Source organism: Prionailurus viverrinus, chromosome C1, assembly GCF_022837055.1.
Source record: "Prionailurus viverrinus isolate Anna chromosome C1, UM_Priviv_1.0, whole genome shotgun sequence".
NCBI lineage: Eukaryota > Metazoa > Chordata > Mammalia > Carnivora > Felidae > Prionailurus > Prionailurus viverrinus.
This window is the reverse complement of record NC_062568.1, coordinates 194,397,127-194,539,493: the sequence shown is the minus strand read 5'-3', so window position 1 is coordinate 194,539,493 and position 142,367 is coordinate 194,397,127. Positions and strand designations below refer to the sequence as shown.

General features: G+C 44.5%; 2 protein-coding genes and 2 long non-coding RNA genes across 13 annotated transcripts in view; 3 read left to right on the top strand and 1 right to left on the bottom strand.

Moving 5' to 3' along the window:
* LOC125173777 (uncharacterized) overlaps nucleotides 1–5,915 on the top strand; it is a 7,611-nt gene extending 1,696 nt beyond the window's left edge. Inside the window, exons 2-3 of the long non-coding RNA XR_007155149.1 lie at nucleotides 3,615–3,695; nucleotides 5,861–5,915. This is a non-coding gene — a long non-coding RNA (uncharacterized LOC125173777). The remainder of the gene's footprint in view (nucleotides 1–3,614; nucleotides 3,696–5,860) is intronic.
* A 41,241-nt stretch (nucleotides 5,916–47,156) lies between these two features.
* On the top strand, nucleotides 47,157–117,418 carry ARID1A (AT-rich interaction domain 1A). 5 transcript variants are annotated; one of them, XM_047869273.1, is made up of 20 exons: nucleotides 47,157–49,019; nucleotides 73,424–73,636; nucleotides 74,991–75,443; nucleotides 76,644–76,760; nucleotides 100,274–100,514; nucleotides 100,797–100,886; nucleotides 101,448–101,615; nucleotides 102,310–102,622; nucleotides 104,186–104,331; nucleotides 104,429–104,538; nucleotides 105,755–105,964; nucleotides 108,495–108,702; nucleotides 109,870–110,002; nucleotides 110,176–110,351; nucleotides 110,716–110,866; nucleotides 110,948–111,082; nucleotides 111,167–111,263; nucleotides 111,738–112,629; nucleotides 112,976–113,106; nucleotides 114,929–117,418. In XM_047869273.1, exons 1-20 carry the CDS (start codon nucleotides 47,880–47,882, stop codon nucleotides 116,657–116,659), a joined length of 6,855 nt encoding a protein of 2,284 aa, XP_047725229.1. In that variant the 5' UTR covers nucleotides 47,157–47,879; the 3' UTR covers nucleotides 116,660–117,418. The 5 variants fall into 5 exon arrangements, with proteins under 5 accessions (XP_047725229.1, XP_047725231.1, XP_047725230.1 ...); XM_047869274.1 differs by having other exon boundaries at nucleotides 47,158–49,019; nucleotides 110,179–110,351; XM_047869276.1 differs by lacking the exon at nucleotides 47,157–49,019 and adding an exon at nucleotides 52,557–52,598.
* LOC125171959 (uncharacterized) lies at nucleotides 67,334–68,031 on the bottom strand. The gene is made up of 3 exons (XR_007154523.1): nucleotides 67,846–68,031; nucleotides 67,636–67,718; nucleotides 67,334–67,415 (listed from the first exon to the last, which is right to left on the bottom strand). It is a non-coding gene; the product is annotated as an uncharacterized LOC125171959 (long non-coding RNA).
* Nucleotides 117,419–124,143: 6,725 nt separating the features above from the next.
* PIGV (phosphatidylinositol glycan anchor biosynthesis class V) lies at nucleotides 124,144–134,283 on the top strand. Of its 6 annotated transcripts, none has more exons than XM_047869754.1 (5): nucleotides 124,144–124,754; nucleotides 125,761–125,856; nucleotides 127,670–127,804; nucleotides 130,976–132,097; nucleotides 133,464–134,283. In XM_047869754.1, exons 3-5 carry the CDS (start codon nucleotides 127,727–127,729, stop codon nucleotides 133,743–133,745), a joined length of 1,482 nt encoding a protein of 493 aa, XP_047725710.1. In that variant the 5' UTR covers nucleotides 124,144–124,754; nucleotides 125,761–125,856; nucleotides 127,670–127,726; the 3' UTR covers nucleotides 133,746–134,283. The 6 variants fall into 6 exon arrangements, with proteins under 6 accessions (XP_047725710.1, XP_047725711.1, XP_047725709.1 ...); XM_047869755.1 differs by having other exon boundaries at nucleotides 124,144–124,924; XM_047869753.1 differs by having other exon boundaries at nucleotides 124,144–125,038.
* Nucleotides 134,284–142,367: the final 8,084 nt, after the last annotated feature.

The window sequence follows — 142,367 nt, the reverse complement described above, 5'->3', positions numbered from 1 at the left end:
AGAATCCAAAGCAGGCTCCAGGCTCTGAGCTGTCAGCACAGAGCCCGAGGCGGGGCTTGAACCCACGAACTGTGAGATCACGACCCGCAGCCGAAGTCAGACACCCAACCGACTGAGCCATCCAGGCGCCCCGACCCTGGAAAGATTAAACCCTCGGTTTCCACCAATTTTAAGCAACCTTGGAAAGCCAGTCCCCCAGTCTTTCTCTTGGGACCCTCAAACCTCTAGGGCAAGCCACAACAGACCGGTTAGCAAAAGCCATAGAAACAATTTACCCCAAATCAACTAGGTAGCGTTTACTAAGTCAGAAGAAGGGCCAAGGGCCAAGTCGGCATCTTAAGACACAGGCTTATAGAGGTGATGGAGGTTATTTGCTCAATGTAAGGTCGTTTTTTACCATGATGTGTAATATTTTCTCTTAGATCTTGTTAATTCTCTTATTCCTTCCCCCCTTTGAGATTTTTTTATTTTTCAGGATTTGAAAACATTTTGATGGAATTGGCCTCCTCGATTAAGAAAAAAGACCTTTTTAGGGGCGTCTGGGGGGGCTCAGTCGGTTAAGCGTCCAACTCTTCATTTTGGCTTAGGTCATGGTCTCATGGTTTGGGGATCTAGCCCCTTGTAGGGCTCTGTGCTGACAGCATTGAGCCTATTTGGGATTCTTGGAGAGAGACCCTCTCTCTCTGCCTCTCTTAAAAAAATTAACTTAGAAAAAAATTTTAATACCACTTTATTTTATAAAGATAACCTTTCCTTTTTGTTAATGTGGTTGGATATTATTATCCTGAATTCCCCCTCTTCCCAAAGTTACTTCTTCCCTGGGCTTCAGCTCTAAAGTTATCTCAAGTCCATGGGAGACAAGAGATGTCCTAGAGAATTCTTGAAGCACCACTACTGTAAACCTTTTGGTACCACACACTTTAAAGCTATACCTGGGAACTGAAGGAAACAGGAGACTTGTATAATTTTATGTATATCTAGAGATTGATTGATTCAGATTTAGGGGCACCCGGGTGGCTCAGTCGTGAAGCGTCCAGATTTGACTCAGGTCATGATCTCGCAGGTCATGAGTTCAGTCCCAGTCAGGCTCTGTGCTGACAGCTCAGAGCCTGGAGCCTGCTTCGGATTCTGTGTCTCCCTCTCTCTCTCCCCTTCCCTTGGCTCACACCTTGTCTCTCTCTCTCAAAAATAAACATTAAAAAAAATTTTTTTTTAATTCAGATTCAAATGTTTTGAGAGTCTCATTCCAAGCAGTGTAAATTTGGATCTGTTTTGTTACATTTTGTGTGAAATGACACTCTTATCATGATTTTCCTCTATTGTAAATATTTCTAAATTGTTTATTGGGCTGATGTCTTCTAATCATGATGGTGGTCTTAAGAACCAGTCCAGATCCATTACAAGAGAGTTTTTTGTTAAGTAGACTAAGAGTGTGGCGTGCTAACACTTTTCTGAACATTGTTCACCAAATGGATGCTTCCTATGTGCTAGGTCTTTCGTGGGATATAAAGTTGAACATGATAAGGCTATTCTTTTATTTTTTATTTTTTAATGTTTGTTTATTTTTGAGAGAGAGAAAGAGTGCAAGCGGGAGAGAGACATGGAGAGAGGGGGGCAGAGGATCCGAAGTGGGCCCCGTGCTGACAGCAGCGAGCTGGATGCGGGGCTTGAACTCATCAAACCATGAGATCGTGACCTGAGCCACGTGAGATGCTCAACCAACCTGTGCCCTAAGACGGGGCTATTCTTAAAATGCAATCTAGTAGTGGAGATAAAACTACTACAGGCTCAAATCCGTAAAAACTCATTGTTATTTCTTATTATTTAAAAAAAAAAACAAAACATAAGTTACATATTAATTTGTGGTTTCCACAATTCTCTCCCCTTGTTCACGTGCAGTCCTCAGGTTCTGAACGTGCAGATCAAGAAACAGAGCAATGAATAGTTAAGAACAAGCTAAACAGAAAATGAGCAGGAGTGGGCAGTGATTTAATGGGAATGTGAATAATGGCACCGTCCAATATTGAAAAAAAAGACAACAAGAATGTCAGGAAAGAGAAATTTAAGTGTAAGAATGTCCGGGTCTTTGGATTTTAAATGCTGAAGAAAGATGGGAAAGCATTAGGAATTATGTACTATTTAACTTTGCATGAATGCTCACAAACATAGTTTTTATTTCAGGAAGGATAAATAGCCTTGCATTTAAGCCGTTGCCTACATACATAGATTTGGTGAGGAATTTTAAGGAAGACCAGTGGTACAGAGGTAACATCTAGGTTGCAGTGGAATTCAAACTTCCTAAAGCAGGAGGAGGGAAGAATCCTTTGATTAGTTTAAACAGACTCCAAACTTACCCACCCACCCCCAAAGAAAATCATTTACAGTCAAAGAGATTAAATGTAACTTAAATCTTAACGTACTTTTTGACCAATTTAGAAAGCATTGCATTTGAACTTTAGCATTCGAAGTTGCCCTTCTAAAATGATTTTTCCACTTTTTGCTCCATTCACATACTCTATGTTTCTGCTGGGCTCTTGCTTCTGTAACCAGAGTTCACTGCAACTTCAACCTTGAAGTTACATCCTGGTCTGCAAACTGATGCTTCTCAGGGGGTTGGTGCTGTAAGATAAGTAACTAGGTTTTCAGCTCAATTTCATTTTCTTTTTCTTTCTTTCTTTCTCTTTCTTTCATTCATTCTTTCTTTCTTCTTTCTTTCTTCTTTCTTTCTTTCTTTCTTTCTTTCTTTCTTTCTTTCTTTCCTTCATGTTTATTTATTTGAGAGAGAGAGAGAGAGAGAGAGAGAGAGAGAGAGAGAGAGAGAATCCCAAGCAGGCTCCATGCTGTCAGCACAGAGCCCGATATGGGGCTCAAAATCACAAACTGTGAGATCCTGACCTGAGCCAAAATCAGATGCTTAACCACCTGAACCACCCAGACACCCCTATTTTTTTTAAAGAATTTTATTTTATTTTTTCAATGTTTATTTATTTTGAAAGAGAGAGGGAGAGCATGTAGGGGTGGGGGGAGGAGCAGAGAGAGATAATCCCAAGCAGGCTCCATGCTCAGAGCAGGGCCTAATGCAGGGCTTGATCCCAGTAACCATGAGATCATGACCTGAGCTGAAACCGAGTCGGACGCTTAGCTGACTGAGCCACCCAGGCACCCCAATCTCATTTTGTTTCTAACTTTTAAAGTCAAAAGTTAAATTGTGAGAACCTCAGGAACATAGTCTTTCTTAGGTGAAATGAAAACATTACATGTGAGAATGCACTACTTTTTATTAAATCTGGGGATCATTTTCAGAATTCTTATATGTGACTGAATTGTTACTTATAACCTGCAACAGTGGCCCATAGACAGTAGAGTCAAGCTGCTGTGGTTTATTATCACTAATCTGGGACAACAGTGGTGCTATCTGATTTCTTAAGGGAAAGTCACATTGTAGACTAAAACCTATAGAAAAATTGACACAAGTCATCAGCTCTTTCCTAATGGAATTTAGGCCTTGTTTTCCCCTTTATTGTCCACCTCTGTGTCATTTAGCATAAACATATCTTTATTGTTGGTCCTGCATGAAAGCCGGAATTCATAAGGGTTCTGTTTCTTCATTTTAGAAGCCACAGTACATTCACCAAGCCTTCTAAAGATGACTTTTCTGGCTGCTGCTACTGACTCCATTCTTTGCGGGATCCTGGGTATGTCATTCCTCTTATTTGGGCTTCCGTTTCTCTACCTTGGGTCTTGCTGGACCCACAACCAGCTCAAGGCCGTTCTTCAGGGGGCCACTTTTTTTGCCTTAGTGCTGCAGGGCCCTGGACTCTTAAAGCAATTTATTCTTTTATTCAAATCAGTGTCTTCAAGTCGTATCTAGTTTTTCTATATTTGTGTGATAACTTTTATGTTGGAGGACTGAAACTTTGGGCTTGAATAATAATGTGATGTTAAGGTAGGGCCTTCGGGAGGCTGGGATTACCAAGAGACTATATCAGGGGTTCTAAACCTGGCATCCAGGATAAAATTCACGAGCATGGATGGGGAGAAAATTACATCTTTGTTTTCACTAATATTGAAATTTAGCACTTCCTTTTAGTATGAGTGTTAGTAACAAAATCATAGCAGTATTAGCAGTACCGTACTTGGGAATGTCACTGATAGAAATCACAGATAATTTCCTATCCCATTGCAGTTGCTGCAGACCTGTTGATAGTGTTTGCACTCTTTTTTAAATTTAATGTTCTTATTTTTATTTTTGAGAGAGCGAGAGAGACAGAGTACGAGCGGGGGAGGAGCAGAGAGAGAGGGAGACACAGAATCCGAAACAGGCTCCAGGCTCCAAACTGTCAGCACAGAGCTGGACGCGTGGCTCAAACTAACGAACTGAGAGATCATGACCTGAGCCAGTCGGATGCTTAACCGACTGAGCCACCCAGGCACCCCTGAAGTCTTTACTACTAGATCTTGTTATTTATTGTGTTAATAATGAAGCACATTGTATGATAAATTTTTAATATTTTGATCACTATTTCAGTATGTTGCATTTGGAAACCTATGTAATATCGTCTGTAATTATTTAATGAATTTAAAAACATCATTCTGACGAGAGGTCTGTAGGCTTCTCCACATTGACAAAGGAGTCCATGGTACAAAGAATGATTAAGAACCCTTGCTTTGGGACACCTGGGTGGCACAGTTAGTTAAATGTCTGACTCTTGAGCTTGGCTCAGGTCATGATCTCACAGTTTGTGAGTTTGAGCCCCACATCGGGCTCTGTGCTGACAGCATGGAGCCTGCTTGGGATTCTGTCTCTCCCTCCCTCTGCCCCTCCTCAACTTGTGTCCTCTCTCTCTCAAAATAAATAAACTTAAAAAAAAAAGAACCCTGCTTTAATCAAAATAATTACTATTAGTAATGGGTTATAAACCATTGAATGAGATAAGAGCCTATGAGTCCACACTGATATAAAGAAGTAAATAAGTCATTATATAAATGTAGGAAAAGTGAAAGCATTTCCTATCAGAGGATGACAACTAGTAAATATAGATGAAATGGTGGAGTGTGAAACTCACTCATGGATGCTGAAACTGGCAAGATGGATGAAAGTTTGATGAGGAGCAGGATATTTGCATGGTGAAGTATCTCTCCATAAACTAATAATTATAAAGGGGAAATAGTGGAGGATCCTCTTTAATACCACCTTCACCAAGTCATCAAGCCTACGTCATCTCTTAATAAGAAGTACTGAGGACACAACATTGCTTCATTGGTAATCCTGCCAAAAATGTACAAACTGAATCTAATCATGAGGAAATGTCAAACAAACCCAAATTGAGAGCCATCTTACAAAATAACTGGCCTGCACCCTTCAAAAACGTCAGTCAAGGTCAGGAAACAACAGAAAGGCTGAGAAAGGCTGAGGGACTGGTCCAGATTAAAAGAGGCAAAAGAGACATGAAAACTGAATGTAGTGTGTGACCTTAGATTTGATCCTGGACTAGGAAAAAAAAAAAAGCCCTAAAAAATGCTTTTAGTGCAAATGGCAACATTTAACATGGATCGTGAATTAGATAATAGTATTGTATCAATGTTAAATGTCCCAATTTTTATATCTATACTGTGGCTGCATAGAGAATGACCTTGTTCTTAGTAAATAACACACGGAAGTATTTAGGAGTAAAAGAGTATGATATCTAAGTCTCAAATGGTTCCGAAAAAATGCATATATTTATAAGTCTATATATATAAAGGTAGAATAATAAGGCATATGGAGCAGAGGTAATAAAATTTGATTTGGATAAAAAACTTAAGAGGAGTTCCTTCTACTATTCTTTTTTTTTTTTTTTAATGTTTTATTTATTCTTAGAGAGAGAGACAGAGCATGAGCATAGGAGGAGCAGAGCGGAGGAGGAGAAGAGCAAGAGAGGGACACAGAATTGGAAGCAGCCTCCAGGCTCCGATCGAGCTTCCAGCCCAAGAGCCCGCCATGGGGCTCAAACTCACAAGCCGTGACATCATGACCTGAGCCGGAAGTCGGCCGCTCAACTGACTGAGCCACCCAGGTGCCCCATACTATTCTTTTGTTGTTGTTGTTAAGTTTTTATTTAAATTCCAGTTAGTTAACATACAGTGTAATATTAGTTTCAGGTGCACAATATAGTGATTCAACACTTTCATACAACACCCAGTGTTCATCATAACAAGTGCATCCTTAATCCCCAGCACCTACTTCACCCATCCCCCCACACCCACCTCCCTACTGTGTGTTCTCTGTAGTTAAGATTCCTTCTACTATTCTTGAAATGTTCTGTCAGTTTGAAATTATATTGTTTTAGATCATTTGTTACACCCCCTCACTTTGAGGAGGTGAAAATTCATATTTTGGAAGGTGAAGACTCGCTCAAGATCGCAACAAGTTAGTGACGAGAGTTAGGGCCCAAACTCAGATCTCCAGATGTCAGTCCTCTTTTTACAACACTAACTGATCCTTTGGTGTTTGTGTTTGGATGGCAAAAATTGAGCCACCGCTTTTTACTTCTCTTTTTAGTTTCTTGGTTCCTTAGAGCTAGTTCCTTCTACTAGAGAGCCACAGTAACATAACTAAATGCTTCTTTCAGTTCCTTCATGATTAGGCAAGGATCAATTTGAAGTTTTTGAGCTTGTGGTTGGGATACCCCTTTCTCTTGTAGGTTCAGCATCTTTCTTTACTGCCAACCTTTTCTGTACATAATTGGTCTCTTTTCTATGGTATTACTTGTAACCCTTCTCCCATAGAGTAATGGTTTATTGTATTGTTTAAACTTTTTTCCATAGGTCACGGCATCTCAAGGTCTTTTTATGTACTCTCAAGAAAATTGTATATTACCTGGGACGCCTGGCTGGCTTAGTCAGTGGAGCATGTAACTCTTGATCTTGGAGTTGTGGGTTTGAGTCCCACACTGGGTGTAGAGGTTACTTAAAAATAAAAAATAATAAACAAAAAAAATAAACAAACAAACAAATAAATAAAATGTTAAAAAAATAAAATTGTATGGGGGCGTCTGGGTGGCTCAGTCGGTTAAGCATCCAACTTAGGCTCAGGTCATGATCTCACAGGTTGTGGGTTCAAGCTCCACGTTGGGCTCTGTGCTGACAGCTCAGAACCTGGAGCCTGCTTCAGATTCTGTGTCTCCTCTCTCTGCCCCTCCCGATGACACTCTGTCTCTCAAAAATGAATACAAACATTACATTTTTTAAATAAAAAAATAAAAAATAAAATAAAATTGTATGTTTTCATTTCTGTGATTCTATGATTCCGTTTTCTTGGTGGAAAATTAAGGCATAATATGCTGGGAGAAAGAGAGGATATAGCATCTCAGAATTACAGTCTTAAGGAGAGTAATCTAACCACAGTAGTTGGTGTGGGTCATTTAATAGTTCTACTAGTTACTGACTAATATCAGCTTTATAAAAAAATTAAGGGCTCAAATATGTTGTTTTCTATGTAAATCAGCTAATTATCATCGGTATGAGGACTCCTTGTCTCCAAATGGGATAATGGAAAATAATTAACTTGAACCATATGAAATTGCTAGTTTTGTCACAACTGAATATCAACAGTTTTATATACGGCTCAACCTAATAGCAGTAAGTACATTATTAGATTTATTTTAGGTTATTAAATTGGGTTATTTTCTCTTCTCTTAGAGTGTTGGTAGAAAAATGGAGACCGTTCATGTGGGATCTGTTCTTGACTCTTCAACTTCTCTCAGTTTCTTTTCCTACTTTGGCCGTTCCTGTCTTCACTCCCTCTGTGAGAGTCTTGCTAGGCTTCAGATTCCTCCAAATTTCCATCTTGGCTTATATTACCTTCCACCACTTGGGAGCCTTCCATTGATTCTTAGAAAGTTAAAGATGGAATATCAGAGGCAGTTTGTTCAATTTCCTTATACCCCAGATGAGGAAACAGAAGCCAGCATCATAACGCTGGTATCTGAGAGGTGGGGCAAGAATGCAATAGCCTGACTCCCAGGACCCTGTTCTTCCTATCTCAGCACCCATGTTCTTATCTGGATCTTATATTTCCTACAGTGTAATTATATGGACTTGGGTCTGTCTGTCAGTCTCTCTCTCTTTCCTATCCTTATCTTTTACTTAGCTCTCAATTCTCAATCACCTGGATCTTCCTTATTTCCTCAGTTTTGCCTTTTTACCATTCCAGAGCAGACTTAGCTTATGCATTCTGTCTGTCATTTTTGCCATGGTGAGAGGTGAAGAAATAGTTGTATTCCATGATTTTTACTTCCTGGGGTGATACAATGGGGGAGTGGCTGAGATCATTTTATTTTAAGATAATGAAAGATACCCTTGTATATTTGTGTATCTTCAGTGCATTATTTTATACTTACACAGTATTTTGAAAATAATTTAAGAAAAAATAGTGGTTGATAATATCTGTCTCTACCATAAAAAATTCCATAGTCCAATGGAAACAATTGACAGGAATTAGAGTATTATTAGTTAATGAATGAGCGATCTTTTGTTAAGCCCCAAAAAGTAGAGTCTTGGATTGTATTCGACTTGCTGAAAAAATACCATTATCTATATTCCTAAAATATGAATTGTTTATTCGAAAAGACCTTTGGTAATCAGGTTCACAGGAACAGAGTAAAGTATCAAGAAAAAGAATTAGCAAGAAGGAAGTGAAAGACGAGGGTAGTGAACAAGTCTTTGGGTCCTAATAATAATGTAGATTTTTTTTTTTAATTTCCTTAAGTAGTCTCTAAGACCGACGTGGGGTTCAAACTCATTACCCCGAGATCAAGAGTCACATGCTCTACCAACTGAGCAGCCAGGCTCCCTAATGTAGCAATTCTTAAAGGGAAGAGGAATGGCAATAATAATTTCTCATAATTTATGTATTTTTAAGATAGTTCTGTTAGCAATTCAGCCCCTAGTTAACAAAACCTGGAAGAAAATGTTTGGTGTATGGATCTGGTACCTTGAGGAGTATCTCAGATTTTTTTTTCTCCTTTAAAGACTTAGCTGTTGATAAGAAGTTCCCTGTCAACACCTTATTTTGTCATCATTTGCATCTTTGCAGCCCAGGAATTTGGTTTTATGTGCTTTACCTGCTTCAGGATAAATTGACCTATTGGTAGGTGTGTGGTACGCAAAATGCTACTTCAGCGGGAAGTTTGGGTAAGCACTGACTGATGGATGTAAGAAGTCAATGGAGACTTTGTCCTAAGGCCAATGTTTGTATTTTCTTCCTTCTGCCATGTAGCTTTTCAGAGAAATAGTCTTTGGATTTCTTTTATTAGTTAATCTCCCACTGCCATCCCCCAACCCACCCCCCTCTTCACGTCCCACCATCTTTTTATGTGTAAACTAAGCCTTTGTTGAAAGCAATTTATGGCAAAGTTATACAATTTTCTTCGGAAAATAAAAAATGGATATGTATGTGAGTATCTCTCGTCTCTTTTCCTTTTCAAGCTTTAATCACCCCGTTATTCATAGACCTGATTTGGAAAAATGAAGAAAAGAAAGGACTATTCATTTGAGGTAAATGGTGTTAACCATGAATAATTGTAAATGGGCTTTTAGAGACTTAATGATTCTGTCTTAATAAGGTAACAACCCTTAATTCCCTAAGTTTATAACCTACGAACTTGCAGAGTTTTCTCCAACTATCAGTTGTTCCTGTTAGACAGCCAGAGCTGAAAAGATGTAGTATGTATCTCAGGGTTCATTCACAATTATAAAGTGAAACTGAAATGTGACAAACAGATTACTAGATGCCTTATCAAATACAGAGAAATCAGTCGCTCATTACTCATGCCTCTCTTCTACAGGTATTTCCTACAAATACAGTGGGCAATACATTTAAAATGTTTTCACTTTAGCTTATTTTACTAATAGCTATTATCTTTTTATTTGTTGAATTTGCTCCAGGACTCCAGAAAAAAAAAAAAAAAGCCTTCCTGATAAACTTTAAAGAATGACACTGCTGATGACTACCCTTTCAGATTTCTTCTTGACTGAAGGGTTTAATTGATGAACTTGTCTTAGTCAAGAAACTACCTAGATCCATTCTACTTGTTCAGGATTCACCAATCTCTTAAAATTTGTTTCAAATGCCTTCATCTTCATGAAAATTTTCTAATAAGATGGCCAAGATGATCTTTTCTTCTCTTTTAGCCATCCACTGACACATTATACATACCAGTGTTTACCAAGCCAGCTGGATTCTTTGAGATATTACTAGGTGTTCAGAGTGAAATAAATTTAGTAAACATGGTATATTATTTCCCTCTCTTGAATATATGTATAATTTATATTATGCATATATTATGAATGAATATTAAAGTCTCTGAGAAGATCTGCAATAAAAGAAATCTGCCTAATTTTGTTTAGTCCATTGTACTTAGTAAATACTTTCTAAATTGCAAGTTGTAACTCAAATGTCACTTTCTGCAGGAAGACTTTAATGACTCCCTCAGGCAGTATCCAATGTGTCTACCACTGAATTCACATAGCTTAGACTTACACTATAAAGTACTATAAAAATTTAGTTTCCGTTAATATTATGATATAATCTTTTGATTGTAAGCAACAGACAACTCAACTCAAACTGGCTTAAACAATTAACGGAGGGGCACCTAGGTAGCTCAGTTGGTTAAGCTAGGCTTAGTTTCGGCACATGTCACAATCTCACAGATTTGTGAGATTGCACCCCACGTCAGGCTCTATGCTAACAGCACAGCATGGAGACTGCTTGGGATTCTCTCTCTCTCTCTCTCTCTCTCTCTCTCTCTGTCTCTCTCTGACCCTCCCCCACTCATCATGCTTTCTCTCTCTCTCTCAAAATAAATAAATAAACATTAAAATAAATTAAGAGAATTTGTTAATCGTCACCTGAAACTTGGTCCTCAGTATTGAGGCTCAGTGATATTACCAAAGACCTGATTTCTTTTACAAAATCTTTGATTTTCTAAATTTTGCTCGGTATGGGTCAATACGCTCAATCTCTTTTTAATTTTTTTTTTTTTTTCAACGTTTATTTACTTTTGGGACAGAGAGAGACAGAGCATGAACAGGGGAGGGGCAGAGAGAGAGGGAGACACAGAATCGGAAACAGGCTCCAGGCTCCGAGCCATCAGCCCAGAGCCCGACGCGGGGCTCGAACTCACGGACCGCGAGATCGTGACCTGGCTGAAGTCGGACGCTTAACCGACTGCGCCACCCAGGCGCCCCAATACGCTCAATCTCAATATGACTGTAGCAGTTTCTAAGAGAGCTGTATGTGCTTCCCTCATCTCTAGTAGTAAAAGAACATCTCTCAAGGCAGCTACTTCAGAATAGCAAGGAAGGATCTCTCTCAGAAGCCCCAGCAAAGACCTTTTCATATCTCATCGGTTTGGATTACTGTCACTTGCCTGTCACTGAACTAATCAATGTCCATGGAGATAGGATGTGCTGGACTTAAGCCGATAAGGGCTACCCTGGATTTGAGTGTGAAGTCAGCTTCTTTAGAAGCTTCCTTATGTTATTACACATAAGAGAATACGGATACTGTACTAATAGGAAGGAGGAATCGAAGTTGGGAAGCCAAAACCAATAAAAATCCACTGCATGATGCTTACCACTATCCATTACTTCTGTATCAATACATTGATGCATTAATCCAAACATAATTAGTACATTGATTAATCATTCTGTATTAGTTAACTTTGTTCAAACAAAAACTTGTACACAAATGTCCACAGCAGCAATATTTATAATAGCCTGAAAATGGAAACAATCCAGGTGTCTGTCAGCTGATGAATGGATACACAAAATGTGGTATAATCATACAATTGAATGTTGCTTAGAAATAAAAAAGAATGAAGTACCGAAACTTGTTAGAACACGGATGAAACTCGAAAATGTTATGTTAAATGTAAGAAGCCAGTCTAAAAAGGCTACATATTGTATGATTCCACTTATATGAAATGTACAGAATAGGAAAATTCATATAGACAGAGTAGATTAGTGGCCACCACAGGCTCTAGGAGGAGGTGGAAATGGGATGTGGTTGCTAGTAGATACAAGGTTTTCTTTGGGGATGATGAAAATGTTCTGGAATTACATAGTGGTGATGCTTGCACAACTTTGTGAATGTACTTAAAACCATTGATGAATTGTACATTTTATTTTTTCAAGATTTTATATTTTTAAGTGATCTCTACACCCAACATGGGGCTCGAGCTTACAAGCCCAAGATCAAGAGTTACAACTCCACTGACTGAGCCAGCCAGGCAACCCTGTACCCTTTAAATTTAAATGATAAATGTTATGGTATGTGAATTACATTAATTAAGAAAAAAACCCCATATATATATATACCCTGAAGTTAGGAGCTCATTTTCACCTTTTATTTTCAACCCCCCACCCCCACCCCATAGTAACCCCAGTGTCTTCCACATCATAGCAGGTGCTCCAAAAATATTTGAATGAATGAGTGGAAAATTAAATTGAAATAATTATTATATTTTTATCATTAGGATCCAGAAAGACATTTACTTTCTTTCTTTAAATTAGCAACACATATGAATGCAGATCAACATCTTTGCAACTAAAATGTCTAAATTACATTTGAAGATTATTCTTCACTTCCATTGATTTGTTCTGTTATTTGTTACTTGTACAGATGGCATTTCATCATGTATCATTACAGAATTGAGCCAGTCCATATTTTCCACATTTCCACAGTATTTATTTTTCTGAATTATAAAAATTGCTTTCACTTAATTTTCAACTTTGAGAGCAAAGAGTTTAACTGGGGTTCTGAATTTGTTTTATCTAATTACTGCTTATAGTATTTGTATTATCTAAAACATATTTTAGGGGGCTCCCAGGTGGCTCAGTCGGTTGGGCGACCCACTTTGGCTCAGGTCATGATCTCATGGCTCGTGAGTTCGAGCCCCGCATCGGGCTCTGTGCTGACAGCTCAGAGCCTGGAGCCTGCTTCGGATTCTGTGTCTCACTCTCTCTCTGCCCCTCCCCTGCTCATGCTCTGTCTCTCTCTGTCTCAAAAATAAATAAAAACATTAAAAAAAAATTTTTTTTAAGTATTGGTGGGGCGCCTGGGTGGCTCAGTCAGTTAAGCAACAGACTTCTGCTCAGGTGATGATATCCAATTTGTGAGTTCGAACCCTACGTCAGGCTCTGTGCTGACAGCTTGGAGCCTGGAGCCTTCTTCAGATTCTGTGTCTCCCTCTCTCTCCCTGTACATCCCCTGTCTCTCTCTCTCAAAAATCAAAAATAAAAAATGCTGGAACCCAGAGGCAGTGGGGTTGGTGCCAATAGTTGGGGTTTCACATCCTGATGCCATCAATAGTTACCTCTTTAAAAAAAGTATTAGTTTACTCAATTCTTTTCTTTAGCCCTCCCCTCAACTTAAATAATTTTTTTCTTCTGCATACAAAAATGCAAATATTGGGTGGGAGCACCTGAGATTCTTGAACATCACAGGCTGAAAATTCCCAAGCAAGCCTTGGGAAATGATATTAAATCCACTTAGGTTGTCACCAATGATTCTGGGAACTTGAGGCTACAACTGAAAAGGCAGCCTTTCAACAGATCAAAGAAATGGCTCAAATTATCAGTACCTATGGAATAGCAGAAGTTTCTTATTGTTCAACATTTTTTATTTATTTTTGGGACAGAGAGAGACAGAGCATGAACAGGGGAGGGGCAGAGAGAGAGGGAGACACAGAATCGGAAACAGGCTCCAGGCTCCGAGCCATCAGCCCAGAGCCTGACGCGGAGCTCCAACTCATGGACCGCGAGATCGTGACCTGGCTGAAGTCGGACGCTTAACCGACTACGCCACCCAGGCGCCCCAGAAGTTTCTTATTGTTAATGAGCATATTTTACGAGAAAAACCTAGGAAATCCACTTTGTAAGTCATTCTTTGGGTAAAACTCTATTATATTTATTTTGCTTCTGTAGTTTTGGGCTACTGATTCTTTTCTAAAGAGTCCAACTTCAGCTCAGGTCATGATCTCACAGTTCGTGGGCTTGAGCCCTACATCAGGCTCTGAACTGATAGTGCAGAGCCTGCTTGAGAGTCTCTCTCTCTCCCTCACTCTCTGCCCTTCCCCCACTTTCTCTCTTCTCTCAAAAATAAGTAATAAACATAAACATGAAAAAAAGACAGTGGATATCTTCACATTCAAGTTGAAACAACTACTTAATGGTATTTTTTTCTTGTATGCTTCCAGTTTTGTATAACTGGTCACACCTCAACTCTCTCTTTGTTGCTTCTATTGCTTGTAGCTTCTAAAGCTACTATGGTGTTTCTGTCTGATTTCTTCTAGTCTCTCCTTTTTTGGGAATATGGTTAAACAGATACTTTCTGTTTCCCTTGTGCTGGTGAAAGTGATTACTAATGTGTGGCCTGTCTGCCCTCCTAATCTTTCTCAAAAAGATCTTCAGAAGGTAAGGTATCTCCTTGGTATTCACAAAGATTTTGCTCCTTCTCCCTTGCAGTGCAACTGTTAGAACTGGTTGATAGGGGTCCCTTATGAATGTTCCGAATTTGTTAGAAATTGCTATGACTCCTTATTAAACTTGATGTATGCTTTAGGCCTCTGATTTTCAGAAAAGTTACAGAACTGTGTATATAAAGTTGTGTGTTTCTTTTGCTGCGTTTGACCAGTTGTGTGATCAGTGAATGTCCTTTCTATGAAGAAAGAATGAAAATTTAGAAGGAAGAAAAGATAAAAATGGAAGGGGGGGGGTTGTTTGTGGGAATGGAGAGGGAGGTAGGCAAAGTGTGAAATGGCCATAAAGCCAACTAATGAGTTTGAAGCCTTGTCTTCCAAGCATGAAAACAAAATGAGTCAGAATCTGAGAGTACCAAATCTAGTAAAGCAAAAGAAATTAGGCAACTGCTTCTAAAATGATATCATTATTTACTCTTTCTCAAAACATATCTGTATTATTTCTTTTTAGCGGGAGAGGGAAAAAAGTTTTTCTAAGAATTAAGGTCTAGTGAATAACAAACCGTGGAAATAAGTTATTTTTTGGAGTTGGGATTTTATAGAATCATTTGTTCTTTACTCCCATTCATTCATTTACTCAACAAATATTTGTTGAATGTGCCTGGCACAATGTCAGTTCTCATCAGTGAAAAAAAAATAATTCCTATCCTTTAGGATAGAATAATAGGAATGATATCCTTTAGGATAGAATCATTTCTATGAAAAGATTTATGCACATTACAAAGAGCATATAGAAGAAGAAGTGTCTTTTTGTTTGTTTTTCTTTGCTTGTTTTTGAGATAAGGTAGTCTTCTTTGAGTTAAGTCTTGAAAATAAAAAAAGAGTTTTCCTAGTGAACAGAGGGGAGCAAATCCTGGCTGCGGAGACAACACATGAAAAAGCACAGGAATATGATATAGGAGGGTACATTTAAAGAACAGCAAGTAATTTGGTATATTAAAGATGCCAATCATTTATTCCATGCCCATATCCCCTTGTTAGGAACCTGCCCTTCTCAAAGCAATTGAATGTTCTGTATACTAAATGACCTTAGAACCCTGGCCACAAGAGTAGGAATAGGCCCTTGACTGGAGCTAATGAGATTTTCTGTTGTAGAAATAAAGTAAACTGAATGGACTTCCATTGTTACTGATGATAGACTATGTAATTCAGGTCAACCCCCTTACTGAAGACAGCTAACCCAGCTGGACGCAACATAAAAAGCATCCTCCAGAAGCATCTAATAACTAACTAACAAGATAGGAATTATGGGGCCAACATTTTGGATAGATAAGAAATTTGGAGTGATGAGCCTGACACTCATGCTGCTTTTGTCTGGTAGCATTTACTACATTTACTAGTTCAGGAGACATACTGTCAATCTAAGCTGCACTTTTGGCAGCCTTGGGAGCTGATGGGGACAAAAGTTGGAGTCCAGGGTCCATAAAGGGTTGTAACCCTGACATTTTACCCTCTGCTTTGGCTAGGAGTTTAAAATGCTGCACTGTAGGGGCACTTGGGTGACTCAGTCAGTTAAGCATCCTACTTTGACTCAGGTCATGATCTTACAGTTTTGGGTTCAAGCCCCACATTGGGCTCTGTGCTGACAGCTCAGAGCCTGGAGCCTGCTTTGGATTCTGTGTCTCCTCTCTCTGCCTCTCTGCCTCTTGCACTCTGTTTCTCTCTCTCTCTCTCTCAAAAATAAATGAACATTTTAAAAAAAAAATAAATAAAATAAAATGAAATGCCACATTGTAGGTGTAAGGGAACACCAGAAGGAAACTAATCCTCATATTGCAGGCTGACTTCATATCATTTAAGTGGTCCCGAAAAATCTCAGGGCCTGAACTTCTATTAAGTTGGCCCTAATTGCTAGTAGCAAGAGTAAATAAAAATCCTCTTTAAAGAAAAATATAGTCATCCTCAGCATCAAATTATTAAAAAAAATTTTTTTTTCAAATAGAGTGTCCAGCACAGAGATAACCAGGCAAACAAGGAGACAAGACACCATGAATAAGGAGGAGAAATAACAAATAATAGAAACAGACCCACAGGGATTGATTCTGTATGTTGCAATCTTTAGACACAGACTATAAAACAACTCTCTGAACTATGTTCAAGGAGATAAAAAAACCAAACTTGAAAAACTTGGCAGACAAGTAGAAACTATAAAAAGTGGCATAAAAAAATAGCAGATTTGTAAATGAGCAAAATGGTAACTCAAGACTAAGATGATGGTGAACACTGAGATTTGTAAGATCAGAGAGACTCCTACCCAATGATCTAGTTGGTCCATTTGCAAGTCCAGGAAGAAATACAGAGGAAAACAGAAGTGAGAAAACATGTGACTGCAAGGAGAGAAAGATGCAGAGAGAATAGCTACCTGACTTTTTCAGTTCAGCCTCTTCCCACTACGAATGATACCACAATAAATATCTTTGTACACATATACTTATGCACTAGTTTTTTATTTCTATAAAAAAGATCCTATGTGTTGCATTAAAAGAATATCTTAAAATTTGACACCTCTACATTACTTTCCAAAAAGGTCATAGTGATTCTCATTTCCCCCAGCATTGTGTAAATATCCTCATCTCTTCACATCCTTTTCAATACTGAATGTTATCAATGTTTTGATATACTGCCAATCTGAAGAGTTAAAAATGGTATCTTTAAAAGTCTACTTTGCATAAAAACAGGCATGACCAATGGAATAGAAAATAGAATCCAGAAATAAACCCTTGCTTATATGGTCAAATGATTTTTAACAAGGTTGTCAAGACCACTCAATGGGGAAAGGACAGTCTTTTCAACAAAAGGTAGTGGGAAAACTGGACATCCACAAGCAAAAGACTCTTACCTTACACCATATACAGAAATTATCTAAAAATGGATCAAAGACATAAATGTAACTACTAAAACTATAAAACTCTTAGAAGAAAAAACAGAGGAAAGTCTCCACGTCATTGGATTTGGCAATGATTTCTTGGATATGACACCAAAAATACAGGCAACAAAAGAAAAAAAAATGATAAGTTGAACATCAAAATTAAAAGCTTTTGTGTATCAAAAGATACTATCAGCAGAGTAAAAGGCAACCCATAGAATGGGACAAGATATTTGCAAATCATATACCTGATAAGGGATTAATATCTAGAGTACATAAAGAATTCCTACAACTCAACCAAGAACCAAACAACCCAATTAAAAAAATGTGCAAAGGACTAGAATAGTCTTTTTCCAAAAAAGATATACAAATGGCCAACGAGAACATGAATGATGCTTAACATAATTATTCATTAGGAAGATGCAAATAAAAACTCCGTGAGATATCACTTCACATCTCCTAGGATGGCTATAATATAAAAGATAATAACAGTTCTTGGTAAGAATATGGAGAAATTGGAACCCTTATATATTGCTGGTGGGAATGTAAAACGATGCCATGTTTTAGAAAATACTTTAATGGTTCCTTGAAAAACTAAATATAGAATTATGACTTCAGGAGCTTAGAGAAGAGAAATGGAACCAAATTATAAATCAGGTGGTCAATGGCAGTACTTAAAGCTATGTGACTAAATGGGATCACCTAGGGCAAAGTATGGATAGAGCAGAAAAGAGCCAAAGGCAGAGTCAATCTTCAAAAGTCAGAGGAAGAGGAGGATCCAACAAGATGATTGAAGTCTGACTAAGGAGGCAAGAAGAAAACTAGGAGAATGAAGTATCCTACAAGCCAAGAAAAGAAATGTCTTCAAGGAGGGAGTAGTTGACAGTGTTGAATACTGTTGAGAGATTAAGATGAGGGTAGAGATATGCCCATTGGATTTGTCTGGCAAGATAGAGGTTATAATGACCTGGACAAGGTAGTTTCAGTAGAATGGCAGGGACAAAAACTATGTTCGAATGGATTAAAAAGAGAATGGAGATGAGAAAGTAGAAACAGCAAATAGAGACAAATGCTTTGAGTAGTTTTGTAAAGAAATAGGGTGACAGGACAGGGAAAACTTAGAAAAAAAATTTTTTTACATAAAAACAAAATTTTCGGGGTACCTTGCTGGCTCAGTTGGCAGAGCATGTGACTCTTGATCTCAGGGTTGTGAGTTCAAGCCCCAACTGGGTGTGGAGCCTATTAAAAAAAAATTTTTTTTAAGAGATTACATTACATGGTACAAAATGATTTGTTTACAGTGAAAATCTCATTCCCATACCTTTCCCCCAGTCACTCTGTTTTCCTCCCTCATTTCAATGTTTCCAGTCTCTTACAAATCCTTCTGGAAATATTTTCTCTGTATATACAAGCAAATATTTACATATATTTTTTTCTACCTTTCCTCCTTTTAAACAAATATACAGATGGTAGCTCACTATACATACTGTTTCTGTTCCTTGCTTTTCTACTTACCTACTTATCTTGAAGATTGTTCTGTATAGATATACAAAAAGGTCTCCCACTTTCTTTATTTATGGTTGCATTATGTTATTAAACAATAATTTATTTATTCAATTCCCCAGTGATCCTACTAATGAATATTTAGGTGGTTTCCAATCTTTTGTTATTACAAACAAAACTGCAATGAATGATTTTATACATGGGCCTTTTCAATGTGTGGAAATATGTGTGGAAATATATGTGTGGAAATATGTGTGGAAATATATATCTGTAGTATAAAATTACTTAGAATTGCTGAGTCAAAGAGTGAGTGCATTTGTGAGTTTGACAGATATGGTGCAAAACGTTTCTATATAATTTGTACCAGTATATTTCCTACCAGCAATGATGAGAAGGCGTTTCCCCATTCGGTGTGTTATCAAATGTTTTTATCTGTGACAATCTAGTAAGTGAAAATGGTTTCTTGTTGTACCTTTAATTTGCACTCTTTTATTTTGAGTGAGGTTGAATATATTTTCAAAAGTTTAAAAGCTAGTTGTATTTCTTTGAATTGTCTCTGCCATCCTCTTGCTCATTGTTCTGGTGAGTTGTTGGTTTTTTTCTTATTCATCTGTAGAAGCTCTTAATACATCAGGCACTTTAACCCTCTGTGATAGGAGTTGCTGATATGTCTTTTCACCTTATTTACGTTGTTTTTCTCCCCGGAAATCTTTAATTTTTACATAGTTGAATTTATCTGAGTTTTGTACCATACTTTCAAAGCCTTCCTTGCTCCAACAAAAGTTTTTTTTTTTCTTATAATTCCTAGAAAAAAAATTTAAGTATGGGTAAGGGGATACTAGAGCATGTTTACATGTTTTCAATAGAAAGGGAGGAATCAGCGATGTGAGAGAGATTAGGGAGAACTTCAGGAGCAAAGTCCAAGACTAGGCTAAAGGGGATGGGATAAGGGGCCCAAATGGGTTGACTAGCCTTTAATAGGAACAGGGACACTTTCCCTTTGTCACAGGAAAGAAGACAGAGAATAGGAGAGCTGGTGGAGATAGGATGGTCGATTTGGGGGTGAGAGAACGAGAAAGTTCCTATCTCATCGCCTTTATTTTCCCAGTGACATAGAAGGCAAATTCACGAGCTGAGTGCAGGGTAGGAAAGGGGTGTTAAGGTTGAGGGAGAGATGAAGATTTAGAAGGTTTAGAGGCCTTGTTGGATTAGATGTTCTAACTTCTGTTCATTTCTGCTCCCCTTGAGCAAAATACAATTGGTTTGAAACTTTTATTGGTACAATGATTTGACCTGATGAAATGACGTGGTTTCTCTTTGAAACCTCCTTAGAGAATGCTTCATGTGATTAGGTTAGTATCATATGGATGATACTAGTAGTAGTATCATTTGTATCACTATTAATTTATTAGTGTCAGTAGTAGTAAATGACTTCAGTGTGCTGTGCGTGGGTTCCTTGTTGGGTGAGCTTGTTTTCAAGAGGTGTTTGGGTTCACTCTTCAGATGACAGTTGAAAGCTTCTCTACAAATAATTCATGTTCTATACTTACCACACAGCTGCTAAGAGCTCAACAGTTCAGGCTTCGGTTACTTGCCTTCCCTTTGTTCACCTGGCATTTATATGTCCCTAAAAAGAGAATTTGATTGGGTTGACTTGCCATTATTCACTATTGAGTGCTGCCTTTGAACACTGAGCTGTCACTACTGCCTGAGTGGCAGTTGGCTAGGGTGTGTGTAGCTGCATTTGGTTTGTGTCTTAATCAGCTGTGATGGCAAGGTCTGTTTCATTCAAAACAGGTTGTATGAGTTGTAGCCCTTGAAGAGGAAAGAGCAGTTTGGATCACTTTGTCTAGAAGGGGGCCATGTACCTGGCAAGCCCAGATGGTTACAGGGACTCCTTCAACCCTTGCAGCAAATTGTTCAAATCCTTTGTCTCAGTAATTAATTCTACTTATGGAAATCTAACTTAAGGAAATGATCATTAGGAGGTAGTTCAGAAGAATGGTTAAGAACACACAGGCTTTGGAGTCAGATACACTTAGAATTGAATCCCAAGTGGTCATGTTGAGTGTCTCTGGAGATTTATACCTTTGTTCCTCAAGCCATTGTTATGCAATTAAACGCGCGCGCGTGTGTGTGCGCGCGCACACACACACAAATATCTTCATTTTGATACAATTCACATACCATGAAATTCACTCATTTAAAGTATACAATTCAATGATTTAAACATATTCAGAGTTGTGTAACCATCACCACAATTGATTTTAGAATATTTTCATCATCCCCAAAAGAAACCCCCTGTTCCTTAATCACTCCCCACCCTATAGAACCCTACACAATCACTAATCTTTTTGTCTCTATGGATTTGCTCTATGGACTTTTTGTATAATGGAATCATACAATATGTGGTCTTCTGTGACTGGATTCTTTCATTTAGCATAGTGTTTTCAAGTTCATTCATGTTGTAGCATGTGTCAATACTTGATTCCTTTTTATTGCTTAATAATAATTCTGCTGTCTGAATATACCACTTTCATTTATCCATTCATCAGTTGATGAACATTTGGATTGTTTCCATTTTTTGGCTATTATGAATAATACTTCTGTGAACATCCATGTACACTTTTTTTGCATACAGATTTTTGTTTGGATATATAAATATTATATACATAAATATATATAAATATTATATATATTGTATATATTTATATAAGTTTATTTATTTATTTTGAGAGGGAGAGTGGGGGAAAGGGCAGAGAGAGAGGGAGAGAAAGAATCCCAAGCAAGCTACATGCTGTCAGCGCAGAGCACAAAGTGGGGCCTGAACTCACGAACCATGAGATCATGACCTGAGCCGACACTGAAGAGTTGGATCCTTAAACAGCTGAGCCACCCAGCTGCCCCAGACATACAGTTTTATTTCTCTTGCATATATACCTAAAAGTGGAATTGCTAGGTTATAAGATAACTCTGTTTAACTTTTGAGCAATTGCCAAACTGTTTTCTAAAATGCTGTATCATTTTACATACCTACCAGCAATATATAAGGGTTCCAATTTCTCTGCATCTTCACCAACACTTGTTGTCTGCTTTTTTGATTATAGCCATTCCTAATGGGTGTGATTTGATATCTCATTATGGTTTTGATTTGTATTTTTCTAATGGTTAATGATGTTGAGCATCTATTCATATGTTTAGTGGTCATTTACATATCTTATTTGGAGAAAAATCTACTTAAATCCTGTATCCAGGGGCGCCTTGGTGGCCCAGTCCGTTAGGCCTCCAACTTCAGCCCAGGTCGTGATCTCATGGTTTGTGAGTTTGAGCCCCGCATCCAGCTCTGTGCTGACAGCTCAGAGCCTGAAGCCTGCTTTGGAATCTGTGTCTTCCTTTCTGTCTGCCCCTCTCCCACTCATGCTCTGTCTCTCTGTCTCTCAAAAATAAATAAACACTAAAAAAAAAAAAAAATCCTGCGTCCCTTTGAAAAAAATTGGGTTATTTGTTTTTTTTTGTTGTTGAGTTGTAACTTTTTAATATATATTCTGTATCTCTCCCTTATCAGATTTGTAAATATTTTTCCCATGTTGTAGGTTATTTTTTCACCTTAAAATATTTTTTATTTTTTCACTTTTTTTTAAATAGTTTATTTTTTAAACATTTTTTACTTATTTTTGAGAGAGAGAGACAGAGCATGAGCGGGAGAGGGGAAGAGAGCAAGGGAGACACAGAATTCAAAGGAGGCTCCAGGCTCTGAGCTGTCAGCACGGAGCCTGACGCGGGGCTCGAACTCACTAACCATGAGATCATGATCTGAGCCAAAGTCAGATGCTTAACCGACTGAGCCACCCAGGCGCCCCTATTTTTTCACTTTTTTTAAAAGAAGTTTTTTTTTTTTTTAATTTTTTTTTTTCAACGTTTATTTATTTTTGGGACAGAGAGAGACAGAGCATGAACGGGGGAGGGGCAGAGAGAGAGGGAGACACAGAATCGGAAACAGGCTCCAGGCTCTGAGCCATCAGCCCAGAGCCCGACGCGGGGCTCGAACTCACGGACCGCGAGATCGTGACCTGGCTGAAGTCGGATGCTTAACCGACTGCGCCACCCAGGCGCCCCAAAGAAGTTTTTATTTTTGGGAGCGTGCCTGGGTGGCTCGGTTGGTTGAGCATCCAACTTTGGTTCAGGTTGTAATCTCACAGTTCATGAGTTTGAGCCCCACATTGGACTTACTGCTGTCAGTACAGAGGCCGCTTCTAATCCTCTGTCCCCCTCTGTCTGCCCTTCCCCTGCTTTCTCTGTCTCTTTCTCTCTCAAAAATAATAATGAAACATTAAAAATAAAAGATTTTATTTATTTATTTTTTTGTGGCACCGAGGTGGCACAGTTTATTAAGTGTCTGACTTTTTTTTTTTTAATTTTTTTTTTTTCAACGTTTATTTATTTTTGGGACAGAGAGAGACAGAGCATGAACGGGGGAGGGGCAGAGAGAGAGGGAGACACAGAATCGGAAACAGGGTCCAGGCTCTGAGGCGTCAGCCCAGAGCCCCACGCGGGGCTCGAACTCACGGACCGCGAGATCGTGACCTGGCTGAAGTCGGACGCTTAACCGACTGCGCCACCCAGGCGCCCCTTTAAGTGTCTGACTTTTGATTTAGGCTCAGGTCATAATCCCCTGGTTTGTGAAATCGAGCCCTGCATCTGGCTCTGTACTGACAGCTTGGGGCCTGCCTGGGATTCTCTCTACTTCTCTCTCTCTCTCTGCCCTTCCCTGCTTGTGCATGTGTGTGCTTTCTCTCTCTCAAAATAAATAATAATAAACTTAAAAAAAAAAAAGATTTTAGGGGCACCTGGATGACTCGGTTGGTTAAGCGTGTAACTTCAGCTCAAGCCCCACATCAGGCTTGTTACTGTCAACCTGTCAGTGCAGAGCCTGTGTCAGATTCTCTGTCCCCTTCCCTCTGGCCCTCCCCCGCTTGTGCTCTCTCAAAATTAAATAAATATTTTTTAAAATAAGAAAAAGAAAAGCTATCAAAAATATTTTATTTTATTTTTTTAATGTTTTTATTTATTTTTGAGACAGACAGAGGCAGAGCATGAGCAGGGGAGGGTCAGAGAAAGAGGGAGACACAGAATCTGAAACAGGCTCCAGGCTCTGAGCTGTCAGCCCAGAGCCCGACGCGGGGCTTGAACTCACGGACTGTGAGATCATGACCTGAGCCAAAGCCGGATGCTTAACCGACTGAGCCACCCAGGTGCCCCCAAAATATTTTATTTTTAAGTAATCTCTACACACAACGTGGGGCTCGAACCCACAACCCTGAGATCAAGAGTCTCAAGCTGTATTGAGCCAGCCAGGTGCCTGGTCTTTTCACTTTCTTGATGGCATCTATCATTTGCCATGAAAAGCTTTAAATTTTGATGTAGTCCAAGTTGTCCATTTTTTCTTTCGTTGCTTTTACTCAATATACTGAATTCCTCTTCTCGGTCTCTCTTGAAAGTACCAGCCTTTTGCCCTTGCTACTCCAACAAAATTGCACTTGATAAAGTCACCAGTACCCTCCATATTGTTGATCCAATGGTCAGGACTCAGCCTTCATTCTTATTTGACCTCTCATCCCCTCCTTCTTGAAATACTATGCTTTATTCATTAGGCTTCCATGATACTACACTCTCCCGGTTTTCTCCTCCTCACTCACTAGCTACTCCTTCTCAGTCTCCTTTTCTGCTTTTCTCAACAGTCACTCTACTGGTGATTTCATCTAGCCTGATGTCTTTATGTCTATATTGTCTATATGCTGAAACTCCCTAACTTACATTTCTGGCCCAAACTCTCTGCCTAAAACATTCTTCCCCCAGTTATCTGCACTGCTTACTCCCTGCTACAGACTGAATTTTGTCCTCCACCCAGATTCATATGTTAAAGCCCTAACATCCCAGTGTAAGAATTTGTTGGAGATAGGGCCTTTATGTAATTAAGGTTGAATAGGTCATAAGGGTGGGGTTCTGATCCAATAGGACTAGTGTCCAAGTAAGAAGAAACACCAGAGAGTCCTCTCACTGTCTCTTTCCATGTGCACACACACCCAGGAAAGGCCATGTAAGTATCTAACAAGAAGTTTACCTTCTGCCAGCCAGGAAGAGAGCTCTTATCAGAACCCAGCTAGGGGTGCCTGGGTGGCTCAGTCGGTTGAGTGACTGACTTCGGCTCAGGTCATGATCTCACAGCTCGTGAGTTCAAGCCCTGCATTGGGCTCTGTGCTGACAGCTCGGAGCCTGGAGCCTGCTTGGGATTCTGTGTCTCCCTCTCTCTCTACCCCTAACCCACTCGCATTCTGTCTCTGTCTCTCTCAAAAATAAATAAACATGAGAACCCAGCTATGAGGACACCCTGATCTCAGATTTCCAGACTCCAGAATGTGAGAAAATAAATGTCTGTTGTCTAAGCCCCCCAATTTATGGCATTGTGTTATGGCAGCCTGAGTTGATTCATAAACTCACTTTAGATTTTTGTTCCATGTTTCCTTCTCACCGAGGTATTTCTTCATTGTCTTGTTGAAAGTCAACAAGCTTGCCTAACGTTGCATTCTCTTTCCCCCTTTCCTGTTTTATGTCATCGGGCAGATATTCTACTTATATTTTAATTATTTTTTTATAATCTGTCTCCCACCACTAAAATGTAAGTTTTTATGGGTAGAGTTTTTTGTCCACTTTGTTTACCTCTGTATCCCTAATATCCAAAACAGTACCAGGGAAATTGTAGTCCTTTAAAAAAATATGTTTTTTTTCAACGTTTATTTATTTTTGGGACAGAGAGAGACAGAGCATGAACAGGGGAGGGGCAGAGAGAGAGGGAGACACAGAATCGGAAACAGGCTCCAGGCTCTGAGCCATCAGGCCAGAGCCCGACGCGGGGCTCGAACTCACGGACCGTGAGATCGTGACCTGGCTGAAGTCGGACGCTTAACCGACTGCGCCACCCAGGCGCCCCAAAAAAATATGTTTTTTATTAAAAACATTTTTCATGTTTTATTATTTATCTTGGAAAGTGAGAGAGACAGGGCACAAGCAGGGGAGGGGCAGAGAGAGAGAGAGGGAGACACAGAATCCAAAGCAGGCTCCAGGCTCTGAGCTGTCCGCCCAGAGCCTGACGTGGGGCCTGAACTCGTGAACCGCGAGATTATGACCTGAGCCCAAGTTGGCCACTTAACCGACTGAGCCACCCAGGTGCCCCTAAAAAATATCTGTTGAATGAATTATTGCCATTGTAGCTTGAGAATTTATGATGAAATTGGATATATTAAATTGAAACATAATGAAGTTGGCTACTTCTGTGAAAGTTGTAATTCAGGCCTTCGTGGTTCCTTCTCAGGAACTGTTAATTAAAGCTTTGTCAGCTTTATCAGTTAACAAAGCTCCTTCCCTATGACCACTGCAATGAAAGACTCTTGGTGACAAGCCACAGTCGGGGCTGAGATATTCTTTCTATCAACATCATATAACCAGAGCCCAGTCGTAGAGCATCGTGCTTGAATATTCCATTCGAACACAGGTATATGTTGGTGGCTCCTCTTTGTTAGGAGGCCTTCTTCAAAGCTGTGTCATCCGTCGTGGGTGTTACTATGCCCTCCCTTTTTGGTGATCTAAATGAAAATGTTTTGGCATGGGAGTACCCTCAAAGATCAGGTTGACTGTTGTCTTTGACTCTTTACCAGGGTCTATGTTTTATAGACCAGGGTCATGGTACTTTGGCCATTTGAGACACATTTTTGTTATTGTTTTATGGCATTTCTTTGTATATGGCATGAGAAGGTGTCAACAGAAGGATCACTAGTGAAGGATAATTCCATCATTGTTTTGAGGCTGGAACTCTATACAGATACATTAATGTGAATAAGTTATATTAGAAGCCACTGCAATAGAACTGTAAGTAACAGAAGAAAACTAACTGGTGCAACTTTCAGTCATCCCTAAATCAACTGATACTCTTGCTAGTTTTAATTAGTATACTGGTTTAATTAGTATACTGGTTTAATATGTATACTGGTTATGTAATTGGTATAAGCAGCTTATAAGTTTATAAGCTTGTAAGTTGAATATGTATATGTAAGTTTAATATAAGCTTATAAGTTTATAAGCTTGTAAGTTGAAGTCAGGACAGATCATTGATCTGTTCTGGTATAACATGTACTTTAGATGTACTTTTTCCACTGAGAATTTACTTTTTTTGTTTTAATTTTATTTATTTATTTTTACGAGAGAGTCTGTGTATGCAAGTCAGGGAGGGGCAGAGAGAGAGGAGAGAGAATACCAAGCAGACTCTGCACTGTCAGTATGTGGAGCCTGATGCGGGGCTCAAACCCATGAACCATGAGATCATGACCTGAGCTGAAGCCAGACGCTTAACCAACTGAGTCACCCAGGTGCCCCGAGAATGGCTTTTAAAAAAATGTATTTATTATTTTGAGGGAGAGAGAGTGTGAGTGGAGGAGGGAAAGAAAGAGAGAAGAGAGAGAATCCCAAGCAGGCTCCATGCTGTCAACGCAGAGCCTGATGCAGGGCTCGATCCCTTGAACCATGAGTTCATGACCTAAGCCAAAATCAAGAGTTGGACACTTAACAAAATGAGCCACCCAGGTGCCCCCCACTGAGAATGACTTTATTTTTTTTTATTTTTTTTGAGAAAGACTTTAATAGTTCTCTTGTAAGTTTTCACAGTAACATAAAATAAAAATTAATTTAGTTTAATTTTTTTAAAGTAAGCTCTGGGACACATTAGTATTTACACTCATGGCCATTTATAAGTATTACTGTAAATACTACATACAGTCTCAAGGCACTTTGCTCTGAACTTTACTATTGCATGTATCATGAGTTATCCAAATCCTATTATCACTTCAACTTTCTAGTATTTTGTTTTTTTTATTTTTAAAAAAATTTTTTTTCAACGTTTATTTATTTTTGGGACAGAGAGAGACAGAGCGTGAACAGGGGAGGGGCAGAGAGAGAGGGAGACACAGAATCGGAAACAGGCTCCAGGCTCTGAGCCATCAGCCCAGAGCCCGATGCGGGGCTCGAACTCACAGACTGCGAGATCGTGACCTGGCTGAAGTCGGATGCTTAACCGACTGCGCCACCCAGGCGCCCCGAACTTTCTAGAATTTTGAATGGCATTGTCTTTCAAGAGAGCCCTTCTAATTGTAGAATCTTGGATTTGCTGGTTTAGCATAAACAGCGATTGACTAGTGCGTGGATCTAAATGTCTTATGAGATGTCAACTTCCTGTGCTCTCTACCTGCTGAATTGGGATGGCATTTGGACTAAAAGGTGCTACTAATCCTTGCTCTGATTTACTGTTTCTCTGAGTAGGACCTCCTATTTAAATTTGGTTTGGTCCAGGGACGCCTGGGTGGTTCGGTTGAGCATCCAACTTCAGCTCAGGTCATGATCTCATGGCTCATGAGTTAAGCCCTGCGTCAGGCTCTATGCTGACAGCTCAGAGTCTGGAGCCTGCTTCAGATTCTCTGTCTCCCTCTCTCTCTGGCCCTCCCCTACTCATGCTCTGTCTCTGTCTCTCAAAATTGAATAAACGTTTAAAAAAATTAAATTTGGTTTGGTCAGGGCACCTGGGTGGCTCAGTCAGTTAAGCATCCGACTTTGGCTCAGGTCATGCTCTCATGGATTACGAGTTAGAGCCCTGCAATGGGCTCTGTGCTGACAGCTTGGAGCCTGGAGCCTGCTTCAGATTCTGTGTCTCCCTCCCTCTCTTTCCGCCCCTCCCCTGCTCACGTTCTCTTTCTCTCTCTCAAAAATAAATAAAAACATAAAATTTTTTTTTAAAAATTTGGTTGGGTCAAGAGGCATTATTTATAGGGCTTCATTTTTTAATTCAGTGTAACTGATAATACTACAACAAAGCAAAGAATTCCGCAAACTGCAATACTAAGTGATATGGCACAATTTCAAGTCTTGACTCATATTGTGGAAAGTCTACCTTTAGTCATTGCACATGATCACTTAATTTATCACTCAGCAAGCATTTATTGAATGTCTTTGTGATGGGCACTTGCAAATGTTGAAAATACAAAGGTGATAAACTAAAGTCCCTGCCCTCATGGAGCTCACAGATAGACAACTCCTATTTGATATGATAGTGCTACAATAGAGGCAAATAAATGTTTTCGTCCTACGTGAAGGATGATTTTTGAAAAGACACCATTATAAACATGTTTTAGGGATACAAAATGTTGGCAGCCAATTACTCTTGGGTTTAAGATTCTTTATTTTATTGGTTATTATTTATTTACATATATATATATATATATATATATATATATGTAGAAGCAGAAGCAGAAAATGGAAGAAAATATGAATTAACTGAGGCAAACCAGAATTGGTGCTTGTCACAGTTAATGGGATAAGGAAGAAAAAATAAAGAATTAAAGGTGCCCAGGTGGCTCACTCAGTTAAGCATCTGACTTCAACTCAGGTCAGGATCTCATGGTTCACGAGTTCAATCCCCACATTGGGCACTCTGCTATCAGCGTGGAGCCTGCTGACAGATCCCTGGGCCCCTCTCTTTCTGCCCCTCCCCTGCTCTCTCTCTTTCTCTCAAAAATAAATAAACATAAAAAAAAAAGAATTAAAAGCTTCACAAAGCTGCTAGAAATATTAAATAAAAACTCAGAAAAAGCACAATTCTCACTGTCATTTATTCATTAGGGGACCATGCCATTGGTTAATGGAACTTGTGAATAGCTCCCCTGATTTAAGTCATCTCATATATCTTCACAGAAGATCCTGTCCCTTTAAACCACATTGACCCCTCTACATGTCTTCCAGTCACAGGTGTTTTAGAAAATTGCCTAAGATTTCTTCTTCTTCTTCTTCTTCTTCTTCTTCTTCTTCTTCTTCTTCTTTTTTAAAGATTTACTTATTTATTTAAGTCACCTCTATACCCAACATGGGGCTCAAACTCACAACCCTGAGTATATGATTAAGAGTCATATACTCTTCCAACTGAGCCAGCCAGGTGCCCCATCTAAGATTTCTTATTATTGAACTACTTCTGTACTTGTTCTCACCCAAATCTCAACACTATGTTCCGCCAATCCACTATTTGCCTTTGCACTCTGGAGGGGATGTTCATATCCCTGGCCAATATTTGGCCATTTGGCTTTCCTTGGGCGGCTTTAGGTCTGCTCTTATGGAACCTAACCCTGGACTTTAAAAGATTTGGCCTTTGGCTCAAGCTGGGTTAGTCCAAGTTATCCCTAACCCCTCCTTCAGAGGAAGATTGTAGCAACTGGAAAGAAGCACTTCCACTTTATCTTCAAATAATAATTGCTGATTATAGACACAGATGGTTGGTTACATTTATTGCCAATACATCCATGGTCAACTTGATCACAATGACGAGAATACATGCTGAATACCCTCTTATTATCTCTCAGCAATGGTTTTAAAGGAAGGCAATTTGGCTTAATAGAAAGGATGCGGACTTTGAGAGTAGCTTTCTAGGTATGGGAACCAGAGAGAGAGAGGTAGGTGGAGGTAGGGAGATGGGCACCCCTAGTCCTTAACCCTTATTCATCCAGGAGCACCCAGATTCCCTATACCTCCTTCCCCTCAACACACAGGCGCCTGAAGTTTCCTCTGCACACTCCTGTCAGGCCACTACTGATCCAGAACAAGCTGGACCAGATGTGCCTGAGACAGAGTTTTGACCATGCAACTGAGGTGAAATCCCTATAAGAGAGAGTAAAACTGGGGTGCCTGGATGGCTCAGTCGGTTAAATGTGCGACTCTTAATTTCAACTCAGATCATGATCCCAGAGTCGTGGGATCCAGGGGCGCTGAACACGGAGTCTGCTTGGCATTCCCTCTCCCTCTTTCTCTCTCTCGGCCCCTCCCCTGCTCTTGCTCTCTCTCGAAATGAATAAATAAACATTAAAAAAGGGCGGGGGGAGCAAAGCAACAATATGAAAGGAACCCAAGTCCTTGATTGACCAAGTGGAGTAGAGCTGCCTGCGGTCCAGGATCTGCCAGACTGTTACTGGACAAATAAACGTTTTCTGTTTTCTGAAAGAAAAAATTAGAAAATCCAGACTTTTGATTCAGGATTGGATTTGAATATCAGCTTTTATACTTACTATTTCTTTTTTATTTTTATTTATTTTTTGTTTTTTTTTTTTAATTTTTTTAATGCTTATTTATTTTTGAGACAGAGAGAGACAGAGGATGAATGGGGGAGGGTCAGAGAGAGGGAGACACAAAATCTGAAACAGGCTGCAGGCTCTGAGCTGTCAGCACAGAGCCCGACGCGGGGCTCGAACTCACGGACCGCAAGATTATGACCTGAGCCGAAGTCGGCCGCTTAACCAACTGAGCCACCCAGGCGCCCCTTTATTTTTATTTTTAATGTTTATTTTGGAGACAGCGAGAGCAGGGGAGGAGTAGAAAGAGGGGGACAGAGGATCTGAAGCAGGCTTTGTGCTGCCAGCAGAGAGCCCATGTGGGGCTCGAACTCATGAACCACGAGATCATGACCTGAGCTGAAGTCAGAGGCTTAACCGACTGAGCCACCTAGGCGCCCCCAGAATACTGGAGTAAATAAAAAGGAACATTGAACTGCCTTTGAAAGTCAGTACTACCCGCTTTTAGGAAAGACTCTCAAATTCAAAACCTGTTTGCTCTTACTTTACACACAATGCTAATAAATTTGGTTATCTGGTTTCCTAGGATGCAGATTAGGGAGAGGATTACCAAAGCTAGGCACCCAGGAAGTCTCAAGAGGTACTATCTAATATCTTAACAAAATAGGGGGCAAAAAGCCAGAAAGAAAATTATTATTATGGAAGCAGCCCAAGTGTGCATTGATAGATGAATGGATAAAGAAGATGTGGTATATATATATTTATATTTATATTTATATTTATATATATATAATGGAATATTACTCAGCCATAAAAGAGAATGAAATCTTGCCATTTGCAACAATGAGTAGATCTATAGAGTATAATGCTAAGTGAAATAGAGAAAGACAAAAACCATATGATTTCACTCATATGTGGAATTTAAGAAACAAATGAACAAAGAAAAAACAAAGAGATAAACCAAAAGCTGACTCTTGGGGCGCCTGGGTGGCTCAGACAGTTAAGCGGCCGACTTTGGCCCAGGTCATGATCTTGCGGTCCGTGAGTTTGAGCCCCACGTCGGGCTCTGTGCTGACAGCTCAGAGTCTGGAGCCTGTTTCAGATTCTGTGTCTCCCTCTCTCTGACCCTCCCCGGTTCATGCTTTGTCTCTGTCTCAAAAATAAATAAACGCTAAAAAAAAAAAAAAAAAAAAAAAAAAAGCTGACTCTTCACTATAAAGAACAAATTGATGGCTGCCAGAGAGGAGGGGAGGTAGGTGGGGGCGATGGGTGAAATAGGCGAAGGGGATTAAGAGTACACTTATCGGGGCACCTGAGTGGTTCAGTTGGTTAAGTGTCCGACTCTTAGTTTTGGCTCAGGTCAGGATCTCACAGTTTGTGAGTTTGAGCCCCATGTCGGGTTCTGTACTAACAGTGCAGAGACTGCTTGCGATTCTCTCTCTCTCCTCTCTCTGCCTCTCCCAGTGCTCACTCTCTCTCTCTCTCTCTCTCTCAAAATAAATAAACTTAAAGAAAAAAAAAAGAGTACACTTATCATGAGCACTGAGGAATATATAGAATGGTTGGATCACTATGCTGTATACCTGAAACTAATATAACACTGTATGTTAACTATACTGGAGTTAAAATTTAAAAAAATAAACAAATAGAAGCACCTGGGTGGCTCGGTCAATTAAGCATTCGACTTCAGCTCAGGTCATAATCTCACGGTTCCTGAGTTCGACCCCCATGTCGGGCTCTGTGCTGACAGCTCAGAGCCTGGAGCCTGCTTCAGATTCTGTGTCCCCCTCTCTCTCCGCCTCTCCTCCACTCACAATCTTTCTGTCTGTCTGTCTCTCTCAAAAATAAATAAATTAAAAAAAAATAAAGTGAAGATTAAGAATGTAAAAAAAAAGAAAAGGAAAAAAGAAAATTATTAAAAGGACATGAATGAACACAAAAACACACCAACCTTGGATCATTTTGGGTAGACTAAAAAGCCTAGCATATTTCTGTGTTTCTCAAAGATGCATTACTTTGCCCTCGAGTTCTGAATGCTAATAATGACCAAGAAAATAAGATACATTTTGAGAATGCAGAAATCTATTTTATTTAATATAATATTTCATTAAAGGCAGATTTTTAAGCATCTGCTACTTAAAGGGATTACTTCCAATTATTTAGAAAACTGATTCAGACGGTTATATTTTTCAAAGGTGTGGATAAGTGCAGCTTTTCTGAATTGTAATAGCAAAGTCAGAGTAAATACGCACCAGTTTATGTTGACAGGCTTTCTAAATGTGTCTTTAGATCTGGTTGGTTGCTCTGACCCCCAAGCAAGAGAAGATAAATAATGCATTCCACTACAAGCTGACTAACAGTAAAAGTTTAACAAGCTCCCATTGGTATGCCCAGCTCTGTGAGAGACAAAAAGAGTAGAAAATAGAAAAGGTATGTAACACCCTGTTCTAAGTTCCCAAGGATTAAAGGATGGTCACGCAAACAAACCCCCAATATAAATCATTTATGCAGCTAAATAATGTGAAACTATATAAATTAACAAAGATTATGTATAAGAACAATTTCTAAGCAATGCCTGATACATATAAGCTATCAGCTAAGAATTCAGAAATATGAAATCCATTAACACCATGGTTCTTAGCCTTTGTGATACCTTGGTGGCTTTCGGGGTGATTCAAGTGTCAAAGGAAGTTGAAGGTAGAAGGTTCTGCAAGGCTACCAGCCAGGACCACATCAGTCCATCTGCTTTTCTTCCTTGATGTCCAAGACAGCAAGGTCTTTCTTGCCTGCTTCAGTCCGAGAGAGCAGGGTTCATTAAGACACACAGAGGGAATCAGCCAAACACATGACGAGTCTATTACGGCTGCAGTGTACCATTATACATCCTTCTCCACGTTCTCTCGTGCAAAACGCCTTGAGAACTGGATCCTTGTCTGCCTTGTGTACGGCACAGTTCTGGAGGGCAGTAGGAGCCAAGCATTTCCTGAATGAATATGACAGAGTGGCAGTGAGAGCTTGAGGTACCTGAAGCGTGAGTTTGGAAAGCCTGTCTCAGGAATAAGGCCATGACCGGGGGGACGTGTGGGCTACTCAGGACGTATGGGGTAGTGTGCAACAACCTCTAGCCAAACTGTCCACCCCAAAATGAACTCCGGCAAGGTTCTAAATCCAGCCACGAGCATCTCGAGAAAGTGTTTTCGTTATTATGCTGATTTTTCTCTGGGACGTTAATTTAGGTCTCATATCAAGAATTCTCCATTAAAGAAGACTATCTTGATTTGGGAGAACAACAACAAAAAAAAAACCTCTTCCTTGTCCTGCTTCTCAGTAAGGCAGAATGTTTAAACCGACTCTCTCTCTTTTTTTATGTACATATTTTTTTTATTTATTTTTGAGAGAGAGAGAGAGAGAGAACGAGTGGGGGAGGGGCAGAGAGAGGATGACACAGAAACCCAAGCAGGCTCTAGGCTCCGAGCCATCAGCACAGAGCCCGACGCAGGGCTTGAACCTATGAACCTCAAGATCACGACCTGAGCCGAAGTCCGACGCTCAACCGACTGAGCCACCCAGGCGCCCCTAGACTGACTCTCTTCTTTAAGAAGTAACTTAGTGAATCCAAATGTCTAAGTGTACCACTGTGGTGCTGCTGGAAGCACAAGAGAAAACAATCCAGGTAGAAAGGAAAGGGGAGAGATGTTTAGGTTCCCTATTCTGCGAAGAATAACATAGGGAAATGAAAGTGAAGCGAGGAGAGGAAGAGCAAATGGTGGCTGAAGAAACAGCCAAGAGAATCAGGAAGAGAGATTGCAAAATCATGTCCCCTTTCGCCCCAAGTGCATTTGCACTTGCTTCTTTCTCGGCCTCTTGGTTGTTTGAAGGTACCAGGCATGTGTTCCCACACGGCACACCCTCGACCTCTCCTGGTCACACTCAGTCATGAGTCACAACCTTCCTTGCTGTGGAAACAGCAGAGAGCAGGACTCTGGGGAGGAAGACAGTGCCTGACCCAGTGTCCACTACTTCAAGAAATGGGCATAAGGTGGCAGCACTCGTAGTGTGCCCGCAGGTGTTGTGGAGAGAAACTTGGCCAAGGGCCAGCTGTCCTTGAGCCGCCAAATCCCAGGGAGAAGATGGGCAAAGGGAACTCTTAAAGACCTCCTTATTAGGGTAGTTAGTAATGGGAAGAGAAAGGCTTTTCCTAGGGGAGCAGTGGTACTCAGGAGTTCCATAGGGAGGACTGGGTGATGGGTCCCCTGGCCTGGCACCCACACATCTGTTGAAAGAATAACTTCCACTTATGAGGAAGGATTAAGATGAATTGATGAACAACATGAATGAACTCTGAGAACATGGTCAGTGAAAGAAGCCAATCACAAGAGACCATATATTGTATTGTGTTATATGAAATGTCCAGAACAAGCAAATCTGTAGAGACAGAAAGATTAGTGGTTGCCTAGGGTTGGGGCTGGTGAGAATGGTAGGGGCGGGGCGGGGGGGCGACTGCTAAAGAGTATGGGGTTTCATTCTGGGGTGATGAAATGTTCTAAAATTGATTGTGGTGATGGTTGCACAACTCTGAGTAAGCTAAAAACAATTGAATTGTGCGTTTCAATGGGTGAATTTTAATATATCTCAATAAAGCTGTTACTAAAAAAAAAAAAAAAAGAATGACTGATGAACATTTGGTTTAAAAACAGAAAGGAAAGGTAATAATGTGAATAATGTGAATAATGTGAATAATTCTCTCCCTCCCTGGTCTTAGGAACAAAGATGACTTCAGTGTGGGTGAGAGGCATCCCTTTTTCTGGAATCATCCATCTCTAAGACAGTGCCACTTACACTTTAATTTGTATACAAAGCACCTAAGGATCTTGTCAGAATGCAGATTGTTTCAGAAGGTCTGAAATAGGGCCTGAGATTGTACGTTTCTAAGAAGCTCCTAGGTGATCCTGAAGCTTCTAGTCTTAGAAACACATTTTGAACTGAGAGACTCTAAGACATCCAAAGAAATTATGTTTATTGTCTGATTGGGATCAGTAGTATGCGAGCTCTATACTAAAGTTAAAAGACCAATTAAATAGTTGTATTTTGACCTCATACTTGATAGTGGCATTAATATGTCTAGTGGCATATATATATGTATGGTGATGCATCTAATAAAACAGTTAATACTAGTATCTTGAAAAAGTACATTACCAAATACACTATGGCATTTACTATCTATTTTTATTGAAAAGTCAGGACTTGGAATTTGTAAGAGAGCTAGGTTTGAATCCTGACTCTGTCATTTACAAGCATCATGGCCTGGATTGCTTAATCTATCTGAGCTCCAGTATCTTGGTTTATATTTGGAGATAATTATATCTATCTTAGTGGATTTTTGTGAGCACTAGAGACTAGATGGCATGCACACAGTGGTCACTCAAGAGATTACTATTATTGTCATCAAAAGTGTATGAGATGGGAGGATCTATCCACCTTTCTTCTTCATGTCTGTATTTCTCCATATTTTCTTCTAAATCCATCCTAAATCTTGAAATTTTGGTTTTGTAAGAGATGCTTCTGTATGAATATTTTTCTTCATCCATTTGAAGAAGGCATTGTTGTTTAGAGCTCTAGTAAAATCCATATGGAATATAAAATTTTTCAGACATAGATTTGTGCTTTTAAAAAATTCATTCTGGGGGCGCCTGGGTGGCGCAGTCGGTTAAGCGTCCGACTTCAGCCAGGTCACGATCTCGCGGTCCGTGAGTTCGAGCCCCGCGTCAGGCTCTGGGCTGATGGCTCAGAGCCTGGAGCCTGTTTCCAATTCTGTGTCTCCCTCTCTCTCTGCCCCTCCCCCGTTCATGCTCTGTCTCTCTCTGTCCCAAAAATAAATAAACGTTGAAAAAAAAAATTAAAAAAAAAAATAAATAAAAAATTCATTCTGATATTAAGGAATTCAAAGTAGGGGCGCCTGGGTGGCTCAGTCAGTTAAGCATCTGACTTCAGCTCAGGTCATGATCTCGAGGTCCACGGGTTCGAGCCCCGCGTCAAGCTCTATGCTGACAGCTCAGAGTCCGGAGCCTGCTTCAGATTCTGTGTCTCCCTCTCTTTCTCTCTGCCCCTCTCCCACTCACCCTCTGTCCCTCTCTCTCTCTCAAGAATGAAATAAACATTAAAAAATTTTAAGAAAAAAGGAATTCAAAGTAAATTTGAGGTATTCAATAAGGAATTTCGGCCTCCTTGATTCTTTTTTTTTTTTTTTTAAGTTTTGTTTATTTAAGTAATCTCTACACCCTACATGGGGCTCGAACTCACGACCCCGAGATCAAGAGTTACATCCTCTTCCAACTGCACCAGCCAGGCGCCCCAGTCTCCCTGATTCTTATGTGTGAGGCTGAAATAATTCAACAACAATGATTCCTACTTTCATCAAAAAAAATTTCAGACTGAGTTGCTTAATTTCATTTTAGGGCCTCTGTTATTTTCCTTTTCCTTTACAGGTACAGCATGCAAGTTCTTCTAATACCTGGCCCTCGGGGAAGCCTACAGAGAGAGGCGATTTGGAAAACCCTGTTTTGGAACAGAGCTCCTCCTTAATAGCTCCCCGTGGAAGGAGGGATTCCTGCTACAAATGACATGACATCATTGGCACACGGCTTGGGCTGGAGCAAAGCCTGCTGCTTCTTCCTTCTTGAGACTCTGACCTTGGAGTTTCATGGCCTACAGCCCTAGGTGAGTCTAGGTGCCTTGTTCCCCCACGTTACACTCGGGCTATTCTCTGGAAGTTACGGACATATAAGAGGCTGCCCAATGTCTTTCTTTACTTTTCTTTTCATATTCTTCTGACTTTTAGGCCAACTTCATCTCCTTGGTTTTCCTGGTTTCTGGAAGAAAATGTGGCAAACATTGTCACTGGCAAGTTCCTGCCATGCAGCCTTAGCGAAATTTGTTTCTCCTTTTTTTTTTTTTTTATACTTTTATAAATGTAACCTCTTGCCAACACATTTCTATCACCGTGTACTCAGCCTTACCTATATGAAGGCCTAAGCAGTATGGAGACAAGGATTTGTTTTCTTCTCTATTTGATTTTTAAATTATAGAAGACTCTAATGCTGTCAACCGGTAAGTGTGTAGAGTTTAAGATAAACATCACTCCAACAGCAAACTGGTTTTGAAGATGCCATCTAAAAAAATCCACCTTATAAACAATTCTCTTGAACACATGTTTTCACATTTGAAAAAGAAAACAGGAGTTTCTACCTGCTCAATGTAGCTTTGAATATTTAGGATTTCTTCTAGTAACTGTTCTGCTTTGCATCATTGCTACATGAGGTGCTCAAAAAGACTGATCTGGAGACACCAGTCCCCTGAAAGGAATAACCACACGCTCATGGAGTGAGGAAGTGCTAGCTGCTGGCTGGGGACTTCCCAGGTCACTAATTTTGAAACCCTCCAAACACTGATCTAAAGATCAAATTCTTGTCTTCAATAGCAAGGATCAAAAGGGTGGAAGGCTGTATTCTGTTTCCTCATCTAGCACCAGGATTCTGTTGGAGAGGTGCAATTAAACGGACTCTAAGTCCGGCTTGTTCTTTTCGCCCTCATCTGTCCAATTAAGGACATTATTTGATTTGGTGCATCTCAGCCATTCGTTTTGGTGGATAGTTGTTTCTCTTCTTAAAAAGATCAAAGACCATTCTAAACTCAGACTCAGTCAAGTAGGTAGAACAAACACCGCATCATTCTACGTAACTGCCGTAGCAGCACTGGGTTCCGATCTATGCAGGAGTCCCTGTTATGATCACTGTTATGGACAGGCGCCTGAGCTTTGAAAGCAGCTGTGTGGCATAAATTGTACCTCATGGACACTTTTGTACTATTTAGCCAGAGTCCAATTACCCGATGTGAAAGCCTGTGTGACACTGAGACAAAAAGGAGAGAGAGAAGAGAGAAAAGAAGGAGGAACAGGAGAAGTTATCCAAATTCACTTGTCTGAGTTCTCACGAGGGGAAAAGAATGACTAAAATATAACCTGCATGTAAGAGCATTAGTAATATTATTAATAATAATACCTTTGATAACTAGGCCAGTGATCTCAAAGTACTTTTTTTTTTTTTTTAACGTTTATTTATTTTTGGGACAGAGAGAGACAGAGCATGAACGGGGGAGGGGCAGAGAGAGAGGGAGACACAGAATCGGAAACAGGCTCCAGGCTCTGAGCCATCAGCCCAGAGCCTGACGCGGGGCTTGAACTCACGGACCGCGAGATCGTGACCTGGCTGAAGTCGGACGCTTAACCGACTGCGCCACCCAGGCGCCCCTCAAAGTACTTTTAACATTCATTATTTTCTTGGTACTCACCAAAATCTCAAGGACCTATAGAATGGGTATTGCCATGTCTTAAGTTTTTCTTTATTTCTCTTTTCTCTTTCTTCATCAACTTTCTCTGAAAATGAGGGATCTTGACCTGAGTGCTAAGAACTTATAAGTTTTGAGTGAAAAAGGCCTGTGCTATTTTGGAGGCATGTCTTTCCTCTTATGTAGACATTAGCCTACAACGTACTTTATAGGAGGTACAAAGGTAGGATATATACAATGCTGTACGGCACAGCAAAATAATTGTCAAAGGGCCTCCCATTTATAGTAAAATGAATGAGAGAATTGATATCCACAATCAAAAAGTGGAAAATTCTAGACTGGTTTCAAAGCATCACAGAGCAGTGATAGTCATTTGCGTCATGGAGAGCCTCTGCTCTGATGCATCTGAGCATACATAGTTCATCTGATTAGATTTCGTGAGTCTAAGATTGATCATTACAATTTATAAACGAGGATAGCCATTTGGAAATCTGCCTTAAAATGAAAGTCCAGACATTTGTCTCAAATATTGAGATAGCTCTCAAACTATAGGCTCTTTGCCTTGAATATTAGGTAGGTCATCCTCCTTTAAATCTTGTCTTTCCCTAGTTCATCCTCCATCCCCACTCATCTCCCAAAAGACCTTGACCAGAGTTTTCATCTGTCTTTGTAGTACTCCATTCCTGTAAATTCCTTCTCCATGTTTTTGTTCTGTTTCACTTAGTTTGGAAAATGGCAGTGTAGAAAATGTTTGGTATAACTCTAATGCTGGCTGGCATCTGTGATCTCTTAAAAGAATTATATATACTGTATATGTGTGTGTGTCTATGTGTGTGTGTTCTGTGTTTGAAGTACAGAATTAAAAACCTCAAATAAGGCAGAAAACAAACATGCCTTATTATCCAGATCCCCTCCATGTTTTTAGCTGTTTAGAAAATGTTTCTCCTGTTGTTCCTGCTAAATATTTCTCATTTTGGCATTGCACACCAAAACCTAACGTCAGTGTGTGTGTGTGTGTGTGCGCGCGCGCGTGCGGTAGAGATGAGGGAGGTAGGTCAGATAGCATAATGTGCAACGGTGAAGAACTTACTAAATTAATTAATCTTCAATTAGCAGATCACTGAGAATATGAATCACTCACAGGCAGTCAAAAGGTGATGTCAGTGAACGGTTAGGGCTCGGCATGACTGTTCCTGTTTGTTATTGCATTTGGTCCTAGAGCTCTTGCTATGGCAAGGCTGTCCTATGAGTCTTACTGTGGCACTTTAGAAATGTCTACACCAAACATAGTATTAATAAGTATTCCAGGAGATAGTTAAAGCAAGGAGCAAGGTACTTAATGAAGTTTATAACCATGGCTTTGGAATAATCTTATTATTAGCAATAGTCATACTATTAATTTCTAGTTGGAAGAATAACATGCTCACAAGATTTCTGAGCCTCAGAAGAGGACCCGTTTTGGTGGGGATTGGGTCAGAACAGCACATGCAACTCAAGGATTGCTGAAGAAGGGCAGGTGCATAGGGTAAGGTTGCTTCATTATGAAAGGCGAGTATTCGAGGGGGAAAATGAATGCCCTTGATCTGTGGTATTTGGTTATGTTTATAAAAATGGTTTCTGTCTAACCTCTCCAGTATTGTGCTAGTGATGGATTACTCAAAATCTTCAGTAGCCAATCAGGATTACTTCCTTACCTCTAAGTTTTTTTCCTAGAGAAGATCTTTTTGAAAGCCATGTAGTATTCCAACTCTCCTAGGATTCCATTTTAGAAACACCGGCTGCTAGTTCATAAAAAACCAGAGAGTAGGTGTGGAGTCAACAATCACACTTCTTTCCTAGAATACTTTGGACTTCCAACTTTAGCTGGTTGAAGGGGAAACACAACATCAGCCATAAACTCCAGTTTTTGTTGGACAGAGTGTCCATATTTTTAGGTAGCTGTGACTGATTAGGAAAAAAATAAATAAATGAGCTCTCAGACTTTGTTCTGAGGTCGAAAGGGACCTCACATTTTTTTAAAAAAATGTATAATCTATATCCTGGTCTTAGTGTTTGGGGCAAAAATAGTGCCTAATGTTTTATGGCATTGTGTATTCTTTCGTTTGAGTGTATTTTGTGGATGGACTCTATTGATGAAAATACACTGTAGTAGAGAGGATTGTGTGTATGTGTGGGTGGGGTGGTGGGTTCAGCACTGTTTTCTCAATGGCCTGTCAGATAGGTTCAATGAAGTATGTTGGGTTATTTCTCCTTTGTCTCCTGCTCTCTCCCTCCACAGCAAGACTGGAAGAACAACACACTTGTACACAGGTTTCCAATAGTATCTTTGGAGGGGTAGGCCAACGAGAACCAACCTGGTGGTCCCCACCCTCCAGCCCCTCTGGGGGCTTCTGAATCCAATGTTGTTCAATTTCGGGGCAGAAAGTGATCATTTGATAAAGTGCCAAAGCCCACTGTGATTTTTTTTCCCCCGGGCAGGTTTCCTTTGGTGTCATTGGTAAGTTGTGCATTTCACTGGAGTGCCACAACACTACCACTAAAGTATTCCACAGCTCACTTTTTTGTTTGGTCAACTTTTCTTTTATCTTTGGAAGAAGCCATTTTCTTTCTGTAGGGAGGATGGTTGAGTTTAAATTCTATTAAAGCTAGTCAGAATGCTTTCCCTTAGGGGCCATTCACTTCCTGTCTTATGCCTAATAGGTTCCTTTGGATTTTCTTTGATTCTTACATAAAAAGCCTGGGATGATCACGCCGGGAGTATTCTCTTGAGGTGGCTGTGTGGCAGAGAGCAGGCAGAACATTTGCTGTTTTAGCCTTCCATCCTGTTTTACAGGACTGCATGCCTGCTTCCCTCCATTTTGTCAGTGCTCACAGTTTTTCCTTCTCTTTCTCACTCTTCCATTTAACTTGTGTTGGAGCAAAAGACTCCATTCCAGATCCATTCCAGAGTTGCAACAAGAAACTTTCCCACTCTCTCTTTTTCCTATCTCAGTAAAATGGCAGTGAAGAAAGCTTTATGCAATCAGGCTGAAAGAAATACCCACCTCGAATATTTTATTTTCCTTCTGATTTTCTGCTCCATCCTCAGCTTTCAAAATTTTCCCTTGTAATCATTTTACATGTGTGAAATTTTCCTCAATTGGTTTTAAAGTAAAGCAAAACAAAAGCAGCCTACATTGGTTTCATATGGAAAGTCAAAGATAACAAACTTTTCCTGTTCCTGAGAAATAGGCTTCAATATTAAGATTGCTGACCTGATCTTCCCTTGGTAATATTGTTGGTACTTAGCTTTCCAAATCTAAAAACAACTTGGTGTAGTAAGTACCAAATACAGCATCTTGAAGTTTCTCTTCTGATGGACTATAAAGTGGCTTTCAAGCTTCTTTGCAAGTAGGCTTTTCATCTACTATTTTTGTATCAGTTGGGGAATACAGACCTTCAGTGAGGCTCAGCAGAAATGTCCAAATTCCTGATCTGCCCAGTGGTTTTATAGAACTCCAGTTCAGGTATGTTTGTTTGCCTTTAAAATATTGTTAGTAGTTTTACTCTGTCGTCTCCAAAGGAATAGTCAGCAAACTCATCAATGAAATTTGTGGATAAGTAAAATGTGCACTCTAAAATATTAGAGTGTACGAGTTGGTACCTATTTCCTCATGTTAGATCGAACCTGAGTGTTACATTTTGTTTGCAATCTGCCACAAACCAGACCAACGTGGATCTTTATTTTATTTCTGGTTTTAGTTTTTGGTGAGGTGATGGTGAGGAGCATTCTCATTCTATATTGATACAAAAAGGAAAAAAAAAAAAGCAAGTTGACTTATGCCTAGAGGTATTTTTACAGAGCTACTCTTCTCGTGGGGGGAAAAAAAAAGAAAGCCTCATGCAGAAATGAACATTTTTCAAAATGTGTCCCTTATTATTCTAAATGTAAATTCCTCCAAATTATTTTAAAATCTTGAGATTTTATTTTAAAATCTTGAGTGGAAGAAAGCATCTACCCAAGCAGTCGTTGAGCGCCCGCCAGGCTCGATGCCTCTACGGTTGCTGCTGCTGCTGCTGCTTTAGGATCCTAGGTGCTGGGCAGCCACAATTTTACCGCTAAGAGCTGTTGAGCGCCATTTAGACTCCATTCCATTTTTCTCCGTGGCGATCCAGTTCGTAACTTACAGCTCCCGTCTGGGAGCCGATAATATAATGAATTGCCTTGACTCTTGCTTCAATCCACTTTCCTCGCTTAATATGCAGCCCAAAGTTTTGCTGCTCGCTGTCAGATGGTAGTGCTAGACTTTCACACTGCTCCCAAAGCCTCCGCTGGGGCTGTTCCTGAACACCGAGTTACAAACTTTAAGAAGCAGACAGCTCCAGACGGAAATCCACGCCAGGATTTGAACTCTGCTTCTGGCTTCCGTCAACTGACATAGTTGCCCTTTTGCTCAAACTCGCAGCTCCAGTTCGCACTCGGGAGAGCTCCGCTGGGTGTCTGATGCTTTGCCGCGGCGGGGACGCGTGTGAGGGCCACAACCCCGCGCTCCTCCGATTCCCAGCGCCTTATTCAGAACAGAGGCAATTCCCCCACTAGGGTCCTAAGGCTTAAAACGCCTTCCCCCAAAAGGAGTGAGGAAGGGAAGGAGCCGAGACTGATCTTTTGTTTGTTTGTTGAGTTTTGTATTTCGCACACTTAGGGGAAGCAAATTTCGAGAAAGGAAGGGCTGTTTCTCTCCCTGCAAACGTTTCTCTCTCTTAACAAACCCTCCAGGCCTCGGTTCCACATTTTGCAGTTGACTGCGTGGATTTTAATAGGTTGTTCTCTTATTCTCGGCCCAATCCATGCACACTGTACAAGCCAGATAAAATGAGAACATCCTCTGCCATTTTCAGTCGGTTTGTCCTGGCAGCCCTGCCCCCCTCCTTGGCTGCCGCAGCCGCAGGAGTTAAAGCAGCGCACAGAAACTCCGCCTGATCCTCTGGGCGGGAGATCCAGTCCACGTTTGCCAAGTGCTTTGCGGTCGGGGATGGTGATAAGAACTCTCTTGTGAGGGAGCGAGCAAGACTTTAGTCCGGTTTCCATGTCAACGATTCAGTCCATATTTGCCATCAGGCTGTTGGTGGCAGAGGCGCTTTCGTGAGGGTAGCGCTGTCCTAGTCCTAGTTCTCCAATCTGCGCCGGGATTCCTGAGCTGCCTGGGTGTGGGGTTAAAACACTGGGGCCGTGGGGGAAAAAAACTCCAAGGGGAGAACCCGCAGCCCCAAACCTGGGTCTTGGAGCTCCAGCCAGCCACGTGCCCAGCTCCTCCCCTCCCCCCGCTGCCATTGCCCCTAGGGAAAGCTGATGGGCCAGTTTCTAAGAAAGTTCCCTTCGACTCGTCAGTCCCTGGGATAGTGGTGTGGGGCTCTAAAGGTAGAGGTGGAAGAGGACCCTGAAGGATTTGAGATTTTTTTTTTTTTTAAGTGGGAATGGAGAAATCCCACATTACCTGCTCCAGTCCAGGTGGATAGATTTTTGTGCACTTTACCTTATTGCTAGAAAAAAATGGTGGCTGTTTTCAAAACAGCGTGCTCACGTGTAGGAAAGGGATTTGGGCACTTTCCAAATTTCACAGCCACTGAAAAAAGGAGATGAGGGCTTTCTCTGGAGACAAATCCATTCTGGCTTCCAGATTTTCACTGGGTTCCAGGTTTCCCATTACAGTCCAGCTCTGAGGAAAATGGCAGGGTAATTGCATGTAAAAACTCCTCATTTGTGTGCAGGACTCAGGACTGTTTGCCAGCTCAGAAGCAGTTGATTAAATAGCCAAGCTCCATTTATGAGGCAGCCTATAATTTGGTTTCTAGGACCTAATGCACTGGGAGAGTAGTTGCCCCTGAGGACTGTGAGTGAAACCAGGGCACTGGCCCGTTCCAGTCAGTCAGATCCTGGTAGTCCTTTTGGTTCTTGGCTAGAGGCGGAAAACCCACCACCACTCTTAGACTAACAGGAAGGTTTTTGCCTTTTTAGCGTAAGATCCTCTTAAGTTTTCTTCAGAGTAGGAGTGGCTTCAGGTTTTTGGAATTATTCACAGTGACCAGTGGCATGGCCAGAACTTGTCCAAGGGGCCTGCGGGATCTGCCAGTTCTAAGATAATGGCTCTGTGGCTATGAAGTCTCCATTTATAACATCTGAGGGGGGAAAGAGGCCCTGGGGTTTAGTGACTACACTGGCCTGGGCCTCTCCCAAGGCAGCCTGGGCCTGGTGAGGAGCTGGAATCCCCTCTGGCTTTTGTAGCCTGTCACGTCAGAGCATTCCAAGTCAGCTTGAGGAGGAAAAGACTGCTTGGTGCTGGGATGTGGTAGGGCCTGTAGATCTAGAAGTTTCTATGTATGCCTCTAGCTCGATTGGCATCTCTTGGAATATAATGGTAAACTGTGATGAATCTTTATACTGGAGGATAGAAAATAAATTTGGTTACATTTCTTTTCTTTCTTTTTTATTTTTTTAATGTTTCTTTTTGAGAGAGAGAGAGAGAGAGAGAGAATGGGAATGTGCGGGGAAGGAGCAGAGAGAGAGAGGGAGACACAGAATGGGAAGCAGGTTCCAGGCTCAGAAGCAGGCTCCAGGCTCTGCCCTGTCAGCACAGAGCGGGACACCGGACTGGAGCCCACGAACTTCAAGATCATGACCTGAACCAAAGTCCGATGCTTAACTGACTGAGCCACCTGGGTGCTCCTGGGGACATCTATTTTCTAAGTGACCTGTTAGACTGTCCCTTTTCTCTCTTTAAGGAGAAAATGGTTTCCCACTGCGTGGCCGTCCCTCTTCTGCAGAGCCTCTTCTGTGGTCTGTTCCCCAGTTTTACAGGTATTGTCTCTGGAGACTGGCACTATTGGTCATTGTGGGCTAAGTTCTCTTGGGAAAAGATTAGGGTTGGGTTCTCCTGCTGGAAGGCTGTCTTAGGCCCCCAAAGTAGCTCCAGTGGTTACCATTTTACGTTAGTGTTGGGATGAGCTAAGACTGAGATGATCAGCTTGGTCTCAAACCCATTCTTACAGTCTGATTCCATTGCTGTATATGATGCAACTTGATCACTTTTTTTTTTTTTTTCCCCAAGGCTAAGTACGCGGGTAGCTTTGGGGACTTTGCTACTTTTTAAAATCACCCTCCTCCGCCCCCTGACTGACAGGGCAGTCCCCTCCCCTCGGTTTTACAATTCTAGAAAATGGGGAGAGTCGGACCTCACGCCCCCAGGGCCTTATGAGGCCCGGCTAAAGAGGGCTGGGGAGTGGGAAAACGGAAAGTCTGAACAAATGATCTGTCATTCCGTAGGGCTTGCAAAGGGTGTAAAATGTTAGGCCCTGCTCGCTCACTCAGCTGGGTCTTTAAGAGCGGGTTTGTAAAAGGCTTTGAAGAATAAAAGTGCTGTAGAGGTGCTAAGTAGCAGCCAAGAGACCAGGACCGCTGCCAGAGGGTCAGGCCTGGGCCGAGGCGGCCGCGGTCTCGGGCTCAGGCCAATTTTGCAGCCGCGAGTAAAGTTCACGCTGCCCGCTCCCCTCCGTACGGCCCGGAGGGGACCGACCCGGATAGGAAGGAACGCCAGGAGGGAGGCGGCGCAGGCTCCGGGGAGGCGCGGGCTCCGGGCCGGGTTTTCCCCGAAGCCTTCGGCGGCGGCGCTGCCGAGCGAAAGCGGCAGAGGGCCTGCCGCCGCCGCGGCTTGTTCTCTCCCCTCCTCCTTTGTGAGGGGAAGGGAGCGAGTCCGTTCCATGGCCTGCGCCCGCTCCGCGCTCCGGTCCGGGTTTGCCAGGCGGCCGCGACGGCGCTGGGTAAAATGGCAGTGCTGAGCCTCGTGTCGGAGTGAGGGGGACTCGGAGGAGAGTGGGGCGCTCTAGCCGCTCAGTCCGGCCGCCCGCCCGCTCGCTCGCCCGCTGCCGCGCAGCAGCCTCAGCTCGCGCCGCGGCCGGGGAGGGGAGGCAGGGCGCCCGGCCCAGTCCGCGCTCCGACTCTGCCTCCCGGCGCCCGGGCTGCTGCCGCGCGCCCTCCAGCCCGCCCGTCCCGGGTCCCCCTCCCCCCGCTCCCTCCCTCCCTCCCTCCCCGCCCCCTCCCCCTCGCCTCCCTCCCTCCCTCCCTCCTCCTTTCTCCGGCAGCAGAAAGCGGAGAGTCACAGCGGGGCCAGGCCCTGGGGAGCGGAGCCTCCACCGCCCCCCTCATTCCCAGGCAAGGGCTTGGGGGGAATGAGCCGGGAGAGCCGGGTCCCGAGCCTACAGAGCCGGGAGCAGCTGAGCCGCCGGCGCCTCGGCCGCCGCCGCCTCCTCCTCCTCCGCCGCCGCCAGCCCGGAGCCTGAGCCGGCGGGGCGGGGGGGAGAGGAGCGAGCGAGCGAGCGCCGCGCAGCAGCGGAGCCCCGCGAGGCCCGCCCGGGCGGGTGGGGAGGGCAGCCCGGGGGACTCGGCCCCGGGGCGGGGTGGGAGGGGGGGAGAAGACGAAGACAGGGCCGGGTCTCTCCGCGGACGAGACAGCGGGGATCATGGCCGCGCAGGTCGCCCCCGCCGCCGCCAGCAGCCTGGGCAACCCGCCGCCGCCGCCCTCGGAGCTGAAGAAAGCGGAGCAGCAGCAGCGGGAGGAGGCGGGGGGCGAGGCGGCGGCGGCGGCAGCGGCCGAGCGCGGGGAAATGAAGGCAGCCGCCGGGCAGGAAAGCGAGGGCCCCGCCGTGGGGCCGCCGCAGCCGCTGGGAAAGGAGCTGCAGGACGGGGCCGAGAGCAATGGGGGTGGCGGCGGCGGCGGAGCCGGCGCCGGCGGCGGGCCCGGCGCGGAGCCGGACCTGAAGAACTCGAACGGGAACGCGGGCCCTAGGCCCGCCCTGAACAATAACCTCACGGAGCCGCCCGGCGGCGGCGGCGGCGGCAGCAGCGATGGGGTGGGGGCGCCTCCTCACTCAGCCGCGGCCGCCCTGCCGCCCCCAGCCTACGGCTTCGGGCAACCCTACGGCCGGAGCCCGTCTGCCGTCGCCGCCGCGGCGGCCGCCGTCTTCCACCAACAACATGGCGGACAACAAAGCCCTGGCCTGGCAGCGCTGCAGAGCGGCGGCGGCGGCGGGGGCCTGGAGCCCTACGCGGGGCCCCAGCAGAACTCGCACGACCACGGCTTCCCCAACCACCAGTACAACTCCTACTACCCCAACCGCAGCGCCTACCCCCCGCCCCCCCAGGCCTACGCGCTGAGCTCCCCGAGAGGTGGCACTCCGGGCTCCGGCGCGGCGGCGGCCGCAGGCTCCAAGCCGCCTCCCTCCTCCAGCGCCTCCGCCTCCTCGTCGTCTTCGTCCTTCGCTCAGCAGCGCTTCGGGGCCATGGGGGGAGGCGGCCCCTCAGCGGCCGGCGGGGGAACCCCCCAGCCCACCGCCACCCCCACCCTCAACCAACTGCTCACGTCGCCCAGCTCGGCCCGGGGCTACCAGGGCTACCCCGGGGGCGACTACGGCGGCGGGCCCCAGGACGGGGGCGCCGGCAAGGGCCCGGCGGACATGGCCTCGCAGTGCTGGGGGGCTGCGGCGGCAGCAGCGGCGGCGGCAGCAGCCGCCTCGGGAGGGGCCCAACAAAGGAGCCACCACGCGCCCATGAGCCCCGGGAGCAGCGGCGGCGGGGGGCAGCCGCTCGCCCGGACCCCGCAGGTACACAGCTGAGTGGGGAGGGGGCTGGGGCGAGCGGGGTCCTGGGAGTGGGTGGCGGCTGCGGGGAGCAGGCCACAGCCTTGGGATACCCCCAGTCCGGGGCCCCCACTGCTGGGGAGCTGCCATTGTCTGGCTCTTCTCTTAAAATGGCTGCCTGTCTGCCTTCCTCTCCTTCCCTCCTTCAGCCTTTGTGTGGGGCTTTCCCTGAGGTGTTTGCTCCCCTTCTCCCTCCCTCCTGGTCCCCTCGAACTCCGGGGGTCTTCAAGGGGGTGTGGGGCAGAATGTGCGGGGAAGGGCCTGGCCGGGGTTGAGGGGGGTGCTGGGGGCTCAGGTTAGGGGTGTGCGGTGTTAGGAGCTCGGGAGTGGAGTGAACAATTCTTTGCTCACCTGCCGCTCCTCTCTGCCCGCCCTCCTGTCTTTCTCTAGGCCGTTCCCCATCTGTGCGTTCAAGGAGGGGCCCCTCGGGTTCGGGGGTACCTCGAGGGAGGGCAGGGGCCTGCTTGGGGGCAGCTAGAGGCCGGCTGCGGTTCACCCAGGGCAGCCTGGGCCATCTCCTGTCTTAGTCTCCGTCGGCCCAGTGGCCTGGGCTTCTCCCTGGAAGTGCTGGTAAACAGCTGAGTGATTGGAGTAGTAAGTGCAGATTGCTTTGGTTTGGGATTTGAATTATGGAGGTAAAATCCTTCTGTCAAAGCCAGGAGACAGTTGGTCTTAGGTTGACATCCTATCTGTGATCTGATTGGCTCCCCATCTCCTGCTCTTGGCCATTTATAATTGCCTCTGATGTAATGGTACAACAATCCTGATGAGCTCATAAACTTTTACACTCTGCTTTTCTGCCAGTGATAACCCAAACCATCGCTGCCACTATCTGCCTTTTATTCCAGAGCTGAAATTGGCTGTGACCTTGAGGAGGGAGGTTTAAGCAGCAATACTGTATCAGCAGGAGCAGAGCCCCAGACAGGCTGCCCTTGTTACATTGTGCCGAAACAAAAGAGGAGGCAGTGGCGTTTTGCTTGTACCTTGGATTTATTTTGCTTGTTATGTTTTATGCAGCCTGAAATAGATTCTGTGTTGTCAGAACAGTAGCTGAGTTTTTCTCTACAATGGGTTTGCTGTTTGTTTTGGTTTTGTGACTTTCCTGATGGTATAAATGACTTCTTTGATGGCTCTGAAGATGCATTTGTCTTGAGTAATTTTGACCCTGTTCGCTTTGCAGAATTGAAATTATTTTACTGGGGTTTTTATCGAGTGACAAATGTGGGATCTTTATGGGAGGGGGTAGGAGGAAAACTTTTATTTATTTATTTTGAGAACTGGAAGCTTTCTGAGAGAGAATTTCATATTAGGTTCAAGTGTTCTGTTTTAAGGACGACTGGCCTCATTCTTTGTTTACATGTTGAGTCTGGTTAACACTTTCTTTTGTTAATTGAACTTTGGGAGAGCAGCTCAATTTAAAGAGAAGCCGATGTCTTTCATGATCTTGTGAGGGACTTTCTCCTAAAGGCCTGGTTTGGTGAAATTTATCATTTGTTCCTGAGATATCAAAAAGGCTAGTTTTGTATTTTGTCATCTGTTATTTTAGAGCTTTGAAATAGAGGTCGACTGTTTTTTTCTTTGCATTTTAAGGTATGTTCCATTTTCCCCCCATCTTCCAAGATAATAAAGATACCACCTATAATGATACTTGATATTTGCTTAGAAATGACAACTTTAAGGTACATTTTTATGCATTCTGTTTTATTTTAATTTTGCTCTTCGTACCTCTTCATGTTCTGCCTCCAGTGCTTTTGTCAGGAGTCCTGTATCTTTTCAAAGAGGGGGAAAGCTCCTTTCATGCCCCCCGCCCCCCGCCCCAGCAGTATTCAGTTGTACCTTCCTGCTATGAGATTTTGTTCACTGATTAGTTGTGTTCCTTCCTCATTCTAGAACTGCTTTTCTCTTCTATTAAGGTAGGAATTTTGAAAACAGTTGTGTTAAATGGCAGGTTTAGAGTGCTGTGCCTTGACTCCACATTGTCCATAATGTTCTGTGTTTGGGCAAGAAACTGGGAGAATTTTAAATTGAATCTCTAGTGTCTAGAGGATGAGCTTAGTCTTAGCAAAGAGAACATTCTCTTGTCTCTGGACAAGAGACATGCTACATCTCTTTCCCTTGAGGGGAGGGGGGCTGAGTCATTTACCTTTTGTAAACTATTAGAGGAGTAAATTTGGGCTAAGTCAAGGTTCATTTAAAAGCAAAAATTAAAGTTGAAAAATAATATTCAGGCAAACACTTTGTTTTTGGGGGGTATAAAACCAACTCTTGCCATATAGTGATTTTCAGTCATTAAACGAATATTTGAGCACTTCCTTTGTGCTGAGTACTATGCTGTGTGCTGAGTAAGTGGTAGGAAAATAGATACAGTCCCTGTTTGGAAGTTTGTGCTGCCCTTGGGTGAATTTTCGGTTTCACTTTTAACATCACCATTCCTAGCGCTTCATACAACATAGATTCCTGTTCAATTTCATTCCAGTTGCCCTGATGCCCAGAGAATGGGCTAGTGAGCATTCACTTGTGGAAGAGACAGTGCAACTTCCAGTTTTGTGGTAGTCTCTATGAGGGATGTAGGTGGGTAGATTTTGATAGGAATTTCTCTTTGCTACTTAAAGGATAAACCTCTTATCAGACCATGATGCCTTATTCTTAAGCATTCTTAAATAATGGGGTCTTGCTCTGTCCCTTTCTTTCCTTAACTGAATGTTGGATTAAGACTGTTTTGCAGAGAATTGGTTGACATAGCTAAGGTTGTAACGTTCTCATTTGACTCTGCCTTTATGAAATAAAGATTAGCTGAGTGTTTGTATTGTGGCTCTGTCTTTTTCACAGGAGCCGGAAGATCCCAGCAGGCAAACTTTCCCTTTAGGGCTTTCCATAAGTAATACTGTATCTCAAGGTGTTGAATCCTGCTACTGATGAGATACTTTTTAGTCACCTATGCACTTGAACCTCATGTAAAGCGTTTTATTGGGGATGCTTTTAGCTCTAGTACCTTGAGAGTAGTACCAGCTCATCAAAGTAAAAAATGAAATAGACTATGTAGTCTGGGATCAAGATGGATTTGATTGTAGAAGTTTGGCTGTTAGTTCTTGCTATGGAAATATCAGACGATATTTCCAACTCCTGGGAAACAAATACAGGCATCTTGGGCTTATTATGGGAATGCCTACTGGCAGAAATTCTGGGCTGGCTAAAATACAGGACTCTTGGAACTCTCTCAAGTAGGAGGGACCAGAAAAACCACACTGAGACGGCACTTCATTGTGAGGGCTTCATGTTTCTCTACTGTCCGTGAGGGAACTAGGGGTGATGGGGGTTGGGATGGTTGCAAGAGAAGAGAAAGCATCAGGACCAAGGTTGGCTTCTTTGTATTGGGCCCTGCAAGGACTTTTTAAGGTTCCTTCCTTTGTGTGTGACACAGAGCAACCAGTAACCATGACAAGTGGCACCTACTGTAATAAGATGTCTTGGATTGCATTAAACATTCATCCGTTGGATTGGCTCCTGTAGGGTGTGATGTCTGCAGCAGGCTTTAGCAATGAGGTTAGTGGACTTTTTTTTTTTAATGTGGAAATAGGCTAACAAAGTAATGGTCAGGACCCTTTCCAATCCTCCCCCCCGCCCCTCTGCCGTTGTATTGATTGGCTTCAAATCCCAAAATTCTAGAAGCAACTGAAATGAACCAAGCAAATATATGGTTAAAATACGGTATTCAAAATAAATTGGCACTGAATAGTTCTTTCGTGCAAGTGAGCTGGGATACCTTGGTCTCTAACATGGAGTCCTAATTCCCATGGCTTTTATCTCTGGGTTTCTCCTTGTTTAGATTGGTCATTATCATTATTGATGCACACTGAGTTGTGTGTGACACAGTGGTGAGGAGTAAAGAGTGCAGGATTCAGGAGGAAGAGGCTTTGGTTCCACATGCAGATCTAGATTAAGCTGTGTGATTTGGGGCAAGCCACTGACCTTGGGTTTATTTTCTCTTCATCAGTAAAGTGAAGTTGGTGGACTGTATGGCCTTCTTCCTCTGTGATGCTACGCATTGGGCTGTGCTTCCACACCTAACTTGTTATGAAGGCAATTTCTGCCTGTACATTGACCAGTAGGGGTCTTGAGACCATCTTTCTTCCCTTGGGCTCGAGGAACTCAAGGCTGTTTTCTCTTGAGGATTTACAGGAACAAGCTCTGAACAGTTGGGTACCACAATGGTCTGTGGCCCTTTAAAGAAAAAGCCTTACCAGACTATTTTGTTTTGAAACTGTTTATGTTTGTCATTAGTCATTCCACCTGGCTGGTGGTTTTAAAACACTAAACATTAATTGAAAAATTGGGCAGACTTCATTAAAGCAAGTCTTGAAAAATAGTTGCCTCAAAATCTCTAAGAGGGGATTTTGGGAGTAGATTCGGGGTGGGGTAGGGAGTGGATAGTCATAACATTAACACTCTGCTTCTCTTGGGGGGATAGGAAGGTGGGGAGAGGTAGCATTAAGTTCTCCAGACTCTTCAGGTGTTTGGGCAGGTCTAGGTCTGGTTTGGGCAGTTGGTTGTAATCTGAGTGCCTGAACTTGCCCTGTAAGTTTTGCTGAGAGAGGAGCAAAAGTTCCTGAGACTGGAACGTAAAAGCTAAGCATTGCAGGGTCAATTTCATAGGCCTATTGCCTCTTCTCATACCCTTAGTTTTTTAAACTATGTGGTGTGTTTTGCAAGTGGTCCTGGAAATGCTATTCTTTCCCTTCTCCAGCACACCTGAATTTCCATTCTTTCTCCTCCTGGCTGGATAGTTTAGAAGTATAATTTAGGCATCTTAGAGGTATGCTAGAAGGAAGAAGCCTCCCTTTATAAAAGAGGAAAAAAGGGAGAGGAAAAGGTGTTTGATAATTCTCTGCTTGACACAGCAGCTCCTTCCTCTTCTGAAGGAACCAAATGTTTCAGAGCTTTGTGTAAATACTTGCTGAGCTGTCAATATGTACCCAGGAGGTTTCTGTAGTAAGATGTAAACGGCTCTATAGAATGTTTGACAGGCAAATTAATAAACAGTTTTCAAGCAAAGATAATGCTAGTCTGTTCTCATGTGGTGGAATAAAATAACTTTGGAGGAAAAGAAATGTGGATAGGGAAGAGGGTAGTACAAAATAACTTTGGAGGAAAAGAAATGTGGATAGGGAAGAGGGTAGTACTGGGGGTGTGGAGGCGTGGATGGAGGCTAGGAGAGATGATCTAAAAGAGACTGGAAGTGAAAAGACACTACGCTGGAAGAGAAGCCTCCATGGTCCTGGGTCTAGGCGTAGTTCAGGGCACATGGAGCCCGATTCAAAATGGATTGCAGTTTCAGAGAGAAAATAAACAAGTCTGGAAAGAAGAACCTAAGTTTCAATAGTGAGGTAAGTGTGCTCCAAAAGCTTGGTTTATGAGACTTTGAGTTTTAAAGCCTTGTTCTTTTGGAAAGGTTTTGTAGTTTGGTGAGATGTTTCTAGGGTTGGGTTTGCATTTTTGGAATACCAGAAAGGAGAAAAAAAGATACTGCAACTTCAGCGTCGTCCTCAGCCTCTGGCTGTGGTTCTCGGAATTATAAGCCCGCTTTAAGGGTTGGGTTTATTTGTATAGTTTTTACTGGACTTCTGTGCATCATATATATATATATATATATATATTTACATATATATTTACATATATATTTACATATATATATTTACATATATATATTTACATATATATATTTACATATATATTTACATATATATATATATATATATATATATATATATATATATATGAAGTCAATGCTCCCAAGTTCCTGGGTTAGTACAAAGTCCAAATGTTTGGGGACTCACTAAATCCTGCCTGAAGGGTTATATGGATAAGGGTTATATGGTTATATGGATAGATTCAATCTTTGTTTTTGAAATTGCCATTTTAGGATTAAAAACATTTCTGAGTTCCTTCAGTGAAACATTCTTTTTGTGGAGGAAGAAATATTTTAGAAGTATTTTAGCTGTGTGCCTGTGGTACTCTGGTTTGGTAGCCTTGTGAGATAACCAGCTTTATCTTCTAAAAATCTCTTTTTAAACAAAATCCACTGACTCTGACACTGCTTTTCTTTACAAGAAGTGTTTTTAATGTTTATTTATTTTTGAGAGAAAGAGACAGAGTGTGAGTTGGGGAGGGGCAAAGAAGGAGGGAGACACAGAATCTGAAGCAGGCTCCAGGCTCTGAGCTGTTAGCACGGAGCCCGATGCGGGGCTTGAACCCACAAACCGTGAGATCATGACCTGAGCTGAAGCCGGACGCTTAATTGACTGAGTCACCCAGGTGCCCCAAGAAGTGTTTTTATAGACCAGAGTCCTGCAAGTGTCTTTTTGATTTAGCATAGCAATAAGGAATATGAATGTCATTATGGCCCTGACCATAATTTTTAGGTTCTGCTGACTTACCAAAGGCTATCAGCTTGTTTTAAAACAAAATTCAAAAACTTGCGTTGGCACAGACAGTGTTTGCCCAGGCCTTTGTCAGTGTGGTGGTAAGGATATTAGAACATGAGGCTCATTGCTGAGAGTATAATTTTTAGCTCAGGGGGATTTGGAGATTCAAATGGAAATAGGAAATAGCCCTGTGTGAACACACCAGTTAGATATTAGGAAGGGACTTAAAAGAGACAGTATCTGCTTCAGAGGAATTTCGTTTTCTTGGTGAAGCATGCTTATGTGCATACATCTGGAAAACTTGCAAAGCAGGGTTTTATAAATGGGTATAGACCAACCTAAGTGTATGGGCTGAAGGAATTCCAGAATAAGGAGCAATCAGAGTTGGGCAAGGTTAACCTGGGACAGCTTTTCAGAGGCAATGATTTGTGAAGCTTAATGTTCAAGAGGGGGAAAGTTAAAATATTAATTTGCCTTTTCATACCGCTACTCTGAGTTCCATGGGCTTTATAGAATCCAAACTACACAACCCTCCCCAGACCTGTACTTGTCTCATTCTAGTGACTTTGAGAATTTGGACTGTAACTGTAAAATTCTGTGAGAGTGGTTCCAGGGTCTTGGTGGTTCTTGTGGTTATGTGGGGCCTTTAGTACAACCTGCCAAGTTCTTGGCCAGTTCAGGGGCTCTTTTGTAGTAATTTCGGGTTTGGAAGGTTGTGTCACCTTCAGAGTTGTGTGCCCTGGACAACTCTGCAGTGACGGTGGTTTAACTTTGGTTGGAGAGCCTGTTTTTCTTCTTCTTCTTCTTTTTGGTAGAGTTAATTGAGTTTTTTTAAGCAAAACAAGAGTCGTGAAGTACCTGTCCAGACACTTAGGCTGCTGCTATTTCTGAAGAGTTGGGAGCTGTGCTGAAGCTGAGTTGCTTGGATGAGACCTTCTATTGAGGGTTGATGGGTGGATAAGCCTGCATGTACACAGTTTGCCCATCTGTTCACAGAAATGGCCTTTAATATTGTTTTTGATTAGGTTGGCTGTGGCCAAGAAGCTCATAAATGGTGCAAACACATGCTTATTCCTTATGGGAGCCTCTGCAATGTAGTGATTTTGGTTTCTCTTTACCTGCTGATCCATGTGTGATTGGAACACACATGATTTCTGGCACTTTTCAAGGACTGTAAGTGGATGCTTTAACAGCTGAAAATGCATAGAGAGTCCAGTGCCAGGCTGCTACAGGGCTTTCACCTGGAAGAGAAGGATAGGTTACACTGTTCCAGAATACAAGTACGGAGTGGAGTCTTAAATACAGATTCTAGTTTAGAAAATACTCTGGCATTTGGCAAAGCAAATTTCCAGTAACTCAGAATTAGGGCGCAGTGGTTCATCTGCCATGGATAGCTGGTGAGTAGGGGCTTGAGATGAACTCCTTAGTCTAAGTTTTAGAGGAATCCAAGTTAGGGTGAATGTGGAATTAACTATCTTGAGTATTCTTCCCTGAAATTGTGCCCCCCCCCGCCCCCCGCCATTCAAATGGATGGAATTAGTTTTTGTTGAATGTAAAAGGACATCTGAGTGAACTTTCATTTGTTTTTGTTAGTCATTTATGCATACTAGAAGATAGTCTTGGGACAAGTTGAGTCTTTATTTACCAGTGGCTTCTGCATTTTCTAAGGGTGTACTGCAATGAGCAGTCTAATGCCAAGAATGCATTCCAACATGCTGCAGAGTAGGAAATTTGATCCCTAAAATGTTGACTTAGTGTTGGTTATGGTACATATTAGAAATCACCCAGTAATCCAGGACAGATTTTTGTCGCCCTCCAGGAAGTTAATGTTGATATGAAATACTAAGGAGCGTGGGGGCACTGGGGCTATGGGCTCTGCAGGCCCAGAGTGCTGCTTAAATTGCCACCCATATGAAGAGGAAATGTGCCATGTGCTTTTTTTCCTCTCCTACATTTGGGCTTCCTTATGGCTTCGTTGCTTCTGGGTTCCCAAGTCTGCAATGTTAGATATTAGACTTCCTCCTCCCTTGGCACGGGCACATTTATGATTTTCTGTGGCTCATCACCAGCAGCCAAGATTTTTGTATGCTTTTTCCCTCTTAAACTTGTTAGCTTTCAGCTTGCTTGTTTATAGACATCTCTGTTAAAAGGAACTCCCTGCTCAAGATCTAGCACCAGCATGACTGCAGTAGGGGAGTTTAGGGGTTGGTGTGATACCAGTCATTTAAAAACCCACTTGCCGTGTACTTTGTGTTTTTTATTTTGCCTCCTGTTTCCCTTGAGGTCACAACTTGCTTGCTGGGCATGAGTGCATCTGGGTCCAGCTGTTTACTCTCAACTGACTTATGCCAGTGTACTTTAAGAAAAGTGTGAGTTCAGCCACGTGGTAGATGATTGAAGTGCATGGCCGCTTCCTTTTAGAGGAAACAAGTATGTCTTCGGCCTCTTCTTGCACAGTGATTTCCCCCTCTCTCTGGGTGGACGGCTTTCTCTTGTCCTTAGCGAACAAGTCACCTAATGCTGGGAATTAATTGCTGTTTCTTGCTGTGTCTTGCCTGGTGCATACAGATGGCTTTCTCTCTTTTTTCCTCTGTTAACGAAGGTGGTGGAGTTCTTGGGTTGGTCCAACAGTGGTAGACTTCTAACTATTTATCTGTTTAGGTATCTGATTGCCAAAGATAATTCTATTATAAAGGACTGAGGGAACGATTCTATAGGTAGTTTATCCGTAACTGTGTCCTGGGCCACGGATAGGCTGAAAGCCTCACTGAGATCCAAATTTTCAAATGATGGCATGTTGAGGGTGAGTATTAATGAGAGTAACCATGCATTTGAGCACTTACAGTGTGCAAGCTGTATGCTGGGTCTCTCCATGAATTTACTGATTTAATTTTCAAAACCATGAGAGGTGGGTTTCTGTTGTTACTCCTCCCACTTTACACATGAGGAAACAGTAAAAATGAGAAATTTGCCCTAGGGCAATATGCTAGTAAAAGGTAGAGTTCTGATATGAATCAAGGTTTGTCTGATTCTCTAGAGTTGTAACGTAAAATACTAAATTTGCTTCTCTAAAATAAATGTTTTAAGCACTAAGGCTTATTGGGACATTATTTTTGCAATGGCCCAGACCTCTTAAATGGGGTGAAAGACTGAAAAGTTACAATTTTACATTATGTCTAGATTTCTGTCCATTTAGAATTTTATTTAAGTTTCTGATGAGTGGCCATGTGATCCCAGTGTAAGAGTTGGCAGCATTTGGTCCTCAGGCCACTTTCTCTTCGGGAGGGGTCTTTGAAAGTGTTGGTGGGCTGGGGGTGGGTGGGTGGTGGATTGAGGCTCAAAAATAGACTCCTTCACTTTGATCTAAGTGAGAGTAACTTGCATTACAAAAATATTTGCAGAGTGATTTTACTTTCTATGACTTGGAGCACTTGCAGGAGAGGCAAAGATTATTGTCTTAATTTCCACTTGGGGAAAGTGAACACAAAGATTAAGTGCCTCACACAGAGTTTTCTAGTAGAGTCAGCTCTAAAACCAAGGTTTAAAGTTCCCTTAGGCTGTGTGACTTTAGGCAAGTCACTTCTCTGAATCTGTATCCTCAACTGTGTAATGAGGAGAAGTATCTACCTTGCAGGCTTCAATAAATATTAATGAGATATGTGAAAATACTATTATCAAATAAAATTTGAACATGACTCCTGGTTGGTAGAGACCCCTGCTTGAGAGGGGGATAGTATTGGTGGTTAAAGACTGTTGTTGATCTTCACTGAATTAAAAGCTAGTTGGTTAAGTGTCTGACTCTTGATTTCGGCTCAGGTCCATGATCTCACAGTTCGGGAGATTAAGCCCCATGTAGGGCTCTTGTTATGACAGCATGGAGCTTGCTTGCGATTCTCTCTCCCCCTCTTTCTCTGCCCTTTTCTCCCTCTCCCTCTCAAAATAAATAAGCTGAAAAAAAAAAGCTATCCCATAGTTTTTAGCTGCATCTAAGTTATATTAATACTTAAAAGAAAAAACCAACAAATTTTATTAAGTACCTGTTGTCAGTTTGAGAGACAGATTTGTGCAGTGGTTCTCCAGGGGATGGGGAGTGGGGGGGGGGGTCCCTAACCATTAGCCTCAGCATTATCTGAGCCCTGTTTAGAAATGCAAATACTCATCTAGACCTACTGAATCCAAAACTTTAGCATTGTTTTAACAAACCCTCCAGGCCATTGTGATGCAGGCCCAAGTTAGAACTACCGGATTTATGCATCTATGTTCAACTGGGCTAGAGTCCATCAGAATGACCTGAGGGGCTTCTTCCAGATTACACCATAGGCTAATATTTCAGATGTATGTGTTTCTCCCAAGTTGTGAAAGAGTTACTGGATACAGAAAAGGTTAAAAGTGCTTGGGGTTGGGGGAGAAGAAAGGAAATACTTTTGAGATGGATCTTCTATTATGCAATAATGATAAACTCTAGTGACAGAAAATGTCTGTTTTCTTTGTAGGGCTTGGGGACTCCCTGCCTTCCATTTCTCTTTCTCTTAGCTCTTTGGTGACATGTAGCATGAGGATAATCTGAATCTGTGGTACTGGTTGTTTGATGAAGGTGGAAAAGATAATTTTAGGATGGTGACCTGTGGTCTCCAGGTATGACCAGCCAAGTAAATTGCTTAAGAAAGTGATTCTTGTAGATGCCAGTTTGGAAAGCTTTAATTGAACACCATGATGTCCCTTCTGCTTATGATGGCTTGTGATCTGAGAACAGGACCTTCAGTGATCTGCTGGTCTCTCAGGTCATCCTCAAAGACCTCCCTCCCTCTCTCACCTGAGCCCCAGTGGCTAGCCAGTTGTACTGTGATTTTTCCTTTCCTTGTGTCTCTTGTCTTAAAGTCCTAGCAAATAAACCCATTAAGTCAACTCCTGACAAATCGCCCATCTTTGAAGTAGATGATGTCTCTCTAAGGGGTGGACATTTGAGCCAAGACCTGTCCCTAGTTGTATGTAATAAATAATGATTGTACTTGACCCAGAAATGGAAGTTAGAGAAATGGTCAGATAATAAACAGTAACCATGCAAAAGACCTAGTGGAGAACCCGTGTTCTGGTACACCTGTGCTTTCTGAAAACCTGATGTGGTTTCTGTATCGTCCCCAATACAAGCAAGTTTCCTTGTACCAGGCCTCTTTTCCTTCCTGCCTGAGGACTGAAGCTGAGATCACTGTGACCCGGCTGCAATGAAGGCTGAGGCTTCCAGGAAGGAGGCAGTATGCTGACAGTTTGATCTGGGATTTAACATTTGTATGCACAGACAAAAATTCCAGTAGGGAGTTTTATGTTCTTTGTGTGTGTGTTTGTGTGTTTTAAACTCATTTTGTCGTCCCTCTGCCTTATAGCTTTCTTTATTTTCTCTGTTCTTTTTTTTCCTCTTTTTCATTCTGTCCTCTGGTGTCTAACTCCGTTAGCAGAACACAGAGCACATGGAGGCCTCCGTAACTTTACCACACCAGAACTGCTTAAATGTTTTTAAAAGTACTGGAGATGCAACTTATACCACTTTCAGATCAACATCATTTTAGTAAAAATTCCTGATATCTGTGTACCTCTGTTGGAGTTGCCTGGCTAACTAGCAGCAGCCAGTGCCTTTATCTAATAAACTAACAAACAGAAGTTTTCCTAAATGATCTCTACCTCTTCTGCTCTCTTTTCCCACTTTATTGCCTTGGTCTGGAGACTGTTTCTTGGCCCTCCTTGATCTGTTTTTGGGGTTGTGTTGGGACATGACAGATTTGTAACATTTTTGTTTTTCTTTCTGGTCTGTGATTTGAATTCTCTGCTTTCCCAGCGCAGCTTTGAATCGGCTTCTTTAAAACCCCTGCATAAAACCTCAAGTGACCAATATGTGGTCTCATTATGGTATTTTGGTTTAAAATAAAATGAGATTGAGATAGCTGGGTTCATCCACCCAGACACATTCACCAAAAGGAAATTCTGTGTGCCTTGAATAAAAGTGTATGAGCCAAACACACTTGAGGGTAAGGGGGTGAGGAAGAGATAAATTTTAGCTAGATTTGCATAACTTAGCATGCCAAGTACACATCTCAATTTGATTATACTGGCCAGAGATAACAAATAAAGAGGAGAGACAAACAAGCTTCAGAAAAGACAGCTGGTAACATTGGTCTGGTCCAATGTATTTCTAGTATAAATGATGAAGCCAGGGTCTCCTATACACATTTGTGTGAACAGTGGTGTAGAGAGGGTTGGTACCAATGTACTTTTGGAGCTTTGAAAAGAACTGGACAATTTACGGGACTCTTGGCTTTTCATTCAGGGAATTGTTGACCTTAAAAAAGCCATTCTTTAACTTACTTGATCGTGCCTGTTACAGTTCAGAGTGAACTTAGGGGGACCAGGTGAGAGACTGGCATTTTTGGAAAGTGGTCCAAGGCAGCACTAGGAATTAAACAAACACAGTGGCATTGCTGCTGCTTCTCAGTGTCTTTACTGAAATACAGGACTTGATTGGATTGATGACAAACGGAATCTCCGACTGCATGTAAATCAAGTTCCTACAGCTCAATGATGTGTCACAGACACCTTTTATAGTACAGAAGGAGAAATTTTGGCAGGATGTAGAACTGTGCACTTAGAGAAATTTAGGATCTTTTTATATAACCCATGCAAGACCAGTCCAAGTTTGGAGTTATAGATAAAATAAAAGGAGTGGGGAAAAGGAGAGCTTTTTAAAGAGAAAGCAAATGAGGCCTTAAAGTTTTATGACTAGGAGCAGTTTTTGCCTTTGCCTTTTTTTGTTTGTTTTTGAGCAGTTATCTGCAAAGCAGTTTAATATGGAAGAAGGAGGAGTATTTTAGAAACTAGGTCAGAAGTAGGTGTGATTTAGAAGTGTTATCTTTATTGAACTTTATTGAAAAGTTGCTGGGGTGGCTCAGTCGGCTGGGCTGACTCTTGATTTCGGCTCAAGACGTGATGTCACGGTTAGTGGAATCAAGCCCTGCATCAGGCTCTGTGCTGACAGCGTGGAGACTGCTTGGGGTTCTCTCTCTCCCTCTCTGCCCCTCTCCCGCTTGTGCGCACTCCCCCCCCCCCCAAATAAATAAATAAACTTAAAGATAAGTTGCTGTGTACCCTCCTGGGTGAATCTCTGTAAGGTTACATGACCCTTGCCTCTCCGTGTATTCCTTAAGTGTACCATATGACTTAATGATAAATGACAAATGAGCAGGGCAGAAAATGTCTAAAAAACTGCACCACTCAGTTGGGCTTGTGGTCCATCCACAAGGTCCTTTCCCTCCTAGAAACACCAAAGGGTGGTTTGTGGGAGGAAGTACCTTTTCCTGGTGTCAATCCATCCCACCTTATGTGGGTAGCAAGATCTGCCCATTGTTTTTAATTATTGGGCATTTATTGGGATGCAGTATCCCAGCCGATCTTTCTTGCACACCATCGAGATTTCCTAGACTTTGATCATATTCCCCGTTTCTCAGTTTTGGGGATAATAACATTTTTTTTGGCTCACTTAATTACCCAGTCCTGTTACTGACTTTGAAGCATACGATAGTTGGGACTTGCCAGTGTAATAAATCTTAATGGCAGAACTTTTCTTTGGAAAACCTGTGAGTGCCTACCTTCCTTTTGCCAATTGCTTACAGTAACTCAACAAATACTTCCCGAGCTTCTACAATGTATCAGTCACTGTGTTGTGAACATGGGATTCATAATTTCTGCCTCCATGGAGTACTTTCTAGTGGGGAAAGATGTAAGTAAATAATCACAAATAACCATAATTAAATTGTAATAAGTGCACTGGAGGAGAAGTACCACATTCATTCAGTAAATTATCTTCCAACCATTTTTAAAAGTAAATTTCTATTTATGATTACCGTGGCTACTGGGTGACTTTGTAATGTTGGGCTCTTGGGATGGGTACTGGCCAGTTCTGATTCCCTTTCCCTTCACTGCTCCAGGGTCAAGTGTTACAGGAAATTCTCCATCTAAGATTGGACTTGTAATGGGCTAGAGTCCATTGTTTCTCATCGAGGCTCTTCTTTGTGTGGAGATGCATTGCAGGACATTTGGCATCCTGCTCCCCAGGTAATAAATGCCAGTAGCACCACAGAGTTGATATGATAACCAAAAAAAGGCACTTTGATACATTTATTTCCAAACACTTCTCAGGGATTTAGTACTGTCCTGGTTGAAAACTATTAGGCTTTATTTACTGTCAGGATTCTTGGGAGGAGCTACTGAACAAATTCCTTTGGGAGAACAGACTGAAAGTAGATGGAGCTTGAAAACTGGACTCCTCAATCCTTTTGATGTCTGACTTCTGTGTTCTTGATTCTTAAGCATTTACTTTGAAACTGTGCTTTCAACCCATTCTGCTCTTCCTCTTATTGAGGGTAGAGAGAGGGAAGTAATGTCTGTTGTATGTATAGTTTATGAACTGGTACTTTAACGAGCATTTCACATACCTAATCACTTCAGCTGTCTCATATCTTTGTTAGGTTTTAATTCCCGTTTTACAGATGGCTCTGGTGCCAAGGGAGGTGACTTGTCAAAGCCTATACTTTTTTCTCTGTTTTAAAAAGCATAACCTTAATTTATTTGATTGTTAGTTAACCTCTAATTGACCACTTTGGGTTTCTGGTCTGGAATGCATGGGGACCAGACCTTATGTGTTCTGGTTGCTAAGCTTTGTTTCTAGAGATTTGGGACTTGTGTAGGATGATAATAGCTAACATTTTGGGTGCTAGAGGATATAGCAGTCAATTAAACACACGTCCACCTCTAGTTCTTCTAGACACATACCCACCCACTAGCTTATATATTCTAGTCTAGGATATAAACATTAAGCAAGATAAATAGTAAACCATAGAGTGTTCTAGTGATACATGCTCAGGAGAAAGATTTGTCATGGACCAGGTATAAGAGGTGTGCAGGATTGAAATTTTAGATGGGTTCACCAGGGAAGACCAGATTAAAGTGTTATTTGATGTGAAAGAGAGCTAGACTAATACCTGAAGAAAGAGTACCTGGTGGAGAGATAGTGAGGCCAGAGCATATCCTGCTGGTTTGAGGAACAGTGTTTTGTTTTAATGTATCAACTCATTCATTCATTGCTGAGGGTGCTACTACTATTGTCTCTATTCTGTTGTTGCAGAAACTGAGAGACAGAGAAGTTGAAGGCATTGCAGGGGCAGAGCTCTTAACCATTATGTGGGACTGGCCACCCAGGGCCAAAGCATTTCCTCTGCACGAACAAGGTTAGGAATTGCAAGGCCTCTAGAATTTCACTTTCTCTTCGACAGTTTTCCTACTTTTAAAGTAGCAAAGTTTGTTTCACACACAAATCTTTACCTTCCTGGAGCTTATATTCTAGTCTAGAATACAGATGGTGAACAAGATAAGTATATAGTACGTTAGTGATACGTGTTCAGGTGAACAAGATAATCCAGGAACCGGGTATAGGAATTTAGGAAAGCTTGGCTTTGACTGAGAATGCTGCTTATTTGGGAATCTGGGAATCTGAGGTGCATTCCTGATTGTTTCTCTGTTGGCCAGGCACTGCCCTCTTCAGACCCTTTCTTGGCTAAGGAAATTGGACATGTGCATCTGCGTTCTAGAGTCGCTTGGTGCTAGAGATGGGAGGAGTTTGGGAAAGAGGGCATGTAGCCCAAATGCTCCTAGACTGGACGTGAGAATCTCCTGAGGAGATTCTTGGCCCTGTCCCAGAGCTGCTGATTCAGAATCTGGAGGGCAGGATTCCATTGTGTTGCTGAGGAAGTTAAGGTACAACCCGGTTAGTGCCTTGCCCCTCCCCACCCCCAGCTCACCCCAGGGAGTCAGTCAGAGAACTGGGATGGGGACCCAGGTGTCCTCTCAGCTTAGTACTCCTCACCATGTTGTGCTGCTGCCTTACTCTTGAGATTAAAATATTGTATAGAAGGGGATGTTTAATTTTGTCAGATGGCATTTCAGTTCCTGTTTAATCATCTTCTTGAGGCCTTACTGTTTTTAGAGCCCTGGGATTGAAGCAGCACCTAAAGAGGAATTCTTTCTCAAGAAGTTGTATGGTTTCTAGTGTTTTGGGGCACCTGGGTGGCACAGTCAGTTAAGTGTCCAACTCTTGATTTTGGCTCAGGTCATGATCCCAGCGGTCGTGGGATGGAGCCCCATGCATTGGGCTCCACAATGGGTGTGAAGCCTGTTTGGGATTCTCTCTCTCTTTCTCTCTCTCTCAAATTAAAAAAAAAAAGGAAGTTGTATGGTTTTCTCAGAGGCTTTTGTAAGTCGTTGGAAATGGGAGAGATTCGTTAGCTAAGTTTGGTCTTTCAAAAAAGTGATCTTTGTCATTTACAGAAGAGCATTTTCTGTGTGAAAGGTGGCTAATTGAAAGTGTTCTGGATGAGAAAGCCTTGATCATTTGTTAATAAGTTCATTAGTTTGGTGCTGTAGCTGCATTATTTGAAGGACTCTTTCTGGAACCCAGGAAGAAATAAAGAAAATACCAGCCACCTGGTTGTGGTTTTTCTGGCATGTCTCTTTTGGGTGGACAGCTGTGAGGTGGTTATTACAGTTGGCTCTCATAATCTGTTTGAGTTTTGCTAGATGATTCAATGACTCTTACCCCTTTGGTCTCTCTTTTTTTTTTTCCTACCCTTAGTTAGCGTTCTCTGTTCATCTGATCTGGAAGGATGGAGCACAGTAGCCTGAATTTCTCTGAGCCAGGGAGAGAGGCACCTTGTTCTGTATCACTTTAGAGACAGGTATGGGTTGGAAGGTCAAGTCTGATGTCTGGTTGCAGCCCCTCTTAGGGGTTTGGTTAGGCTGGTGCTTCAAGTGATGTCTTTGAAATGAGTTCTTACTTCGTCTGCAAAGAGGAACATGCCCTAATCTTCTAGAATTGTTTCTGTAAACAGGGGCGCTTTGGTGGTTCAGTTGGTTGAGTGGCCAACTTCGGCTCAGGTCATGATCTCGCCGTTTGTGGGTTCCAGCCCTGCATCAGGCTCTGTGCTGACAGCTCAGGGCCTGGAGCCTGCTTCAGATTTTGTGTCCCCATCTCTCTGTGCCCCTCCCTTGCTCATGCTCTATTTCTCTCTCTCAAAAATAAATAAACATTTTAAAAAATAGAATTGTTTCTGTAAACAGAATAGGGCTGATTTTCATTGAGTTTGGATTTAAAAAAAAATTGTTTTTAATGTTTATTTTTGAGACAGAGACAGAGCATGAACGAGGGAGAGGCAGAGAGAGAGGGAGACACAGAACCCGAAGGAGGGTCCAGGCTCTGAGCTGTCAGCACAGACCCCGATGCGGGGCTCGAACTCATGAACTGTGAGATCATGACCTGAGCCGAAGTCAAATGCTCAACCAACTGAGCCACCCAGGCGCCCCTGGGTTTTTAATTTATATTCAACTTGGACACTTGTGGAATTTGAAAAGATTTGGTTTTTAAACCTGTCTCTTCGGAGTGGTAGATGTTGGTAATTTCTCACCATAGGCAGATGACCAGTTTGTTTAGAATGTGAATGAACTAGAACTAGAATGAATTGTTTCCCATCTCTTGTAAAGTAGAAAATTTGGGGTATGATTCTGAGATTAAGAAGGATAATAAGAATCTTGGGCTGAGTGGGTTTGATTTCCTGGGTCAGGTGTTGGTATGTCTGATGAGATATTTTTCTCATCCCATCATCAACTTCAATTTAGCTTCAGAAAATCTTAATGACTCTGGTGAGGCCAATAGGAAGTTAAGGAATGTTTTATTGTCCTAGGTCACATAAACAGTAAGGAAACCTGTTTAAACGCAAACCCAAATGAAGGAAGTCTCTTTATTTTAGGAGGCAGAGTCTGGGGATAGAACTAAACAGATTTCTGGGCAGTTTCTCTTCAGCCGGAGTAAGGGTTTTTGAACAATTTTCAAAGCCACGAAATACTGGAAGAGTAAGTAAGAAAAGGATGAGGCGGCTTTGGATACAGATGTGTGTGGCTGGGGAGGGGGACACCATGAGAATGACTTATTCTGGGTAACTAATGTGTACCAGGGTAAAAAGGGCGGTTCGTTTTAGGGGAGTCTATTCTGTCCACCCTAGGATCCCAGTGGAGCCACGTGGAGCTCGCGGGAAGCTGAAAGCGTTGGTTGGGAGAGTCCTTACCTTTTATATTTGTCCCCGCCTGGAATGCTCCTCAACAGGGGAGGGTCCCGAACGGGAACTGGATCAACAGCTGCCGCCTGTCCCTGTAATCACAGGAAGCTGAGGCCGGGTGCCTTTGTATGGGAGCTCCGCGGCCAGACAATAGTTTGTGCTGGCGGGGCCATGTGGCGAGTCACGTGACCCGGGGCTGTTTTCTGCCGGGGTCCTTACCCATCTGTTCTCTCTCGGCTCTTTCTGGGTTATCAGGCGCCAGTCCAAGTCCTCCCAGGCAGCCAGCTTCATGGCCAGAGATTACGAGCACTAACCTTCCTGGCAGGGGCGGTGTGGCTTCGCGTTTATGCAGATTAGCCATGTGTTTCTCACTTCAAGGCGTTCCACAGGAAAAGCCTTTTCCTGTGTTTGGCTCTCAGTGGGCGGTTCCCAGCTTACTGTACTGGGACTCGCGAGCAGCAGGCGTGCACGAGAGGGATCACAGTACACTGGCCCCCTCCCATTCCACCTCCAGTGCTACGTCACCACAACACAACCGCTCGCGCTCTCATACTGTTGGTGTCATTCATTCGGTGCCAAGATTGCTTTAAAAAATTCCCTTGGCCCCAGTTCAAACAGGAGTACAGCTGGGATGTGTTAGATTTTAGGCAGTCTGCCCTCAATTTGAGATGAGTTATAAATAGCAGTGCCGACTTCCTTAACTACCGCTCTCTGAGGTAAAATGCAGGTTAATTACTGTGGGAATCAATTAGGGGGTTCTTTCGGTTAAAGAGCCAGGGATGCTTTTTTTTTTATTGTTATTATTAAAAGTCATACAACAAATCTGGCCAGGAATGAATTGAAAACACAAGGAGTAAGGAATAATATTTAAATGTCCAAATTCCAGGGTATGGCACTAAGTTTATACTGGCCCGGTCTAGTTGGCATTTAGGATGACAGAACAAATGGGAGGCAAGACTTCTGCTTTCTGATGGACACCGTCTCTGCAGCCCCGGCCCATCCATCTCCCCTCTTGTTCTTGCCAGTCTTGGGATACCAAATCTGGCTCCTTACGGTTGCTGCCTGGTCACGTCCTTTCTGCGCCTTTGGATTGAGACCAAAGCCTGGAGCTTTTCTCAGTTGGACTTTCATTTCAAGAACATTGAGTTTGTCTTTCTTGGTGCCACTGCAACATGGTGTGATACATTTTGGTGAATAGTATCTTTCTGCCTGGAAGTTTGACAGGAGGCAGGGGAGGGGGGGGGGCGCTTCTCAGCTCTCTTCTCTTATCGGTCATGGTCAGAAGTTGGAGAATTTGAAGTCCAGTTTGTTGTATCCCAGCAACCCTGAGGATTGTTATGGCTTTCCTTGGGGTCAATAAGAAGTTGTAAGGGATCCCCTTAGCTCACTGGTCTGGAGGGGCATGTAATTCTTTCTGCTTAGGATAGGGGGACTCTATGCAAATGGACAGTCTACAACCTGCTAGAGGAAGGTCTAGCCTGCTAGGCCTCCTTGGCTTTGATGCCCCTAAACTGTGTCTTTTGATGCATTTTATTTGACAGGCAGTTTGTCAGTAATCTGGAAAGCGATAAGTGGTGGATGGAGGTGGATTTTTTTTCTTATGCCTCTTTCCCCCCTTTTTTAATTTTTATGTTTTTATGAATGCAGGAGAGTATATACAGCAAGAGGCCCGACTTCCCTGATCAAGGGGGCAGCATTTTCCTCTCAATTATGTGTCTTTGTGGCAGAGCCTTTGCTTTTGAAGTGTAATCACAGTAAAATCTACTCCTGTGGTTTCCCATTGAAAGGATTTCCTCTCCATCATTCCCAGAGTGGAATCTCTGGCTCTTTGCAGCCAGAATTTGGTGTTTCCCATCCCCTGCCTCTTTCTTGGTGTCTGCAGACTGCTGATACTGGCTTTTCTGTCTTGCATGTAGTAGGGATTTTTCTGGCCTGAGATTGCTCTTTTCCAATAAAACTGATTAGTGATGATTTAAAGCCCCTTTTCTGTTATGAGAGATTGGAAGATGGCATTTCATCTATAACTGCAAATCACAAATCTTTCACAATGGTTTTAAATGTCACAAGTATGAGTTAGGTCCCGACTTGCCTCCCCTTTTGATACGAGCAAATGTTTAACTTGGACATGAGATCGGAGTAATCAGATTGTTTGAACTGAATATATTTTAGTTTGCTAAACTGAATATTCTGTTGATTAGAACTCTTTGGTGAAGAGAGGAGGTCAGAAGTCTGATGTCCAGGAAAGGGAAATGTCTTAGTTTTATTTTTAGAATAAGAATTTCTTTGATTTGCATTTATTTTTGAACTCCAAAGATTTCCTAAAGTTGATGGAGAGATCCTTGAAATGTTTATTAACTAGCCTCTGCTAAGTAGGTGTCCTCCGTTGGGGGTGCAAGACCCTAGATATGAGGGAGGAAAAGGTAACTAACTGGCCTTTAGCCTTTTGTTTTTAAGGAGTGGGTTTGGGGATGCCTTTGCAATTTTGAAGACCTCTCTGGTGTAGGATGGCGCGTAAGATTCTTCTCAGAAGTATGCTTGTTTCCCCTTAGCTGTTTGTTCTACCCTGCCCTCTTTTTTCTTCCAGTTCAATCCACATTTTTTTTCTTCCCTCAAAGTCATAACCTGGTTTAGGGTATGCCCCTGACCCTATGGTTCGAGGGTTTGATCTGGACTTTCTCCCCATAGTATCCCCTGCCTACTTCTTAAAGTAGGGCAGCCTGGCACAGTGAAATTATACTGCCCTAGCTCTGCACTTGGGGTCTGTGGTGGTGGGGCAGGGTGGGGGATGACTTTGAAGGTAAAACACCCGATCTCTGGCTTCCTACAACGTAGTCTTGAGAGATGCAGTCAGTTAATTAGACAACTAAGTGCCATATCTTAGGATTCTGACTGAATTTGCCATAGGATGTTTAGAAACGTGACAGATCAGACGGTGCTGAAGAATGGGAAGTGGCTTCATGTTGAAGGGTTGGGTTTCTGCTAGTGGAATCCATTGTGGACAGGAGGGCAGGGCAGGGTACCATTGCATGGAGCTGGGCTTGTATCTCTGTGGGGAATTTTGGGGTGAGAATGAAAAAATGTGTAGAACTGGAGCACATTGTGCAGGGCTTTGGAGCCAGGCAGAAGCACTATTTATCATTATTGATAATGGCTACTATTTATTGGGCATTTAAATACCAGGCACTGTGTGTAGTGTGTTGTGTGCGTTTTAGATGAAAAAGTCACTGTTTAGATGGGCTTGTGTTCAAGGTCAGACAGTGGTAGAGTTAGGATTTGAACCCAAGTCTGTAGATGTACTACATTCTTTGCTCTTTCTATGTGATAGTGTCCAGGATGTAGACAGGGAGTTTGTAGCTATTGTTGGACAGGGAAAGATGAAAATGATTTGTGAGCATTGCTCTAGAACTGTGGAGTCCAATATGATAGTCACTAGCCACATGTGGTTATATGAATTTAATTAAGTAAATAAAAATAATCAAGTTCTTCAGTCACACTAGCTATATTTCAAGTACTTAATAGTCACCTGTCACAGAAAATTTGATCGGACAGTGTGTCTAGATCTCAGTAGTACACATTTGAATCATCCAAGGATCTTAAGGGGTGGAGAGGGTGGGTGGGCCCAAGCCCTTGCAGACTCTATAGTGCCTGCGTCTCTCCCTAGAGATTCCATTTGTGAAACTCACAGAAAATTCTGATCTGTAGCTCTGGTTGATAGCTGCTGCTCTAGAAGCTCCATAGTAACCATGGTAATGACTGCCCCTCTTGTGTTGTGGGGAGACCTGGACTGACAGAGATACCCAGAGTGGGCTGGTCTCCCTGTTCAGTAAATGTAGTCTCTTCACCTGGGAAGAGGGTGTCACCTGGGAGACACATGGAGAGCAGCTGCAGTTTGGGATGAGATGAGGATCTGGTCGTTATATGTGGCATAACTTAGCTGCGTAAGGCCCTGAGCTCTGTATGGGGAGGACTGGTGGTGTTTTGGCTTCACTGCCAGGTGTATCTGGGGAAGACCACATGCCATTTATTACTCACTAGTTCAATTGTTGTTAAATCTGAATTTCCTAAAAAGCCCCAAAAGAATCTGTGTAGCTCCAAAATTAATGACTGAGAGCTTTCTTAGAGCTTCTGACACAGAGGCAGGACTTAAACAAAAATGGTTTATGTAGGATGATTGAAACAACACTTTAATAATGTTGACATGTAGTAGTAATTTGGGATACAGTTTTACTGTGATTCACTGTAGTTTAGAAACTTGAAGGGTGCTCCCATCATCATTGCTAACCTTTTTAGCTGAGATTTTGCTGTAGCCTAAGAGAATTTTGCCTCAGCTTTTTTCCTCTTGGTATTTAGAAGAATAGTTTCTGTAGCTTTTTGTCTTATCCATTTTCCTCATGATAGCTTGACTTTCCCTCTATTATAAAATAATTATGTAGTACTCTGCCCCCCAAGAAAGATATGTACAGAGAACCAGTTATCTGAATGTGCCTCCCTCCCCTTAGAGGGGTTTTGTTGTTGTTTTAAGGTCTTACACACCTTAAATTATAGAATAATTTACTAACTACAGAATAATGGAACAGGAAAGGGGACCCTAGATATAATCTAAAGTTCTTAAGTGTGGCTCCTGGACCAGCAGCATCAACATCACTGGGGAACTGTTACAGATATGTATGCAAGGCCCAACCCTGAACCTACAGAGTCAGATACCCCAGGTGTGTGGGTCTCATCAGTCTGTGTTCTAACAAGCCCTCTAGCTGATTTTGATGCAGGCTAAAGTTTGAGAACTACTGAACTCCTTCTTAATTTGAGAGCTAATGATCTTCAGGTTCAGGGTATTAATATCTACTGCCCATTCCCAAATTAAAATTTAGTTTCCAAGTTTTGTGTCTGGTCCAAGCCTACTTCTCAACTTGGGTGTATCTATTTAAGGTGTTTAGAGACACTCCCTCTACCCCACCCCCATGCCCACATCGATATGGGTAGGCATCTCTGGCTGGGAAATATGCTGGGCTCTATCCTATGTAGCTCCAGTAGGGTAGAGTTATGTCAGAAAGTGAATGAGCTGATTGAACTTGTCACTCAAAGAGCTGAAGGAAAGCTATACGTATAGCCAAATACTTGTGAATTGTACTTTGAGTTTCCATTATTGGTATACCTCTATGCCTTGTCCTTTAAAGAGACAAAAGTTATAATCCTTCTTACACATTCAAACTCTTGAATATTAAAGGAGATGAACTTTTCAGTTGAGATGCCCAAGGCTCTCAACAACTGTAACTTAGCCACGTTACCCATTTGGAAGAAAGCATAAATTTAAGTGCTTGTGGCATAGTATGAACGGTCTACAGATATGCAGAAAAGGGATTCTACTATTTAAAGAATGGAAACATCTAGATGCTTATGTATTTGAATTCCCAACCACAGTATTGAAGCATTAGTTTTGGTGGTGTTGAACAAGGTATAGCAGCAATGTCCTCTCCCAGCTTGCAGGGCCTTTGTTCTGATTTTCTGCATCATAGAGTACATATATTCATTGCTCTATACATGGTTTTTCCCTTGGATCTCAAGTAGTACCACACTTATACAAGATGCTTTCATGGTGGTATTTTCATTTTGCAAATGATAAAATCAAGGTTCTGAGGAAGGTTAAGTGACTTGCCCACGGGTTACTGGGTCTGTACCATTGCTTTTTCACAGTAACTGTTTTTCTATGTGGCATACAGACCTATACTCTTGGGTTTATGTTCATATTGGCCAGGGGCTATCAAAGCTTCAGGTTAATGAAATGCTTTTTATTTTGTAGCCATCCAGTCCAATGGATCAGATGGGCAAGATGAGACCTCAGCCATATGGCGGGACTAACCCATACTCGCAACAACAGGGACCTTCATCAGGACCGCAGCAAGGACATGGGTACCCAGGGCAGCCATATGGGTCCCAGACCCCGCAGCGGTACCCGATGGCCATGCAGGGCCGGGCGCAGAGTACCATGGGCGGCCTCTCTTATGCACAGCAGGTAGATGGTGACTCCAGTTACCTTAACCCTTGTTGCTGTCCATGATCTGGTCTTGAGTTATAGAATCAGAATGTGTCTCTGGCATCTAAATCTCTTGAAAGGAGGATAGACCAACTAACTCAGTTGGCTCCAGTAGGCTGCTTACAAGGCCAAGGTTGTGGGTACCATCCCCTGTGTGCTTGAAGGAAAACTCCCTGGCCACAGGCTGTACAGATCTGTGTTCTTTGACCTGGCTGGCCTGCTTGCATTCACTGAGTAGTGATCTCTGGGAAGGTGGGAAGAAAGGCAGCAGCTAGGCACCTATCCACAGCTACCAAGAAAAGCCCCTCATGCCCTGAGCCCTGGGGATGGAAAAGACCCTTCACGTTTCCCAAGGCCTTCAGCATATAGCTGATTCAAAATGAATGGTTAGGAGGGACTGGGAATAGAAGAGAAGGGGAAGACCGAACCATAACGATGCTAACAGTGCTGTTATAAATGTTAAGATTTCCCTCATCTCCTCTTGTCTGGCCATCTGCACCATTATCTTTTTATTGTCATTTTTTTGTTTTGACAGCATTTTCTATCATTTATATTTGAGTAATATTCATACTGAAAATGGTGATGGACAGAATATAAAACCTAACTTTACTTCTAAGACTTTAAAGTATGCTCTTAAATATAGAAAATAGGATACTGTCACTTTGGGGTTTTTTGTTGTTTGTTGTCTTTTGTTTTCTTTTGTTTGGATTTTTTTTCCAATGAGAAAACAGAGGAAAAGATGGGTAGATATTATTAGGTTGGTTGTTTTTTGTTGCTTTTTGGTTTTGCCTGCTTACCAAATATATCCCCAGTGCCTAGAATCATGCCTAGTACAAGTAAACAGGTAGGCTTTCAGATATTTTTTGAATGAAGACTAAATGAAAAAGAGAGCCCGAGTAGCTTAGAGATTTGCACACTGTCTGGGTTACTAAACCCAGTTTTCAGTTGGCTGAGCCAGGCTGCTGTTGACTATTCGTTGTGGCTAGGGTGCAGATTCCTAGCACTTACAAAAACAGTCTAGGCCATGATAAAAAGAGTAGGTTCATTGGTAAAAACAGCTGCTCTTGAACTCTTGTAAGTTGCTCAAATATTAAATAGTGTAAATTTTCTGTGGATGAATGCATTCTACTTGTAAACAAACCAACTAGTAACCCAGCTTGGCTGTCCTTCCTGGCTCAGTTGAGAGAGGGATGGTAGGAGAAACCATGGGCCTTCTAAGTGGGAGGCTTGGCTTGCCTGCTTTCTATACCCATCCTTAGGGCGTAGCTTCTGACAGAATACCTTTCTTCATCCAGAAGAGTCTGTGCTAAAAGTATCCTTTCCTTTCCTACAGATTCCTCCTTATGGACAACAAGGCCCCAGTGGGTATGGTCAACAGGGCCAGACTCCATATTACAACCAGCAAAGTCCTCACCCCCAGCAGCAGCAGCCACCCTACTCCCAGCAGCCACCATCCCAGAACCCTCACGCCCAGCCTTCCTATCAGCAGCAGCCGCAGTCTCAGCCGCCACAGCTCCCGTCTTCTCAGCCTCCCTATTCCCAGCAGCCATCCCAGCCTCCACATCAGCAGTCCCCGACTCCATACCCCTCCCAGCAATCCACGACGCAGCAGCACCCCCAGAGCCAGCCCCCCTACTCACAGCCACAGGCACAGTCTCCCTACCAGCAGCAGCAACCTCAGCAGCCAGCCTCCTCGACGCTCTCCCAGCAGGCTGCGTACCCTCAGCCCCAGTCTCAGCAGTCCCAGCAAACTGCCTATTCCCAGCAGCGCTTCCCTCCACCGCAGGTAAGGCACCTCTGCCTTTCACCCTTCCCTACATGTGACCACAGGCAACTCGGGGATTGGTTGTCCCGAGAACTTTGCCATACAAATTGGTTCTCAAATGTGCACTTAAAAACCAATTAAACTCTGGGTAAACATGCTAACTGGATTGATTGAACTAATAAAGGCATAACCTTAACTGCATAAAAACCTGTACCTTTCCTTACTGATGAAGACATAGGGCAATGGAAAGTTGCATAGACGGATAAGAAATTAAAGATAACGGGACTGGGTTTTTTTGTTTTTTTTTTTTTAATTTTTATACTAGTGTTCAGAACTTGAACATCTAAGTGAGTTTGGTCTTTTTAAAAACAGTTGCTTTGGGAGGCTGTACTGTACATTCATTCCAACTGCCATTACATTCTGCTATTGCTCAAGGTATTTCGGACCCCTTCATTTGAAACTGCCATCAGAGCTGACATCACATAGCTTAGAATATTCTCCATGGTGGCGAGTCCTTTCATTTGTTGAAGGTGGATTTGATTTTAGGAAATAGCTAACATTCATTTGTAGTCATGTCTGTGAACAAAGTAGGTGATAAAGCTTAAAAATAACAATTTGGGTTTTATTCTTTAAAAAGCAAAAAAGAGAAGAAATGACCGAGTGGTGACAGATCCACTAAAGATTCTGTGCATTGGTAGCATTATTGGAATGAATATCTCATCCTAAGGCAATGTCTTTGAAGGAAGCAGGACTCATTTTAATGCAGAGGGATTTTTTTTTTTTAATTAGTCTCATTCCTTGATACATAAAATTATAGTTAGCCATACTTCAACATTTAACTCGAAGAAACAACACTCTGTGGTGATAAATGGTCAGCAGTGCCATTCAGAAAGAGTCTTACATCCATTTTGACAAGTCCTTTTTTTTTTAATCCAACCAACAACTTTATTTTTTTAATTCCAATTAGTTCACAGTGTTCTGTTAGTTTCAAGTGTATATTATAGCGATTCATCAATTCCGTACATCACCTGGTGCTCCTTGACATGTGTCTTAAGAGCCACACCTTGTATTTTTCTGCCTTCAGATAATATTGCGGGCAATTGGGCAGTTTCTTGCTCTCACTGGCCCTCTGTGACACAGCCCCATAGCCCATTAACCATGAAGCAAGCTTGCCTGGTTTATCAGTACCAGGCCTTCACAGCTTTTGTTTTCTTATTTTAGGAGTTATCTCAAGATTCATTTGGGTCTCAGGCATCCTCAGCCCCCTCAATGACCTCCAGTAAGGGAGGGCAAGAAGATATGAACTTGAGTCTTCAGTCAAGACCCTCAAGCTTGCCTGTGAGTATTCTTGCCAACCTCTAAAAGATGTTGGGACAGAGAGGAAAGCAAAGAAAACTGGTTTCTGGTTGGGTGTTTTGGTGGTATGACCTAAATAAACAATGAGCTATTCCTTGAATTCAGGTTGAAAATTCTAAATAGGAATTTATGGACTGACCTTGTGGAATGTCTGTTTTGGCTCCCTGCCTGGAGAATAAGTTTGTGATCTCTATTTAGAGTTTTTTTGGTTTGGGGTTTTGTTTTTTAAATCTTGGACTCTGCAGCATGGGCCAGGTGAGGGACAGAGATGATGAAGATGTTGGAAGCACTATGTGCTCTCCACCAAAGGGGAGAGAAGTCTCAGGGATGTTTTCACCTTACTTTTCAGGGCTTAATTTTTAGGTTTTTGTTTCAGTGTTTAGCTAGGAAGTATGATCTGGGGGTGCATTCAGCATGGATTATTGCATTGAGCATAGACTGAGTAAAAGTAGTTTTTCTGGTTGTTTTGTGTGAATAGGTGCTTTTGTCTAGTCAAGTGCTTGGTGCCCAGATGCTTGATTGGTGTTTATGGATGGACCGACTGTATCCTGAGAACAGCAGTACAGTCTGCTGATGAAGAGCTTGGGCTGTGGAGCCATTGTTACTCAGTCTACCTTTTGACTCTGCCACTAACTGTAGCCTTGGGCAAGTCACTTAACCTTGCCATGCCTTAGTTTTTGCATCTGTAAAATGAACCTAAAAGTACCCACTTTGTGGGGTGGTTACTAACGTGAGATAAGTTAAAATAGAGTGCTTATGAATATCTGACCCTACACAAATGTCAGATATGATCATCGTCACTTCTGAGGGCATAGAGACTCTACATGATACCTGAGAGACGGCACCAACTAGTTAACAGTAGACTGGTTCTGGGAACATTTGCCCCAGATCTTAGCTCTGGTGCTATATGTAGGCAAGTCAGTCAGACTCTGAAAATTAATCTGGGCACAGGAATAAAATGGGCTGCTCTGAAATCTAGTTAAGACAGCAGGTATCAAACCCTCCATGGCAAATCGTGCTTCAGTTATTAGTAAATAGGAATTCAGCCACATGTATCTAGATAAAAGTCTTTTGAAATTTTGATTCTACTCAGATTTGAAGCCTGTCTCTTCAGTTATTCTGACTTGGGAGAAAATGGTTTCTGGATCTTTAAGGAAGAGGTAGGAAGCAGGAATTCTGTTCATCATGAAGCCTCTCGGGGCTTCCCCTGAAGATCTCTGAGCCATGACCTGAGTAGGGCAAGATCTGCGGAGTCCCTGGGTACCTGCTGTGCAGGCATCCCAGGCCAGGACAAGTAGCCACTGTCAGATGGGAGTCTGAGACCCTTGACTTTCTCAGTTGAGGAACTGGGTGAGGATGTGTCTGAATAAGGCAGTCCCTTTTTGTTCCCTTTTCACAAACGTCTGTCGCAATCCTTTTCTACATCCTGAACCTCACTGGAAGGTGTTTTTTAACCTGATTCAGTCAGAAATGTGTAACCACTCCCTCATCATCTGTGGTCTGTAGGTAAATCTTGGTGAGGTGCTACTGTGGCAAGAAACCAAATCAGTGGGTTTTTGCTGGTGCTTTAAGTTGCTCCCCGTCAAAAAGTTTCTGCTTGCTCCTAGTAAGCTTTCAACAGAACTGTATTTGTTGTTTTTTAGTCCTGGGAAGCCTAGCATACAAACATGTTGCATGTCTTCTAACGGTTGAGAGCCTTGAGCCAGAGCTTCTGATTTGACCTGCTGAAGGGAGGGTGCTGGCAGCTTTGTGGGCCCAGGGGAGGATTGTTCCTGGGCAGCCTATCACAAGCAGCATTCCCAAGCTCAGGCTTCTACTATAGATTCATCCAAATGGGTCATTTGCTCTGTGGTAGAAGCTCTATGTGGGAGGTGAGCTGGCTGGGTTATTGGCATCTTGTTTGTTGAATTGCTTTTTATCCCTCTGCTACTTGGACTAAGAAACAAAAGGTGGTTATTCTTTGAAATTTTGGTTTGATGCCAGATTTGCCTAGCCAGGCTGGGAAACCGTCACATCTGAAGAAAGGAGAAGTTGGGATTCCCTAGAAGGGGCCCTCTCTTTTCTTAAGCGGTTGTGTCAGGGATCCCTAGGTTTCCCCGTGTATTCCTTCACTCAGCAGATGTCTAGGGGGCACCTCTTTGTGTGTGGCTCCAGAACAGTAGCTAGCAGCTGACTGGAGGGCAGCCTTTCCAGTTTTCCACATCACCCTCTTCGCTCATTCACCTTACCCACTTAGCCTTAAAAGCATTATGATTGTGACCCTTGATTTAAAGACTCATTATGGTTTCTGATCCTGATTATTACAAAAATTAGATTTTGAGGAGTTTTTGCTCAGCTATTAATGCCAGACCATTTAGCTGCTATTATCCTGATTATGTTATCCCTCTATTTAAAACCTCTCAGTTATTTTTCATTAATCTTAGAATAAAATCCAAAATCCTTAATATTACATAGGCTGCCCCCTGCTTCTGATTTAGATCTGGAATGAGGCCTGAGACCTTGCATTTCTAACAAATCACTTGATGCTGCTAGATCAGGGATGGCACTTTGAGAACTTCTGTTTCATCCTTTTTTGCTCTTTGCCTTGCTGTCGACTTCCTCTCAGTTTTTATAAGGCCCCATGCTTTTTTCTGCTTCTGGACCTTTGCACAGACCCTTCCCTTGCCTAATACACATTTCCTCCTAATTCTTGTTCATATTTCAGACTACATATTTAAGATTATTTCCTCAGAAAACTCCTTCCTAATCAAGTGTCAAGACTCAGCTTAAATAACTTCTGCGGTGCCCTCACGGACTGAAGTCAGTTTTTATTTAAAAAACAAAAAACAGGGGCACCTGGGTGGCTCAGTCGGTTAAGTGTCTGACCTTGGCTCAGGTCATGATCTTGCGGTTCACAAGTTTGAGCCCCGCATTGGGCTCTGTGCTGACAGCTCAGAGCCTTCTGTGTCTCCCTCTCTCTCTGCCCCTCCTCCACTCACACTCTGTTTCTGTCTCTCAAAAATGAATAAATGCTACATACATACATACATACATACATACATACATAAATAAATAAAACAACTCTGCAATATTTAAGACCTATTAAAGATACAAAGAGGGGCTCCTGGGTGGCTCAGTCGGTTAAGTGTCCAACTTTGGCTCAGGTCATGATCTCGCAGTTTTGTGAGTCTGAGCCCCACGCCAAGCTCTGTGCTGACAGCTCAGAGCCTGGAGCCTGCTTCCGATTCTGTGTCTCCCTTTCTCTGACCCTTCCCTGCTCACTGTCTGTCTGTCTGTCTGTCTCTTTCAAAAATAAATAAACACTAAAAAAAATTAAAAGATACAAAGAATGATTCAGCCTGAGGACCCATCGTTAGCAAGCAAACCTTGCTGACATAGGTAAAAGCACCTTATATAGCTCTCTGAGATCACTTCCCCATCCTTGTACCAAGGGAAACACTATCCAATATCTGAGGTTTCTTTCCTTCATGTCACTAGAGCAATTTGCTGATACCTCTACTTACTTGGGTCTCTTCCACTTGATGGTAAGCTTCTGGAGGGCAGGCACTGTGTTAATGACCTATCTACCCCTAATATCTATCACATGATGCCCCAGACCAGTGGTTCTCTACCTTGGCTGCATGTCAGAAATGCCTGGGGAACAAACGATCTTTAAAATCCAGTGGCCAGGGTTCAGAGTTCTGAATTGTTTGGCGGGGGGTGGGGCTTGGGCTTTGCTGTGGTTAGAGGCTGTCCCAGGTGACTGTGATTTGCAGCCCTGGTAGAAATCCACTAATCCAAACTGTGTCAGGTTCCTTTGCTAAAATAGGCTGTCTTAGCACCCATGTTTTTTCGTCAGTATCTTTCTCAAGTGTAATTTCAAATTTAAATAAGTGTTACTTATTTAACACAAACTCATGAGGGCTGACTGTCTTGTTCCTTGGCATTCTAGTGCCTGGCATAAAGTAGGCTCCACTGAGCAGCATCTATTACATTGTTCATTCACAAAGTGTATGTCTGACAGGGGACAGCTTGACCATATTATAAGATTGTTGTTTTCACTACTAGGGCAAGGCAGGTATCACAACCTGTTACAGGAAAGCCCAAACTCCATGGTAGAGGATGGATTAATTTATTTGTGCTTCCTGACAGTGGCCTTAGGAAGAAGTGGGGTTAGGGTTTGTCATCTGTCTTGTAAAATAGCAACTACTTCACCTTATGGTAAGAAGGTTCTTGGGGTGCCTGGGTGGCTCAGTTGGTTAAGCATCCGACTTTGGCTCAGGGTATGATCTCACGGTTCATCGTTTTGAGCCCCACAGTAGGCTGTGTGCTGACAACTCAGAGCCTGGAGCCTGATTCAGATTCTGTGTCTCCCTCTTTCTCTTTGCCCCTCCCCCACTGTTTGTTTGTTTGTTTGTTTGTTTGTTTTTTCTCTCTCTCTCTGAAAAACAAATAAACATTAAAAAAAAGAGAAGAAGGTTCTTGTAAGGGATGGGTGAACAAGCAAACAAAATGGGTTTGTTTGGGGTTTCTTTAGTTTGGGGCAAAATCTTTAAGGGTCTCCTCTGAAAATTGGTATCTGACTTTTGATTATAATCATTTCTGGGAATGGCTTGGAGTTGCAGCTTTAAAAGCTTCTGTTTGGGGTGCCTGGGCGGCTCAGTCGGTTGAGCGTCCAACTTCGGCTCAGGTCATGATCTCGCAGTCTGAGTTCAAGCCCCGCGTCGGGCTCTGTGCTGACAGCTCAGAGCCTGGAGCTTGCTTCAGATTCTGTGTCTCCTTCTCTCTCTGCCCCTTCCCTGCTCATGCTCTGTCTCTGTCTCAAAAATAAATAAAAACTTAAATAAATAAATAAATAAATAAATAAATAAATAAATAAATAAATAAAAGCTTCTGTTTAAGTGATTCATTCAAGTGTATGTGGTTTCCCTAGAGAATGCTTCCCAATTTTTTTTCTTACTGAGGCACATTTGTAAATTTACATTTTAGTCTTGAAATTTTACTTGGAATACAATTTCCATTCAGCGGTGGAAAATAGATATAGAATTGAAAATCCAGATCTAGAAAGGTTAGCTAGATCAGTGCTTCTCAAACTTTAGCATGCACTAAGAATCATCTGGAGATTAATTAAAACACAGATTACTGACCTCTACCCAGAGATTCTGGGTGTAGAGTGGGACCTAACAGTTTGCATTTCTAGCAAGCTCTCAGGTGGTGCTAGAGTTCTAAAAACCATACTTGAATAATAGTGAGCTTAGGTAGCCCTTCGAAAGGGGAAGAAAAAAATCAGAAGACTAGGAAGCCACAATGGTAACTTGAATAACAGTGGTGACTTAAACTGTAGTTTGACTCTTCGTGATCTGGAGGGAAGGCTGTGACTTGAAAAAGGTGGAGAGAAAAGAGACTTGGGAGAAATAGTCTGCCCACAGTTGTGGGCTCAGTGCAGTCTATTCCTGGGGTAGGGCATCCTTTGCACTGCCAACACCACCCTGGGAGTTCTCCGCACTGTGGCACTTGTCACTGAAGCCCTTCTAGAATTTGGCCACCAAATCCCAGTCTACCTCAGAAATGGCTTTTGGATCTGGTTTCCCCCGTCCTACCCATTGCCTTTTTTTTTTTTTTTTTTTTTTTTTTAAGTCCCCTGTTACTTCTCACCTAGTGTCTTCCCCCCAGACTCCCAGCTGTTCTACTTCTTTTCCTTCCAAGTCTGTCCTCATTGTAATCATCTTAAAAAGTCAAATCTGGCAAGTTAACATTACTGCTTTAAAAGCCTCTGGCTACCTGTTGCCTGTAGGTTTAAGGCCAAGTGTGATATTCAAGTTCTTTTGTGATCTGGAGGATGAGAATATTAAAAAAAAAAAAAAAAAAAGAGTAAGTTTCCTGTCCCTGGAGTAAAAGCTAGCACACTGTTTGCTGTGGGTATTCTATAGAAGGCAGACAGGCATTAGACAAGAGTTAGACTTTGATGACTTCTGAGGCAGCCTGTGATTCTGAATATGACATGGTTGCTACCCTCAAGGATCCTTCTCTGTTTCATTAGTAAAACAGGTAGAAGAATGTATACCTGAATGTCATAATGGATACTGCCAAGTTTGGTTAAGTCAGTGGTCATTTATGTCTACATAGTTGAGGGAAGACATCATGGCAGAAGTTTAGAATGACCTAGATATGGAGATACTTGGGTGGTTAAAAAAGAAAAGTATAGCCTGAGCAGAGGCCAGGTGGGGGTGGGGTATAGTATAGATGATATTAGGGGGCTGGTCAGGATCCAGCTTCCAGGGGGTGGACAGTAACAGGAAGGAAAGCTAGATTAAAGGGATTAGGACCCTGGTGGGCCAAGTAAGCCATTTGGATTTGATCTTACAGGCCTGCAGACTAGATATGGAATTAGAGCAGTAACGTGATAAAACTAATGTTATAAAAAATAATCCATTCGTGTATAGTGTGGTTTGAAAAGGGGAGAGTCTGGAAGCAAGGGCAGCAGTTAAACTGTTGAAAAAATTCTGGTGAGAGGTGTGGAGTTGTACCCCTTTGTCTCATTTGCATAGCCAACTAGTCCCATTTATGAGGTATGTAGGAAAAAATGTATAGATCTGAGAGAGAAAGTGGCTTCTACTGGGTAGAAAATTTAATGATCTTGAAGGGCATGCGGAGAAAGATCTCGTTGACGGAAAAGTTAAAAGGAAAACTCATTTTGGGGGAGAAGTTAAGTTCAATATAGTGAAACTTAAAAAAAAAATACTTATGGGTGCCTGTCTGACTCAGTTGATAGAGTATCCTACTCTTTGTTTTTTCTTTTTTAAGTTATTTATTTTGAGAGAGACAGTGTGAGTTGGGGGAGGGGCAGAGAGAGAGAGAGAGGGAGACAGAGAATCCCAAGCAGGCTCCGCACTGTCAGTGCAGACCCTGGCATGGGGCTCGAACCCATGAAACTATGAGATCATGACCTGAGCTGAAACCCAAGAGTCGGACACTTAGCCAACTGAGCCACCCAGGCACCCAGAGCATCCTACTCTTTTTTTAAAATTTTTTTTTTTTTCAACGTTTTTTATTTATTTTTGGGACAGAGAGAGACAGAGCATGAACGGGGGAAGGTCAGAGAGAGAGGGAGACACAGAATCGGAAACAGGCTCCAGGCTCCGAGCCATCAGCCCAGAGCCTGACGCGGGGCCCGAACTCCCGGACCGCGAGATCGTGACCTGGCTGAAGTCGGACGCTTAACCGACTGCGCCACCCAGGCGCCCCAGAGCATCCTACTCTTGATCTCAGGATGGTGAATTCAAGCTCCACGTTGGGTGTGGAGCCTACTTAAAAAACAAGACAAAAACATATGCTGAGTTGCTAGTTGGAGAGAGGAGACTGCAACTTAGGAAGGAGCTGAGACTAGATAGAATTGGAGAGCTGTGTGTATAGTGATTAACAGTTAAACTGTGGCCTGAAGGAGGCCTCCCCAGCCCATGGCTTACGGAGAGAGGAGTCAGATGGAGCCCTGGATAATGCCTGCAGTCATCTGGTAGAAGCGCCCAGCAGATAGCTGGTGAGCTCTGAGTAGGACCAGGATTGTGTCATATTTATGGAAGCCAAAGGCGAGGGGGAATGGTCCACATCGAATTTATATTTCAAGGAATATAAAGTGGGATCTGTCATGAAGCAGGTTATTGGGATCCTTTTTAGGTGTGGAGAGGACCTGGTTTCTGAGGGCTGGAGGAAAAGGAAATTCAGGGAAAGGTATGAAGGTAAAGAACACTCTTGAAAGGTGTTGGGGGGTGGGGGCGGTGACAGCTGAATCAGCCCAAATTCCTCCACTTCATGTGAAGACCCGCATGTGTATACTGTAGATAGGAAGAAGGTTGAAGATGCTGGCAGAATATTAGGAGGGTGTAAACAGACTTATCTCTCAAGAGTTGTGAAAAAAAAGGCATCAAGGGCACTCACTGGGTTAGCTCACAAAGGACACTGTACCCTTGACTGGAGAAGTCTTAGAGGCCAGTGTTGAAGAGCTGGATCATACTTGTTTCTTCTCATTAGGTAGGAATGGAGGTTATGGATGCTGGGAATGAGGTGGAGAATAGGATTAGGATTTTTAATGTCTGTTAAGTTATGTACAGATTTTTTTTTTTAATCACCTGGGTTTTCAAGCCCTTTTTAAGACTTTACTTAATAACACTACAGCTATTAGCACTCATGTTTTACTACTGTCAGACTGCTGGGAGCTTGGGTTACAGTGATCTAGAAAGAAGAAATGGGAGGGAACTACGTTGTTTCTGTAGCATCCAGATCTTAAGATGGTAGGAGTGAGGCCAGGAAAGGAGCTATAGGCAATACCAATCCTCCTAGAAGAGCAGGAATTGAAATGTAATGAGTAACCACTCCTTTTTTACGTTAGAAGAAACTAAGGGTCAGAACTAGGATTTGAATCCAGCTCTCTCTGATATTTCAGATGAAATGTTTCCTCTAGCATCCCACACAGCAGAAGAAAGGCGTGGAGAATCTGAATTTCTCTCTTCAAGTTTAACCAGAAGCCTCAACCCCTTTGTCGTTTAACATTTACCAGGCTTGTCCTGAAAGAATTGCCATTTCACTTCTGTTTTTCCAGACCTCCTTGTCATGGAGCACAGATGAGTTGTGAAAAGGGCAGCTGGGGGGGCAGGGAGGGGTGGGAGAGGGAACATGCCCAAATTGATAGGGCGCAGGGTTGCTGGAGGAAGTAACCAACTAGGGAATCGCCTCAAATAGTGGGAAGTTGACTCAAATTTGGTTCTTTTGTTCCCCTTGACTTAGATGGGAGCAAACCCTGTTTGTGCCTTTCTTCTTAGAGAACAGTGTCCTGATTAATGGTGATGTTAATCAGAGCCTTGCTACTGAAAAAATGTGGTCCTGTATCTAGCAACACAGGCATCACCCGGGAAATTGCTTAGAAATGCAGGTTCTTGGGTCCCACCCAGCTTTATTGAATCCAACACTGTTAACAAGATCCCCAGGTGATTCATTTATCTAATGGTTTAGAAACAAGGAGTTAGGGGGACTCCTGAGTAACTCAGTCGGTTGAACGTCTGGTTGACTCTGGATTTTGGCTCAGGTCATGATCTCATGGTTCCTGAGATTGAGCCCTGAGTCTGGCTCGATGCTGACAGTGCAGAGCCTTCTTGGAATAATCTGTCTCTCCTGCCTCTCTCTGCCTCTTTCTCTCTTTCTAAATAAATAAATAAACATTAAAAGAAAAGAAGCAGCAGCAGCAGCAGCAGCAAGGAGTTAGACCCTGAGAACTGAGAGTAAAATTTTCAAATGAAATGTCAAGCTTGGGGACTTTGGAATACATGAATTTTACTGACTGTGTCCAGTAAACTGTAAATAATCTCTGAGTGTGTGGGGTGGGAATGGAAGACCACCGACCCGTTGTTTTGTGGTGCTTTGGGGGCCCTGGCTCTCCATGCCTACAGGCCAGACCCCATTGTGGGACCAGCCACAGCTCCCAGCATACCTGTGTAGCCTCGTCCCCAGCCACTCAGGTGTGCCTCAAACTCCTCACAACTCCCAGTCCTTCCTGCCAGTGTCTTCTTGCTTCCGATGACTGCCCAGTCACCTTCCCTGTCTCTCTCTTTAATGCCTGGCAAACTCCTACTTTGGCTTCAAAACCTAGCTGCAATACGTTCTCTGGGACTTTTCCCCATTTCTTCATGGTGGCCTGGGACCTCTGCTCAGGGACCAGGTCTGCGTGTAGCACCTGTGCGAGGCAGCTCCTCGGTACACCTGTGCTGAGCAGCCCTGGGCTCCTGCTGCCCACGTGAGCTTGGGGACCAGCGTTTTGTCATCTGTGTTTACTGGGGGGAGTGACAGAAATCGTCTGAAGGCTTAAAAAAATTGGAATGCTTGAAGGATTAAAATTTTACACTGTGTTGCCTTTTGTCACATTTCATGGTGAAAAGAAACAGGCCAACAGTTTTTGCCTAGGCTTTTGATGGCTTATTTTCAAGGGGCTGACAAAAATGCCACTAGCACTTTCGGTACTCAGAGAAGCTGGGCTTTTCTGAGGTTGGTGACCTGTTTTCTTTATATCTGACTGTGTGTGCTTGCTCCCCTTGAATTGTAGCCCAGGTGCTCTCAAAAAGTCTCAGAAAGGAAATCCCCACCCCCTCCGTCATATCTGCCCAGACTGCTCAGAGCGGCGTGTACCATGTGCAAGTAGCCGCCCCTTCTCTAGAACGCCTGTTCTCTGGCAGGGCTAGCCAATCTGCTTCTCCATCCCAGTCACGCTGCTCCGGCCCTGATACTGCCTGGTGCCTGCCGGAGCCTGTGCTGCTTGCAGCACATTACTGTATGCTTGTTCCTGGGCCCATTTCCTGTTTCTATTCTAGTCGCTGGTGGCTCAGCTCTGCTTCCTGCCTGTGTGTCTCACACAGATTCCTCTTGCTAGTACCTTTTGTTTTCTTCGGAACAACTTCAGTCTGAAAACTAACTGAGCCTTACTTCTAGTGTGATGGCTCCTGGGGTCAGTACCCTATGGAGGACTGGCAGGAAGTACCTCCTTCCCACCAAGCATACTATACCTGTTGGATTTGACCTTGTTCTTCAGTTGGTCCCCAGTGTTGCTACAGGAAGCTGGTGGCTCATTGCTTAGACCAGAAATTGCTATAAGAAGATGAGCTGGGATCTTTTGCAGCCAAACTTGTCTTCACTCCTCAGCTGCACAGGGTTGTCAGGACTGGTTCTTTTTTTTACCTGGCGCTTAAAAGCATTTCCTGCTGCTGCCAAAGACACTTTGTAGCCCTTTCTAGCCCAAACCTCCCCCCTCTAAAATCCAGAGAATACTTATATGGGGTTGGGCAGGTAATGCTATCCTCAGCAGAGTAATAGCTTGCAGAGAGTATAGAGATGGAAAGAAAGCATATGCTGACTCAACCTTCTGTCCTGTGTAAGCAGTTCAACACCCCCACCCCCACCCCAGGGTTAGAGTGGGAGGGAGAAAGTGCAGGGAGGTTGTTAAAAAAAATTAAAGGAAGAAGTGAAGGAGATTGTTCTGGACAAATGTATTTTAATGCTCTAATGCTCCTCCATCTTGCCCATTTTCCCCAGAAGATTCTGGCTTAGCAGAGAGTAGGCCTTGTGAATAATTCTATTCTCCTCTCTCCTTCATAACAACTCTTTTGGGATCATTTGGTAATCCTGTGTCAGATCAAGTGGTTTCTACACTGAACCCTAGGCCTAGGTATATTTAATAGAGAGGACTTTAATGCAGGGAATTGGGCTTACAAACTTGCTAGGAAGGTTGAGGAAGCATGCTCTAGGCTTGTCCTCCAGAAGGAAATTCCTACCTTTGAGCCACTATCAGATTAAATGCCCTAAGTCTGCTATCCAGGGATCAGTGAGCTGGAGTCAAGAAGGAGCAGCTGCTGCCGCCAGAACCAGCATCCAGTTTACTGGAAGAGGAAGCCAAAATGCTGCTGCAGAAACAAGTGAAGGAGACGGAAATATGGTCTCTGCCATACTTTGATCTAACCTCGAGTTTGCTCCTAATTAGGAGAACCTGAACTATATCTAAACCCATCCACAAGGGATTCTGGGAAATTCGGTTTTTAGCTTTTTAACCTCTATAATTAGGAAAAGAGTAGAATGGAGACAGCATGAGCTAGGCCACAGAATATTCACCACACTAACACAAACACTACCCCTCCCCCTAACCCCCACTTTACATATGAGGAACCTAAGGCCCAGAAAGGGTAAAGGACTTGCCCAAGGTCATTCAGTAAATGAGAACATTGGGTTCCTGACTCCCATTCCAGTGTTTTTACTATTAGGACCTGTTTTTACTATTAGGAGTTTTTACTAAACTCCTCTAAAGGATCAGTTTAAAAAAAAAACAACTCCTTTAAGAGAAGGAAGAATACCATAGTCTCTTCTTTGGAGAAAAGGAAGGAAGAGGTATGTAGAGATGCGGGGTTGAGATTTCTAGGCAAAGGTAGTGATACTATACAGCTTCTGGATTTAGGTCTACTCTCCAGGAAGATGTAGGAAATATTCTGATAGGAAGAAACCTCAAAAACTAGAATTTCCTGCAATTCCTGAGTCAACATATGGATGAACTCAGTTGCCTTGGTGACCATGGCTCTCTTTCACTCCCACCCCACTTCCCTTTCTCTCCCATTGGTACATTTATAACGTTCTGCAAGCTGTTTGGATGATTACCTCAGTGAAGTACATGCCCTGGCTTCTGCCATTGTCCTTCTCCAAAAAGACCAACAAAATCAGAAATCCAGCCCCCAGATGTGTGATTGCCAAGCTGTTTCTCATCTGTCCTTGGGGCAAGGGGGGTGTTGGGCTTTTTGGACAAGAAATAAACCAAGTTGGGGGTGCCTGGGTGGCTCAGTCGGTTGGGCATCCGACTTCAGCTCAGGTCATGCTCTCACAGCTCGTGAGTTTGAGCCCCACACCGGGCTCTTTGCTGACAGCTCAGCCTGGAACCTGCTTCAGATTCTATGGTCTCTGCCTCTCACTGCCCCTCCCCAACTTGTTCATGTTCTCTCTGTCTCTCTCTCTCTCTCTCTCTCTCTCTCTCAAAAATAAACATTAAAAAAAAAAAAAAAAAGAGGGGCATCTGGGTGGCTCAGTTGGTTAAGCATCCGACTTCGGCTCAGGTCATGATCTTACGGTTCGTGAGTTTGAGCCCCGTGTCGGGCTCTGTGCTGACAGCTCGGAGCCTGGAGCCTGCTTCGGATTCTGTGTCTCCCTCTCTCTTTGCCCCTCCCCCTGCTCACACTCTGTCTCTCTCCCTCTCAAAAATAAATAAACATTAAAAATAAATAAATAAAAAATTAATTAATTAATTAATTAATAAAAAAGAAATAAACCAAGTCTTCCTAGAAATGCTATAATTTAGAACCATGAGGGCCTCCCCCTCCAACCGGACACCAGAGTGAAAATCTGTTCTGGCAAACTTGGTCCAGAGGGGAGGACCCCTGGGTATGGAGCTGTGTTAACATACCTGATAAATCAAGCATAGAATTAGTTCTGTTGTCTTTTTCTTCATATTTCTAAGATATTTGGTGTTCAACCTTTGGGGACCGGTGCTTACTCTCTTGCTCCATCCACTTCCACAGCCTGAACCTGTTCTTTCTTCCCCACCTGCTGTCAGCATGGAATTGGCTGGTATTGTGACATAGTCTCTGATTTCCGTGAGGTATAGCTCACCTCCAGGCTGCTAGCTTGCTTCCCCATTTGACCTTTCCCAAGGAAACTAAGAAGCCATGTCTTGTTGAAAGTGGAAACTAAGAGTGGAAGGCTCAAGCTGAGAGTCAGAGAACCTGTCCCTTAAGACCAGCTTTCATGTGGGAGGAATATTGAATATTATTTACTGAGATAAGTGAAGGTAATTTCCTGACATTCTGGGGAAGGTAGGTGAAGAATTAAGTTCCAAATAAATGGGATCAGTGTCAGAAGAACTGTTATTAGGACTATTTGGTTGTGGGGCTCCTGGGTGGCTCAGTCGGTTAAGTGTCCGACTTCGGCTCAGGTCATGGTCTCCCAGTTTGTGAGTTTGAGCCCCAATTCGGGCTGTCACGGAGCCTGCTTCCTCTGCCCCTCCCCTGCACGCGTGTGTGCTCACGCACTCTCTCAAAAATAAAAATAAATATTTAAATTTAAAAAGAGAATATTTGGTTGTTTTCCCCCCCTCATCTTCTACTTTCAGAACTTGACTGTGTCTCTCCCCATGTTCAGAGTTCTGGTTTTCAGGCCTTTGGGATAGATGGCTGGCTGTCTTTTCTGGGTAAAGATGCTGTCCGTTTCCTACTCTCAGATCTGTTTGTTCCCTATCGTCCCCCAAATCTTTGGATTTTATCTAGTAGGCCATGGTAGAGAAGACCACTGGCAAATATAAATTTAGGGGGTTTTAATACCAAACCGAGGAGGCCTTGGAGCTCCCTAGACCTTGGTCTAAGCTGTGTGCAGCACAGTGCCAGTCTTGCCTTCCCTAGTTATGCACTTTGTATCCTTGCTTGCTTTCTGCTTGAGGTGGAAGCCTAAGGCCACACCCCTTCTCCCTTACACTTTTTTTTTTTAATTTGAGAGACAGACAGACAGACAGACTCTTAAGCGGACTCCACACAGCCTCCGCCCTTGGGATTATGACCTGAGCTGAAATCAAGTCAACTCGCTCAAACCGACTGAGCCACCCAGGCACCTCTCCCTTAACACTTCTCCTTTCTAGAACTCTGCCTTCTTTTCTGTGCTTCTTTGCTCTTCCCTCCCCTACCCGCTCCTTGCTCAAGTTCTAGGATTTCAGCTGATGATCATGGTAGAACAAGGTCTATGTGGTTGGCTTTCCTGACAGGAAATGCTTAACTTGGGGAAAGTAGGGAGTTCCTAACTTCTTTGCTTTCTCAAACTTTACAGCACTTGTTTCCTGCTGGGATTAGAACAGCCCTATTCCATAAATATGCACTGTTCTTGACTGCTCTAACTCAGGCCCAGCTCTGACCCAGTTTCATTTTTTTTTTTCAGATTTGAGTCCGTTAGCTAGTGACCCTTAAAACCCTGTACTTTTTTGGCCAAGAGGTGATTTCTGACTAGATAAGACATTCTCTCCTGGCCCAAGTGAGAAAGAAGCCTTTTCAGGGGAGGGGTATGTGTCCAAAGGCTGGTCAGGTAGGTAACATGGTATTATACAGGCCTGGTGGGGACTGTGACACATTGGAAAACAAGTTAGCTCGTTACCCTATGGGAGTTCTAGGATCTGTTTTTTTCACAAGTTGGGAAACTGGAGTTTTGTGGGGGTTTTTTTTTTGTTTTTTTTTTTAAGTTTATTTGTTTATTTTGAAAGAGAGAGTGTGTGCATGGGAGGGGCAGAGAGAGAGAGAAAGTGGGAGAGAGAATCCCAAGCAGACTCCTCACTGTTAGCGCAGAGCCTGACATGGGGCTCGATCTCAGGACCATGAGATCATGACCTGAGCCAAAATCAAAAGTTGGACACTTAACTGACTGAACCACCCAGGTGCCCCGGGTTTTTAATATAAAATCTTGGGATTATTAGAAGAGTCTATATGGGAGTGTCAGGCAGTGGGTTAAAAGGTTCTCTGGCACCTGTGGGTCTGTCCCTGCAGCTTCTTGTGGACTACCCATGTAGTTTGGGCTCCCTTGGAGCTGGTATTTAGAATTTTTGTGGGGGTGGGGGCCAGCTGTGGGGAATGCCATCTACCCATTGCCGGCTCTCCTTGTGTTTGGTGTTTGTTTTATTGGTTTGGGGAGGGGGAAGTGCAGGGGAGATGTTGAACAGAAGCACTCAATGTGATTAAACCTCTAGCCGAGCAGATCTGTGGGAGCAGAATATCGACCCCTGGAAAATCAATGGCTGCTGCAGTGGCCCAGGCTGCTGTTTGCAGGGGCTCCCGCCGCAGGAGTAAGGCAGCCCCACAGTCTCTCTTCCCCCCTTTTTCACCTCAGAAACGCCCTCGGCCCCCACCCAGAGGGTCAGAACTACCTCAAGAGATTTTGCTGAGGTGGATTAGAACAGCAGGTTCTTGTATTTTTGTAATTAGATTGAAATTTCTCCAGTGACACAGAGCCCCGCCTCCCGGCAGCCTCCTTTCCAGGCGTTCCTTCTCTGCACTGCAGTTCTATCAAGAGCTCTTACCCAAGTGGCCAGGGCCTGTTCGGGGTTGTACTTGGCAGTTTTAGACAGGAGAGTTCATTCCCCTGATGCCGGCACCCAAGAGTCTCTCCCTCCATGTAGAGGTCTAGAGCTCGGTCGGGTATGGGATTACTGTGGGAGTGAAGGTTAAACGAAAGAGAGAAGACAGAGAGACTGGGTCTAAAGAGGATGCTTTTGAGTAGATTGGTTCATTGAGTAACATTTATGAAGCATGTTGTCTTTTGTGTGCCTGACATTTTTCTGGTTACTAATAACATAAGAGGGTATAGCCTGGTCCTGCTCTGGTCCCACAGGCAGATTCAACACAGTGCTATCAGTCTTGCCGCACTGGGTCAAGGGGAACCCTTGGAGGGACTCTGAGCATCGCCTGCGGGGTGAGAGTGAAGGGCCAGAGAAGTTGTGCTGGGACTGTGTAGGCTTTGTCCCCACGAAGCTATTCTTATCTTTGAAGTCTCCAAGCCAAAAAATAAATGATTTTAGTCCATAGTTGCTGCACCTATAGCTTCAAGTAATTGGTTTTCCCACCCAGTTCTCTGGTGGCTGGGAAATGGGCCACCCGGCTGTGTGAGAGGAGAGCTCTGGTGCCCCCCTGTTGGAGAACAGCTGTGGTCAGGGGGTTGAAGCTTGCTTGCCTGCAGGTCTGGGTGAGGGTTTGAAATCGCCTGAGATGAGGCCATCTAGAGGCCAGGCATGTTTTGACTTCTCTCTCTGGGCCACACCCCTGTGCTTGATAACATTATTAGAGCACATGCAGTATGAATACCTGTGGAGACCAGATACCTTCATGGGACTCAACTTCCTGCTGGTCTCCCTGGAGTCTCAGTCTCACTGTCCTTCCTCCTACCCCCTGTACATTAAGTACCCCTCTAAGGGCCCAGAGGTGAGAAGAAGTACCATACCCTTTAGTGTAGCAATAGTAAGTTTAAATTAAGAGAGTTCTAGATGAAAGGGCCGATTTGAAATAAGCCATGAAAGAAGGTCTAGAAAGGAAGGTCTCTTCTAGGAAGAGTGGCTAGGAACGAGGGGAGTGTGAGGCATTGCAGACTAGTAGAGCTAGCTTAGCTAGTTTTAGTCTTCCCTTCTACGGAGGAGCCAGGCAAGGCCTAGTGAGGTTAACTTGTTAGAACCATGGAGGTAGGCACTCAGCATGTCCAGAGACGGGTTGTCGCCAGGCTTTTTGTGGAGCGTGGAGCATCGCCTCTCATGGTGGCAAGCTTCCCCTTTACAGTAGAAAGAGTGCATGCTCTGGAATCAGAGGGCTGTGGGTTTGAACTCCACTGCTTCTGTTTAATAGCTCTCTGTCCTTGGGCAAGTCATTTCACTTCTGCGCTCCTGCTTTGGTAAAATGGGGAGGATGCCTGCATCAGAAGACGGTTGCGAGAGTTAAATGTGAGTCAGCCATGTACCTGAGGGTTAGACACACGAGAGTCCCATATTTGTATCAGTTGTGCTTCCCTTCCCACAAGGAGACTTGCTTTATTCCTCTTTCCAGCATTCTTTGAATTTGGAGATTTGGTCTCCTTGAGCTTTATTTATGACTTCTGAAGTGTATATATAGGGGGTTTCCCTGTGGAGGTGGGCTCCTGAAAAGCATTCTGGAGACCAGAAGAGTTCTGACTCTCCTTTACTGTGCATTCCCCACCTGGCAGCCCGAAGGTACCAGGAAGAAATGTCCCCTTATCTCCAGAACAATAGCCTATTGTGAGGGAGTTCAGTGGGGGGGTTTTGGGAAACTTGGGGTAGGGGTTAGGTAGGAAATCAAGTTCTCTTAGCCTTTCCCAGAGCAGTTTCTGCCATTCCAAACAGTGGGTGTAGTTCAAGCAGGAGATGGTGTTTGGTCCTAAGCTAAAACGATGGTGCCAGCCTCTCTGCCTTTCCTTTCACCTTGTTAATCCCTGCTTAGCCCCTGACTTGAAAGTACCACCAGTATGAGGCACCTGGGTGGCTCAGTTGTCAGTTAAGCATCTGACTTCGGCTCAGGTCATGATCTTGTGGTTTGTGAGTTCGAGCCCCGTGTCAGGCTCTGTGCTGACAGCTCGGAGCCTGGAGCCTGCTTCAGGTTCTGTGTCTCCCTCCCTCCCTCTCTCCCTCTCTCTCTCTCTCTCTTTCTCTGCCCCTCCTCCGCTCTCTCTCACTCACTCGCTCAAAAATAAACATAATATTTAAAAAAAAGAAAAGTACCACCAGGATTAAGAGGCAGCTTGTTCTGTGTATTGATTCGTTCTTGGCATTTCAGCCACCACCAGCTAGCCTGCTCTCTGGGCAGGGATGGCAGCTCGTCTGCTGGACTGTTGACCACTCATTGGAACAAGGGCAGAGTTTTGTAACTCTGGAATCCCTACCAGTCTGGGGTGGGTCAGATCACCCTTTCTTCCATTTAGCAAATACTGAGGAAAAGAGAACCTACAACTGAAGCTTTATTGTACTGAATATCTTTTAGAAGCGTTTGAGGTAGCTTCTTTTCCCCTGACACTTGACAATTAAGTTGCTTAAGGAAGTCTTTATGAAAAACCAGGTCTCCCCCAAAACTCACTTGCCTTAAGTAGTTCCTATATAATTAAGTTTGCCATACTCCATTTTCCTTGAAGTTTGTCCAGGCTGTTGCCTCCTTCCCTGCTGTCTGCCTTTCTTCAAGAGTCGGGTCTCCCAGCCTTTTCTGTGTTCTTCAGGATTTCCTCCCATTCTCCAGCATGGGAGCAGCCTCCCGCCGTGGCCATGGATCTGTTAGGTATGCTGCCGGAAAAACTCTTGACAAATGCCAGTGCAGACTTGGTCATTTCAGGCTGTGCATTTTCATTCAAGGAAAAGTAATTTAAGTGAATGTGGCTGAATTTCAAGGTTCCCCCCACCCCCACCCCAACATACACACCCTGTAAGTATGTGTATAGGATTTACCTGGTTCTCTTGGTGGGTGGTTTCCTCGCCAGTAGTCTGCACAACTTGGCAAAAGCACTCCTCAACTGAAAGAAGACGAGAACTCCATCTGGGGGTTAACAAAAGCTCCATTTCTCAAGGATTCAGCCAAATTTGAGAGAAAACCCTGAATCTGAGCATTTCCACGAGCCTGTACTTCAGACTTGCCTGTTGATGTTATTTAATCTGCGCAGCAAAACGAACTGATGTCATCCTCAGGCTCTGTCAGGAGATTGTTTGAATCCCCCCCCCCCCCCCCAACCCTGATCTGGTATCTTCCTGCTTTGAAAATGTACTTCATCAGACAGCCAATTCATGTTAGAGCTTGCAGCCCTTCCTGTGAGAGCACTGGCTGGCCTCCCCCCACACACCCCCCAGTGAGGTATGGACTGTGTGATTTCAGGCATGGTTTTGTTGTGGTGTGAAGAGAAGGTGTTAGCTGCCGAGTTCTGTTTGTCAGCAGAGCCTGACAAACCCATGCTGGCACTTGCTGGGGCTGGGCAACCAATCACAGCTGGAACGGTTATCGTCATGGAGTCCCTATGGGCTTCCTCTATCAGGTCACATCCCAAAATAACATTGGGCAGTATTTCAAGTGAAGAAACGAAGGCTTTCGGGGCTGTAGCCAGCCTGGAGTGTGAGATTCTGTGTGAAATACTTGGACCTGCTCCAGCGCTTTTGATCTGCATGGTAGATGAGCAATAAAATGCATGAAACACGTTGGAAACACGTGAGGAAATTCTCCCTGGCCCTGCTGCTTCCTTGGAACTGGCAGGGCACTGAGTGGGCTGATCCTTACCTCCCATCTCTCAGCAGGATTATGCTTGGAAGATAGCTAACCCAGGGAAAGAGCTCTTTCCACTTAAGGGGCATTGCTACAATTCTTTCAGTAGACCTCCTGGAAGGTACCTGTTAGGTGGGCCCTTTTGGAAGAACTGAGACCCTGAGTTTTGAAATGCTAAAAGTGGCCCCCACCAGGGTGAATAGGGGCTTAGGCTGATTGAACTTTGTCTGTGTGATAGGTGTGTTGTAGAAAGTCGAACTTGTTCGGCACATTGAGGTCTGACTCAACAACCAGACATCCGGCTTTTTGTGGAACAAAAGACTTGAAAAACTGGCTTTTTGTAGGGTAGAAAGCAGAGGTGTGTCCCGTGCAATAAAAGGACATGGAGTTCAGAGCATTATCTGTCCGTGTGGATAGAGGGGAGAGACTTCTCCCCTTCGGAGTCTTCCTCCCCTACCAGTCCCTCCTAATTCCCAATAAACACACTTGCTGTGATTAGCCATTGGGACTGATAGATACATCTTACATCTTTACACTGCTTATGTGTTGTCATATCTCTCATTCCAGGGTGTTACTGCCGGTAACTGCATATTCCATATGGTCCCAACCATATGGTGCCAGTGGACTTTCATGCATAGGCCCCAGGGGTACCACAGACTCCGATTTGTCCAGTCCTCCTTTGTATAACTGAGAGAACGAAGCCCAGCTTGTTGCCAGCTTTTGTCCAAGGCCATAACTGATAAGTGCCAAGCACTAGGTCTTGGTCTCCTAACACAAAGGTGTGGTGCTTTCCCCTTAGTCCATACAGTATCACAGCGTAATGGAGAGAGACAGAACATAGGGTTTGGAGTTCAGCAGACCTGGGATCACAATCTCGTTTCTGCCACTTACTTGCTGGATGACTTGGACATGTAACCCAGTCCCTCTGAGCATCAGCGTGCTCATCCTCACATGTGAACGGGAGTGCTTCCAAGAGTGGTAGGAAATGAAGGAATTCCATAAAGTGCCTGGCACATCATACATGCTCAAATGGGAAATGATCTGTCTCTTCCTATGCTAACGTTTGGGTTCTTAAAAAAAAAAAATTTTTGTTTCCCCCAATCAACTACCCCCATGCTGACCAGTTGCCATCTGCTGAAAATGACAGTTTGAGAGATTGGCCCCAAACCAACCAAATCAGAGAGATAAGATTAATGCTGCTTCCTTCCCTACTATTATTCTGTGCCCAGGCATCCCAGCCCACGTGGGGCTGCTGTTGACAGTGGTTTATTTCGCACTTTTTCTCCAAGGAGCTCAGGGTACTTTACCAAAACTGACAGCCCTCCTCAGTGTGTCTCTGAAGGAAGCCACCACACTGCCACTGCAGATACCTCCAGGGTCCTGAGAGCCCTGTTGCAGGGGCTGCTGATGTTTTCTTCCAACTCCTGGGACCTCTCAGCAGGACTAGAACATTCACTTGTGGATCTGTGGAGAGCCCGGTTTTTTAACAGAAGTTGTGGCTGAAGGAGCATCCATAGGCCCTGCCCGACCTATATAACAGTGGTTGGTGGGTTGTTGTTGGGTCCCCCCCCCCCCCCACGAGTTCCTCGGAAGATTTCAAGGATATGCACCTAGTTGAGCAGGGTTCCTCAGCTGAGGGCAGCAGAAAGAGAGCAAAAGGGGACTTTGGCTTTACCTGTACTGTTGGAACTGTTTTTATCATGAGAATATTTATGCTTTACTTACTCAGTTAAAAAGAAAAATGTTCAAAACACTTAATTTTTTTTAAGATTTTTAAAAAAGTTTATTTATTATTGAGAGAGAATGAGAGAGAGCACAAGCTGGGGAGGGGCAGAGAGAGCGGGGAGACCCCGAATCCGAAGCAGGCTTCAGGTTCTGGGCTTGTCAGTGCAGAGCCCGACACGGGGCTCAAACTCCCCAACCGTGAGATCATGATCTGATTAGAAGTCAGACACTTAAGGGGCGCCTGGGTGGCTCAGTCGGTTAAGCGTCCGACTTCGGCTCAGGTCATGATTTCGCGGTCCATGGGTTCGAGCCCCGCGTCGGGCTCTGTGCTGACAGCTCAGAGCCTGGAGCCTGTTTCAGATTCTGTGTCTCCCTCTTTCTCTGACCCTCCCCTGTTCATGCTCTCTCTCTGTCTCAAAAATAAATAAATGTTAAAAAAAAAAAAAGACACTTAACTGACTGAGCCACCCAGGCACCCCAAAACAGTTAATTTTTCAAAGCCATTTGAAAAGAGCCAAGTTCTTATGGATGGACCTTTGATTCCTATTCTGTTTCAAAATACACTGATTTCTTTTTTCTGCAAGCAAGTAATTCTTATTACCAGAAGCTGGCAGATTGATAAGGAATGGATACTGAGGGAAGGAATGCTGAGGGAACCTACTGGCCCCTGTAAAAGAGAGCATTGAGCTGTGGTTTCTGATACAGACCAGAGCCTAGCAGGTGGCTTTCAAGGCCTACACAGTTGGCTCCTCTTGTCTTCTTGCTGCCTCTTTTGAGTTTATTCTCTTTGGCTTAGAAGCCAGCTGTCCCTGGTATAGCTTAGCCCTCAACATGGGGGTGGAATCCTCCTTTCTTGGAATGAACCCAGGGCTTTTTATAGCTACAGGTACTTTATTCCTTTGGAAGGGAAGACACTCTGGTGTTACCTAGAGGAGGGCCTTCTTGAGTTCTCGTCCATGATGGGACTATTTCTAATTGTATATTTAAAGCATGCTATGGTGTTCTAGGTCTGCTGCTTAGAGGAAAGCTAGAATTTTCTGACTTTCTGAGCTAACACTGGAGAGCTAGACACATCCACAAATGCATACCTACATGCCTGCCTTGCGTTGAGGGCAGGCTTTGTTCACACAGTACTCAGCAGAAATGTTCCCAGCTTAGTGAAGTAACCCATGGTTTGCAGAAGGTCCAACCAACCTGGATACTTGGGAGAGAGCCTAAGAGGTACCTTCTGTCCTTCAATGTTATCATCAGACTCATCTCGAAATAATCTTTCCAGGATGAGCTTGTTGTGGGAGTAGCAATAGACTTAGATCAGGCCATTTTGGATCTCCTTTCTCTTCAGATGTGTCTCTTTAAGAGAACTTCTTTCTTAACCATTTGAGTATTAAGAGTTTTCCCAGACCTGAGCCCATACCCAAAGCTCTCATCCTTTCTTCAGGATACAGTTAGTTCCCAGCTTGAAGTTAATGTGTGGTGTTGAACCAGTGGTATTGCTAGAGAATGAGGCTGGGGCCGGCGGTGCATTTGCTGTGGCGAATATTTTTCATATTGAGCTCTTGGTTGCCAATCTTGGAGTTTACTGACCTAGAGTGAACTCTTTACTGATTAATTCAAGGCAAGCAAGGCCCCCCAGTAAACATCAAGTTCTCACTAAACAACAACAACAAAGCTAGGACAAAAACTGAATTTGTTCAGTTGGTAAACATTTGTACATTTGTTCATCCCTGTTGTGGGCCACTTGTTAGGAATATAGTCCCAGACCTTCTTGGCAGAAAGGGAATTGTCTTTCCTATACAATACATCTTTTTCCCACCTCCTATACTTTAAGTTTATTGTATGGTAACTTGGAACAAGTGTGTCCTTGGTAAATGTACTTTATAATAACCTGATGGAGAGGGGAACTGTAGCCAACTCCTGGTGCCATCCTGGCAGTGTTTTTTAAAGTTTCCCCATTGGAAAAGAACTAAAGGCTCACTGAAAGAGCAGCTTTCCTATGACTATAGATGTTGGGGACAGGAAAGAAGACGAAAGTACTAGATGATCTGCTTCTGGTAGATAGACCATGGGTCAGCAAACTCCAGCTTATGGGCTAGTTACTTTTTTTTATAGATATAAATAAAGTTTTATTAGAACACAGCTAGGGAAGAGTAAAAAAAAAAAAAAGAACGTAGTCACACCCATTTGTTTATGTATTTATCTGATTATGCTTTTGCGTTATGGCAGAGTTGAGTAGTTGTGACAAATGCTAATGGCCCACAGAGTCTAAAATATTTTCTATCTGGCTCTGAATAGACTTTGCCATCTGTAAGCTTTAGTATCAGGACTATATAACGTGTGCAGTGTATTTGCTCTTGGTTGGTTAAGGAAGATGTTAACCGTATAGTACGACTGTTGAAAGAAGAGTCTTTCTGCCTAATATTGCTAATATATGTCCTTGTGTGTATGTTTCAGGATCTGTCTGGTTCAATAGACGATCTCCCCATGGGGACAGAAGGAGCTCTGAGCCCTGGAGTGAGCACATCAGGGATTTCCAGCAGCCAAGGAGAGCAGAGTAATCCAGCTCAGTCTCCTTTCTCTCCTCATACTTCCCCTCACCTGCCTGGCATCCGAGGCCCCTCCCCGTCCCCTGTTGGCTCTCCCGCCAGTGTTGCCCAGTCTCGCTCAGGACCACTCTCGCCTGCTGCAGTGCCAGGTACCCTCAAATGCTGGACTTTGGGGAGAGGGAAAGGGGACTAGTCCCCAATGATATCAGGGAGCCCCAGCCTTCCACTGCCACAGAGAGCATGTCCGCAAAGTTTCCCTTCAGCATTTGAAGAAGAGAGATGGGAGCCCCTTGGTTGGGCCCCTCTGTGTATGTGGTATTGGGAGGTGGTATTGGTATTGGCCTTCCCAGGAGCCATTTCTCTCTGAAATGACCTTTGAGCTAGAATTTCCAGGCTTAGCCACTATTGGCTTCTTTCTTTGTTTGGAGCAGGCAACCAGATGCCACCTCGGCCACCCAGTGGCCAGTCGGACAGCATCATGCATCCTTCCATGAATCAATCGAGCATTGCTCAAGATCGAGGTGAGACCCTGGGCTTTCAAGGAGGTGCAGAGGTCTAAGGGAGCCATTTGATTATCCTGTGCAATAGCTTTGGGAGAGCTGTATGACCAGGAAGCTTAGGACAATCCCAGCAGCAAATTGTGAAGTTAGAGTGGGTTTAACCATGTTGGTGGCTCCAGAATTATGTTCCACTGTGCATGCACCACTCCTCCCACCCCGCCAGTCTTTGTTTCTCAGTGTTTGTGTTCTGATGGATTCCTCCCTACATTGTACCTAATTTGGTCAGCAAATACTGAAGACTCGGCATCAAATCTTTACCCTTCAAATCACGTACCGTTTTGTTGTCATTGCTGTTTGTCTTTTCAACCCCCATTTAATAGAAACAGTTGGCATGCCCTGGTTAATGGCCATGTTACTTCGGAGGGTCCCTAAAAGGGCACCTAATTATATAGCAAATAACATAAGAGACTTCATGCAAGTATTTGCTAAAGAAAATGTAGATGGTGAAGTCCTGTGATAAGGGAGCGCATTTATTCTCATTGTATTGAGGTAATAACTTATATGGACACTACCCACAAATAGGTTACATGCAGAGGAACCCCCAGATGCCCCAGTACAGTTCCCCCCAGCCCGGCTCGGCCTTATCTCCGCGTCAGCCTTCGGGTGGACAGATGCACACAGGCATGGGCTCCTACCAGCAGAACTCCATGGGGAGCTATGGTCCCCAGGGGAGTCAGTACGGCCCACAGGGTGAGTATATTGCCCAGTTAGGAGTACATACAGGTGGGAGGGAGGAGAAAACAGTTCCTTGTCTGATACGCTACTATCTGGGTTGCAAGAGTAGGATTGCCCTTTGTTTTAAATCCACCAAAGCCAGGCCCTAAAATAGTCTATGTTTACATAGCCAGGCCCTAAAATAGTGGAAAGTCTCTGAGCCTTTTTTTCATCTGTAAAACGGGAAGAAGGTGTTTAACCCAAGACTGGGCGCAGACACTTAATGGTAATTAAAATAAATTAGTCCTTATAGAATATATCTTTGCTCAAAATGAGCCCTGGACAGATGTAAAACTGAATGTCTTACACAGAGCATGGGAGAGAATGCAGGTTTTGCACGTAGAAAGGAAAGAGTTCGGGAGTTGAAGGGCTTGGATAGCAACAAAGCTAGCCTCGCCAGCCAGCCAGCCTTGCTTTGTGCTGTGTACTGTCTTTAAGATGAGAGGACAGCTGAGGCCTGCCTTTGTATGCTCCTGGCCTCCCTCCACCTTTTTTTTTTTTTTTTTTTTTAATGGGGTGAAGGCTGCCATGAAGTTGGTCTTACCAGACCAAATATTGAGTGATTCCCATCATTTATTATCTTTGGAGTTTTAGAGCTGAGCAAGATTTGGGAGTTGCTAGTGAGTCACTAACCAAATCTCTGTGTCTTCTCTTCTTCTTTCCCTCCCAGGAGGCTACCCCAGGCAGCCAAACTATAATGCCTTGCCCAATGCTAACTACCCCAGTGCAGGCATGGCTGGAAGCATGAACCCTATGGGTGCTGGAGGTCAGATGCATGGGCAACCTGGCATCCCACCTTATGGCACACTCCCTCCAGGGAGAATGAGTCATGCCTCCATGGGCAACCGGCCTTATGGCCCTAACATGGCCAATATGCCACCTCAGGTTGGGTCAGGGATGTGTCCCCCACCAGGGGGCATGAACCGGAAAACTCAAGAAACTGCTGTCGCCATGCATGTTGCTGCCAACTCTATCCAAAACAGGTAAGGTCTGGGAAGTGAAGAGAGTGTCAGCACAAGGAAATAAATTGTAAAGTGATTCAGGTTCTTGAGACACTTCTGGTTCTAAACCATGTCATCTTGGTAAATAGGTATTTTATTGAGAGCTCTTTTGAAAACTGAGTTTCCTGGGGCGCCTGGGTGGCACAGTCGGTTAAGCGTCCGACTTCAGCCAGGTCACGATCTCGCGGTCCGGGAGTTCGAGCCCCGCGTCAGGCTCTGGGCTGATGGCTCAGAGCCTGGAGCCTGTTTCCGATTCTGTGTGTCCCTCTCTCTCTGCCCCTCCCCCGTTCATGCTCTGTCTCTCTCTGTCCCAAAAAAATAAATAAAACGTTGAAAAAAAAAAAATTAAAAAAAAAAAAAAAAAAAGAAAACTGAGTTTCCTTACAGTGAAATACACAACAAAAGTGCTGGTTCTTTGTGTGTGTGTGTGTGTGTGTGTGTGTGTGTGTGTGTGTGTTAAGTTTATTTATTTTGACAGAAAGAGAGAGAACCAAGAGAACCAGTGGGGAGGGGCAGAGAGAGCCGGGGTGGGGGGGTGGACACAGGATCCAAAGTGCTGATTCTTAAGCGTCTTCAGTTGGTATCAAGTTTCATATGACCTGATGTTGTATGTAAACATAGATTATTTTGATGAGTAAAATAAGTCTTCAGAGTTTCTTTATTTCTTGTGTCAATCTAGTTTTTTGGTTTCCAAAAGGATTTTTAATATACACATGACTTGGATCTGTAGTGTGAGAAATAGAGGATGGCAGGGTTGTGGTTTGCCATTTTTCTACTGTTCTGTATGGTTCTTTGTGTTTGAGTCTGGTACTAAAGTGCAGAGAGCTCATGTGATTTGGTTTAATGACTTGAAGATTCATCCATTCTTCCTTGGCCACTCAATTTGGTGGCTGTTGACTTCAGTGAATATGATTCTACTAGTTTTTGAAGGCTCTGTCCGTGCACTCCATTGTTGGTGGCTACAGTTCTTAAAGTGACTCTTGTCTTATGGAAATCTTGATGAACTAAGGTAGAATAGGGTGATTAATGGTAAAGAGGTGAGTTTGATAGTACTTTGAAGAATGATGGAACCATAGGGTTTGCAGTAGGTCCATCCAGGTGCAATGCTGTGAGGGGTCCAGTTTGGTTGGGATTTGACATAACAGAGAATGGTAAAGTTGAGCATTTAATTTAGGCCTTTTGCCATACAGAAGGTCCTTGTACGGAAACACATTTTGACACTGGAGGTGCCTTAGAGGGAGGCAGTACTTAAAGAGAGACACTGTAGGACTTGCTTCTTCAAGTACTGTATCGTTTAAAATTGAGCTTTACTGTGTCCTGTTTGGAGCCTGAACCCTCTTAGAACTTCTTGTGGGAGGTAGAAGATGGGAATATCTAGGTCAGGTGGTACGTGGTTTTGGTTTGAGAAACCCATAAACTTTTTCCTTGTATAAGCCTCACTAGATAATCTTGGTTCACAAACTCTATTCAGCTCAGGTCCAAGTGTGAAGCTCAGTGTCTTCTCTCTCTCTCTCTCTCTCACACACTTTCCATCTTCTTCCTCAGGCCACCAGGCTACCCCAATATGAATCAGGGAGGCATGATGGGAACAGGACCTCCCTATGGGCAAGGGATTAATAGTATGGCTGGCATGATCAACCCTCAGGGACCCCCGTATCCCATGGGTGGAACCATGGCCAACAATTCAGCAGGTAAGTACAAGTCCTTGCTCACTCCAGGAATTTCGTCTAGAATGATCTTCCTGTCACACGCTTGTTGGACTTGAGATTTTTTTCCCCTCTTTTATAGGGATGGCAGCCAGCCCAGAGATGATGGGCCTTGGGGACGTCAAGTTAACTCCAGCCACCAAAATGAACAACAAGGCAGATGGGACACCCAAGACAGAATCCAAATCCAAGGTAATGATTTATATCTTGACTCCTCTCAGCTCTCTGTCCCATGCTTTCCAGTGATAGGAAGGAAAAAGAAAAGAGGGTGACTAGATTCTCTAGTCTTTTATGACCTGGATTAGATCATCTCAGAAAAGGCTGCTCTTAACCTCTTCTAATCATGAAGGTTCCCAGGCTAATAGCTCATGGAATTAGATTTCAGTTAGCCTAAGGGGTCCTGATGTAAATAACACCGTGTTCTCACAGCTGTCTGTTATAGAGGAAGTGCCAGGCCAGCAGTGTAGAATTCTCTGTAATGCCCTCTGTGAAACTGTGCACCCTGTCCTCATGCATTGATAGGTGGTGTGTGCCATAGGCAACTAGTTCCTCTTCTCTTCCTGGACCTTACTCAGAGCAGTAGGAATGGTTGGTGCCCTGGGTTCTCTAAAGAAGGAGATGAGGCAGGTGGGGTTTGGGCCCTTGCTTGGCCTCCCTGTAGGATGGTCCTGAGTGTGCTATCTATTGGGTTATGTGGCAATCCGGGGACCTGCTCAGTGTTTGAGTCATTTGAAACATTTCTGCCCTTTGTCATACCCCATTTTCCCCATCTTATAAAGTAGGGGAAAGTAAAAATCTACAGCTGCCACCTCCTGTGGACCTTCACCTCTGGCTCTCAGACCCTTTTAGCCATCTTCCTGTCTTGGACAGGATAATTAACATCCAGAGCCTTTTCAGGCACGTAGGAGACCCTTCCTTTCTTGAGAGGAGGAAGTTTCTTTTTGTTTTAGTCCATCCCATTGTCTCAAGATCATGTTTTGAGTTTCTTGAATTCTCAGAAACAGTGTATAAAAGCATGCCTAGGCTCCTGGGTGATAGCAGCGGAGTAGTAGTGACATTGATATGAGGTGGATAAGGGTTTGACACTTAGCTCTGCTGCTTAAAAACTATGAGATTTTAGGAATGGCCTCCATGTGCCTGCTTCCTTATCTTTGAAGAGGAGAATAATTTATAATACCTAATATGAAAAGGCATTTAGCATAGCACCCAATGCATTATATATAGTCAGTGTTAGCTTCCTTCCTTTACAGGAAGAATTTCTAGCTCTCATTTGGTCTTTTGACCTTGCAAATGCAAGGTACCCCAGAATAAGAAGCTTTACCACTACTCTAATCAAGGGACTTCTGAGACCCTTAGCATAGGCTTTGAATCTGACCGATTCCTATGAATCTTGACCTGCCCCTTCCAGAAATCCAGTTCTTCTACTACAACCAATGAGAAGATCACCAAGTTGTATGAGCTGGGTGGTGAGCCTGAGAGGAAGATGTGGGTGGACCGTTATCTGGCCTTCACGGAGGAGAAGGCCATGGGCATGACAAATCTGCCTGCTGTGGGTAGGAAACCTCTGGACCTCTATCGCCTCTATGTGTCTGTGAAGGAGATTGGTGGATTGACTCAGGTGAGTGCCTAGCACTTGGCTTCCCCTGTGGTTTCAACAAGCCTCTCTCTAGGTGCTCAGTGGCTTCACCTGGTGCAAAGCATCCCACAGGGACGTCACCGTCTCCTGCTCTCTGAGGCACATACTGATAGACTGGAAGCATGGGGCTTCCATAGGCAGGAGGCTGAGACCTCCCTGGCTAGTATGAAGTATTAGCATTGAGTTTACCATATGTCTAGGGTCTCACTGGGGTGCAAAGATAGGGAAAATGTGGACATTCTGATTCCATGGGAGGCAGTCTGGCATTGCAAGCAAGACCATGGTTTGGAGAGATGGGCCTGGTTTTGAATTCTTCCTTAGCCACTTAACAATATATGTCACCTTAATCAAGGTGTATGGCCACTCTGAGTCCTAACTTTTCTTATTTGTAAAGTAGGGATAGTGTGTATCCTGCTAGATTGTCTAAAGCTGGAAATAATATGTAAAGCTTACAGCAAGATTTCTGCCACGTAAATTGGTTTGTGAGATGGTACCCAGGTAGCCATAGTAGTGGCTGACCCTTTCATTCCTGGAAACTTCCCGGTGAAGATGGGATTTCAGGAGCTATTTAGTAGAAATAGTTTATGAAGTACAAAGTAGGTTGGGAAATTGTTTAGTTACTCTGTATGGGATATTTAAGTGAATGGATTCATTTCTGCTGAAAAACTCTGAACTGAACTCCATCCTGAGCCCTGCCTCTGCTCTGAAACCTTATAGTTTTGCTTTACACTCAGCCCATGAGGCACACAGTTGAGGCAATGCTGTGCCTTGCAAACTTTCCTATGTGTGTTACGTAGTCATTAGATCAGGAGCCTGCTGTTGGATCTGAGTTTGTGGCTTAGCTCCGGGGGAGGCGTGGCAGGGAGAGATGTATTCCAAACCTTCTAAATCAGAAGAGGAAAACAGCTGTCACCAGCAGAAAAGAAAGTGATTGGAATGAAGCCAGCCAACAGTCAGTTATGAATTCCTTCTCCCTTCAGGCTTTATTCCCCTCCCCCACAAAGGAAAACAAAACAAAACAAGACACGTGCACACTGCCACATAACTGGCGTGGGAAGCAACGCCACAGCAGGCTTCTGAGGTGACCCTGGGCTCATTCCCGCTGTTATCCCTGGCGTTGAGTTTTCCTAGCCAGGCTTCTCCTGCCTGTGGGGATGGGGTCGGGGGTGGGGGGTGGGGGGGTCGTTGGCTTAGGTTTGGCACGCTTTTGATTGAATGGGCTTCTGGATTCATTAAATGATGTAGGATGAGGTACAGAGGGAATCCTGAAGCCTGCGCCTGTCTTGCAGTTTGTGAGAGAATGCCAGCCTTTTAGGTGCTATGATGTAATTGAACGCTAAAGACGGGGTTCAGAGGAGAAATAGCGCTGTTATAAGCTAGTCTGTAATGCTTCCGAGAAGGCAGAAAATGAGTCCTGAGCTTCTGTGAAGGATTAAGTAGGGTGTTAGGCGGAGGAAGGGACCATTCCAGTTGACTGGCCTAAGTGGCATGGAAATAGAGAGTCTGGAATATACACGACCAACACCATCTCCAACCTTCAGAATTCATCTCAGACATTACCTGTTCTAGGGAAGTGTTCTGGTCACCTCCCCGCCATCTAGGTTGTCCCTCTCTTTGCTTTCTTATCACTCTTCTCTCTGGTACCACGGGTACCAGGTCAGTAGATATGACAACATATTGAACTTCCGTTATGGGTTAGGACTGGAAAGCTGGTGTTCCCAGCCTTTGAGGTAGATGAATAAGTGTAAGAATGCATGAAGAAGGAGGCCTGCCTGGCTAGAGCAGAAAGACTGTCTAATTGTAGGGAATGGGGCATGGTCTTGGTCAGCGTGTCCTGAAGCTTAGGAAAGGAGGCAGAAGGGTAGGTTAGCTGCTGGGAAGGCACAGAGAAGTTATAGGGCCTGAAGCATCTCCTGAACAATCAGGATAGTGACTAGTAGGGAAGGGCTTGTAGTTAGTTACATGTCACTGAGAAGGAGGGCAGCAGTGGCACAAGAATGTAAAATGTGCAAAGAGCCCCACACCAAGAAAAAAGAAAAGAAAAGAAAAACCCGGAAACCTCCAGTTTGACAAAAGTAAGTCAGGCAGAGTGGTGGCTGACAGTACCACATCTCCGTTTTTGAAAACTGATTTTTTATTGTTGCCTTGAAAGGGGTTTGGATCTGATGGTGACTTGCACAACAGTTTTCAGTAATATACTTGTGTAAAGCATCATACCTTCTAAATTCTGTTCTCTCCCACTAACAGTGATGTGAAATTTGCCCTCATGTGAATAAGCACTGTCTGCTAGTTGCAGTGATCTGTGGATAGAGCCTGCTGAGGGTGGAGGGACGCTAGCCATGGATTTAACACTTGTCATGGACTTACGCACCAAGCGGGGTTAACTTTGGTGGTTGACTGAGAACTGTGATTCCCTAAGAGATGAGAACCTGGAAGCCTGATGGGGTCTGGGGCTTGTGGGCAGGAAGATCAGGTGGAAGACGTACCCCGACTCTTCTGGTTGGTTGTACAGGTCAACAAGAACAAAAAATGGCGGGAACTTGCGACCAACCTCAATGTGGGCACCTCAAGCAGCGCTGCCAGCTCCCTGAAAAAGCAGTACATCCAGTGTCTCTATGCCTTTGAGTGCAAGATTGAACGGGGGGAAGACCCTCCCCCAGACATCTTCGCAGCTGCTGATTCCAAGAAGTCCCAGCCCAAGATCCAGCCTCCCTCTCCTGGTAAGGATCTGGGTGAGCCGCCCCACCAAAGCATTCAGGGTCCAGGCTCATTATCCGGCAGTGCCTGGCACCGGGGACGTGTACTCTGCCCTGTCCTACCACAGGGCTTTAACGAGTTGGCAGACTAAAGAGCGGACGGTGGCGACTCCCTTGAGACGTAGTCTGTAGCAGCCCTTAAGTTTTAATTTTCATTGTGCACCTGGCATCTTGCCAGATGTTTGTAAACTAGTGAGTGGGAGGGACACCAGAGGAGTGGGGAAATCTGACAAATAGCAGTGAGGCAGGGCCATCTGGGAGCTTTGGCCCACTGATGTCAGCGCCTTAGAATGCCGCTCAGACGAGAGCCCTGAATTCCCCAGGGAGCTCAGATGCTAATGAATGGGAAGGAGCGGGTAGGGAGGGATATGAATGGAACTCTCTGATGGGAGGGCCTCTGCCCACCCTCCTTTCTGAGAGGAGGCTGGGTCCTGGGCAAGCATGGGAAGGAGAGGGAAGAGGGCCAGGGCTCCTAGAAGGTGGGTGTAAACACATGTGCCCTGGTATTGACCTCTGAGGGTGTAATGAGTGCCTGAGATGACTCATCAGCTGGGGAGGCCTAAGCAGTGGGATGTCTGCTGTTGGGAATGGTAACTAATGGAAACATTAATTACTGGTGGTTCTGCTCGCATCAGCTTAGAGGAGGAACATTGGAACCTAAGTGGTGACACTGTGCTAGATTCTTGTGAGTAGGAGCTCCTAGGTTCCTAAAGCACGCTGCAGGTTTAGGGCAAGATGGAGCCTTCCTACCTAGGATTCTAGGGGCTCTGCCTGGGAACTTGGGCTCCCGCATTACAGGGTTTAGTAAGTTAGCCAGAGTCCTTGGGGAAGGAAAGCAAAATAGTCAGGGAAGCTGGCAGAGAGTCCAGGAAATCACTAGCGTGGTGATGGCATTGCCACACTACTCCTGTTCTCCAAATGTGAAATCGTAGCAAGGAGCAATAGACCCCTCAAATTCCCTCCTCTATTACCTGACCTTATAGATCGATCTCCTGCTGAGAAGGGTGATTCAGGCTTTAAAGAACCCCAGCTTTAGCCTTATAGCAATCCCTTCCAAAAAGATCCTGGGGCATTTGTGTATTTCTGTGAGAGTTCAACACTTGCTGGCTCACCCCACATCTCTGTCCACAGCGGGATCTGGGTCTATGCAGGGGCCACAGACACCTCAGTCAACCAGCAGTTCCATGGCAGAAGGAGGAGACCTGAAGCCACCAACTCCAGCATCCACACCACACAGTCAGATCCCCCCCTTGCCAGGCATGAGGTAAGGCCAGGAGCAGGGGCAGGGGGGTTGAAAGACCTGAGCAGAAGTGCATGAGCTTCTGTGCAGCCCAAGAGTGGTCCCTGCTCTGCCTGCCTGGCCAGTGACTCGCATGTGCACTGCTTACTGGAGGAATTGCTTTATTTGGGGTTTAATTGGCTTTCCTCACTCTGGAGCAGGAGCAATTCGGTTGGGATCCAGGATGCCTTTCCTGATGGAAGTGACCCCACATTCCAGAAGCGGAATTCCATGACTCCAAACCCTGGGTACCAGCCCAGTATGAATACCTCTGACATGATGGGGCGCATGTCCTACGAGCCAAATAAGGATCCTTATGGCAGCATGAGGAAAGGTGACCAATTACTGTTGGCCTCGTGCCCTTGAGGACAGGGCCAGGGAAATGGGGGGATGTCTTGAGAGTGGCTCAGGGTTCTTGTCGAGCCATTTTTTGAGATAAGGCATTTCCAGACCTAACCACCACTCTTCGTCCCTATCTCCTTTCTTGTCTCCCTCTCCCTGGCCTTACCTTGTCATACCTTAACAAGTATGTGCTCTTTGCTGGTTGGAGCCTCTTTAGATCTCTTTTGAACTTGCCGGGGAAACCGTAGGAACAAACCCAAGCTCCAAACAGGGCCTGGTCTTTGGGGCAGGCAGGGTGTGGGTTGCTAGGCCTGCTGGCTTACCCGTTTGCTCACTGCCTTCCTTTCTGTACTCAGCTCCAGGGAGTGATCCCTTCATGTCCTCAGGGCAGGGCCCCAATGGCGGAATGGGAGACCCCTACAGCCGAGCTGCCGGCCCTGGGCTGGGAAACGTGGCGATGGGACCTCGACAGCACTATCCCTATGGAGGTCCTTATGACAGAGTGAGGTAAGCATGGCCCCTGCTCCTGTCCCACCCCAGCACCCCACAGCTCTAGTGGACTCAATCCACTTCTTCAATTGTGTTTAGGACGGAGCCTGGAATAGGACCCGAGGGAAACATGGGCACTGGAGCCCCACAGCCGAATCTCATGCCTTCCAACCCAGACTCGGGGATGTATTCTCCTAGCCGCTACCCCCCGCAGCAGCAGCAGCAGCAACAACGGTGAGTGAACCCTGGTCCTAGTGTCGTTGTGGCTCAGGCTTTGCCATTTCCCACCCTGATCCTCTGATTCTCTCCCTCCCGCAGACATGATTCCTATGGCAATCAGTTCTCCACTCAAGGCACCCCTTCCGGCAGCCCCTTCCCCAGCCAGCAGACCACAATGTATCAGCAGCAGCAGCAGGTGAGGAGGGTAGCAGGGTGAACTGACACACAGGTTCCCCTTGAGAGGCAGTTAGAAAACGAAGTTGAAAAGTTTAGGCTTGCTTTTGATACTTTGGTGTTCTCCCACCTACATGACCAATTCTGCTGAAGAGCCAAGCCCTCAACCTCGTCCTGTTTAGATTCTAGTCCAGTCTCTCTAGTTCTCCACAAGGGCCAGATACAGGCCTTATTTTGATTTTTAGACTTATGTACATTTTTCTACGCAGAGCAAGGGAGAACCAGAGGGGAATAGGGAATGGTTCTTGATTTCAGAAACAACTTTAAAAGATCATTTGTAAAGGTGAATCCTTGGTTCGCTTGGAGACCGTGTCCTCTTCTAGAGGAGTGGAAGTAAGCCTGGCGAGTGTCTGGTGTAGCCATCTTGGCAGCTGTGTGTGGATCTTGGGTCCCTGAGTGCAGAATTTAACCTCCCCTCTGCTTGTCCCTGTCTTAGAATTACAAGCGGCCGATGGATGGCACGTACGGCCCTCCTGCCAAGCGGCACGAAGGGGAGATGTACAGCGTGCCGTACAGCACGGGGCAGGGGCAGCCCCAACAGCAGCAGTTGCCCCCAGCCCAGCCCCAGCCTGCCAGCCAGCAGCAAGCTGCCCAGCCTTCCCCTCAGCAAGATGTGTACAACCAGTATGGCAACACTTACCCCGCCACTGCCGCTGCTGCTACTGAGCGCCGACCAGCAGGCGGCCCCCAGAACCAGTTTCCATTCCAGTTTGGCCGAGACCGTGTCTCTGCACCCCCCGGCTCCAATGCCCAGCAGAACATGCCACCGCAAATGATGGGTGGCCCCATACAGGCATCGGCTGAGGTTACTCAGCAAGGCACCATGTGGCAAGGGCGTAATGACATGACCTACAATTACGCCAACAGGCAGAGCACCGGCTCTGCCCCCCAGGGCCCCGCCTATCATGGTGTGAACCGAACAGATGAAATGCTGCACACGGATCAGAGGGCCAACCATGAAGGCCCGTGGCCTTCCCATGGCACACGTCAGCCCCCATATGGTCCCTCTGCCCCCGTGCCCCCCATGACAAGGCCCCCTCCATCCAACTACCAGCCCCCGCCAAGCATGCAGAATCACATTCCTCAGGTATCCAGCCCCGCTCCCCTGCCCCGGCCAATGGAGAACCGCACCTCCCCTAGCAAGTCTCCATTCCTGCACTCTGGGATGAAGATGCAAAAGGCAGGTCCCCCAGTGCCTGCCTCGCACATAGCACCTGCCCCTGTGCAGCCACCCATGATTCGGCGGGACATCACCTTCCCACCTGGCTCTGTGGAAGCAACACAGCCTGTGTTGAAGCAGAGGAGGCGGCTCACAATGAAAGACATTGGTAAGGAGACCTCCCCGATCAGGTTGCTTTATCTCTTCTTAAAGTCTTGTCCATTTTTTTGTCTCCATCCCAACATTCTGGATGAGATAAAATCTGGTCCAGTGTTGTCTGAAATAGAGCCAAAGAACTTTGGATAAGGAAGACAGCTGGTATCAGGCTTTACTAAAAGCAAGCGCCATGCAGTGATGTCCTAAGGGAGCCTAGAAGCAGATGTGTGTCCTCTCCTAGATAGGAACTGCCTCCCGCCATGTGTTATCTTCAGAGTAGCCTGACTGATGGGCCAGCCCTGGGGGAGCATCCGGCCAACCTGGGCTTGGTAGATGGACGACATGGAGGTTTATTTCAGGAACCCCGGAGGCATGGCGGGTAATGATGTCCCTCAAGTCTGGGCTGCTGGCAGAGAGCACATGGGCATTAGACACCATTAACATCCTGCTGTATGACGACAACAGCATCATGACCTTCAACCTCAGTCAGGTGAGTACAGGCGCCTCGGAAAGATTGGAAGAATGGGAGGGCCTGAGATCTTCTTGAAGTAGACAGTGCTACGTGACACGGAATTAAGCCTTCCCCGGCCAACATGGTCTCCCCTCTCTCACTCACTCTCTGGTATCTTCCATGCCAGTGCTTTGATTCCATGCCAGTACTTTGCCACTGGCCATGGGCCCAGAACACTGGGAACAATAATAATTTGTGTAAGGTATCAGGATTGACTTCAAAGGGAATTGGGGAGAAACTTTTTGGAATCGGTAAGAAATGCAGATTCTGTTGGTGTGAGTGAGGACACCACCTTTTCAGATTACAAGAAAAACCTGTGGTCTTTATTAGTGAGCATGACAGTTTCTTTTTTTCCCCTTCTTACTTCATCCACCATGAGTACGGGAGGTCTTTATCAATCCCATTTTCCTAAGGTATAGAAAGGGAAGTGGAAAGAAGTAGGCTTGGCGGGGGGCGAGGGGTGATGGTGGTATTTTAATTACGTTCTTGCAGAGAGATGGTTCTCCGGATCCTCTCTCCACAGGATGTGTGCACCTTGAGTTTTCCCACTAGCTGGGAAGAGTTTCTGCTGCACCATCCCAGTCTTTTTGATCATCCTTAGCACTTACCAACCCATCTATCAAGGAGCTGACTAGGGAGCATTGTTATTAATAGTTAACCATTTATTGTGCCATCACCTTGTGCCAGATCCTTCATATTTTCTTTCATGTCAGCCTCACAACAGTCTTCCGAGGCACATGTGGCCTCTTAGAGATGAGTAAGTCGGTTGAGAGTCTTATCTTTGCCCAAGTTCACACAGCTATCATCAGGGTCTTTCTGATTCCAAAGCCTGACTTGATGTCCATTTTATAAGATTGCCTCCCCATGAGAAAGAAAAGGAACAGATACTGATTTCCATATGCCAGGCATTTGATATATTCCATTTAGTCCTCAGAACCACCGTGTAAAATTTAGGAATTTCCGTCATGTTCAGTGGAAAGATAGAAGAAGTACAGCTTAGAGAGTTTAAATCATATGGCTAGTTCCTAGAAAAGCCGGAATTCAAACCTAGGTCTTTCTAATTCTAAAGCCCTTATTTTTTCCATTTTGCTGTAGTCTTGCCAGAGATTTAATCTGACTGGCAATTAGGGTTTTCTTCTAGAGATAACTAGCCTGTTTCGGATCCAAGCTGGGATTTGGGTCTATCTAGCACCAGCTTGCACCAGTGTTTGGAGGACCGAAGCCTCATCCCTTTCATTACGTTGCACGATTGATTCATGGAGGTCTAGCCTCCTGGAATGTTGGGGAGCTTGGAGAAGAGAGCAGGTGAACATCTGTCCACACTGCATCTCTTCTTCTCTCAGCTCGTGTTAGAGGGGTCACCCCACCATGCCTAGCCTCGGGCTACACTTGGCAGTGTGACGTAGGGTGTCGTAAGAGGGACGGTAGCATTGACCAGTGGGTAGGAAACTGGGCCTGAGGAAGAAAAGCAGGGATTGGTAGGGAAAGAGGAGGCTGTGAGATGGTGAGGTGCAGGGCTGTCGGTCAGCACGTCTGTCCTGCTGGAAGCAGGCTTATGTGGAGGTAGGCTGAGCAGAAGGGAGAACTGTGTGCTGGGCATTGGAGAGACCCAACGACTTGCTCTGCCGAGAGCCTTTGGGAAAGGAGAAACTCTCATCTCTCCCAGGGATACAGATGTCTGACCTACAAGGAAAGCGGGGAGATCTGCTAGAAGACCTTGGGGGGGCCTCTCAAGTCAAGGATCCTCTCATTTAGCCCACTTCTCTCCCTTAATTTATCTCCTGTTTTTTTCCTCTTTTAGCTCCCAGGGTTGCTAGAGCTCCTTGTGGAATATTTCCGGCGTTGCCTCATCGAGATCTTTGGCATTTTAAAGGAGTATGAGGTGGGTGACCCAGGACAGAGAACACTACTGGACCCTGGGAGATTCAGCAAGGTGTCTAGTCCAGCCCCTATGGAGGGGGAGGAGGAGGAAGACCTTCTAGGTCCTAAACTAGAGGAGGAAGAAGAGGAGGAAGTAGTGGAAAATGATGAGGAGATGGCCTTTTCGAGCAAGGACAAGGCGGCCTCGGAGAGTAGTGAGGAGAAACTGGTTAGCAAGTTTGACAAGCTCCCGGTAAAGATCGTGCAGAAGAATGACCCGTTTGTGGTGGACTGCTCAGATAAGCTTGGGCGTGTGCAGGAGTTTGACAGTGGCCTGCTGCACTGGCGGATTGGTGGGGGGGACACCACTGAGCATATCCAGACCCACTTTGAGAGCAAGACGGAGCTGCTGCCTACCCGGCCTCATGTGCCCTGCCCACCAGTCACCCGGAAACACGTCACGGCGGCAGAGGGGACACCAGGGACAACAGAACAGGAGGGCCCCCCACCCGATGGCCCTCCAGAGAAACGGATCACAGCCACAATGGATGACATGTTGTCCACCCGGTCTAGCACGTTGAGCGAGGAGGGAGCTAAGAGTGCAGAGGCCACCAAGGAGAGCAGCAAGTTTCCATTTGGCATCAGCCCGGCACAGAGCCACCGGAACATCAAGATCCTAGAGGACGAGCCCCACAGTAAAGATGAGACCCCACTGTGTACCCTTCTGGACTGGCAGGATTCCCTCGCCAAGCGCTGCGTCTGTGTCTCCAACACCATCCGAAGCCTGTCGTTCGTGCCAGGCAACGACTTTGAGATGTCCAAGCACCCGGGGCTGCTGCTGATCCTGGGCAAGCTGATCCTTCTGCACCACAAGCACCCAGAGCGGAAGCAGGCACCACTGACTTACGAGAAGGAGGAGGAGCAGGACCAAGGGGTGAGCTGCAACAAAGTGGAGTGGTGGTGGGACTGCTTGGAGATGCTCCGGGAAAACACCTTGGTCACACTCGCCAACATCTCGGGGCAGTTGGACCTCTCCCCGTACCCTGAGAGCATTTGCCTGCCTGTCCTGGACGGACTCCTACACTGGGCAGTCTGCCCTTCCGCCGAAGCCCAGGACCCCTTCTCCACCCTGGGCCCCAACGCCGTCCTCTCCCCGCAGAGACTGGTCTTGGAAACCCTCAGCAAACTCAGCATCCAGGACAACAATGTGGACCTGATCCTGGCCACTCCCCCCTTCAGCCGCCTGGAGAAGTTGTATAGCACCATGGTGCGCTTCCTCAGTGACCGAAAGAACCCGGTGTGCCGGGAGATGGCCGTGGTACTGCTGGCCAATCTGGCGCAGGGCGACAGCCTGGCGGCCCGTGCCATCGCAGTGCAGAAGGGCAGCATCGGCAACCTCCTGGGCTTCCTGGAGGACAGCCTCGCCGCCACACAGTTCCAGCAGAGCCAGGCCAGCCTGCTCCACATGCAGAACCCGCCCTTCGAGCCAACTAGCGTGGACATGATGCGGCGGGCTGCCCGCGCGCTGCTGGCCCTGGCCAAGGTGGACGAGAACCACTCGGAGTTCACGCTGTACGAGTCGCGGCTGTTGGACATCTCGGTCTCACCGTTGATGAACTCGTTGGTTTCACAAGTCATTTGTGATGTACTGTTTTTGATTGGCCAGTCATGACAGCCGTGGGACACCTCCCTCCCTGTGTGTGTGTGCGTGTGTGGAGAACTTAGAAACTGACTGTTGCCCTTTATTTATGCAAAACCACCTCAGAATCCAGTTTACCCTGTGCTGTCCGGCTTCTCCCTTGGGTCAAAAGTCTCTCCTAGTTCTCTTTCCTCCTCCTCTCCCCCCCACCCCCCCTCACCTGTCTGTTCCTTGTCCTCACCTCACTCCCCTCAGGACCCCACCCTGTTTGGAAAGACAAAGCTCTGCCTACATAGAAGACTTTTTTATTTTAACCAAAGTTACTGTCGTTTACAGTGAGTTTGGGGAAAAAAAATAAAATAAAATAAAAATGGCTTTCCCGGCCCTTGCATCGACGGGATGCCACATTTCATAACTGTTTTTAATGGTAAAAAAAAAAAAAAAAGGAAAAAAATACAAAAAAAAAAAACCCTCTGAAGGACAAAAAAGGTGACTGCTGAACTGTGTGTGGTTTATTGTTGTACATTCACAATCTTGCGGGAGCCGAGAAGTTCGCAGTTGTGGACAGACTCTGTTCACTGGAGAGGCCTGTGCAGTAGAGTGTAGACCCTTTCATGTACTGTACTGTACACCCGATACTGTAAACATACTGTAATAATAATGTCTCACATGGAAACAAGAGAAAACGCTGGGTCAGCAGCAAGCTGTAGTTTTTAAAAATGTTTTTAGTTAAACGTTGAGGAGAAAAAAAAAAAAAAAAAGGCTTTTCCCCCAAAGTATCATGTGTGAACCTACAACACCCTGACCTCTTTCTCTCCTCCTTGATTGTATGAATAACCCTGAGATCACCTCTTAGAACTGGTTTTAACCTTAGCTGCAGCGGCTGCGCTGCCACGTGTGTATATACATGACGTTGTACATTGCACATACCCTTGGATACCCACAGTTTGGTCCCCCTCCCAGCTACCCCTTTATAGTATGACGAGTTAACAAGTTGGTGACCTGCACAAAGCGAGACACAGCTATTTAATCTCTTGCCAGACATCGCCCCCCTCGGCGCGATGCTGTACAGGTCTCTGTAAAAAGTCCTTGCTGTCTCAGCAGCCAATCAACTTATAGTTTATTTTTTTCCGGGTTTTTTGTTTTGTTTTGTTTTCTTTCTAATCGAGGTGTGAAAAAGTTCTAGGTTCAGTTGAAGTTCCTGATGAAGAAACACAATTGAGATTTTTTCAGTGATAAAATCTGCATATTTGTATTTCAAACAATGTAGCTAAAACTTGATGTAAATTCCTCCTTTTTTCCTTTTTTGGCTTAATGAATATCATTTATTCAGTATGAAATCTTTATACTATATGTTCCACGTGTTAAGAATAAATGTACATTAAATCTTGGTAAGACGTTTGTGAGGCTTTTTACTGTTTTCCGACTATTTAAAAGCTTGACCTTTCGGGGGGAGGGGGGGGCATGGGGAGTTGCCGGTCTTGGTTTTGTTTTTTTTTGGGTTTTTTTTTGTTTTTTTTTTTTTTGGAAATCTCCTGTGGTGCGCTCTCTCTCCCCACTGAGTGGTAGCATCCTGGACGCTGTCACTGTTGCATCACATCCTGCTTTACCTTCTACAGTGCAAGAAAGCGTCTGAGATGATTACACCTGCAAGAGGAAGTTTTAGACATAAAAAACACATTAGCCTCTTGAAATGAAACGGGTGTAATAGCCAAAGAAATTGATGATGCTCTAGGAAAGAAAAAAAAAAAAACTTTCGGAAATAGTTGGCAAAGGGAGGATATCTGCTTTTCTAGAAAATCTTTAACAGTAAACCAATCATTTATCTTGAGGCAGCCTCCAACTTAACTTTATTTCTCCAGACTGCCACTCTCCTCTGTTACCAGATTTGAGCATTCAGCTGCTTCTTGACATCTCTGCTTGGAAGTTTAATTTGAACACCCCCCCCCCCCCAAGCTAAAATGCTCTGACTTCCCCCTAGAAGCCTGCTTCTCCCATAGTTTTCCCAGTAAACAGCAACTCCATTCCTTGGCAAAAAAAAAAAAACCCAAAAACCCAACTACTATCATTTCTACATCCAGTATGTTAGCACTCTCCAAAAAAGAACCCTCAGTCTAGCCATTATCACTGTAGTTCGAGACACTATCCTATCTTTCTTGAATTCATGAACTACTCCCCAAACTGACCTTCTTGCTTCTGCTTTGCCTGGTTGAACCTATTCTTGACATAGTAACCAGAAACGCTCCCTTTAAAACCTAAGATAAAAAAAAAAAAATCCTTCAGTGTGTCTCACTCCGTTATCTGGCTTGCTGTTACCTCCCTGGGCCCCTTTTCTCTTCCCCGTTGCTCGCTCCACCACATTGCAATGTTTCCACCTCAGGGCTTTTGCACTTTACTGTTCCCTCTGTCCAGAATACTCTTTGACCAGATAACTACATGGCTGAAGTCCTTCTCTCCTTCAGGTCTTTGCTCAAATACTGTATCAGCGAATTCTTCCCTGGCTACCTTATTTAAAATAGCAATCTCTGCTTCCCTGCCTTATTTCCCTCTCTGCTTTACCTTACTTGGTAGCACTTGTTACCATCTGGCCTATTGTATGGTTGACCCTTGAACAGTGCGGAGGTTAGGGGCGCACCAACCCCCTGCCCAAGCAAAAAATACATGTGTAATTTTTTTTTTTTAATTTTACACGTTGCTTTTATTTTTTTTCCTTTTTAAGTAATCTTGACCCACGGCGTGGGGCTTGAACTCATCACCCCAAGATCAAGAATTCCCATGCTCCACCAACTGAGCCAGCCGGCTAGGTGCCCCAGAAATAACACGTATAACTTTTGATCCCCCCCAAAACTTAACACTATTGGCCTACTTTTCATGGGAAAAGGCTTACTGATACACAAACAGTTGATTAACGCATATTTTGTATGTTACATGTATTATATACAGTGTTTCTACAATCAAGGTAGAGAGGGAAAATGTCAGGAAAATCGTAACAGGAAATACACTTAAGAGTACTGCACCGTATCGAAAAATCTAAGTGGACCTGTGCGGTTCAAGCCCAGTGTTCAAGGGTCAACTGTATATTGTACTCCCCTGTCGTCTTCCACTAGAATATAAGCTCTCTGAGGGCAGGGAGGTTATTTTGTTCACTGCTCCATCCCTGTCCTACAACAGCCTGGCCACTTAAGTAGCTGTTGAATGAAATTGTAGATGTTGGCCAGATGCAGTTACTTTTATGAGGCTAAATGTTGCAATATAGAGCTTCTCTGTTCATCTCCTTCTTTGGGGAAACAACGGAGAGATCAGAAGCAGTAACAGAGAAAATGCTATTGTTGTGGACACTTAGAAGTAAACTTGAAACCACGGTCTTCTAGTGAGTACCTACTTGGGTACCAGATGTAGTAGGTCAAATAACCTTACAAGGGAGGATTGAGGATTGTGCCTGTGAATCAGTATTCTGGTTCCCATTTTACAGTTGAAAATGGTTTGAGCTGGTTTGAGCTCACACACCAAGCAAGGTCCTGCTGACGAAGGCCCTCCTTCCTGGGTCAGAGGACAACAAGGAGTAACTGAATCTAGCTGTGGAGCTCCGCAGGAAAGATCTTTGTTGTATTCAGCATGAGGTAAAAAGTGTCCCAAGAATATCAATCAAGTGTTCATCAGCCTAAGTGTGGTTGTTAATATTTGGGTCAGGGATAGGAATGAATAATCAGTGTTTTTCTCTATTGATTAAGGGGGAGGTAGAGACAATGGCAAACCTCCGTCAACCAGGATGCCTTCCTAGGACTCTCCTGGAAAAAAAAAAAACTACATGGGAAACTTTTCATATCTATATTTTGGTGAGCGGTGTTGCTAATGGCTATATTTGCACCGGGCCTCTTCAACTTCATTTTCTAGTCTAGAAAGTGCATTTCTGGGCTGTGTGTGGAGCATTACCTAGGAGTTTGGTTTCCTGGGTTCCTTTCATCTACTCTCCTGCAATGCAGGGGGAGCCTAGCCTGGTCTCCAGTTTCTGACTGGAGTTACCACAGGCTGAGAGAACTGCTAGCCACTGAGCTGTGAGTAATTTGCTTTTGAGAAGTAAATAGAACCTCGCCAGTAGAGAACCCAGGGGTGTGGCCAGTAGTTCTTTTCCCAGGCTCCTCCCTCCCCACCCCCCAAATGACCTTAACCTTCTTTCATAGCTGGAGAGCAGCCAAGTCTGGCCTAAACAATACTCTCAACCTCATTGGCTCTTTTGCCTTGCAGCCACTGCCACCCCCAAGTGGCTAAGGCCCTTCCCACTAGGCCTCTCAGTGGGGTCAAGGTTTTCTAACTACTGAAAGGCAAACACCGAAAGAAGGGTGAAAAATATTTAGTGTCATGACCTTTAAAGGGTCAGTGTCTGGCGGCTCCTGCAATTGAGAGGCAGGGTGGGGACTTTGTCCTACGGTGGATGGACATCTTCAAATGATACAACAGAGGCCAAAAGGATGCTGCTTTTGGTAAATGTCCAAAACCTGGCTGGTGCCACCCCAGATCTCAGGATGGATGTAAATGTCACCGGGCACCCTTGGAAACTGCCAGTGGATACCCACAGGGGAAAGAAGTGGCATAAAGTTCTCGTAAGGCACAGATGTCATCACAGGCATTAGACCTGCCTGCTAACAGTTGGCGGTGACTGAATCAGAAGCCAGTGCGGTCACTTTTATCCCATAATGGCGTGGCCTCAAAGCCAGGATCAGGGTCACCTACTCCATCATTCCCATAGGACTGGGGCCATGGAAAGTTTAGTGTCTCGGGTGCCTGCGTCGCTCAGTCAGTTAAGCATCCGGTTCTTGTCTTCGGCTCAGCTCTTGATCTCACGGGTTCGTGAGTTCGAGCCCCCCATCCGGCTCTGTGCTGACAATGAGGAGCCTGCTTGGGATTCTTCTTCTCCCTTGCTCTCTGCCCCTCCCCCGCCCGTTCTCTTTCTCTCTCAAAATAAATAAACTCAAAAAAAAAAAAAAAAAAAAAGGAAAGTTTAGTGTCTGAAACTGAATTACTGAGAATAGATACACTGCTCGGTCTGGGGCTTGGATATGGTGCAGGAGCAAGGCAAGGCAGCTACAGAAAGAAATGAGTCAGGTTGCTCAGCATGGTGAGTGCTCCATGAGAACTACCAACCTTCCTTCTTCACACCTCCAGTGGGAACATCACTCTTTCCCCCTTTTTGTTCAGGGAATTACAACAGCCCATCTTTATCGAGCCCTTTGTGCCAAGCACTATAGAAACCATGAGGTAGATATTACCACCATCTCCACGAGGACGAGGACTGTGTCTGTCTTGCTCTGTGTTACATTCTCATCCCCTGTCACACAGTAGGCAGTCCCATTTTGTTGACTAAATCAAAGAGGTAATATGGGAATTTACTAGAGGAAAGAGGAGATAGGAGCCGTTAAGCCATGGTATGCCCGATGCAGGATTCTTGGCATAGCCTCGTAAAGATTCGTAGTTGTGTGGAACAAAAGGAAGAGAGGGAAAGAGGTAAACCTGAAAAAGACTAAAATAGTGTGGAGTGACAGAAAACCAGCTTCAGAGGCCAGAGATCCGAATTCAAGTCCCACCTTCACCACCAGCTATGTAACTTCAGGCGAGTAACTCCTCTTTTTCAGAGCCTTAGTTCCCATATCCATAAACAACTGGTGTCAGGTTAAGCTGATTCATAAACCAGATCTTTACTGAGTATATACGATGCGCAAAGCACTGTTCTAAGTGCTGGTAACACTTTGGTGAACGAGGCCTGTGCTGTCATAGAGCTTATATTTCATAAGCAGGAAACAGACAATGAAAGGAGGAAAGTTCCTAAGACAATCAGGTGATGATAGGTGCTATGAAAATAACAGAACAGGGTGATGGGATAGTACAGGGTGCTGGCTGTGGCCAGGTAGTGGCAGAAAGCCCCTCTGACAAAGCCACCTTTCAGCTGAGACCTGAAGGTAGTGGGCTGGCCAGAGGGTGGTCTGGCAGTGAGGCATTTCAAGCAGGGGAAGCAGCAAGAGCAGAGCCAGGCAAGTCGAAGAAACAGAAATGCCGTAACCCTCTTACCTTCTAGGATTCTAGAAACAGTGACGCATCGCTTGTATTGTTTAGGTCAGGGGTTTGTGTTATGAAATCATTTGTTGGTGGTATGGGACGTTTGCTTCTTAATGGAAGTGGATGGGTGGCATAGAGTCTTTGTGGAGCCCTTGGATACGTCTCTGTCTCCCTGGCTCTCCCACAGGGCTGGTTGCTCAGCTGGCTCCCTGTGTAGATGCAGACTCCATTTTAGCTGCAGACTCTAAACGCAGACTGGAGAGAGCTGCCTCCTCAACTACTTACCCACGGCCTTGGAGGCCCAGAACCCCCTCCCATCCCACCTAGTCTTCTTCCATTCTGACAAGCCAGGGCTTTGAGAGCACAAGGTTCAGCTTTCTTGTTTTCCTGTCAGAGCAGAAGCCAGAAAATGAAACAGGAAACAGAGCGGAAGAGGAGGGGGGGGGGGGTGGGCAGCAGAGAAAGGAAGGAAGGAAGGAGAAATTGCTGGAAAGTAGAGCTGAAGGTCTGGACAAAGTTCTACCCCTAACGGGTGACAGTTGAGCTGTTAGAAAACATTCTGACTTGTCACAAGAGACCCCTGTCCTTTTTACAAATAGATTTTTGAGAGAATTTGGTGTGGATAGAGGGAACCTTAGGAATGCTGGTCTTTCTCCCTTGTGAATTCACAAAGCAAGTATGGTACACTGCTCAGTTTTGTCTCTGCAAACTGAGTGCTGCTGGGAGCCTCATGGACTTCTAGAGATTCAAGCCACAACCTCAGGCCCCAGTCACGAGTGTGCACCACAGCTTGGCCGATTCACTCAGGGGCGTCTGAAGCTGAGGACAAGTGTCCCTGAAAAAAACGGGGGGAGAGTCCTCTCCATTTGTTTCCCTTCTCCAACACAAGACTAAAATGTGATTTCTACCGGATCCACCTTACACACAGCAGTACCCTAGGGCAGCTTAGGTCTCGGAGCCCGAAATGAGGGAGAACCAAAAGCTACAGTCCCTGGCCCCCGCAGAACTGATGGAGGCTAGTTTTCTCTGCCTGGAGAGATAGCAACCATCCCTTTGTTCCCACCCACGTTAATAGCTGTGGCAGAAGATAAAACCCCTCCCTCAGCCGGGGCTGTGGCCAGAGGCTAACCCAGACCCTCGCTCCGTTCTGGAGGGCCGATAACTGAAACCACAGAAGGCTTTGGAATCCTGAGAAACAAGAAATCCACCAACGCAGAAGGATTTATTATCTATTTCCTTTAAGGAGGGTGCAAAGTTGTTCTAACAGTTTCCGTTACAGGGGTGCCCACCGGCCGCTCCTCCCTAACAGACGGTTTTGTTGAGTTAGCTTCTTTTTCTTCTTCTTTTTGGCCTCACTTCCTACGAGAGCAACTGCCCGAATGAGGAAGAAGAGTGGGGGGGGGGGGGGGGGGGGAAGGGCGGGGCGCATTCTCTTAAGTTTCCTTCCTAATCCTCGTTAGCCACCTGAGGAGGTGGGGTCGAGGATCGAAGTAGGACACGAGGTGCCCGGGAGCTGAAGGGGAAAAGCAGGGGGATCCCCCACTTTCCTCACACCCAGGACGCAGAATGCCACTGCTGGCCACAGAAGCCCCAAGGCGTTTCTTTCTATTCAGGGAACATCTACTGTGTGCCAGGCCCTGTGCTGAGCTGGGGTGGCCTGACAGCAGGGAAAGTGCGGCTCTCTCCGGCTTCTGCGAAGAGGTCGCGGGGCGGCCCGAAACTCCGAGAGCCTCAGCACACACACACATCGGGAACTCAGTGGATGTTTGCGGGATGCAACCCGGGCGAGAGCGCCGACTCTGACACACCGCGGGCTAACGGAAGGAGAGGGAGGGGGCCTGAGGCGCGTAAAGCGCCAGGGGGAACTCTTCAGGTGTCACCAAGGCGGGAAGCTGCCAAGGCCGAGGGGCGCGGACTCTTGGGTCCACGCCGTCCCCGCCCCGCGCGCCCGGAGTCAACATGGCCGCCGCGGAAGGGGGCGGGGCAACACCGAGTCCGGGCAGGAGGGGGGCGGGGTCGCCTCGGCGGAGCCAGTGCGCAGGCGCGGGATGTCGGGGCCCCGGATGGAGGAGCCGAGGTTCGGGCCCCGCCTGGGAGGTCGAGACGGGCCGGCGTTGTGGACCAGGCGCCAGCTCGGGAGCCTTGGAGTTCTCGGGGGAGGGAAGCCGTCAAACGGAGGCCGAGGGAAATGAGGCGGAGGCCGCCGAGAAGCGGGGAGCCCCGCCCCTCCGCCATAGCGGCTTCCCGGTGCCGCCTCTTCCTTTACAGCCTCCCGCCCTAGCCTGCCTTCCGGCCTTAGGCCGGGCCCCGCCGGCCCCCTCGGGAGTAGTCCCTGAGCCGTGGCTCCTTTTGGGAGAAGAGGTGCCCACTGTCCATTTAGGACTATGTCCGAGAGTAAGGGTTAGAATGGGCTTCCGACCCGGCTGGGCTGGCAGAAGGCGGCCCCTGGCTCGCGACAGCCAGCGAGGCCTCTGGCCCCAAGGACCCTGAGTCACGGAAACTTCCTCACTCCACAGAGAGGAGCATCCAAGGGAGCATCCAAGGGTCCAGGGCTCCGATTCAGGCTCCCCCAGAGTCTCAGATAGGGCCCTCCCTTGCCCTGAGCATACCCAGTAGGAGCATGCGCTGTCTTTGGACAAGTATTGGGCTAGGACTTGGGAGACCTGGGTTGTTGCCCTGGCTGTGAAAGAGCGCATCCCCTTTGGCCCGGGTGAAGGCTGGTCGGAAGACCATGAAGTTCCAGAAGGAAAAAAAATGACATTCTCTTTAAATATAGCCTAAGGTGTGTCACTTGACCCCAATGAGCCTCAGTTTCCACATCCATAAAATGGCGATGGTAACCATACTGGCCTCACAGGGTCTAATGAGATCTCTGATGTAAAAACCAAGGAGATTTTTTATTATTCACCACTATGGGCATAGTTATCTCCCGGGAAGATAGAGTAAAACTAGTTGCCCTGTAAATGTCCTGCCAATTCAAGAGTCTGATTGCGTCAAGGGGTTGTTGGGAAGTGAGGTCTGCAATAGCCAAGAGGGACAACTCACTGGCTTTATTTTGTTTTTTTACTTGGTTTACCTGTAAGCTAAGAGTAGGTTACAAGTCTCCGGTGGTCGCTGGGGCTAGAGCTTGACTCTGGAGAGAGGAAAAGGAAGAATGGAAGCCTGGTGAAGAGGCAGAGGTGGGTTAACTGCTTTTCTGTCCCCAACTTTTTCTTCTGCATGTGAGTGGGAAGAGAAGGAAGGGAAAAGGTGAATTCGCCCTAGGATAAAGAATCAGCCGCCGTGTGAAGTTGGCTGTACTTGTTTCTACAATTCCTCTCAATTCAGCGAGTCAGATGCTGGAAATGTTGGGTAGATTCATAAACTACCGCGGCTCTTTGGTTTTTTTCAAAAGCTTGCCTTTGAACTGAATCTTGATGAGCAAACCGGTGTGGCGTTAACGGCCCCTCCCTTCCTTCGGGCCTCCTGGTGATGGAGTGAGCAGCAGGCGCCCCCTTCTGCTGAGGAAAGTGTACTGTCAGCCTTGGCCAACCTTGCTCCCTTTCTGGAGGAATTGTATTTTCCTGTGGCTTCTGTGACTTAGGTCTTGATCTTACCGTGAGATATGGTGGGAGGAATACCTAAAGCAGTGATTTTATATCCCGAGCCAATGAACTGGTGATGCCATATCTTGTTCTTGCCACTTCCACTCAATGGGAACCCAGGCTTGAAATGCCTGTTTATAATGCCAGGCCCTGGGGGTATAGTTGGGAGCAAAACAAAGCCCCCGCCCTCACAAGCAACTTAAATAAGCAACAGCAGTAAGGACGACAAGGCAGAGTATAATGAGAGCATATCAAATAGTCTAGTGAGCATCAGAGAAGAATTCCAGAAACAGGTGACACCTAAAGATGTGATAGGTATTGGCCAGATAAGAAAGAACACTCTTCCAGCCCTCTCCATTAATTTCTAAGTTTTAATATTTTTCCTGTTAGGGATAGTGCACCCCAAATCAGTGAGCTGCCTCTGGTGCTCTTGCCCCCACTTCTGATTTCCCAGACTGGTGTTTGAATGTTCTGTAGGAGCCTTTGCTACTTCTTTCAGCCCAAGGAACTGTTTAAGACCAAAAAAAAAAAAAAAAAAAAAAAGAAAAAAAAGAAAAAAAAGAAAGAAAGAAAAAGAAAAAAAAAAGCCTTAAAGTTCATTCCTTGCCTCAGAATGGCTTTGCAATTGTTTATACATTGCTGCCATTCCAACAAAGAGATGGGGAAATAAGAGTTTTCTCCATCCCTAGTAGTCGACTCTGTCTTCCCCCTAAGTTTGTTTTAGCAATGTGAGCTGGCTGAAGTCCTGCTGAGTGGTGGTTTTCTTTTCCTTCTCCACTTAATTTAACAGACCAGCTGAACACACATCAGAGAGCTAGGCTAGAGTGTGTAGTCATTATGGTCTTCCAGTTCAGTTCTATGCCCCACTTTTGGGACTCTGGTTTGGGATCTAGTTTATTATTCTGGGCAGGAGGAAAAGGGCACACACCAAATAATAGCAACCACAACATGGGTTTGCTAGTACTTTTTCACACTTTCGTCCATTTCACCATCATGACAATTTTGTGAGAGAAAATAGTCTGGGGAAAAAAATAGTCTGATCCCATTTTATACGTAAAGAACTGAGGCTCACAAGGGCTAAATGAGACCTTGTGAGCCACAGAGTCAGGACTTGAACCCAGGTCTTTAGTTCCTACGTAGAGGCGCTCAACAGTCTTTTAAAGGTTTTCTGCGAGCTTAGCTGCCAACCTCATGCCAATCTTCATGTAGAACTTTCCTGACAATACAGTGCTTCAGGGTGATACCAGGTGGGTCCCATCTGCCTTCAAGATGCTTTTCCCTCATCTGGGCCGTTAGGTGGTTGAGTTTGCCATGTAATGGCGAAGGGGGGGGTCTCCTGTGAAGAATGCTTTCAAGAATTTACTTTCGGCCCACATGTAATGTTTTCTCCTTGGGTTTTGGAGTTTAGAAGCCCGAGGGAGCTCAGTCCTGGCAGCGACACCCCTGAATTCCCGGTGGTGAGAGGATGTGGCCCATGGATCCATCCAGGAAAGAGGTGCTGAGGTTTGCAGTCAGCTGCCGTGTCCTGACTCTGGTGCTGCAGGTCAGTCTCTGATCTTTTGTCCTGAACATGCTGGGCTAGGCACTAAGTAAGAATTGTCCCCGTATTCTTTCTGCCTCCCAGGTGTACCCTTCCATGTGGTTGGAACCATAGACACCTATACCTGATAACTGAGAAGTGGTCGGGACTCTTAGAAATGGTCTTTTAAAAAATATTTTATTGACTTTTTAAAGTAAACTTCATGCTCAGTGTGGGTCTCAAACTCACAACCCCAAGAACAAGAGTTGCATGTTTTACTGACTGAGCCAGCCAGGTCCCCCAGAAATGATCTTTTAATCCCTTGTTTTACACATGAAGCAGCAGAGGCCCAGAAAGGTTAAATGGCTTCCCTAAAGACACACAGCAAGTTAGAGAAGGGCCAGAGTCAGACCCCAGGGTTCCTAACTCCAGAGGTAGTGGGCTTTCTAACAGACCATGAAGTTCTGTAATGAGAGATGCCATTAGGGCATGACAGCATAAGGCATTGCCCTAGAGTCCCCTTAGCAGGAGACTGAGCACTGTGTCAGTCAGTTGAGTGCACGATCCTGAGACACTCTATGTATACTCGGTTAGTCAGCAATGTCCCAACTCTTCCCCTGGTATCGCCCCTTGCTGCCTTACCCACCACAACCCTCAGAATGCATTTGCACTTTTACAATTCCCTTTCCCCTCTGAGGCTGGCCTTGATACATATTTTAATCAAATTTCACACATATATGAATTCTATCTGGTGCCTAGCACGGTGCTCAGTGCTTAGTATGTTCTCACTGTGTGTTGTTGAATGGATGTCAACAACCTAGTGATGTTATATTAGCATAATTATGTGTGCTTTTTTTCACAAATGGCACTTCCTCAGGCTCATAGCTGGTTCCTTTCTGGAAACCTCCTTTCTCCCTTCCCACACAATGAGGCATAGCAGCCTCTGCTGGGCCCCAGGTTTAGTTAAAAGTAGCTTCAACTTGGAGACTAGGGCCATTTTCTGTGACTATCTCTCCTGTCCCATTTGTTTTCACTGTTGAAAGTGGCCTGATAAAGAAACTGGCCAAAAAGAGAGAGAGCCTTAAAAATGGGGTCATATGGGGAAAATGACTCAGTGATGGCTTTGAACAGCATCAGATGAGTGACTGGCAGGACCGTGAACTGGCATCTGGGATAGGGAACCAGGACTAATTCCGATGGTGATCTGGAAATGAGTATGTCTCTTCTCTCACTCAGCCACCACAATTGTATGAAGTGCCTACTCTGTTCTGAGTACTGTGCTAGGTGATGAGTATGAAAAGTCTTGGCACTCTCTTTTCCTTTAAGTAACTGACAATCTAATGATGCAAAAAGACACTTGACAATAATGCTATTTCATCATCCCTCTCTCTCCCCCAGCCCCCTTCCAGCTTTAAAGCTCACGCCTCAAGTGATATCCCCAGTTACCCTTCATTGTTGCTGGCATCTCTGTTAATGACAACTCATTCCTCTTCATTCCTTGAAGATTTTAGCTCCTGACTCACCATTGCTCTTTCCAGAACTGTTGATTTCTTGGTGGTTTCAATATTAATACAGCTGATACAACTAACCACTATCTCCTATCTTTCCAGCTCACTCCCTCTAGTAACCCAGTTCTAACGGTTCTCCCACCCCCTCAGAACTTAAAATCCGTTGGTTCTACCACTGTTTCACTGTGCCTCATCCACCTTATGGCTTCCATGCCCCTTCTTAGCCAGCTAGATTCCATGGTCCACCAGGCATACACGCATAATTTGCTTGCTCCCTTCTCCCTGGCTCACAACACAAAAGCCCAGTCACAGCTCAGTTTCATTCTCTGTCTACTGCTGCGTCTGCCCAGAGAACACACAACTGTATTGACTAGTCTCTTTCTCTGCAAGATCACTGGCCCAAGTGAGTCTTTAGTGCTACCTGGCAATCTTCGTGTATTTCCCAGGCCCATTCACCCTCCCATTCTCTCAAATTGTTCTGTACATCAGAATCCCCCTGGGGGAGCTTTAAAAAAAATGTCAATACCCAGGCTGTATCTCATACCAGTTCAATCATTAACCCTGGGGATAGGACCCAGACATTCAGACCTCAGTAGTTTTTAATTTCCTGGGGTGATTCCAGTGCACAGCCTATTTTGAGAACTAGAGTCAGAGATGACTTATTTTACACGTTTTCCTCTTTGTTCAAGTCCCTAACACCTTTTCCCCAACTTGCTTCCCTGAGTGAAAACTCAGAAAAATAGATGTCATCAGAAATGGCCTTGTGAGTGCTCCCACCTCCTCCGTCACACGCTTGCATCTGCACCTCTGGGCCTTCACTGCTGAAGTGAGGCTGAACCCAGCTCTCCTTTCCAGGCCCGCCCCCCACCTCTACCAGTGTAGCAGTTCCTACCCACTTCTGCCTGCTCCAGCCATCCTCCCCTCTCTCCTGCAAACCTGGTGGTTGCCTTTCCACTGGATTGTTCCCATTCACAAACAAATACTTATCTCCCACATTGTCATTCACTACTACCCCACTTACAACCAAACTTGTCCAAATAGTTGTCTGTTTGCCTCAGTCTCCCTTCTTCCCTTCTTTGCCAAACCCAGTCCATGAAGTCTGCTGTGTCCTCAACTCTACTGAAATAACTCTTGTCAAACTTACCAGTGACCTACACATTTCTAAATCCAGTGGTCACTTTTCAGTCCCCATCTTCCTGACCTCCCAGCAGCACTTAACAGAGTTGGTCACTCCCTTGCTTCACTTGGTTCTAAGACACCACTCTCTCCTGGTTTTCCTCGTACCTTACTGACTGTTCCTTCTTTATCTTCATTCTGGATCCTCATTGTCCTTCAAGCCCCAACACTCTAAATGTTGACACATCCAGGGCCCAATCCTCCGATATCTCTTCTCTAGCCATACTTCCTCTCCAGATGATCTCATTCAGTCTCATGCCTTTAAATACCTTCTGTGCACTTATGATGCCTGAATTTACATCTCCAGCCCTGACTGCCCTCCTTACCCTCAGACTCCTAGATCTCACTGCCTTGTTGACCTCTGCGCTGGAATGTCTTAGCTCAAATTTAGCTAGTCTAGAACCGAACTCCCGATTGTCCTCCAACAAGTCGGTTCTTCCTCATTTTATTAAACGGTAATTCTTCCCTTCCAGTTGCTCAACCGAAATCCTAGTTCTCCTTCATCCCGCAGGCTCTCTTCAATGTCGTCATCCCAGATCACCGTGCAGAAGCCTTCTCTCCTCCTCGCCTCACCCCCTCGGGCTCTGTGGACCAACTTGTGGAAGGTCTTCTGGGTGGCCTGTCTCACTGGGATGCGGAACACTTCCTGTTCATTGCCGAGCACGGCTATCTGTACGAGCACAACTTTGCCTTCTTCCCTGGCTTCCCCCTGGCTCTCCTGGTGGGAGCTGAACTCCTGAGACCCCTGCGGGCATTACTGAACCTACGGAGTTGCCTGTTAATCTCAGTAGCATTGCTCAATTCTTTGTTCTCCGTCCTGGCTGCAGTCGCACTTCACGACCTGGGCTGTCTGGTTTTGCACTGTCCCCGCCAGGCCTTTTACGGAGCCCTGCTCTTCTGCCTCAGCCCAGCCAATGTCTTCCTGGCAGCTGGTTACTCAGAAGCTTTGTTTGCCCTCCTGACGTTCAGCGCCATGGGGCAGCTGGAAAGGGGCCGAAGCTGGACTAGTGGACTCCTCTTTGCCCTTGCCACTGGTGTACGTTCCAATGGGCTGGTCAACATTGGCTTCCTCGTGTATTCTCAGTGCCAAAGCTTTCTGTCTTCTCTCATGGTGCTGAATCCTCTGAGAGAGCTCTTGAAGCTGATGGGCTCTGTGTTCCTCTCTGTGCTCATACTTGGCCTTCCCTTTGCCCTCTTTCAGTATTATGCCTATACTCAGTTCTGTCTGTCAGGCTCGGCCCACCCCATCCCTAAGCCCTTGCTGCAGTTAGCTGTTGACAAGGGCTACCGGATCGTGGAGGGAAATGAGCCACCTTGGTGCTCCTGGGAACTTCCCCTAATATATAGCTATATCCAGGATATCTACTGGAATGTTGGCTTTTTGAGATACTATGAGCTCAAGCAGGTGCCCAATTTCCTACTGGCTGCACCAGTGGCCCTCCTGGTTGCCTGGGCCACGTGGACATATGTGACCACCCACCCTTGGTTCTGCCTTACCCTTGGAATGCAAAGGAGCAAGAAGAGTAAGACCCTAGAAAAATCTGATTCTGGATTCCTCGGTCCTCGGGTGTTTGTGTACCTGGTCCACGCTGCAGCACTGTTGCTGTTTGGCAGTCTGTGCATGCATGTTCAGGTGAGGTGGGATAAGGGTGTGAGTTCCTGGCTGGGATAAGGGTGTGAATACAGGCAGGACCCCTTGGCCAGGGACAAGGAAGCCTGCTGGCTTCTCCCATTTGAGAAACCTGCACCTAATTTATTCATTCAACAACTATTTGTGGGCTTTCTTTGTCTAGATCCTGGGCCAGACCACTGAGGAATGGAACACAAGTGAGATAAGGTTGCTGCCCTGGTGGGTCTCATGGTAGAAATGGGGAGACAGACACTTCCCAGATAAAATTCTAGTATAGCGGGATGGAAGAGGAGTTGCCGTTTTGAGATCAAGTATTGTGGAAGCACAGAGCAAAAAATGGACTGAAGGAGTTGAGGAGGGCATCATACTAAGGCTGGGTCCTAAAGAGTAAGAAGGAATGCGTTTAAGAAGCAGAGGAAAACTACTCTGGGCAGATGAAGGGTGTGTGCGGAGACACGAGAGTTGTAGAAGGACCTGATGTGATGGTGATAAAGGAGTAAGTGCAGAGGAGAGCTCGGGACCTTCCCCTCCTGCATGGCTAACACCCAGAGTGTCTGCTTGAGTGTTGACTTGTTGAGGTGCTCTCCACTCTGGCAGATACTCCGTCTTCAGAGGAGCTCCCTTGTGCCATGTTCGGGGTGGGGGTGGGGAGATAGGAATGGGAAGTGTTTGATACTTTCTATTTTTTTTTTTTATTCCTGGCTGTGGCCCCATTTCCCACATAATCTCGAGGAAGTTGTTTTTCTCCGTGCCGGCCACTCCTTTGCAGTTTCTGCCTCTTGGAGGCGCACATTGGCTGTTTGTGAAGTTCTCTGGGCTGTGTGAAGAAGAGGCACAGGGGAAATAGAAAGTAGCATTCTGTGTTTGTAGCTGGATTAACTAGTAGAGTGCGTGCCAGCAAAGCTTAGAGTTTCCAGCTTAGATGAGGGAGGCCATGTGGAGACTTGGCTCTGAACTCCCCTAGAAGGGAAAATGTTGAACCGCAGGATTGCCTGCCCCTTTTCCCTCTGTTTTGCCATTCCCAGGGGATGAGGGAACCACTTCAGGTCCCCAAAGCCCACGTCACAGCCTAGTGTTTAGAGTCCAGGCCCTAGGCTAAAATTGGACCCCATAGAGTTTTTAGTATTGATTGGCCCATTACTGTAGTAATTAGCCTGTAGCTGTTTATTTGTAACATTGAGGTCACCCGGCTGGTGTTACACACAGCTTTATCAGGCAGATCCTAAGTTCTGCTGTGTCTCTTTTCCAGTACAATACATTTCTAGTCATGGGGCTGTAGTTCAGCTAGCAGCAGGGAAGTCCCAGGCTGGTCCGGTTTGAAGCATTGACAGTCCAATAAATGTCGGTTTTCCCTCTCTTACGATTTCAGGTTCTCACCAGATTTCTAGGTTCCTCCACTCCTATTGTGTACTGGTTTCCAGCTTACTTGCTTCAGGATCAAGAGCCACTGTTGAGATCCCTAGAGACTGCGCCTTGGAAGCCGCTTGCAGGGGCCTGCCCACCAGGACAAAAGGTCCCCAGGAATTCTATCATGGGACTTTTGTACAACTGGAAAACCTGTTCTCTAGTCACACGATGCATTCTGGGCTACTTCCTGTCTTACTGGCTCCTGGGACTACTCCTACATTGCAACTTCCTGCCTTGGACGTGACCTGGAGTCTCGGGGGTCTGGAAGTACAGATACACACTGGGACTGGCTGCACTGCCCTGGGACCGTTGCTCCGTCCATTAGAACCCCTCCGTCTCTCTCTCTGAAGGCTGGTCAGGACTGGGAGAAGTGTGAGCCACTGGAGAACCCCTGCTGGTCCTGGCTGTGGCAAATTTTAGATTAGTAGCAGCTATTTTCTCTGTGAGTAAAGAAATCATACTCTAGGTCTAAAGTTACACTTGGATCTGTCCCCTCAACCAAGCATAGCAAAAATAGTTGCAAACTTACCACTGACCCACATGTAAATTTAAATGTAAATTGCTTAAATGTCTATTTCATCAAAGGCTCTAGCTGACAGGCTGGTAATAGTCCACGCATGATGGCAGAGGCCTGAACAGTGTAGTGGCAGTAAGAAGTAAAGTAGGACCACCTTTTTGATGGGACATTGTTTCTGATTACTTTTTTCACGATTCGTTCATTTATTTATATGAAAAAACTTGCAAAGATAGGCAAATTAAACAACTGTTGGTTATGCAGGCAATGAATTACCTTTCTTAAAATACTACAAATTTCTTAGGGAAGAAGTCATGGTAAAAAGAACATTGCACAAAGAAGCAGGAGACCTGGATTGTAGTCCTCTCAGTAAAACCCCCCTTACCAGCTGTGTGACCTTGGGAGGGTTTTCACAGCCTTAGTCACCTCTTCCGAAACTGGGGGAAATAATATTATCCTATTGGGAGAGGAGAGGGGATGGGCCATATAATCTAGTAGGTCTCTTTCTGCTCTAGGATCTTAAGAGCCGCGTTAAGCCATGGAATCACCCCAGTCTAAACACTTCATGTAGTGGCTCAAACATGTGAGTTTAGGAGAAAATATCCAATTCTCCTGCTTTCAGTACTTAGAAGGAACTCTCCCTTCTTGGGTGCAACTCTGAGGAGTAACTCAAGTGACCTTTCCTTTGAATGAGGGAAAGCAGCGACACCTGGCAAATGCGGCTCCCTGACCTGTGTAAGTAAATCTGTGCCGGGCAAGTAAATGGTCAAAGTGGTGACTGGTTGCCCTGCCCTGCCCAAGTGTCTGTGCTTGCTTGATTGGTAGACATGGGTCAGAGGAGCCAACCAGGCAGCATGAATTGAAAAATTGTGAGTAAGTACAGGGTTGAACGAAATGGTATCTTTCTGGCTCCCATTTGGTTATGAGCCCATCACTGTACTGGTGGTAAGAGCATTGACCCCTCCTCAGCTATTTTTGCTCATTCTTTGAGCCAGGTAAGAGGCTCTGTATCGTCTCCACTCGATCCCGGTTTGAGCTAAAAATTCCAACAGGCAGAAATTTCAAAATAGATGGGTAATCATAGCTTCTGGAGAGCACTGAGAATTGGAATTTTGACATGCTCCCTCTGACCATGACAGAAAGCTAAACTTGCCAGCTGAAGGGAAGCTCCTGGCTGAGCCCCAACACCCTCTGTTGGAGCTTCTCGTCAGCCTGGCCAATAAGCGTTTCCCACCCATTGCCCCAGCTTTAGCACAGCTGAGAGCATTTGGTCCAGAGTCAAATGCTTCTGAAAATGTACACACAGATTGGGGCAGCCCTCTGCCTTCTGCCAAGACACCCGAGTGCCCTTCTTGGCAAAAGAGGATAACCCCTGCCCTAGCGTCCCTCCAGTTGGCAGAAACCATTCCCTCCTTCCTCACCAACAGCTGCAAGTCCACCCCGTGTGCAGGAAGACTTGAGGTCCTATTTCAGCTCTGTACCGCAGAGGTAGGAGCACCAGATGCTTTGTTTTCATGGATTCTCCTCTTTACCTCTTTTTGGGGGGTGAACAGGACATGTTGCTTGCAGACACAAATTCTTTCAAGGACCAGAAACCCTACAAATGGAAATCCCACCTTCTCAACTAATACCGAGGAATCAAACTCTTGGTGTTCTGCAAAGGCCTTAATGGTTACATTTGATCATAGAGGAGACAACTGAGGACCCCAGCTAGGTGGACACACCTGGTATGTGACCTGGAGACGGGCACAGTTTTCTCTCTGACCTTGGAGGGATCTAGTTGCTATTCTCCAAGGATCTAAGGAATGGGCTGATTTTATGGCCAGCAGCTGTCCTTTTACCATCCTATTAACAGTCTTTAATAGTCTGGGAGAGGGACATGAAGGGCCCAAGGCAGGAAGCTTCCTGTTTACCCTAAGGTCTAACAATGCTGCAGCTGGGTTGGGCGTCTACAATTTCAGAGAAAAGTCATTTCCTTCTGAGACCCAGCTAAAACAGAAACCAGACGCTTCATACACCTAAGAAGTAGATGCTTTTTTGTTCTTTAATGAAGGTGGGAGGAGAGGGAGTGTTTGACATGTCTTTACCAGTCCCCTTGAGGAAAAATCACTTCTTTTCTTGAACAGACCTTCTCACCTTCGTCTAAAAATGTAGTGTGTGCAAGCTCAAAGGATTTGAAATTGATGGATTCTTTCAACAATTGTTTATTATGCCTGTTTTAGGGACGAAAGGTGATTTGCTATATGTCCTGCCCTCAAATAACTGTCTAACAGAGTTGCCAGCAGATACACAGAAACATTAATCAAGGTAGAAACTGGAAAATTCTGAAGACTGAAGGGCCACGTAAACTTCTTGCTCTGTACCTCTCTACTTGAACTTTTTATGACAAGGAAGAGTTAAAGTTTTGCTTGTATGCTTAGGAAAAGGTAAGTGAGGTACAGATCAAGTCCTCTGTAAATTCACACAAGGTGGTGATCCCTTCCAGTTTGTAATACCTGAACAGACTTGGCGGGGAAATAACCTTTGAGCTGGACTTGGAAGGACAGAAAGGATTTGAAAGTTAAGGGCAGAGAATGAGTATAGGAAGCAGGCCATGGAACAGGACTGGAAGAAGCTTAGCTTGAGTGGAACTGAGGTATTGTCATTGAGATCTGCGTACTGACGCATAAATGTGAGCCAGATACTGAATCTCTGAGCCTCAGTTTACTCATCTGTGAAGTGTGGATAACACTATCTACCTCACAGATGTGAATAATATCCGTCTCATAGGGTTGTTGTGGAAACTAAATGAAAAGCGTTTAGAACAGTCCAACAAATGAATAGCTGCACTTCAGACCTGCTGAGTTTACAGTGACAACACATTCAACACATTCATATGCCAGGAAATGTGGAACTGGAGACAGGGAGAGAGGTCAGGGAGCCATCCACACAGACATGATCATTACAGCAGCAGCCATGATCTCGGATGAGACTGTCAGAAAAGTATAGAGTAGGAGGGCCTAGAAGACCTTGGGCAAGTGATTCAACTTCTCCAAGCCTGTTTTCTCATCCTGAAAATGGGGGTGATAGCACCAACCCCACAGAGTAGTTACGAGGATTAAATGAGACACTAGATAAAGCACTAGCACGGCACCTGGCAATAATAAGAACTTCATGAACAGTGGGTATTTATCATCATCATCATCATCATCAAAGGACTAGAAAAAAAAATAGGGAAGAGAAAGTTTCAAGAAGAAAAAGATAGTTACTAAGATCACACACTGTTAAGGAAAGGATGGGAAAAGTTATTGATTTAGGGATTAGGGATATTATTCAAGATAGACTAACTGCTGTAATAAACAACTACTAAAACTCAGTGGCTTAATCGTACAAGCTCCTTTCTTGTTTACATCGTAGTCTGGTGCAGCTTTGGAGAGGGAGGCCTCTTCTACCCAGTCGTTTGGGACCCAGGCTTCTACCATTTTGTGACTCTCCCTCTAGATGCTCAGAGTCGTCTGCTTTCAGAGAGGTTTTAAGAGGCCAGGCCTAAAGGAGATGCACATCACTTGCACTTCGTACCATTGGCTAGAACTCAGTCACATGGCCGCATCTAACTGCAAGGGAGGTTGGGAAGTAGGGTTCCCAGATGAAATACAGGATGTTCAGTTAAAATTTAATTTTGGGTAAACAAAAAATTTTTTTCAGTATAATTATGGTTTCAAACATTGCACAGGACATGCTTCTACTAAGAAATTCTTCATTGTTTATCTGAAATTCAAATTTAACCAGGCAGCCTGTATTTTTATTTGCTAAATCTGGGAACCCTACTGGGAAATAAAGTCTGGATGTGGGTTTAGGAAGAAGAAAATACAGATATTTGTGTCACAGTCTGCCTCAGTCTGTCTTTCAGAGCCAAATACCTGGTTTCGCTCTTCTCACAGAGAGAACACACCCCTTCCCAAGGGAGATAACCCCAAATCCCATCTAGTGACTATATTCAGCTCCAAGTCTCTCAGTCTGCTTCTGATTTGGTTCCTTATGAACTGAAAAAACAAAACATCCAAAGGCAGAACAAGAATAATGTCCATAGAAATATCTATTTAGAAAAGGAAAGAATTGAAGATGTGTCACAGTCTCTGATCCAAAGCAGTTCTGAATCTCCACTGGTCAGATTATCAAAGTCCTCTTCCCTGGGGCTGGAGACACTCCTTGATTAGACCCTGATTTGTTCCAGGAGGGACTTCTTTGTCCATTGTTCTCCATGCCTCCTGGCTGTGCCCTCTGGCTCATTGATTATCCTTTAGCACCGCATCTGAGATGGGCTTTGGGCAGTATGACCTCCTTGGAGAATGTGCAGGTTTCACAGTCTACTTCCTGCTGGTGCAAGCATGGGGACCAAAAAATTATTTTAAATCATGGCCAGCCAGAGGCACCCATGTGTGCACTCACGGGGCACTCATGGGTATGTATATGTTAAAATATACATAACATAAAACTTAGCATTTTAACCACTTTTAAGTGTAAAGTTCAGTGGCATTAGTATATTCACGTTGTCATCCAACAATCACCACCATTCAGCTCCAGAACTTTTTCATCTTTTCCAAACTAAAACCTGATACCCATTCAGCAGTAACCCCCCATTCCCTCTACCCTCCCATCCTCTGACAATCAGCATTCTACTTTGTGTGAATCTGGCCACTCCTTCACAGTATTTGTCCCTTTGTGACTAGCTTATTTCACTTCTCATTATACCTTCAAGGTTCATCCGTATTGTATATAGCCTATGTCACATTTTCCTTTTCATGGCTGAATAATATTCCATTGTATGAATACACCACATTTTGCTTATCCAAGCATCTGTCAATGGAGCATCTGTCAATGGATATTTTGGTTGCTTCCACCTTTTGGCTATTAATGAATAATGCTGCTATGAATATTAGTAGACAAGTGTCTGTTTAAGTCCCTGCTTTCAATTCTTTTGGGTATATACCCAGCATTGGAATTGCTGGATGATATGCTAATTCTATGTTTAATTTTTTGAGGAACTGTCATGTTGTTTTCCACAGGAGTCACACCATTTTACATTCCGACTAGCAATGCACAGGTTTCAAATTTCTCCACATTCTCACCAACACTTGTTTTATTTTATTTTTTAAAGTAGGCTCCATGCCCAATGTGGGGCTTGAACTCACAACCCTGAGATTAAGAGTCACATGCTTTACCAACTGAGCCAGCCAGGTGCCCCTATTTTGTTTTGTTTTAACTAATAGCCATCCTAGTGGGTAGGAGGTGATGTCTCATTGTGGTTTTGATTTGCATTTCCCTAATGATAAGTGATGTTGAACACCTTTTCATGTGCTTACTGGTGCATGAAATGTATACCTTTGGAGAAACATTCAGATCTTTTGCCCATATTTTGAAAGTCTATTTATTTTGAGAGAGCGAGAGAGAGAGAGAGCATGAGCAGAGGAGAGGCAGAGAAAGAAGGAGAGAGAAACTCCTAAGCAGGCTCTGTGCTGTCAGTGCAGAGCCTGACATGGGACTTGATCCCACAAACCATGAGGTGACCTGAGCTGAAATCAAGAGTCGGATGCTTAGTCGACTGAACCACCCAGGCACCTCTCCTTTGCCCATTTTTAAATCAGGTTGCTTGTTTTTTGTTGTTTTTGAGTTGTTGGATATTTTGGATACCAGTCAGATACATGATTTGCAAATATTTTCTCTCATTCCATAGGTTGCCCAGTTGCCTTATTGCTTTGTGTCCTTTGATGCACAAAAGTTTTAATTTTGATGCAGTCCAATTTTATCTATTTTTCTCTTGTTGCCTATGCTTTCAAGGTTATGTGCAAGAAATCATTGCCAAATCCAATGTCATGAAGTTTTGCTCTTTGTTTTCTTCTAAGAGTTTTATGGTTTTAGCTCTTATGTTTAAGTGTTTGATCCGTCTGGGGTTAATTTTTGTATGTGATGTGAGAGAAAAGTCTAACTTCCATTCTTTTGCATGTGAATATCCAATTTTCCTAGTACCGTGTGTTGAAAAGACAGTCCTTTCTCCATTGACTGGTCTTGGGGCCCTTGTTGAAATCATTTGACCATATATGCAAAGTTATTTCTTTTTCTTTTCTTTTTTAAAAATGTTTTTTAAAATTTATTTTGAGAGAGAGAGAGAGAGAGAGAGAGCAGAGGAAAGGCAGAGAGAGAGAGAGAGAGAGAGAGAGAGAGAGAGAGAAAGAGAATCCCAGGCTTGATCCCACAAACCATAAGATCATGACCTGAGCTGAAATCAAGAGTCAGACACTTAACTGACTGAGTCACTCAGGTACCTCTATGCAAGGTTATTTCCAGGCTTTTAATTTTATTCCATTGGTCTATATGTCTGTCTTTATGCCAGTACCATACTGTTTTGATTCCTGTAGCTTTGTGGTACATTTTGAATATTTTTTTATGTTTATTTTTGAGAGGGAGAGTCAGAGCATGAGTTGGGGAGCAGCAAAGAGAGAGGGAGAGGGAGATCCAAAACAGGCTCCAGGCTCTGAGCTGTCAGCACAGAGCCTGATGTGGGGCTTGAACCCACAAACGGTGAGATCATGACCTGAGCTGAAGTCGGATGCTCAACCGACTGAGCCACCTAGGTGTCCTGTAGTACATTTTGAAATCAGGAAATGTGAGACCTCCAATTTTATTCTTGATCAAAATTGTTTTGACTGTTCAGGGTCCCTTGAGATTTCATACTAATTTTAGGCAGACAAAGGTTTTTTAAAATTTGGTCTCATGGATTATTTGGCAATAAAGTTACCACAAAGCCTTTTTGGCATATAAGTCAGAGTTCTCCAGAGAAACATAACTAATGGGATATATTAAGTGTACATATGTGGGGTACATATAGATGGGTACAAGGGAGAGAATTGGCTCATGATTATGGAGGCTGGGAAATCCAAAATCTGCATGTTAGGCCAGCAGCTAGAGACCGTGGAGGGGTTGATGTTGCAGTTCAAATCTGAAGACAGTCTGCTGGCAGAATTCCCTCTTCACTGGGGGAAGTCAGTCTTTTTTCTATTAAGGCCTTCAACTGATTGAATGAGGCCCGCCTACTTTATGGAGAATAATCTGCTTCACTAAACTCTATTTATTTAATGTTTACTTATTTTTGAGAGAGAGAGAGAGACAGAGTGAGATCAGGGAAGAGGCAGAGAGAGGGAGACACAGAATCCGAAGCAGACTCCAGGCTCTGAGCTGTCAGCATAGAGCCCATTGTGGGGCCCAAACCCACCAAACGTGAGATTCATGACCCTAGCTGAAGTCAGATGCTTAACTGACTGAGCCACCCAGGCGCCCCTAAAGTCTGCTGGTTAAATGTTAATCTCACCTTATGAGGTGTCTGGCTGGCTCAATTGGCCGAGCAGGCGACTCTTGATCTCGGGGTCATGGGTTCAAGCCCCACATTGGTGTGGTGATTACTTTAAAAATATATTCTTAAAAATATTAAGAATATAACATTTCTGAGCCTAATCCTGGGTGGCTCAGTTGGTTAAGCATCTGGCTCTTGATTTTGGCTCAGGTCATGATCTCACAGCTCATGAGTTCGAGCCCTGTGTTGGGCTCTACGCTGACAGTGTGGAGCCTGCTTGGGATTCTCTCTCTGCCCCTCCACCACTCTTTCTCTCTATCAAAAATAAATAAATAAACTTTAAAAATGTTAAACTCACCTTAAAAATACCTTCACAGAAACATTTAGAATGATATTTGACCAAATATCTGCGTGCGGTGGCCTAGTCAAATTGAGGTACAAAATTAATACAACAGGTTTCTGTTCTATTTGCTTCTAGTCAGATCCATGTGACACTAACCACCCTCAAGTTCTTTCGTAGATAGAATTCTCAAGCTAATATATTTATTTGCTTCATCACCCCTTGCCTCATGCTTAATGTAATGGTGGCTACACCAAAGTCACGTGAAATAATAATTGGGAAGTCCACACTCTTCAGCTGATATTTGCCTTACAGGTGCTCACATCTTTCAAGACCCTTTTCAGTCTTACACTACTTATTGTCTAAACGCAGTCAGCTTTTCTGACTCTGAAAGTCCCATTACCTCTGGACTGTCTCTATTTCCCTTCCATCTCTGCTTGAAAACCAGCGAATTCTCACCTAACTTCACCTCTTTCTTCTAATACTTTATAAAAGCGCTCGGGCTAGTGAGTTGCTGTCTCGCAGCTCTAAACCCACCCTCTGCTTTCTATTATGAGATCATGGAGCTGGGGCTCTGCAAATCCCATTTCTGCTCTGTCAGCGGGCTCTGTATTTGGCTCTGCCAATAAGGGCCACTAGAGGGAGCCAGTGAGTCCAGAGGAGGATGAGAAGCGCCCTCCTGTTT

Coding starts and splice junctions, on each gene's coding strand:
- ARID1A (XM_047869273.1), top strand. CDS start 47,880: ATGGCCGCGCAGGTCGCCCCCGCCGCCGCCAGCAGCCTGGGCAACCCG. Junction 75,444..76,643: donor AGCGCTTCCCTCCACCGCAG/GTAAGGCACCTC, acceptor TTCTTATTTTAG/GAGTTATCTCAAGATTCATT. Junction 110,867..110,947: donor GGTCCTTATGACAGAGTGAG/GTAAGCATGGCC, acceptor AATTGTGTTTAG/GACGGAGCCTGGAATAGGAC.
- PIGV (XM_047869754.1), top strand. CDS start 127,727: ATGTGGCCCATGGATCCATCCAGGAAAGAGGTGCTGAGGTTTGCAGTC. Junction 127,805..130,975: donor TCCTGACTCTGGTGCTGCAG/GTCAGTCTCTGA, acceptor TTCATCCCGCAG/GCTCTCTTCAATGTCGTCAT. Junction 132,098..133,463: donor GTCTGTGCATGCATGTTCAG/GTGAGGTGGGAT, acceptor TTACGATTTCAG/GTTCTCACCAGATTTCTAGG.